We start from the raw sequence: 107,858 nt of genomic DNA on the forward strand, positions 1-107,858 counted from the left end.
CACCTCTCCTGGTGGCAGCTGGAAGAAGTATTTTGAAGCATGAGATGGAAGCATGCTTTTTGGGTAGCAGTGCATCAACCAAGGAGAAACTTCAAACTTGCCACCTTCCAGCTGCCATACAGCTCTAGACTACCTACCAGACTGCCATGGGAGAGAGGAATACATTTCTGTCTTGTGAAAGCCACTCTCATTTTGGGGTGTCTTAGTTACAGCATCTGGACCCATGTGTCCTAACTAACACAAGGAGCTACACAAGCAGTCGCTTCCCAACTTGAGGGAGGGGTGCAGGGCTCTCACCAGGGCCTAAATGTGCACTTGATTCACATGTTCGAGGGAATCAATAAATGGAAAAAGGATAGAAGGAGCGGGCATTTTTTAACTCCTTGGAATATTCCAGATATTATGCCAGAGACTATCAGTTACACTTCCTCGGTTGATGTTAACAACAATTCTATGGTGGGAAATCTATTATCCCATTTATAGTTGAGGCTCAGAGAAGTTAAGTGATTTTGACTAAGGTCACACAGCTTATAAAAAGCTATGCTGGAAATGGAGCTACAGTCAGTTTGACTCAAAACCATATTCTTTCCTCCACAGTATACCATTCACTCATTATCCCCTTCCTCTGAATACAATACTGTACAACACCATAAAATCTTGCCCTATTGGGAGACAACCCTCCACGGGGTTCTTGTATTTTTGCACATGATGTGAGCAGAGGCGATGACTGCCCAGACTGTCTCTTCAAGGATGTTTGTAGAGCAAGCAGCCTTGGAGGATAGACATAGTGTTTCCCTGCAGATCAAAGATAGGAATACTCACTTCCCATTACGGAAGATTTGATTTCCCTGAGCTCAGGGTTCCTCTCCTGTAACACAATCCACCATGTGTGCAGGCACCCATTCATATCACCACCCATGGAACTTGGGGACAAGGGGACAAGTGTGCTGATCTCATGCTGCTTGCTGTGCTATTAATAATAAAGTCCTTTGTCTCTGACCCATAAGTCTCACGTCTTCTGCCTGTGTCCATGAAACTGCGGCACGCTAGCAGCTTGCAAGGAGGGTAAAATTTCAGTTGCTTGACAGTACCTGCTATATTTGCACCATCGTGAGAGTCACCATCAGTTTAATACAGTTGTCACATCACGTATGCTTTTAACTTATGTTATTTCAACTAAATGTACAGGTCCAATGAAGCAATAAATAATTTAAATAGTAATCTGCCTTCCCTTTTTCTAAATAAGTGCATGCTTTGGAGAAAGCAGGCAATGAAGGAATTGAGTCTATTTTCTCAGTAGGTCTCAGTTTCCACGTGGACCTCCTGGTGTGGTCAGTTTGTCACACTGAGTGTGACTCTAAACTTCAAAGATACATATTTTTTTCATGTAACATGGCCTGTAAATCAAAACCACTCAACACTTCTGATGGTCAGCCAAAGAAATGGCTATCAGATCCAATGCCAGAGAAAAACTTAGAGACAATACATCAGTCTCCAGTGTGGTGATTTCCAGAGAAATTCTCAAGAATGCATTTTACCTTATGTAATTTTTTGTTGAGGATTACATTTGGCGGGGTTGTCAGTATAAAATATACGGGCCTAAGGGAGGGGCACTATTTTAATGAACACAAAATTTCCTTTACAACTGAATATAGCATGTACATATATTTACACATATGCATTGCCTTCTTTATATCATAGGTTGAATCTAATTCTTTTTCATATCAAAAGACTAAAGAGTCTCATGTACTTGATTTTGACTTCTTTGTAAACCTGATAAATTTTGAAGTTTATCAATTACCATTTCTTTTTTGGTTAAACTAATATTTTTGGCTATTTGTTTTTACTTAAGTGAATTATGTACCTCTGGAAGTTAATCAACTACATCTTAAAATATATTAGTTTGTTAATTAGGAGCACATGCAGGTGGTAATAAAATTCAGAGCACAAATTGTATTATTTCTGCTTTATCTTCAATATCACCTCAGGAATTGGGACACCAATATTTTAATATCTGATTCTGAATTTGTGGCAACTCCAAAACCTCTACACAAAAAGGGGTATGTGGAGAGAGATCTCTAATCTAAGATAAGCCTATGAGCCAAAATTTGAAAACATATGAGGAAAATTAACCAATAAAATTAAGCCTAAAAACCAGTAATAAGATGAATTAATTTGGCTTAAATAAACACAATAGAGAGATCTGAAAATGACTTATTGTTTAGGCTCTGGAAAGAGATGAAGGATATATAAAAATATAAACAGAAATGAAACAAGAACAGGTAGATAGGACAAAGAATCAGCACCTGAAGGATCCCTGCATCTCCCCCAGGAATGGGTGAGCTCTTGTGTATTTGATGTATCTTCCAGCTGACTGCCAACTGGTGCCACTCATGCCACACCCCCAATGAACACCTCCTTGCTGTGCTCCAATCTGGGACTGGGAAGTCAAGGTGTGTGCCGGCGGCGGGTGCAGCTTCAGCCCCTCTCCATCTAGAGACTTCCACCACCCAAAGCCCCCTACCATGCCATCTCTCTCTATTTGTATTTTCCTTTGTGTAGAAATCAGAGCACATCATTAAGTTTGCTGCCCAGATAACTGGGGGGTTGCCAGTCCCCTTTTCCTGTGGGCACACCCAATCTCCCTTGGTGCTTCTCTTGGAGCCCCTAGAAGGGGAAACAAGCCACCGTAGGGGAAGAGGAAAGATGGGTCTCTTTTTACAACGCTGCATCTTTCCTGAAGGCTGTCCCCCCATTTCTCCAGTCTTTCTTTCCACTGATTAGTGGTGATGCTATGTGTCTCTGGGGAGGGGGTTGGGAATGGGGAATAGACAGGGGAATAGAGGGGTGGAGGTAGGGGTTGGTAGGAAGGCTGGTTTCTTGAACATCAGTTCTTCAAATGCTCTGCTAAACAGCAGCTCTTTCCAGTCACTGGAAGTTCTTTAAATGTAGAATGTGGGCTCCTTATGGATTTTTTGTTTTCAGGTTTGGGCACAGCAGCAGTTCCAGGAAAACAGGAAAATTCCTCCCAATGTTTAGTTATACTGGACATATATGGCATATATATTTATTTTGCCCTCCTTTTATAGTTTAACAAATGTTGGCATACTATTTAGTTTTATGCATCTTGCTTTTTCCAATTTTCTCTAAGTATTTCTTAGAGATTGTTCTTTATCAGGACATATACATGGGCCTTGTTCTTTTTAATGGCTGCATAGTATTCCACAATATGGATGTACTATAATTTACTGTAAGCTTTCTAGTGATCAATATTTTGTTTGCCTCTAGTCTTTTGCTATTACAAATAGTGCTGCAATGAATTTTCTGTGTATATATCTCTTTTCTTTTCTTTTTCTTCCCTACTCTGCACTCCAAATATCTATTAGTATATCCATAAGTATATCTGTTACTTTCTATTTCCAAGTAAGTATTTTACAATTTCCCCAGTGTATCAATATCCCTGTGTCCTGAACCCTGTTTTTGCTCACTACATCTCTTCTCATAGAGACAGCTTTTTAAAAAGTTAACTAGAAACCCTGACAGATGTTTGGTACCCAATGGACAGTCTTTCTTTCATATATATATATGTGTGTGTGTATACATAATATATTATTTTATTTTATTTTTTGGCTGGTTGGTACAGGCACTGAATCCTGGACCTTGGTGCTATCAGCACCACACTCTAACCAACTGAGATAACCGTCCAGCCCAGTCCTTAATTATGCTGCAATTGGTCACACTTGCAATCTCTCCTAACTTTGAAAATGCTGGAACTTATTACAAGAACCAACAATCTCTACTGTTTTGAATTGTTTTGCTTAGCATGTGACAGGCACTCTGAATTCACAACAATGTTTCTGTTCAAAGCATCAAAGTGTACTCTTTTCCATTGACTTAAGCAACAATTAGGGATCCGCATTAAAGCTGGCTGTGGTGCTACATGCGCAAATAAGGGAGGAAGTATAGAGTAGTGCTTAGGAATGAGAGCTCTGAAGTCATATGTGGCTGGGTTAAGTCCCAATTTTTACATATATGGCTTTAAATCTGTATGACTCAGTTTTCTCATTCATAAAATGGGATGAATATGGTACTGACTTCATGGGGATGTTGTAGGGATTGAATAAGAAATATGCATCATTCTTAGGATAGTTGCTGGAATATAAGTGCTCGGTTAGCATTAGCTATACATGAAGATCTCAAGTCAGGTAACAATTGATATACAGAAACTATCTAGCCAGGCCTAAGTTTATAACTGGACAGTTAATGACAACTGTCTCAGAGCTTTCTCCTTTAATTTGACACAGGCAAATTTCTTGATTTCAGAAATGTTAAAATGTGACCACAAAACCAAACTATACTTAATGGAATGAAAAGTTATGGGAACAGAAGCATAGGCCTCAAGAACTAGAAGGGATTTCAATCTCACCTTATATTAGATTATTGTATAATGATCATTCTCATGTATTGAGTTCTTGTTATATGCCAGGCATTTTGCATATATTATCTCATTTAATTTTCACAGGAGCTCAGGTGAGATAGATTTCATTATATTTATTTTGCAGAAGAGAGTGAGGATCTGAGAAATCAAATCAAGTGACAAGCCCAATGGCATGCCATTAATAGGCTGTAGAGCAGGGAATCTGTATCCAGGACTTTCTGAAAGTAAGAGATTTGTAAATTGCCATACACTTTTCCCATGAAATTTCACTTGCCCATGGCAGAACCAGTTTATGAAAGGTCCTGAATGCCAAGAGCAAGCTAGAACTTCATTTCTGGGGTAGTGAAGCAGGGTGGTCTTATCTGTTAGGCACAGTAGGCATAGCGCCTGGAGTCCACAAAAAATATTTTAAGTTCCTTAAAATCAGAAGAAAAAATGAACTTTTAGGTCAAAGACAATATTTTGCCTTATAATGTTTATATATTCGTTTCTATACCAATTCAGTTGTAAAATACAAATTAAATATAAATAAATATACTCATATCCACAAGCCACAGGCAAAAGTGTCCAAACTTTTAGGAAGTCAAAACGTGGCCTTGAACTGAGGTGCGCTAAACTTACTACCATTATCACCGCCAGAAACTTGCCGCAGGCCAAGTTGGAATGTGCAGGCAGTGGACAAGTCGTGAAAAATGTCAAAGGTGCACCCCCTCCCCCCAAAGCGAGGTTAAAAGAGACAAGAGGTGAAACACAGGGGAGAAAGGGCCACCTCCTAGCTACATGACCTTGGACAGGTGAGGCGATCAATCTGAGCGTCAGTTTCGCCATCAATAAATTGGGGATATGCGCTTCCTGGGGTTGTCGGGACAGGGACCTAGTCTGCCTTGCTCATTGCTATGTATGAATTTATCAATAAACACATGTCGAATAAATGCAGCAAATGCGTGCTTCGCACAGCAGTTGGTATACGGTAAGCCTCCAGTAAGTGGTGATTGCTGGCATTAAAAATAGTTTAAAAAGTCGTCAAGGGCGACACCCATAGTCCGCCAAGACTCAGGCGCACTCCGCCAGGTTCCACGCGAGCCTGCGCAGTAACTTCCCCAGGACGCGAGGATACTCGCTGCGCTTGCGCATAAGCTCCTCCCACCGCTCCTTCAGGCTCGAGGACCAGTGGGGCGGCCCCGGCTACTGCGCGACGAGTCCAGAGGGGAGGACCGAGGAAGGGGCGTGGCCAGCAGGCCGGCCTCCGCCACCTTCTTCCGGGCTCCGCCAGCTGCGCGCGCATCCTCCTCCCCCTTCTTTTGTGGTCCGGCCCATTGCGAGGGTGACAGGAAACCCTGTGCAGGGAGCGCCGCCATCTTGGACCAGCCCGAGGAAGATCCTGAGGGAGCCGCAGGAGCGGTCGCCGCTGCCACCGCTACCGCCGCCGGAGCGTCTGCACCTCTTGGCCCGCCCGCCTACCTGCCGGGGCCTCTGCCGACCGCTCCGGCCCCCTCTCCCGCTGTGCCCGCACTCCTTTTCTTCGTCCGGACGCCCCCCTCCCGCCCGGAAAGCTGCCCAGCCACCAGCAACCCCCCAGGTAACCCGGGCCTTCCGCAGCGTCCGCCGGCCGATGCCTCCTCGCCCGGCGCCTCCTCGCCCGGCTTTTCCGAGGCGCGGGGATGGGGACGGCGGCGGGCCGGGCAGCAGGCGGGCGGTGCCCGGGCCCGTCGGGCCGCCGCGAGCCCGGGGGTCGGCGGTGGACGCTGCGGCGCCGGCCTGACAGGACTCCTGTGCGGGGGCGAGGTGGCCTCCGCGACGCCCCTGCCCCGGCCCCCGCGCCCTCCCCGCCCGGCGGACAGCCCGGAGGCATGCGGGGAAGGGTGTGTTCTGGCCTCGCCTTCCCCGCCTCTTCGGCGCGCCTGGGCAGAGCCGCATCTCCCGCAGGCCGCTCTCCTGGCCGCCTGTCCCCGCGGCTGCAGACCACCCCCGCGGTGTTTCCCCCGGACGTGGCGTTCCCGTCCCGCGGGCCGCGTCTGGCCCTGAGTACAAAAGGCAGCACCTCGCAGCCTCGCCGGCATCTTGGACGAGCTCCCGTGTCCTTGTCGATGTGGGTCGCCTGTCTGTGGACCCAGGCTGGGGACCGGGTCTCAGGGTCTGTGCCTACGGGCTTCTGGTTTTGGGGAGTTCCTCTAATGCCCGTGGACATCCTGGAAGGCCTTGAACCTACATAGCATCTAGAAATAATGAAGAAGAAAAAAAGTTTTGGAATTCTGGAATTTCGGAAAAGAAGACGGAACCAAGAGTGTTTTGAGAGTTCGCACTCTGCTGTGTGCCAGGCACGGATTTAGGTGTCTTAACACATTTTTCTTGCCTGGCTAACCTTGAAGATAAATTGAATTATTCTCGTAAGTGGGGAAACTGAGGCCTGAAGTTGTGATGTGCCTAGCTAATGAGGTTACATACAAACTGGCTTCTCCCCGCACTGTGGCTGGTGTTGTCTGTACTACACTCAAGTTAGGCTCAGGTTGTAGACTTGATCATTTAAAATGTAGCCACAACTTAATTCTTTTTTCTTCTGTTTGCATTGGATGACAGCTGATTACCGCTTGATCACCTAAAGTCTAACTATGTCAGCTACTACACTGTCACATCCTCATTTTCACAACCACAGAGGAGAGATGGCAGGATTTCTGTTTTATATATTAAGAAGAAACAGGTTATGAGAGAGCAGGTGCTTTCCTGGTGGTTCTACAGCAAGTGTCAGAGCCCAAATTTGAGCTCTTGCAAAGTTTACTGCTCATTTCATTACAGTCCTAACTGGCTTTTATTTAGATGTGGTTATTGAGGATGCTCTTGACTTGGCAATAATCCAGTTTTCACCTCCCTTCCCCAAAGCCTTTCCACAGTTTTTCTCCATGAAGTTCTGCTTAGGCTCTTTTACTTGGTCGTGGCTTAAAGCATGTCAGTGGTTGAGTTTTTGAGTCATGTTGCCTAGGGTTCCCACTCCAGTACTGCCACTTCCCAGTCAAGTGATCTCAAGCAAGTTACTTAACCTCTTAGAATTGGTGTCCTCATCTACTCGTATAAAGGGGATAATTGAACCCACATCATGGAGTTGTTGGGAGGATTAAATGGGATTTAAAGAAGGCCTTTAGCACATTGCTTGGTAAGTGCCACAGTGCCTGTAACAGTGCCAGGCACATAGTGGGCAGATAATGTCTGTTGAATGAATAAGAGAAGCATCGCTTTGGATGGCTGTAGATTTAGACCTGGGCCTTAATCCTAGCTGTCCTTTTAAACTTTATAATTGTTGCGTACTTCAACTTTACAACAGAATTTGGAGTGTTCTTGCAACTGATTTTTCTCAGTATCCTGTCTTTACATAATCTTAGTAAGATATTGTACTATTGGAAGAAAGTTTTGGTTAAGGTAAATAAAATGTTAAAACCAGAGCCATTGAGAGAGGTTTCATTTTTTAAAAAAAACTGGATTTTCATGTGGTTAAAAATTCCAGGCATGGCTGGAGACAGCAATTCATGAATAGAGGTATTATAGGTATGAGGGAACTTCAAAAAGTTTATGGAAAAATTGTATTTTAATTCTACTTTTCCACGAACTTTTTGAAGTACGTCTGTACTGTACTTTTTAAAAACTTTTTGTTCTGGACAATTTTAAATGTATACAAAGTAGAGTAGTATGCTGAGCCTGTCAGCCAGTGTCAACAGTGATCTCTCTTCATCTATATACACGTGTCCTTCCAACAAAATCATTTCGAAGCAGTTATCAGACATCATATCATCAGTAGAATTTTCACTATTGCTAACCCTTTTACCTCCAGTAGTAAGTGCAAGGTTTTGTTGTTGTTTGGTAAGTGCTTTCCTTCTGTGAGAAGAGGTGCAATATTGAGTACTTTATTTCCTGTTCATAGCATACCATCAAAATTAGCCTGAAGGTTTTGCCTTTCTCTTGACACATTAAGCAATCCAGTTGTTTTTTTCTTATCATTCACATTATTAGTTTAAAAAAAGTGTGACATTAAATATCTTGTCAAAAGTGAGGATTTTTTTTAAGTGGGCCTCAGAAGTGGGTGGGTTATAGTCAGAGGTTGTACTACTGTTGAGGAAAGGAAATTGACCACTCATTTTGACTAGATTATATTATTGAATTAACTATGGAAGTTTTGTGTCCACCTGACTGACAATCAAGTAGCATTCCACTTTAGTGGACCTGTAAGCAAATGAGAGTGCTTTTGATCTTGAATTCTGTGAAGGCAGAGACAGTGTTGTCTTTTTTTCATTACTATATTGTGAGAGCCTAGCATAATGCTTTGTGCTTAGTAGATACATCCCCAACAAATATTTTTACGTTGGGATCACAAAAGCATTTTTTCTTGGCTCCGCTGTTTTTAATAAAATGTCTTACATGTAAAATAATTTTTTTACCAGTTTAAACAATGAGGATAAGAATTTAAATCACCTGGAATTTTTAGTGGGTTGCTTTTTCCCTGTTATGTCTTGAATCAGTTATGTAAAAATTATGCAGTAACATCATATGTTCTAAGGAGTAGAGTAAAATAGCTATATAACAATCGTGAAAGTCAGATGTAGTGTATAAGCAAACACAGTAAGGAGTTAAAACATTAAAACACCTGAAAAAAGAAAGCCCTGTATTATTGGGTGTTGGTGTTTTGTTTTGAGGCAAATTGGCTTCATATGATGTTCCCCATATTATTGGTAAAATGCAGAAATAATGTTGGAAATGTTATAAGTGGGAGCTTTTTTTGTTTTTGTTTGGTTATTTAAGCTGTTTGTGTACTAGAACTTACATAAAATGCTTTAAAAATATTTATCAGTCATTTATTTTAATAAATAATATTTTAAAATATTTATTTTCTCTATTTTGAATATTTTAGAACATATTGCCAAATGAATATGGTACATGCTTATTATAATAAGTCAGTGCAGGGATGTGTAAAAGTAAGTTAATAATTTCCCTTTTCCTTTTTCTGATCTCAGCCTATATACTCATTTTCACAATTTGGTGTGTATTGTTCTATATTATATGCATATAGGGTTGAATGTGTGTGTGTTTGAAAATGTATACTATAGCATGAAACTGTGCAACATGCTTTTTTTTGCTTAACAAAATCATGGATATATTTCCAAGTTAATGCATATAGATTTAAACGAGTTTTAAACTGGATGCATATTATTTTGTACTACAGATGCACTTTATTCAGTCACTTCCCTGTTGAGGGGAGTGTAGATTGTTTCCAGTTTTTTGCTGTTTAAAAAAAAAAGGTGCATTAAGTGAACTTACACCTGTAGCCTTATGGACTGAAGCTTTTGTTTCTGTAGGATACATCTAAATGGATTTTGGGGCCAACAGATGATTTGGATTATTTTAAAGATTTTTAAATATACTGATAACTTTCCAAAAATGTTGTGGCATTTCAGATTTCTACAAGTAGTTTGTATGAAAGTGTCTGTCTTCACATCTGTACCTGCACGTATCAGAACTAGTCATTTATATCTGTATAGTCATGTTGGGGAAGGTGTCTGACTCAGTTAAAGGGAGAACATGCATTCTGTTTTTGGCATAATGATTTGTGTTTAATGTGTGTTTAGAAACCATGTAGATCTTAATTTATCGACCTGGAAATATGTCCATGATTTTGTTAAATGGAAAAATGCTTCAGAGTTTTATGTGATGGCATATCCCTTTTTTAAATATATTTCTCACCTTAGCAGTGGTATGTTTCATGATCAATAGATGTGGTTGAGAAATCCTTTGTTAAAGCAGTATTAAACATAGTTAATATTAATATTTAAAAGGGTCACTTAAATACATGGCACAACAACTATTATTGTTTACTACGCATTTAGTAAACATTTCTCTTGACAGCCAGGAAGTTTAGAGCTGAATTTTACGTGCACTGATAGTAACACTATTATACTAAATTTTTAGTATAATTATTTTCTCTCTTTCTCTGATTTTGATATTTTGCTTTTATCAGTCTACCTACATATGCTTTTAATAAGCTATCTTACGGACAATCATGGTCGTTGGAGTCAGTCCTGGGTTCAAGTTTCAGATCTGCCGTTTACTAACTTTGTAACACTGGCCAAATTAATGAATTTCTCCAAACCTCAATTTCTTCCATTTTTGCATGGACATAATGATAATGACTGTAGAATTGCAAGAATTAAGAATTATATAAGACAGTATGGGGGAAAATAGTGAAGATCATCACATGGTTTACTCTTAAATGTTCTCTTAAACTTTTTTGTAAGTAGATAAATTGTTATGAATTATTATCCCTAATATTACCATTCATTCATATCTGCACATTCTTATCATAATGCATCATCTGAATGTAATTATTTAATACTTCTTATTCAGAAATATTAAGAACCAAGTGAGTGAACTGAGAAGGTGTGTGTCCTAAAGCACCACTACAAAGCTTCATGGTATATCTCATAATCATGTGGAGGAGACAGGATGGTTAAAGAGGGGATCTCTGCAGTGAAAACATTCCTAGGTTCAGTACAGACTGGACTACTTAAGCTGTGTGACCTCGGCCTGTTACCTACTGAGTTATCTGTAAAGTGAGCACAATAGGAATTATAAGGATAGTAATAAGGATTAAATGAAATTTTATGTAAAGTATAAGAATCATGTTTGTTATTAGTTTACAAGTTGTTCGTCGTTTATTTAATGATGCCTTTTGTCTGAAATGTTGTACTCTTTTTTTTCTTAAAGGCATTAAAGGAAATCTTATGTACACATGAACTTTATTCAAATGCTTTTTGTATAAGTTTAAGAAAGTGGGGAGGGGGAGGAGGAATCAGTAAAGGGACATGAAAATCAACTACATTGTATATTGATAAAAAAAAGTTTAAGAAAGTGCATTTTAATAGCACCAGTAATTGTACACAAGTTATAGAATATTACCAAGGTCTTTTAAGTTAGTGGAAATTGTAGTGTTTCGTGGACTCTTGTTTTCAGAGTGTTTAAACTAGACCAGTGTTTCTCTTGCCCTTTTTTTTGGACCTTTGAGTTCTCAAAGTAAGTAAAACAAAAACACCCTTAAATAACTGGGGGGGTGGGGGGAGGGGATGTTTTTCCCCTTCCAAAGCTAAGTAGACAAATTCCTCACTTTACCTGTGGTGTGTTTCATATTCAAGATATGAGGTTTAGAAATTCTTTATAGTTCTATTGCAAATACATAATTTTGACTGAATGTGTCAGTAAACTATATAGTAATATATTTAAACCTAGTCAGTATCTGACTTTAGAATAAGAAAGGAAGGACCTGTTGTGAGTGTTGGTGGCTACAGTGTTAGATGTTTTCTGCCTTCCTTGTCTACTGAAATTAGTGTTTGAGCAGTTTTCCTTTAATTCTGTTTTTTTTTTTTTTCTGGTAGTTTTTTAAGAAACTTGAACCAGAAAATTGTGTTGTGACATAGAGACAAAGTACTGGTATTTAATCTGAAATAGTGATCATTACTTTTATTTGGAAATAGTTTATGATAATGCCTGTAATTTTAAAAAAAATTTTTCAAAATTAATTATCTCAGTAGATATTTAATTAATGAATGCTTTGTGTGATAATTAGTAAGTACAAAAATTAGTACAACTAGATTTGGGTTATAATTTTGTGATTAGTCTTTAGAGCACTTGAAGTAGAATTTGGGATTGTTAGAGGCCATAATTTTAACATAATAAAATGGAAGGAAGCAAAGTAGTACGCTACAACTTTTAGTTAGGAGAGGGAAAGGAAATAAGCAAATCAAGGGGAAGAGCAGAAGAGAAACAGTAATTTAAAGGTGAATAAGTCATTACTTTTACCCAAGTTTGAATGAGGAAAGAAGAGTTTAGAAGTTAAAAATTAATTAGAAGAGTGTGGGAGGAATGCAGGTTAAGAATTTAATAATACTTAAATATCATTTTTAATGTAAGATATTTTTTTCTTCGTGTTTAGAGTCTGGTGCAGAGATCTGGTGAATAATCTAGACAAGTTTTAGCCTCAGGAGAAAGTTTATACTTAGAAGTTTTGAGTCCCTAGTGTCTGGGAAAGGGAATAAAGTTATTATGTTAGAATCTGTTAATCTAACTAGAAAAACTCCCTTTCCTGAAAGAACTGGTTAAGGGAGGTTTTGGTGATATAGAAGACTGGTTATTAATGTGGTGTTACAACATGCCAAGCTGGAATGGGAAGTAAGGCATCTAATTTGGCTGAATGTAATACATATAGTTGAATAAGACTATATTGTGTGAAGTGATTGCTTAGTAATATACTGTAACTAACAGCTTCTTCCTTGATAACAGTAATTCACTTATTTTAAAAATATATTCTTTCCACAGGTTAAATTTATTAGTTATACAGGAATTTTATTTGAAATATGGTATATAGTTAGGTGTTAATTTCAGTAAATGAATTTCTCCAATCATATCAAATGTCTGGCTTGTGTAATGTGATATTGACCAAAACAGTAGAAACCAGATTAAAAAATACTATAAATCAAAATTTTTTAATGGGATTAAATCTTCATATATTAAATAATTTTTTTTCTTAAACTGAAAACTGGAGAATAAATTTTATTGGAAGTTATTATCAGTGTTAGAATTCTACCCCTTGGTTTTTAGCACCGAGCACAGTGTCTCACACAATTTGAATCAAATGGAGAGGGTTTTTTTTGTTGTTGTTAATCAAAAAGTTGGAGAGAAATTAGTGTTCTTTAGGTTAAGTATATCTGAGGGTTAGAAATAGGCTGTGATCTTTTGAAATATCTTCAAATACATAACTTTCAAATTTTACAACCACAAGTATAATTTTATGGCATTATTTCTCTCAGCTCCTAGAACAGTATATAACACTTAATATATTGTTAATTTGCAAGTTCTGTATTAGTTTGAGCCATAAGAAATTGCCAGTAATAATTGACCTTTTATCTTTTGATCTATAGTAACAGTTTCATGTGTTTCAATCTAATTTTAACTTACTTGATTTGAAAGTTATGTGATTGCTCTTTCATTGGATGCTATTGATTTAAAGTAGTGTGAAAAAATTATTTTGTGTTTATAAGTTAGTGGTTACTTTTTATACCATTCTCTTTAAAATCAAAGTTCTGAATAAGTAGTCACTAACTTGATCAGTTAACAGAGAAGGGAAACTTAAGGGGAGGAGGACTGTTATAATGATGTTTTTCTTGTTTAAAATTTTTCAGAGTAACATTTCCTATTGGATATTTCCTTAAGTGAAATATTGGCGTTGTTTTGGTATAAATGGTTTCTCATATTTCTATGAATAATGTATGGGAATGTTAAAGCAACATTCATCCAAAAGAATTTGTATATTCAATCAATTTGAGAAAAGCAATTCAGTCTGACTTATTATAAACAGTATTTTGTTTATATTTGGTGTCCTTTATTTTATACATCTTTAAAGGATAGCAGTGATCAGTTTGGATAACTTACGTATACTTTCCTTCTGAAGTAACACTGTTTTCTTTGTTTTTAGTGCCACCATGGCAACTGCACCATACAACTACTCTTACATCTTTAAATATATTATTATTGGTAAGTTTATTTAACTTATGTTAAATAAGTTCTTTTTCCACAAAGAAGATTAACTTATAAAATATTTATGTACTCGTACTTAGACATACCACTGTAGAAGGAGTGAGTGATTTTTCTCACTGCAAAAAACTAAACCTCCTTTGATAAGATTTATTTTTGCATTCACAATTAACCTTAATGTACCTTTTGCATTGTGGCCCTGGATTCTTCTGTGCTGGGGACCTTGTGAAGTGATACTTGTTGTTCTTAAGGACTACCTGAGAGCTTGTGAATACTGGGAATGAGATTAATTTCCTAGGAGTACTGAAACATTCCAGAAATACCAGAGGCCTCAAACCCCTTGGATTCCAAAAATTGGGAGAGAACATTGATTCAGAATAAGTTGTGTAACATGTATAAAATAGAATGTTGGTGAAATATAATGTTCTTATGTTTCAGGAAGATTTTGCTCAATTTAAAAGTCTTAATGCTTTTTATCCAAGCATAGTTGTAAGAGTACAGTTGAAAGTACTCATGCTTTTCAGTGAATTCTTCACATTTTAACAGTTTGGTTTAATGTTGAGCTGATGTGACTTTGTAATGCTTCCTTTACTAAGGGTTAAAAATTGCTGTAGTACAGTCAAAGATGACATCTGTTCTGTTATGGTTTTCATGTAATGCCAATTCTTTTCTTTTGTGGAATTTTACAAGAAATATAAGACAGGGGACCTAGTGAATCAAGCTTCAAAACTCAGTTTGTTACTTCTGCTTTTCATATGCTACCGCATTTGTCACTCTTAGGAATCTTTTACTTCTGTGTATGGGTTAAGGGAAAAAATAAAACTTTGAAACAGCTCAAAGTAAAAAATGCTATTACAACAAATTTCTCTGTCAAAAAGCACTTCCCAGCTGGTAGCTATTTATTAACATATTAATTTACAACCAAATTCTGTCACTTCTAAAGGCTGGGAAGTCAATTAGTATATCACAGTGAAAACTGACCTATAGATCTTTTAAATCTATTATAAAGTAGGGAAATAAAATTTTTCTAAGTATTCCAGAAACTTGTGAGGTGATATGGTGAAGGATATAGCAGTCATTGCATATGATTATAAGAGTGTAAATTAAGGAATGTAATTGATACCTGAAAAAAAATTTTTTTTTTAAACAGGGGACATGGGAGTAGGAAAGTCTTGCTTGCTTCATCAATTTACAGAAAAAAAATGTAAGTTCAATACATGAGGTAAAACATTAGTAGCTTCTTTATTGTCACATTTCTCTTTTTAAAAAGTGTCATTGCAGTGTACTTTATCATGTAAATATAACCTTTTCCTATATTTGCACTTTCACCTTTAAGTATAGTGATTTTTTTTTAATTTGTGCAGATAAAATGAAAAATACCAGCATGTTTAAAGTGTTGATTTTTATATGCCATATATAATGTGATTCACTTGTTTACGATTCACTTGTTTTACCATTCTCTTGATAGTAAAAATGTAAAGTTAATTTTTTTAAATGCATAGAATAATGCCTGATTTAAATAATCTTTTTTATTGTTATTCTCTGATCTTGTGTTAGAGAAATTATTAGAGGGAATTTGCTGCGTATATACTTTGTTAACTAATAGATTTGAAATACTTAAAATGGAATTCGTTCTGCATTCATGACCAGTTGGTTAAAATTGAGAGTACAACTTTATCTTGGGATAGGGGAGGGGGCCAATTTGTTATAATTTATATGCTAAATATAGCTGAAATTGTTTTTATATAGTTGAAATTATTTCTATTTTTCTGCTGCTTAACACAGAAGTTTGATGTGACATTTTATGAAGTGGTCTGTGTACTTGTACCAGAGAATAGTGGGTTTAGGTTTTAAGTGGCCTAATTATGAGGAAAGTACTAAAAACTTGTCTTATTGGCTTGAACATATATAACTTGTCAATGTATAAGTGTAAATTAAACATTGTGATTTTGAGACAGTGATGGTAATCCCCAGGATCAAAATTTGTTTGACTAACAATTCCTAGAGTCTTAAGACCATTGATTGATTTGTTATAGGTAATGATTGTTGGAAGGCTAAATAATATAATGTTGGTATTGTGAAGAGTTTATTAATGTTCTTATTTTTACTTAGCAGATTCTTTTAGTCCAGGGGTCAGCAAGCTGTTGCCAGTGGGCAAAATCCATTTACTGCCCTGTAAATAAAATTATATAGGAACCAAATCATGCCTTTTTTATGCATTGCCTATGGCTGCTATTTTGCTTCAGTGGCAGAGTTGAGTAGTTGTGACAGAGACCTTTTGGCCTACAAACTGAAAATATTTACTGTTTGATCCTAAGCAGTTTGCTGACCCCTGTTCTAATCCAGACACATTTCTCTGATTTCTTACTTCTTGGTCATTGCTTATTTTTTTTTCCATTGGTAGCTTTAGTCTTATTTATAGCCTACACATATTAGTAAGTCAGTTGATTGTTCAGTGGATTTTTCCCCCACTGGTCTTAATTTGAAGTTTTCTGAAAGTTGGGGTAATATTTTTTTCCCCTTCCCTAACAGTTATGGCCGATTGTCCTCACACAATTGGTGTTGAATTTGGAACAAGAATAATTGAGGTTAGTGGCCAAAAAATCAAACTGCAGATTTGGGATACAGCAGGACAGGAGCGGTTTAGGGCTGTTACACGAAGCTACTACAGAGGAGCTGCAGGAGCACTTATGGTGTATGATATCACTAGGTAAGAGATTAATAATTTTTCAACCTTTATGCTTGGGAAAGGAAATCTACTTTGAGGCAATGTGGTTTCTTTTTTATTTAGGCATTTTTTAGTTTATAATTATATGACTGTAAATGAACTATTTGGGTTTTATGGTTTCTTCTCTAAGTTGCTGTGTTAAACTTGATATAACACGTTGATTTCTTCTCTGAAAGTTGGTGTGACAAAGAACTTTAGGAGATGGTTAGTGGAGCTAATAGAGGAATACAGTTCTGAAAAGCAGCATCAGTTGAATTATTTGAGGAGAAATAATAATTTATATGGAACTTTGTTCTTTTCACTTCAGTAGAAAGCAGGCAGGTCTTAAGGATTTAATCTCTTCAGTCTCTAATGTTAAAGTTTATACCTTCTCAAAGGCCAAGCAAGGAGTTAAATCATTTTGCTAATTCAGCATGGGAGATTATAAAAAGTTCTTATGTTTGAATCTGAAGGTGTTTGAGTATTTAATTGTTCCTTTACTTAAATTCTTTTTTGTCCTAAAATGGATCGAAGTGACATAAAATACTGCATGCAGCAGGGTTAAATTTGTTTCAGCATGGCTATTTCTGGATACTCAGAGCTCTTGATATAAAGTAGCAAAACTGGAGTGTAAAGGTTTGGCTTTGGAGAACATGGAAAACTGCCACTTTATTAGAACCTATGCTGTTTGTCTATTGTAATTAGAAAACGAACTGGATCACCTTTCATGCTGATGCAGAGTGCCAGTCAAAAAGCAACATGATTCTTACCTTTTTTGGGGGTAGAGATGGGTGAGTGGGACCAAGTGATAATTAGACTCTCAAGCATATTTCCTCTTGGGAAATGCTTTATGCTCTTTCCTCTTAAAGCGTCACAATGCACATTAGGATACTTAGGACACTGAGAAGTTCTGCAGTAAAGAAATGATCAGTAAATAGTATTGTGGGAAGCCTATTAAAGAACCTGGCCATCTGTATAGAACTGTCTCATTTATGAGGAATGTATTCCTGATGACTTTATATAATTAAAAACTCCATGTATTATTAATAAAATTTGAATATGGTGATGTGTGCTTAGAATGTGATTTGTTTTTGCTTTTAAACATACCTTTTAAAGATAGTAAATACTTTGATAAGCTTTATGTCTATTCAAGTGATCAAAAGTACTTCAGCTGGAGACAACCAAAATGACCATCAACTGAGTAAAGGGATAAACACGTTGTGATATATCCATACAGTGGAATGTTATTCAGCTATAAAAAGGAATGCAGTATTGATACAGTGTGGATGAACCTTGAAAACATTATGCTAAGTGAAAGAAGCCAGACATAAATGGCCACATAGCGTATGATTCCATTTATGAAATATCCAGAATAGGCAAATATATAGAGACAGAAAGTGGATTGCCAAGTGAGGGGGAGTAACTTCTAAGTAACTTCTAAGCAGGGTTTCTCTTTAGAGTGATAAAAATGTTCTAGACTTAGATAGTGGTGATTAGTGCACAACTTTGTGAATATATTAAAAACAACTAAATTATATACTTTAAAATGGGCAAGCTTTATGGTATGTTCATTATATCACAATAAGACTGTTAGTGAAAAAAGCACTTCAGGCTTTAGACAGGTTCTTCCTTGACCCAGTGATACTTTATGGTGACATTGATGTTGCAGTCATGGTACCAATTTTTTCTATTTTTAATCCTTGACATTTTGCAAACTTTAAGCCCTATTTTCTTGGCATTAACTCTTAATTGTTACAGGGTGCTTTTCTAAATCAACAGCATAGCCTGTCATGACAGTTGCTTTGCCATATCAGTTTGATATATCTAATGTCCTGCCAAAGTTAGGGATATTTTAGCACCTTGTTTGGCGCTAGCACCACCAATTAAGAATATTTGATATTTATTTATAGATTTAAAATGATAATGACAGTGAATTTTTAATTAGTAATATAATAATTAGCAGAATAATTTGCAGAAGGTATGGTACATGTAAATAATATGGTTTATGTGATCTTGAGACTACTGACAAAGGATGTGTAGGCTTTTCTGTTTAGCAAAGTTTATAATTCACTCTCCCTGCCAGCTTTAAAATTTTAAATTTCATTAGAATTAGTATAAATATGTTTAGACTTATTTAAGGTTTGTTCATGAAGTAAAACATATCTGTTATGTAAAATCAAGGTATGTCAGTACTATAGATACTGAACAGTGATAAGGCTTGTGCTCTTTTAAAGTGATATTTGAACATTGTTTAGTTAGAAAATTCTTAAACATTGGGGGAAAGGTGCTATTTTGATATATATGACATCATTTTTTTTTTACTTCAGATGGTGATTTATGTATAAGATATAGAACCAAAAAAAAAGAATCTGAATAAGGAGTTCTTTTTAGTTTCCATTCTGAAAGGATTAAATATTTGTAATATTGAATTTTATATGAGCACTGGCAGCTGGAGATCATGAAATATGTTCACAAGGCTAAACTAGAAACACTTAGAGGACATATGGTGTGTGTAAAAAGGTTCTAGGCCGGGCTCTGACATCATTTAAATCTTTATAGCCTTCTGTTTCTCAACATGTTAAATGAGTCAGATGGATTAATGTTCTGTGAGTCTCTAAATCAGAAACGTTTTTAACTTCAAAAATTTTATTATCTTGACTCTTTTGGTAGTTCTACTCTGTATAGTATTGTAAGTTATTTGGATTTGTTTGCCATCTTGGGGCCTACTTGTCTAGTGCACTGAGCCTGAATTTTTAAACTCTTGCTTGGAGAAAGTGAAGAAATAGGACAGTCTGAATCTCAAAATGATTTAGCTGCCTGGTAAATAAGAGTACAAGGTAGGATAAACTTCCTCTTATATCTGGGGACTTGAATTTCCAGTCAAATACATTAAATGCCTTTTTAAAGCCATCTTTTATGTTGTTGTAGTTAGCTTACTCTTCATTATTAAGCAAAGGTGAATTATGTACCAGCTTAAAATAGTGTGACTGTCTTGGTTTCTAATTGAAAATTAGAATTTAAAAACATGCAAAAATATTTTCCATTGAGTGTGTCATTTGTTAGGCATTTTGTACTACTTTGTCTCTGTTTTGTGATTGAAAATATGGATAATTTAAAAATAATTTTAGTTCTGACTTCAGATTGGAAATTTTGAGTTCAGAATTTTATATTAATTTGATATCTTTCTTGCTTATTGGTCTGTTTACGATGTGCATTTAAATGTAAATAATGTGCTCCTGATGTAATTAGTAAAGTTGTTAGATATTGAATTAACTTATTTAAAAATAATGTGTTTGGGTAAATTTTTGAAAAGTATGTGGTTGTATTTCACAACTGTTCTTCAGAGTAATTAGTCAATGCAAAAACACTCTTTTAGGATCTGTTGATTAAAATATACCTTTTAAGTATTTATTGAAGTTTCTTTTTTTCTGTTTAAATGGCAATTGTATGTGACAGTCACAAATTTAAACCTTAATTTTTGCAGAAGAAGTACATATAACCACTTAAGCAGCTGGTTGACAGATGCAAGGAATCTCACCAATCCAAATACTGTAAGTTAAATGACATCTTATTATACAGAACTTTTAAGATCTAAGTTAATCCAAAAAGGAGAGCCATTTGCTGGTGAGATTTTTGTATTTAGGTACTAAGAGTGAGAAATTCTTTATTTTATTCTGAAATTAATTGAGGAAAACTTAACATTTAACATTTTTTTTCAGTTCTAATTACCACAGGTTTTACATTTTATCGTACTTGGTTTTTCGTGTTTGTAGTTGAAAAAAAAAAAGAAGAAAATTATGAATAAGTTGGTGATCTTATGTCAAGTGAAGACTGAAATCTGAAATTATAATTTTAAAAGGGACCTGCATTAGTTTCATAAAAGGTTAGCATTGGAGGAATCTGGGCAAAGTGTACAAGGGATTTCTATTATTTTCTTACAACTGCATGTGAATCTACAATTATCTCAATAAAAATTTCAATTAAAAATAATTCTGCATGCTTTAAAAAATTAGCTTCTTAAGCAGACTGAGAAGATATTTATTGAGATTTTATAGGCTGGCCACCATGGTAGACACTGCAGTATTGCAAAGATAAAGATAAATGTTGGTTCTTGGTCCCCAAGAATTTATAGTCTAGTGAGAAGAGAAATAGCAGGTATACAGATAACTATGTTGCAAAGCAGATTGAAATATAAATTAGAAATAGTGAGTGGCACAGTGCTGGGGGAGCCCAGGATGAGCAGTGCCATCTGGAGAAACCAACGTTACAGAGGAGTTGTGTTTGAACTGGGCCTTGAAGGGTGAGTAAAGTTTCAGTAGATGCCCTTGAGAGTGTTCCAGTGAGGAAACGCACTGAGCTGTGACTGACTCTGAGCTTCTCAAGAACAAGGTCTGTGTCTCCCTTAGTTTTATATCCCACCACACCTAGCACAGGCCTGGTTCAGGAAATATGTAATCATTGGCAAGATTGGCTTTTATCAGGGAACAATGGTTTAATCATATTGAGTCAGTTAACATAGTATGGCTGTTATGTTAGTCCATTTCTGTTGCTTATAACAAAATACACAGAACTGGGTATTTCATAAAGAAAACAGAATTTAATGCTTATAGTTTCTGAGGCTGGGAAGTCCAAAGTCCAGGGAACGCAGCTGGTGAAGGTCTTGGTGGTGACAGTGATGGCAGGGTATCATATGGCAAAAATGGCGGATCAGAGAGAGAAAGACAGTCTCCTCTCTCTTCTTTTAAAGCCCTCAGAACCATGCCCCTGACCACCATTTTTAATCCATTCATTATTGCACGGTCCTACAATCCAATCACCTCTTCAAGGTTCCACCTTTCAATTACCATAATAGGATTTCCCACCCTCTTAATCAATCACAGTGGGGGCTAAGTTTCTAACACATAAAAGTTGGGGGCACAATTCAAGCTTCAGTGAGTTTTGGGAGGACATTCAATCCATTATTATGCTATAGATTATTCAATCTATTATTATGCTAGGGACTGTGCCTGGAACTTTCATTTCCATTATCACATTAACCCACTGTAGACATAACATGCAAACCTATAGATGACTATTCATAGCAGTTTTATTTGCATTAGTCAAAAACTGGAAACAACCCAGTTTGCCATTAACAGGCGAATGGTTAAACCATCTGGTATAGTCATTCATACCGTGGTGTACTACTAAGCCATACATAGCAATGAATTATTGATACACGCAACTATTTTAGATGGATCTCAAAAGCATTATGCTTAGTAAAAAGGCCAATCTCAAAAGTTTACATAATGTACAATTCCATTTATAAAACATTCTCAAAATGACACAGTTGTAGAGATGGAGAATAGTGGTTGCAGGGGTTAGCGATGGGGTGGAGGGTGGGAACAGTGTGACTATAAAGAGGTCAGCACAAAGCATTTCCTTCGTAGTGATGGGACAGTTCTGTGTCCTGATTATGATGACACAAATTTGTACCCGTGATAAAACTGCATAGAACTACACACGTGCACACACATGAACCCACAAGCATGTTAAAACTGAAATCTGAATAGTGGCTTTTGATTGTACCAATGTCAGTTTCCTGGTTTCGAAAGTATGCTATAGGCTTGGTGAAAGATACCCCAGGACTTCTCTATAATTTTTTGTAAGCTTCTGCATATCTATAGTTATTTCAAGTAAAATGTTAAAAAAGAAGCAAAACTAATTGTAGATGGTTCACAGAAGAGTATAATAAAATTAGCCATGTCCTTCCTACCTCATTTATGCCCTTTGAACTCTAACCAGATCTTCAGGAGAGAAAAATCTGTTCTTTAAGGTCCACTTCAAATATTATATTTTCTATAAAGTTGCCTTTGATTTCTATGTAGAAGTCATGTACTTTCTCATTTTGTTGCTGGTCTGTTTTGTGCCTCTGTGTAATTAGCATGCCACTTTATGCCTCCCCTCTCAGGGAAATAGGAAGCCTGGTTTGGAAATTCATAAGGAATTGGTAGGGAAGCAGTATTGCTTGTTTTGAGTACGTGTCTTATAATAGCTGTGTACTAGGCTATTGTGACTTTATCAGACCTGATTTTTAAAAAAATGATTTCCTTTTAAAGTATCATTACTATTCTTTTAAAAAACAGTGAACTATATATGAAAATTTCTTTCCCTTCTCAGTGGATACTTGTCCGTACTGATTGAAGAATACTCACTTTTGTTGTACTACTTAACTGTCCTTGTATAAGGTTTACATTCAGATCAAAATTGTTATTTAGTTCATTGGACAGAAATTTTTGAAAGTGGAAGAGCCAGGGCTGTAATTTTTCTTTCTTTTTTTTTTTTTTTTGGCAGCTAGCTGGTATGGGGATCCATTATAAGGCTGTGTTCTGAGCTGAGTTAACTGGCCAGCCCCAGGGTCTATAATACACATAAAAAAGAGTTAATAGTAGAAATGCCTTTTAGTCAGAACCATCTATTCCTAAAATATCCATATCTGAATTTCCATATCTGTTTGGAAAGGAAAAGGAGGGGAGTGTTTTACTAATTGGTGTCAAATAAGCTTGTATACAGGTTGAGCATTCCAAATCTGAAAATGTGACATGCTGCAAGATCTGAAACTTTTTTGAGCACTCTTATGCTGCTTAAAGGAAATTGCTCATTGCAGCATCTCAGATTCTGGATTTTTGGATTTGGATGTTCAACTGACTGGTAAGTATACAAATATTCCAAAAACCAAAAAAGTCTGAAATTGAAAACACTTGTGGTCTCAAGCAGTTTGGATAAGGGATACTCAACCTGTATGTACACAGTTTATCTATACTTGTCCCCCTTTTTTGTTTCCCAGGGCTACATACTTTTTTCTTATAACTTTGCAGAGTTGCCTTTAACTTTGGCCTAAATTCAGTTGTATAAATGATTCCAAAGTGGATACTGGAGTGTGGTATTTTGCATTGGACTTGAACTAATTACATGGGTGCCCCTGTCCTCCACCCCAATTGTCCCCTGTGGATATACACAGACATCTGCCTAGAGATAGTGTGGAGTAGCACAGTATTTGTCTTAAGGTCACAGTTTGTGTTTTCTATCTGGATTCTAATGTCCTCCTACCATTGATTCACTGAGTGACCTTTGGCAAGTCTCTATGCCTTATTTGAGCTTCAACTTCCTCACGCATATCCCAAAGGAGTCGAACTAGGGTTTTTTTGTTTGTTTTTTTTAACTCTTCGAAGGTCACAGAACTTTTTGAAAATCTGATGAAAGCCATGAGTCTTTCCCCCAGGGAATATTCCATGTATACTGTATTTTATGTTTAATTTCAGGGCATTCATGAGTTTCCCAGAGCTTGTCCATGGACCCTTAGTAATCGTACTCAGGTAAATCATAATCTTTGGCCTAGATCACCAAACTTTGGGCCATATCCTACCCATGGCCTGTTCTGCAATGGCTTGTGAACTAAGAATGGTCTTTGCATTTGGTGGTAAAACAGCAAAGAAAAATTATGTAACAAAGACCATATGGGGTCCCGAAACCTGAAAAATATACTGTCTGCTCTTTATAGAAAGTTAGTCAACACCTGATGTAGATGATTGCCCAGATCCTTCTTAGTACTAATGACTTTATGATTCTGTAGTCCTGCCTGGATAATTACTAGTATTTGGTTTCCTTTTTAGGCCCAGATGTTTTTTCTATCAAGATTTTTGGACTTCAGAATTTGCATGGTTAGTTTTAAATGGTTGGTTTTGTTTTAAGATGTCTTTCTTTTGATCACAATTTAGGTAATAATTCTCATCGGAAATAAAGCAGATTTGGAGGCACAGAGAGATGTTACATATGAAGAAGCCAAACAGTTTGCTGAAGAAAATGGTGGGTTTCTTTTAAGACTTAATGGTCACACTTGGGAGAATTTCTAAGGAAAGGTGGGATCTCGATACTGCAGATGATTTGACAGTTTTTTTGAATGCATACTGCTCAAAAATCTAAAGAATGAGGATATAACAATGTTTCTATTTCTATGAGATTTATGTTGGGAATACTACGATTATTATAAATATGAAGAGGCCCTCCCTCTTACTTTTATAAAGGTTTATGATAGGAATATTGGAAGCTGATGGAAAACTTACTCAGATGGTACTGAAGAGAATGCCCTTGTGAGTTAGTTTGAAATGTCCTAATTATAGTCTGAATTTTATTTTTAGGCTTATTGTTCCTTGAAGCAAGTGCGAAAACGTAAGTATGGCTAAAATGTAGATCGTGTTTCAATTACATTGAAGTTTCTCAAGTAGAACCATACATTTGAAAAGTATATAATGTATATATGATATAAAGTATAAATGTGTAAAGCTTATGGCAGGAAGAATAGTAAGCAAATATCCCTTTACTTCCTGTTTCACATTTCAAAATAATATGAATTTTTGTTACTTTACTTAACAGGTTGTACCTTGATTATGCCTGTTGGTAACCCAGATTAATAAATGAGACTGTTTACATTTCAGAAATGTTTGACTTTCACAACTCAGGTTGAGTTTGGAGTCTCAGATCCAAGCTTGGCCAATCTGTTCATATAATGAACTGACTTAAGGAAATAGTGTCTAATCAGAAGCATAATAAACTTTTTCTAATGGTTCTTTTATGTCCATTATTGAACCCTAGTGTTCCCATCATAGTTCTTTATTGATTAGCCAAAAATGCCTTGCAGTGGTAAGGAGAGGCTTACCTGTTTTTGTTTAGCCTCAACTGTGCTGTTAGTCCCAAGAGAACTGAACTGAAGTGTGAACATGGCTAAGCATGAGTATGTCGCCATCACATAATAAAAACAGCACAGTTCATGCTTGGCTGATCAGATCATACAAATCCTGGAATCTTGTTCAGCATGTTTGGAAAGATTTCATTTCTGTTTGGAGTAGTCTCTCTGTTATCACAGAAATGGCCTATCTCAACTGTCATATATATATATATATATATATATATATATATATGTATATATATATATATATGCACGTGTATATATTAACATACAGCATTTTAATAATTAGAGCACATCTAATTATCCAAATAGGGTTTGTAAAAACAACTCTTAGTATCATGTTTATATGCTTTCCACAGAAAATATTTTCCCATGTTGTTCTCTTAGTTTAGTCTTCTGATAATCTCTTATTAGATGACAGTGGCTAAGGTGAAGACATCATGGCAGTTGACTAAAGGTTAGCAAAAGGTCAGTGTGTAATGCCTTATCTTTAGTAGAAAGCTGTGGTTCTCGAATAAAGTTGTCAATTGCCTCTTAGGGGAGAGAACGTAGAAGATGCTTTTCTTGAGGCCGCCAAGAAAATCTATCAGAACATTCAGGATGGAAGCCTGGATCTGAATGCTGCCGAGTCTGGTGTACAACACAAACCCTCAGCCCCACAGGGAGGCCGGCTAACCAGTGAACCCCAACCCCAGAGAGAAGGCTGTGGCTGCTAGTGACCTCTTTGCTGTGGCCCCTCATTTGACCTTTCACCTCTGTCTCTTGGAAGCAGTACTTTTTACTGCCTCGTTGTCTTCTGTACATCTTACTGGGTTTAATTCAAAAGAAAAAGAAAAAACTCTGTTGGTAAAAACAGTTTAACAAAATACTAAACTGCTAAACAACTAGATGTAATCAGGCTATCAAAGGCAAGTAGAGTAATAATCTCTCCTGCATGGTAAATCTAGACTTTATTTTCCCCTTGATTGTCTTCGTGATAGGTATGTCACCAATATATGATTTAAACTGAGCACTGATGCTGGACTTCATGATTTTTACCCTCCCTCTTTGGCAAGGTTTTGTCTCACTGTACGGTTTAATTTGATATCTTAAGCCTTTCTCCCCATCTTTAACTGTACAAGTATATCTGTTGTAACCAATAAGTTAATTGCTGTGAAATGACTTCTGATGGTAGAAAAGGGGTTCTATAACTGCTTTTCGTTTGTTTTTGTTGGATAAATTCCCTGTTGTGTGGGTGGCAATTTTCTTGACAAGGTTTCTGTCTGTCTTAGCCTTGCACAGGGAAAATAACCATTTATCTTTTCTCCTATACTTAATAGCTTTATCCTTTTTTTTTTTTAACACCATTTTATCCTTTTCTCTTTAACAGAAAGTAAATATGTATAAAATTTGAAGGAACCGAACTAACAATACATTCTGTGTATATTATTTTAATGAAGAAAATAAATTGATTACTGGCATTGGAACAGTATAAAATACCAGTTTGTACAGTATGACCTATATGTGACCATGTTACTCCCTTCCATTTCACACAAGGAAATAGACACAACTGCAGTTCAAAGTAATACTGGCTCCACTCCTTGGTGCTGGCAGTGTTTGGGGACATTATGCTGGAAAGCACTCCTAGCATCAGAGGATTAACACTAGCAGATTCTGTTCCATCTTTGCACTGTGGCTTACCTGCTGACTTTCTTAACTGTTCTTGTGCAATTGACAGTGTGCTAACCTGCTTTCTTTCTGTAAACCTTTTGCATTACAGGCTGCATTCTTGCCTTACTGTATAGAAAAAGAAAAAAGGCTGGGTTTATCATTGCACATTTTAAGCTTTTATACCTTTATCTTCTTGGAATGGTCAGATTCTGAACCGGACAGCCAGAACCACAGGTCTGCTGTTAAGGGATTTTAAGTTGTGGATTTTTAACACTACAGTGAAATAATTTAAGATAACCCTTGTGTTCATAGTATGAGGGGCTATTTTATGTCATGTTGGCATAAATTGTTTTGAAAAAAGGGAAAGTGTTTCTAGTGGTGTTTCATTGCTTGTGCTGATACAGAGTAAGTTATTACTTTGCACTAGGTGTTTTGACCACTGAAAGAATACTGTATTGCAAGAGACACAATCTTATTTAGCCAAACATCTTATGTTTTACCAAGTTCTTCACTTCTGTTGATTGATTTCTAATTGAATTTATGGTTCGGTAGCTGAGAATTGAGAAGTTATTTGAAGCAGGATAGGTAAACCTCAGCATATTATGCACTCAGCTCAACTGTTGTGTTTAAAATACACATTTTTAAATCCCTCTTTACAGACACTAACGTAAAAGTATATCTTTCCAGGTTGTAAACATGTGGTAGTACCAGAGTGTTATATAGTCAATGTTAAATAAAAGCCAAAACTGGAATATGCAGAAAATAGGATTTGATTAATTTGTGGACTCGTCTTTATTTTCTTCTTTGTTCAACTTTTTAAAAAAGATTCCTGGCATAGATTGGTATATTCTGTTAAAGACTTACAGTGATCCATTTTGCTTACACTGTTGCATCACAAGGGATTTGCCCAGGGACCATGACCTGCTGGTGTGTGTATGTATTTACAAAGACAAAACAAACAAAAACCACCCATTGGGATATAAGGTAGCAATCACAAACTAAAGACTACAGCTTGTTTAGGTGCAATACCCTGATTCCCAAAGTTAGTTACAGTGGGTCTTATTGGGTTTTGTGACAGAAGGATTTATTCAAACTGCTGTACTCTTCATTTGATGTAACAAAATGCTATTAATCTAAATATTTGTAAATAAAGTACCTATATGTAGATTAAATTAAAATTGGTTGCATTATTTTCTGAACTATAATAGATTTTATTTTCTTTAAGTGAAGTTATTTGGCATAAGCTGTCGGTTTTTATTGCAGAACTGTCATTTGTTGAATAGAGTTCTACATATGTAGTGCATAAAACCACATCACTAAGTACTTGAGCTAGTTTTATCCTTGTGTCCGCATCACCCTTGCAATATGTTTTTAGTCAACCTTTTTCAGTGTGAGATCAGCACATTTGGTGGCTGATTGATAGTGTTTTCCCTTGACTGTACTTGGGGCCAAATTCTATTATTTGCCTATGTAATTCCCTGTAATAAACTTGGGTGCTCAAAAATAGAGGAGCAAATTGTCATATTGTAACATCTGCATTCCAGACACTGGGCAGTATACTTTAGAGAAAATGTGAAATTCTTTTAATTTTTAATCCATGGAAGTTTACTGCTTGTATGGGTCACCTGTTTCTCTAGGTTACTCGCTGCCCTCACACCTATGTGGAGGCCCTCTGATAGTAACTGGTGCTCAGTACTATTTATGCATTAGACATTCCAGTACAATGTTCAGGTGTTTTTCATGGACAATAAAAGTGTTTGATGCAGTAACCTTAATTTTTTTTATTTGGTTGGTGTTGCACACAATACTAGTTAGAAGTAGTAAAATTTCTTTAGGGAGATGTTTTTTGAAACCAAGTGTTCGGCTTCATACATCACCTCACTTCCAGTCCTTAAAACAATAGCTTTTGAGAACTTTTTTTGCCCATACGTACACCTGTTTTCAAGTGCGATTTTTAAAAATTTAATCGACGAATGGTTCAGTTTGTTCTCCTTAATCAGAAGACTAAGTTATTACCTTCTGTTCCTGTTCATGTGGGAGTATAGAGAAGATACACCCAGCAGTTAGAAGATACTTTACCCTCATTCAGCACGGGTCCCTGAAAGATGTCAATAATTGCAAATAGGCTAGGCCTTTAAGCATTTTGCTAAGAGTTGAAAAAGTGAAACAGGAGAATATAAATACAAGACAAATTGAGTTGTTTTCAAAGTAGATGCCCTCTAGAATTTAATGTATATTGATAAGTTATGTCACTTTCATTGTCTTTATTGTAACTACATTTATCTCATACCTTAATGGTCCAGTTCTAGCCAAACAACTTTTTAGGAACATATACTTCAGTGGTGCGGGATTACTGCACTGTGCTGTTTTGTAGCTAACGTGGTGTAATGCCTGTCATGGTTCAAAAGCTGTAGTGGCCTAGAAGGAGTTCTTAGGAATATTTTAAAACCTTAATCTATTACATATTTACCCTTTGGGAATAATTCTATCACCACAGAACTGACAGTAGTTGCTATTCTTGTTTTTAAAGAAATGCGTAGATCATGAAGTTGAGCCATTCAGTATAGTAGTTCAAAAATTTTAAAGTTTAAACACAGTTTGAATTTATCACTGGGTCAGATTCTGAAAGTACAAAGTTTTCATAATTTTTCACCAGTTAATACTTTTGGCCAAGGAAAGGCAACTTAAGTATAATAGTTTTATAATAGACATTTTCAAATGATGAAATATACTTAATAAGTACAACTTCAATCTCCAGGTAAAAGAAAACCATCTGAAAAATTGTCATTTTCTTGGAATCAAGGTAAAAATGATGGCTTTACCATAGGTTGATCGGTGAAATGTAAAGTCAGATGACAAACCCAAGTCAACTGTATCTTTTATTTTCATATGAAAAATAGATTTTAAAAAGAATCCAAAAATAAAACTCTTGATACTATATAAAGGAAGAGGGGCTGAAGTACATTCCTTTTCTTTGTAACTAGATTTGCCAGTTTATAGATTCAAGTATGCAATTAAAATCAGCATTGGTTTTATAGAAACACATTGCAAAGACAAAAAAAAAAAAAACCAAACCCTCAGACACCTAGGATGGTGGTTTAAACTGTATACAACTATTCCCGTATGTACAACTGATTTACAAAAACCTTGGCATTAGTGGTACAAGCAAAATAAACTACAGGGGAGTTTCAGCATCTGAATTCACTGGATCTTGATATAAACCAAGTGGCATTCCAATTATGAAGTTAGTGAGGTAGTGGAGGTTATTCCTCAGATATATTTACGTAAGACTATTCCTTATCTGGCTGAGACATCCTTTTCCTACAATAAGACAGAAAGGATGAATTAAATTCTTGAAGCAATAAAAACAGTCTTAACAAATTAACAACTAAATCATAGCATGATGACTAATAGTTAAAAATATATTTGAGTACTTCTGAAAAAATGTTTTAAGATGAACCACTGTGCAAAATCATGAGATAAAGGTAAAAAGGTTATTTTTCATAAGTGCTAGAATTTGAGCTCTTCCTATTAAAAGTGCTAATTAAAAGATCTCTATAACGTACCCTATGAGCAGGAAGCTGGGAATGGCATCAGTGTCAGTAATTGTTTACTGGTTCTGATGGACCTTGTAGATCTTTCCAAGTTCTCTGAAAAGAAGGGAGATAAAATGTTAGGCTCAGAAGCCAGCCCCTAACTTTAACCCAGTTTTAAGTTTTTATCCCACATAGGCCTGCATTACAACCCCAGACTTCTAAACAATTCTATCTATCTCACCCCTACCCATTGTGACTCTAACACTTGCCGTTATTTTCTTGCCTTAAAAGCACCTGAACTGTTATGCTTCTACATCAAGCTGACAATTGAACATGGCTTTTAAACCCCTATATACTCTTCTATTATGCGCTATCCTACCTCCAAAAGCACACCTATTTTTCAGTGCCCAGCGCCTCTCATGCTCCTCCTTAAGCCCTCCCTGCCTGAGACCCTGATGGTTTTGGCCTTTACCTGACTTGGGTCCTACCACAGAAGGTGTTATGGTGCTCATATTCAAATTTTGACTGCTGCTAATTAGCATGTGACCTAGGTAAGTCACTTGCTGACCTTAGGCCTATTAAAGAGGCAACTGTCCTTGAAGGCTCCTTGTGGTTCAATCATTACAGTATACTACTATGGTTTTGTCCTTTGCTACATCCTTGACCAAGTCACTTATCATTTTATTCAGTTTCCTTATCTGTGTAAAGGGATCATTTCTACCTCCTAGAATGTAGAAGAGATAATATGTGTAAAGTGTTAATGCACAAAACAGGCACTCAAAAATAGAACCTATTACCTGTCTCTGATACTTATACTGTGTTACTATTTACTATTTCCATGGGTATATTTCATGTTCCTCCTAAATGATTATTACCCTTATCTAAGTCTCACACAGAAAACCTTTGTGAAACTTAGGGTTTTTTACAGACTCTGAGTTGAGGTCTGCATTCAAATTTTGTGCTGAGGAATAACTTGTAGGCACAGTCTATCCTTCCCCAAGTCACAGGGAGACAGACATACTAAACTAGGACTCAAATTGGCCACAGGTCTGAGCTCTTTACATTGACTGAACAGAAAATGAGGAAATCCAGAAGTGGAAGATATTAATAGTTAGAATTAACTACATTCCTACCAGGTCATCCAATCTCCTATTTCCTAAGCCATCAGTTTATCCTCTTTATCTACCAACCAGCTGATTCCAATTTTCCCAAGTACCACAAAAAAGTCTTTGGTAAGACGAGCTTTTCAGAAGTAGAGGTGGCATTTATATCCTTAAATCTCTTCTAGATTATGTACTTTAAAGCTTTCAAGTATTTTCTATGTAACACATTAAACCTTTTGTTAAGAGTTTCCTCTTTACCTGACTTTGTCCAAGTTGAGAATCCTCCATAAGGGAAGAGTCCCGCTGAGACAGACTGGGTGACGATGTTGAATCTGCAGAGGTGCTTGTAACCAGTTCCCCTAAAGCATCAACTTGCCTCCTCAAACTGTGTAAAGTGCCCTCTGTCTGCCGCTTTCCTTTAATTAATACTTCTGCTTGCTTGGACATACAGTGTCGAAGTTGAGCCTGCAAAGTGTTACAATAACATTTAGGGTTTTACATAGAAGAAATGTACCAGAACTATTACCGAGTTCCCCATGTTAAACATTTGATAGGCCAATGTAACAAAGTAGGAATTGCTGCTGAAAATGTTCTTGTACTTAAAAAAAAAAAAATCGTAGGACGTGCCAGATGGAAAATCTGAGTGCATAAACTTTGACCACTCTGCCTTTTACTCAGCCCCTTCTTTCTACTATAACAGTGCTTAGGGTTTTAGGATTTTGGCATCCCCTGCTTCCCCAATAAATTACTGCCTCATCTCTCTCTTCCTTGTCTGCCAAGACTTAAAAGATTAGTTTATACTTGATATCTTCAGTGTTTCCTCATTATTTAATCCTCAACACTAGACTACTTTCCAGCTTTCCCCTATGCTGTAATCTTGAAATGATTCAAAGTCAATAGCACCACTATCCAACAGAACTTTCTACAATGATGGGAATGTTCTGTATCGGGCTGTGAATGTACTAACCACTAGACACATATGGCTATTGAGCACTTGAAATGTGGCAACTGAAGAAATTAATTTTTAGCAATTAAAATTTAACCACACGTGGATGGAGACCATCACTGGATGTCACAGCTCTACTTACTCAATACTGCAGCACAGCTCCCTCTCAGCCCACACTGTCTCCACAGCCATTCCCCAAAGACATATCCTATCCTCTTTTCAACTTCATTCTCACCTATACTCTTCAGCTCCCACCTATACTCTTAACCCCCAAATCTTCAGGTCAACACTGATCATTGAGTCCTGAACTACTATTTTCAGCTGCCTAAAGATAGGTATCCTTTTCTGGATGTCTCCCAGGGCCTTCAAACATAACATGTTTTGAGCCAAACAACTCCTTATCTGACACTCAAGCCTACTTTTCCAGTATTCTCAATCTTTCTCCCAGCCACTGGCCTGTGATGTCCTTTTTGTGTTGTTATGTCTCTATTTCCTGTTCCAGATACTTAGGTTCTGTCGGTTTTAGTTGAGGTACAGCAGCATTACATAGGTTAAAGAACACTGGACTTCACACCAGAATTCATGGTTTTGAACACTGATGTCATTTACTTTGTGATGCCAGCTTCTTTGAGCTCAACCATGTAATCTATAAAACTGCTAGGAGTACTGCAACAGTTAATGTGAGAGAGCAGCATGTGAATGTAAGAAATTTCCCCCACTTTCTCCAACATGCCAAGGATCTCATATCTTTTTTTTTTTTTTTAAGGCAACCTTGAGTCGATCTTCACGGTGCCGCAGTCTCTCTCGCAGTGCTTCTCCACGCCAGTGCTCATCCTTTTTCAGAGGGAAAAGACATCAATGAGTCACCAAGTACTACAACTGGGAACCAATCAGCCTTTCCCTCCTCCTACCCCAGCACCCCCAAATCTGTTTTTTAGTTTAACTGGGGAAGGTGGGAACCAAACTATCCTGTGAAGCCCAGAGAATAGCAGGATAAGCCCCTACCATTATGTGAACTTGGGAAAAGTTCAGTTTTTCTTCAAAAGGTCTTTCATTCACAGTGAAAGGAAAGTTCTCTTTCAAGCTTTCCAAATCTCCTTCTAGGTTTTCGTCTCTTTCCAAAATAGCTTCTAGATCAGCTGGCAGTTCTGGAAGAAACTGGTTGAGATTCTTCAGGCTGGTTCTGATTTCATCTTTCACCTCAGATTTAAGTGTCCTCATTGCATCACTGATTTCCATTTGTCTTTTCTCCAAATCTTTTTGGTTTGCCATCTAAAGAGTGAATCTGAGTCAAATACCATGGCATAAAGTTTGGGACTTGAGCTGTTTAATGTGTCACGTATTTAAAGATATACAAATAACAACTTCTAAGAACAGTAAAAACATGATTTTTCAAATACTTAAATATCATAAGCTACCAAGTAAATAGTTTTATTAGCATTTTGATTGGAGCAGCCTCCATTTAGAAGAGCATGTGCATAGTGTTCCTTGAAGGTGAATTATTCCACAGAAGTTAATCTCTCTGGAGTTAGAGCTTTTCACAATTTCCATAAAGAGATATTTCTCTAGCTCACTTGGTTACAGTGTGGTGCTGATAAAATCAACGTCAAGGGTTCAGATTCCCTTACCGGCCAGCCACCCAAAAAGAAAAAAGAAAAAAGAAATATTTCTCTTAAAAGAGATATTAAAAACAATACAATCTGTTTGAGGCCTGCAGGGATTAAGAGTGCTTACTGAGTCCTCTCTGCCCAGGCTGGCCAGCTGGGGTTCCTGGCACACACCTGTTTCTTGAGCTCCATGTACTCATGCTGCATCTGGGTGAGCTCCTGCATCAGGCGCCTGGCCCGCTCATGGTTGTCCTGGGCGACCAGTTCGATGGATGCCATTTCCTTCTGCATGCAGCTGTTCTCCTGTTTTTGCTCCTAGCACAGGAAGAAGAAAATGACTCTGTGGTCCAAGAGATGGAGGTGTGGGTTACTGGCTTATACACTCAGTAGCTCTGTAACTTCATTTCAGCTTTTCTAGCTGTGAAATGGGGGTAATTCTGCCTTTTCTGGACAGGTATAGTATAGCTGGAAGTACATACGTGTCAGAGTCTATTTGGTACATATGTGCCAAAGTCTGAATCCCAGATCTGCAGCATTACCTTTGATATTAAGTTACTTTCCCTTTCTGAGCCTCCATTAATGATCTATAAAAGGGGAACAATAATACTCACCATCAGAGGGTTACTGGGAAGATTACATTTTACGTATCTATATTCTTTCTTTGCAATCATCTTGCTTGTCACTAGTTGTAAGTGTATCACCCTTTGGGAAATACACATGGTTTAAAAGTTCCTTTCACACACAGGACTCCATTAATCCTCCAGTGGGTGATGGAAGAATACATTCCTGTGACAGTCCCATTGCTGCTGACCTATCTCCCCCCACCATAAATGGTTCTGAAGTATCTGTCACCACCCACATTTATTTCAGAGATAAAAGCATGGTAGACTGAGCTTCCTTTTTTTAGAATAATGATTAAAGCTAATGTTGACTGAAAAGGGCAGGATGAGAAAAATTTGTAAGCACCTGACTGCAGCTACATAAAAATGGCTGCAGAAGCCTTCTCTAACCCTCCTCTGATTATCACCTGCCAGTGGAGGTGTGAGCAGAGGCTTGCTAGCAGAAGTGCTACTTTGAGCTGACACTGTCTGTTCACAGGACGGTCTCCCCAGCCAGGCAGATAGAGCTCCTCTGGGGCTGCAGCCCAGTCTCAGGCAAAACTTACCATCAGAACAAATCAAGAGCAAATGATGCATAAAAACACCAATAACAACAGCTGGATTAGGGGCTGGGTTGATGAGTAATTTATTTTCTCTACATTGCAGCGGTGTTGCAGTTTAAAAATTTAAATGTATCATTTCCTCATAAATTGCCAGGGCAGCAGGTACTCACAAGAAGGTTTTTCTCTAGCTGGCTCCGCTGGATTTTAAGCGCTTCCTTCAGGCTGGCTACCTGCTTCTCGGCCTTCTTTCTTTCTGTCAAGAACTGGTTCCGCAGCAGGCTGAAGTCTGCCCTGATAGAGTCTGTCTCTTTCTGGAGAGTCAGCAGCTCACTTGACTTTTCAATTAATTGCTGTTCCCGCTCTGAAAGCTGCCGTTCTGAAATAAGCATTTTTAGTAGGTTTAGCCAGAGGCCCTGGGCTGGCTGTGGGCAGAGCTTTCCTTTCCTCGTGAGCAGACTGCCTAATGGTGACATGCTACCCACTCAGGTGTTTTCCTCTGTTATCAAGTCTTGCAAGCCTACCCTGACCTATGCCAAAGGCCCAGATAGGGTGTCTCCTGAAATAAGTGGTTCCTGGAGGAACTGATCCCAAAGTGACAGACAGCTACAATCTTCCCTTTCAAGTCTTTGAGACCAATGAGAGAAAACACAGCACCAACCCTGAGGTGCAGGGAACATGGAACAGACTGCTGAAATGTTTTTTATAAACCTTGATTTTAATAAAGGGAGGCACACCAGTACTTCTTCCACCATAGGAGGTGGTACACTGGACATAGCACAGGATTTGGAGCTGGTTCGTACACTCACATGAGCCCCTTTCTGTAGACAAGGAACTTATTTCCTGGTGTTCAACTGGAATCTCACTACATGCAAACACCTGGTACACAGTGAGTACTCATCAAATAATGCTTATAAATAAAAGTGACATTTAAAAATTTTTTTCAGGGACTGGCCCGTGGCTCACTCAGGAGAGTGTAGTGCTGGTAACACCAAGGCCATGGGTTCGGATCCCATATAGGGATGGCCAGTTAGCTCAATGGGTGAGCATGGTGCTGACAACACCAAGTCAAGGGTTAAGATCCTCTTACTGGTCATCTTTTAAAAAATAAAAAATAAAAACTTTTTTTCTGGGGGCTGGCCAGTTAGCTTCAGTTGGTTAGAACACGGTGCTGTAACTCTAAGGTCAAGGGTTTGGATCCCCATACTGGCCAGCCACCCCCTGCCACCCCCTCCAAACAAAGAAAAAGAAAAAAAGTTTTTTCTCATTAGCTTGCCCAGATTTTGCTTTTCAATACCTCTAGCATGGTCAGAACTCAGCATATTTGTTTAGTTTCGTTTTCATAATGAAATATTAGGTCTGGGTATATCAAGCATTACCAGTGAAAAAGTTGTAATAACCCTTTCAGATCCCCAAATCCACAACATTTTCTGAGCATTATTAAACTCTGCAGTCTAAGAAAGAGAAAAACCATTTATTGATGTGAGAATAATCATTTACTCTGGATTCCCATGTCAACTTCATTTATATATGTTTCAAAAGAGAGCAAACTGACCCAAAAGGAAACTGGGATTCATTCATTATGTCAAATCTGGACAGAAGTGGAATTGCTAATATTGTTTTTTTGACTAGTTGAGATGAAATGGATCATTATTCCCAAAGCTCATAAATAATGTACTTTAGAGTTTCTATTGGCCCTTCTTTACCTGAATGTTCTAGTTTCTTGATATAGCTCTCAAAAGAGGCAATTTGGTGAAGGAAAAAGACTTGCTAGTTAGTCTCAGGATCAAATCTCTTCTATGTAAAGATACAAGTTTCTTCTGTCTCTTTGAGCATGTTTTCTCACCTCTCACAGGGCTATCATACTGCCTGCTTTGCTTCCCTTGCCTCTTTCCTGGGCTCTCTCTGTCTGGGGCCTGGGTCTCCTTTATACAATTTACAAGACAACCATCAGAGCTAACCCCTGCCCCCCATCTCTCATCCCCAGTGCAATGTTCCAGAATACATACTGGTTTGGGATAGTGTCTTCTCCAGGGTTTCACCCCACCTCTCTTCTTCCTGCAGAGTCCTGACACGCTCTTCAGCCACCAACAGCTTTTTGAGCACCTGGTCCAGTTTGCTTTTCTGGTCTGTTAATTCCTTTTCCAGCTGTTGCTGCTGCTCCTTCAGTTTCACTTTGCTGGCTTCTAATTTTTTTTCTTCACTTTCTCTCTCTCTCTGGAATCTCTGAGACATCTTAATAGAAAATAACCTTAGTTAGTTTTAAAAAAACAAATACTCAGTGTCCCAAATGAGGAAAACTTCATGGACACTAGACAGATTCCAGTTTAACAGGAAGTAGAAAACAGCTCATGGGAGAACAAAGTGAGTTCCTTTACAATGGTGGTCAAGCAGGGACTGGGAAACGATCTGGCCAGCAGGTGACGAGAGGACTGAAGCAGCAAATGGCATGTGGCCATTAAGATTCTTTACAGGACTAACATTCTATGATTTTAATGGTCCATAAAAATTAATCCCAAGAGTCACAGAGATGGTGTAAAAGCCACCCTGGTTACACAGGGCAGTTAAACAACACATAGCCCCTTGGGGGATAAGTCCCAGCAGCTTTCTGCTGGAGTGGGGAAAGCTCGTACAAGTAGCAAATGCTTCCTTTATATAAAATCATATATGTATACTACCATTTCTTGTTGGGCTAGTTTGACCTTGCTTTCTTCGATCTCAGTCTGAAGCACTTGAAGTTGTTGTTGTTTTGTCTCCCCTTCTTTCTGACAGTTTTCAAACCTCTTTATCCATTCACTGATGTCCTTCTGGAGCCGGGTCTGCTCACTAAGCAGTACATCCTGACGCTTGGTGGTGTGAAGCAGGTCCTTTATATGAAAGAACAAATTGAGACTACTAACAAAGCCATCTTTACTAAAGGTGGCCAGTGCCAATCTAGTATCTACTAAGGCTGACAAACTGAGAAGCATAAAAGTTCCATATCCTTTATTATCTCAACAAACTTATAGAAAGATACCCGGAAATCAGTCTAATTATTGGCTCTCCTCTTTTTAGTACATAAAAAATAAGAAGACAAAAGATTTCAAAACCTCAGCAAGAGACTCAGTTCCTCCGAGCTTTATCTAGCTCCCTTGTCAGTGAGCTGGAATAAACAACACCCACCTCACAGGGTTCTTTAGAAGATTAAGAAAAATGGTATATAAGGCTTAATTCTTGTTGAAAATGAACCTAAAGTCAACCTAAATAACAAAAAAATCAAGTAGGCTGGTTCGTTTTCATACAAGCAGGTCCCACAGGGCCACTGACATAACACAATCATAACAAATAAAAATTTTTGATTTGTTATTATCTGAAATATTTATATAGGTTCAAAAACGCAGAAAATAATTAGTAGTTTAAGAAACCCAAATTAAACATTTTTTTGAAAAAGTTAACTATATTTCTAACAGAAAATAATCATAAGAACCTGGGTAAGATTTTTTAAAGATAGACGACTTTGATTTTAAATTTTATATGTCTTAGAAACACAGAATCCTAAATGTAAAAGGAAGAGAATTTAGATGCCTAATCGAATTCCTAATTTACATAGTGGAAACTGAGGCCCAGAACTTGTTTGAGGTTCTTTGAAATTCAGACTATAGCATTATTCTCACAGGACACTGAAGTAGTACCTTTAAGAAGTGACAAAACTGCTATATTCAAAATCTGACAGACAGGCCCATATCTGGCAGTCACTCTGCGGCTCAATGAGTAATCAGATCCAAGCCCAGCCTTTGGAGCCCTCATCTGTGCCATGGATAAAAGATGGTCCATAGATAAAAAGATGGTCCTGAAGCCCCTAGGGGGGCAGCTGAGGGACTGCTGTTGAGCTCTGCTCTAGCAACCACCCTACTTATTAGCCTTGAGGAAATCTTTGTTTGAATCAAGAGTTCTAGGGCTAAATTAGAAAACCACTGCTCTGCACCAAAATTTTTATTTATGTTATGACTGTTATGTCAATGGCCCTGTGGGACCTGCTAGTATGAAAAGGAACAGCCTACTTGATTTTTTTTGTTATTTCAACCAATTGGCTGCATGCCTTCAGGATACTACTAGAAGATTACATTTGTTAACCTTACCTGTTTTGCTAGGTTCAAATGGTCTTGAACATTAGCTAGTTCCTCCTGTAGTGAGTTTACTGCTTCCTGTTTTTCTACGGAAATAACATTTTCATAAAATAAAAAATGCATACATATGTATTTTACAGATTCCCATCAGCCCCCCCAAAAAAGCAGAGTAGAAGTCAATTTAAACTTATCTCTGTTACATGTATGACTATGCCACATAATCTTATTAAAGGCCAAAAGACAGAGTTACATGCACAACCCAGATTTGAGATTGAAGCCCAGGTTTCTAAAGACTTTCATGTTCAAAACATCACAGTAAAATTTACAGGTAATATTTAATGTTGGTGAGGTGCATGGCTTAAAAACAGGTACCTTCTACATTGCTGGTAGAAATGTAAATTTAGTATGGTTTTTAAGGAAGGCAATTTGGGAGTAAATTTATATCTATACTGGCTTTGTCAATTTCTAGCTATGTGGCCTTGAGCAAGTCACTTTTCACTTAAGCAAGTCCCAAGAAAATTAAGCTTCAGTTTCCTTATCTGTAAATGGGTAAAATAACAGTTTCTATCTCATGCATCATGCTTAGGACATAGTTAATGCTCAACAAATACATTTCTTAGCTAGAATTACTTAGCAATCTCTCCTAAATAAATCATCATGAATATTTCTAAAGATTTGGTAATAAAAAATATCTTCATTTTTTTGCATCTTTATTTTTGTTTTTAAAACTACATGCATGCACACACAAACACACCCCAGGAAAAATCTAGAAGGATATTCACAAAACTATTCACAGAAATTATCTCTGAGGTGTAAGGTCAACAGTAATTTTTATTTCGTTTTGTTGTTGTTGTTGTTTTCTTTGAAGCTGGCCTGTATGGGGATCCAAACCCATGACCTTGGTGTCATAAGGCTGTGCTCTAAACAGCTAAGCTAACCAGCCAGGCTTTATTTCATCTTTTTGCTATATTTTTTAATTGTTCTTTAAAAAGCATGAATTTTTTAAACAGCTTTATTGAGATAAAATTCATATATCATGTGTGTCCTATTTAAAGTATACAATTCAAAGGCTTTTCGTATATTCACAAAATTGTGCAACCATTACCACAATCTAATTTTAGAAAGAGACCCACGCCCATTAGCCTGAATTACTTCTGCAATAAGAAAAATCAAACAATTAAACGAAGACTCTAACAGAAAAGAAAAAAAATCACATCTTTACTGTTCTGCTGCATCATACCTTGTAGCTGCTGCTGCATTGCAGAAATGTCATCATGTAGTGAGAGCTTGTCTCTGTTTAGTTGGTCTAGTTCCTGCTGCAGTTTTCTGACATTCAATTCCAACTTTTCTAAATTTGATTGTTCCATTTTGCTATTTTCTTCTGTAGCTGCTAAAACCCTACCTCACAGAAAATAAATCAGACTGTCAAATATAACATAGTCAAGCACACACACAAGATGACAGAGGAATAGTGTTACCCTTTTACAATGTACAGTTATGGAAAGTCTGAATGATCATAAATCTTAACAAAATTTTGGACATTTTAATGCATTTTCAAAAGAAATCTTATTATCAGCTTTCTAAAGAGAAGTTTTTTTTCAAAAAGTGACTCACTAAGTTTTATAAAAACCATGGTTATAAACATGAATAACATTCAGAATTCCAAAAATCTGACTGACAAAAATGGATTGCTAACCTATGATAAGTGAAAAAGCAGGAAACATGATTGTAGATGTACAACAGGATTTGTGCACATAACAGGCATGCACGAGCATGCTTTCTTATACATAAAGGGAGTCATATGGTGTGCACTTGTTTTTGTTTGGCTTCTTTCACTCAGTACAATTCCTTTGAGATTCATCCATGTTGCTGTGTGTATCAATACTTCATTCTCTTTTTATTGCTGAGTAGTACTCCACAGTATGAATATACAACAATTTGTTTATCCATTTACCAGATGATGGACATTTGGGTCATTTTTAGTTTTCAGCTATTACAAATAAAGCTGTTATGAACATTATTATACACTCTGTGTGGAAATATGCTTTCATTTCTCTAGTGTAAATACAGAATGGCTGGATCTTCTAGTAGATGGATATTTGATTTTTAAGTAATTGCCAACCCGTTTTCTAAAGTGGTTGTACATTTTTACATTCTTATCAATCATATATGAAAGTTCCTCATTAACATTTGGTACGGTCATTTCAACAGGTATGTAGTGATATCCCACTGTGGTTTTAATTAGCATTTCTCTAATGATTAATGATGCTGAGCATCTTTTCATGTGCTTATCTGCCATCCATATTATCTCCTATGGCAAAATGTCTGTTTAAATTATTTGCCCATTTTAAAAATTGGGTTGTTTTCTTATTATTGAGTTTTGAGGTTTCTTTATGTATATATACATATATATTCTGGATAAAAGACCTTGAGCATATACATGGTTACAAACATTTTTCTCCCAACCTGTGACATGTCTTCTCATTACTTTAACAATGCCTTTTGAGTAGCAGACTTTTAAAATTTTGATAAAGTCCAATTTTATCAATTTATTCATTTATGGATCATGCTTTTGGTGTCATACCTTAGAAATTTTTGCCTAACCCAAGGTCAAAAGGTTTTCTCTTATGTTTTCTTCTAGAAGTTTTATAATTTGCATTTTACATTTATGTTTTCGTCTACTTAAGTTAGTTTTTGTATACAGTGTGAAGTATGGATCAAGGTTCATTTTTTTTGGTTTTGGATAGCCACTTGTTTCAGCAACATTTTTTGAAAAAACATCTTTTCTCTACTGATAAAGATGCCTTTGTATCTTTGTCAGAATTAGCTGTTCACATCACATATGTTTGAGTTTATTTCTAGACCTTCTAATTCTGTTCCATTGATCTATTTGTCTATCGTTATACCAACTCCAGGGCTTTATACTATAAGTCTTGAAATGAGATAGTATCTGTTAGCCCTAAACTTTTTTGGGGGGTCAGGTGGACCATATAGGGATCCAAACTCTTGACCTTGGTGTTATCAGCACCGTACCCTACTGAGTGAGCTAACCGACCAGAAGCCCAAACTTTTGTTCTTAATTTTCAAAGTTGTTTTGGTGTCATATCTAAAAAGTTACATAAATCTATTCTTAGCAACTGTGCATTTCCATACAAATTTTAGAACCAGCTTGTCAATTTCTACCCCAAAAATTGGAATTTTGAATATAATTGTTTTGAGCCTATAGATCAATTTGAGGAGAACTAAAATCTTAACAATATTGTTTTCCTATCCATGAATGAGGTATATCTCTCCATTTATTTCCAGCATGTATTATTTTACTTAAAAACCACAACAGATTACTTAAAAAAATCTTTTGGTGTGGGAAAAAAAGCTACGAGGAAGGGCTAGCTGGGAGCTCAAGGTCAAGGGTTTGGATCCCTTAAAAGCCAGCTGTCCAAAAAAAAAAAAAGGTAGAAGGAAATTCACTAAAAAATGCTATCTGTGGATTGCATTACGGTACTGCGTTTGTAGCGTTTTTTCTTTTCTCTACTTTCCAATGTTTTTATAGTATGTTTAAAAGCTTTGGACTTTGGACTTGAAGAAGTGCTCCTACAAGCTTGTTTTTGCTCTCACCTTTGGGTTTGTGCCAACTTCTTTTCCCAATTGTCACGTTTCTCTTGGAGATCTTCCTTTTCTTTGTTCAAACACTCAACACATGATTGTAATGTCTGTGTCTCAGCAGTCATTCGCTCTATTTCCCATTTGTCCCTCTCGAGGAGTTGCTTCTGCCACTCTATTTCCCCTCTCTGTTGCTGGGATGTCTGCTGCAAATTCTCTAACTCCAGTTTCTCCTAAATCAGATAAAAGAGGACTCAAAAATCCTAAAAGAGAAAGACTATATTTTACTAAGGGTACAATGGCTTGCTTTTTTTGTTACCTCTAGCACTTCAACCTGAGTCTTCTCTAACTCAGACACCTTTTGATCATGTTGTAGCTTCAAACCTTGTAGCTCGTTGTTTTCTAGTTGCAACATGTCCAGAATATTCTTTAGTTCTAACAGACAGAAACAAAATGTGTTCCATGCTATTAAGTGAACTTGGAAACATTTACAAAATGAAACAGAAAACAATGCTATTGACTAATACAAGATAGATAGTCAAAAATTTCTGTTGAGCTGAATTAATGGCACTAATTAAATTTTTACAGAAAAAACCTCTCTAAAAGTATTATTAAATATAATTCACTTTGTTAAAAACATTTTAACAAAAACATTTAAAAGATCTAATTCAAAAAGCATTTACCTCCACATAAAAGAATGAACTAAGAGCATTTTTATATGAATAAAAATTAACCAAAATAAATAGGAAAAGCTTTACAGACAGATTTATATAATAATTTTTTGTCCTTTGAAATAGATATTTAAATATTAACTCTTTCTCTTATAAAAGTATTTGCTCACTGTAGAAAATTTGGAAAATACCAAATAAAAAACATAAGAGAAAAAAATGAAAATACATAACTATCCCACCAAACAAAGATGATCACAGTAGCATTTTGATGATCATGATCAATGATCACAATAGCATTCTGATGTATTTCCTTCCAGAAGCACACGTAAACACTCACACAATTTTAAAATTGAGATTATGCTTCATATTCAATTTTTACCTATTTTTTCATTGTTCTCATGAGCATTTTTGCATGTTATTAAATGTTAAAAAATATAGCTTTAAAATTGGTCATTTGTTTCCAGATTTTGTCATTATAAATATTGCTGTGATACACATAAATGCTTGCCCTCTCTGTATCAGCAGAAATGGCCTCACTGGTTCAATCGGTGTGAATTCAAATAAGTGTGATCTGAAACACTTGGAAACTGTACTTCAATTGACAGTCTGTATGTGCTCTTCTTTTAGCACACTCTGGTCAGCAATAAATATGATTATTTTGTTTTTCAATAAACCTTATCAACTCAAATGGCAGAAAATAATATATTCCTTTTAAAATCTGATTTTCTTTGCTTATTAGTAGTAAGGTTAAACTTTAAAAGAAGTTTATTTCATCATTTGTACTTTTTCTGTGACCTGGAATACAGACACTTCCAACCTTAAACTTTATATGTTCATTTTTCTTTAAACTTACCAGTTTTATGTTTAGCCATCTGCCCTAAAACTAACTGAAGATTTTCTTCCTCTTTTTCAATTTCCTGCTTTATAAGTGCAAGTTGAGTTTTTTTTTCACTAATCTGGACATTCAGTTCTCCTTTCTGAAAACTCAGTTCTTCCAGAAGAGCTTTTACTTCCTGTGTTTAAAAAAAAAAAGTCACCCCCTCTGAAATTATGAATGGAAATTACTTAAAATCAGTTCTGCTACTGTCTTATTCCATAGACATTATAATTTAAAAACAAGCTCATTTTTGTCTCGTGTCAAAAACAGCACTATATTTTGCACTAACATATTTCTGTATAATAGAAGAAAGTAACATCTTCATTTAAATGTGTATGTAACATTTACTATGTGCGAGGCAATGTGTCATAGACAAAAAAAAGTGATTCAGACTTGGTTCCTGCCCTGGAGGGGCTTAGTACCTCATGGAGAAGGCAGAGAATGAAGCTGGGCATGAGAAAAGGGTGGGATCTGGCTAGTGACAGAGAAAAAAGGGAATTCTCGGAGAAGAAATGGTACGAGAACAGCACAGAGGTGTGAGAATTTTGGGCATATCCAGAAAACAATATGGGGGGAGCTAAACATGATAGCCACAGCATGGATACATAATACAACACCAAATTGATGTTATAGAGGAGGTAAGATTTCAGGAGTTTATATTTTCTTTGGGGGAGAACTGATGAAAATACCTCAAAATAAATCTATAGCATTGTCCTAAGACTTATGAAAGCCTGGTGAAAAACATACCCTAATGTGATTACATTTCTCAGCTACTTCAGTTTCTCCCAGTCTCAGAGCTTCCTGGAGGTCAGCTTTTGCCTGGACCATGCTTTCCTGAAGTAGATGCAGCTCTTCTTTTTTATGCCCTAACTGCTTGTCCAAGACAGTCATCTCCTGCTGCTGACTTGTCACCTATATTAAAGAAAAAGGAAGAATGCAAAGTTTGATAAATCCTATGCAGCCTTTACTGCTAACCTGGGGATTATTTAGTTCAGCCAAATGTTCTGAAGGAAAATCAGGAACTAATATCCTAGCCCCAAGAATCAGGAAGGCCAGGCTGGGGGTACAAGCATAAAATGCCTAATAAAAACCTTGATTTCACATACTTAAAAATTACTAAAATCATAGCAACAATAATAGAATAATAGTGATTATCACTCAGGTTATGATTTCAAGGAATTTTCATATCTATACCTTACTCGACAACAACCTTGACAATGGAAGTTAGGTAGGGATTTCAAAATTTAATTCACTTTTTAAATTTAAAAATTACTTAAAATTTTAAGGGAAAAAGGATATGTGTTTATAGAAAAAGCAGACAATGTAGACATGCAAAAGAAAGAAAACAGAAAATACTCATAGTTCCCTCTTTATCAGATGACCACTTTGTACTTTGGTATTAACTAAAAATACTAATACAAGTGTTCAAAAACACATTTAACATAAATGATCTCAAAACATAGAGGATACCATGTTTTGAGACACTTCTTTTACTCAATAAATATATTGAGTTGGAATTCAAATTCAAATTGGACTCTATACTTAACCACTATGATATAACCTCAGGTATTCTTTTTTTTTTTTTTTTGTCTTTTTATCGTGACCGGCACTCAGCCAGTGAGTGCATCGGCCATTCCTATATAGGATCCGTGCCCGCGGCGGGAGCATCACCGCGCTCCTAGCGCCGCACTCTCCCTAGTGCGCCACGGGCTCGGCCCGAGCCTCACGTATTCTTTATACTTTATTTTGTATTCTCTAATCTTTACTACAATAAAACATGTATTACTTTTATAATCATAAAACATATGTAGGTTTTAAAGCAATATAATTTTTTTTTTTTTTTTTGAAGGCATCTATTGTGATACCTGGCTTTTCAGCTTCTCCAGCTCAGTTCTCTTGGCATGAAGGAGGGTCTCAGATTCTTTAAGGACCTGCAGGTGGTGATCTTCATTGCATTCTGCTGTCTCGATGTCTTTCTGCAGTTTCTGAAGCCTACAAAGCACCAGCAGTACTAGAGAAGATCCTAAGGAGACTGAACCCCAGAGCTGTTTTCCAGCACAAGCCCCTCACAGCCCAACAGTAGCCTTACTTACTCTTCCGTCAGTTTCTCCTTTTTCTTGTCTAAACACTGGAAGTCTAAGTCTTTTGCTGCTACAGCTTTGTTTATTTCTTTCAAGATTTCTTCTTGCTTGAGTTTGTGCTGCTCCAAATCCTCTGCATCAGCCTGGAGCAATCTAAAACACATCGCTTTATTGCCCCCAAGCCTCTTAGACTTAACATGCATTATTTATCATAAACCAATTATGATCCTCTTAGAACCAAACTTCTCATCCATCTCACTGTATATATCAATGGCTTAGGGATTCCACATACCTTAGCTGCTGATCAGCTTTGACAAGGTTAATAGCAGTTTCCTGAGCTCTCCTTTCTAACTCCTCAGCATCTGACTCAGTTTGCAATAAATTTCTCTTGGCATCAGTGAACTTTTCAACAGCATTTTTTGTCTAGAAGAGAAATTGTCATTAAAAGCAACTCAGTTACAATACTCACTAACAGCTATTGGCAGTGAAATTGGTGCAACTCTTTTGGAAAATAAGAAGACAATAAAGAAAGACATAAAATGTCCATTTACTTTGTCCAATTCTCAGAAAATAATTCAGAAGCAAAGAATGACTACATAAAAATGCTCATTGTATATTTAAATAATATAAATCTTGACAAATAATAGATTAATTATTAATTAATTAATTTGTCAGAATGCATTAACACATGGAATACTGTGTAGCCTTTAAAATGGTAAGATGACAATGTAGCAACATGGAAGAATGTTAATGATATTATGTTGGCTGAAAAAAAGTTAAAATGGATAAGCACTGTAGAGCAGCTATGTAAAACTATATATCAACAAAGATAGAAAGGCTATGCAAAAATAAACACAGTCATTTGAAGGTGGTGAAACTTCCTTCGAATAACTATGTAAGTAGTCTTTATTTCAAAATAATCTGTAATATAATTGTTTTTTGTATTAAAACTATCTAACCAATTAAGTGGCAATGAAGTGATTTTGCCAAGATCCCCTCCTCATAGAGATTACTGCAGTACTCTAGATATTATCAAGTTAAGTAAAAACTCATTAATCTGATAATTTAATTATGGCTGATAAATATAAATATTAAGTACTTTTAAAATATTTAAAGATCTTTTTATACAAGATTTGGCAAAAACACTTTATTTATTTATTTATTTTTTAACTTTGTTTCTTTTTCTGCCTAAAAAAAGAGGCTTAAAACAATGTCAAAGAAGATCAAAAAATAGAGTTTGGTTTGCATTTAGTTGAGCAGTAACTTCAGCCAAAAAACTGAAGTTTTGCTATTATACTAAAGTCAGATATGTTATAAAATCTGTATGTTATAAAGTCTGTATGTTAAATTTGACTACTAAATATCCAACGTGGATGCAAAAGGGTTGGCAAGCTCCCAAAGAGCTACATATTTAACCATACTTCTTTCCATTATAGATAGTTTCTCTCAGTTTCATCAGGAAAGCATTGGACAAAACTCACTATGCATTCCAGAAGGCCATGTTTCTAAGTAGTTTTTGTCCCCTATGTCAGGTTTTAACATGTCTGGCACATTCCTTATAAAACATAGCTACTCCCTCTCTCTCCTTGTCCTTACATCAAGCTGCCTTCCTGAGTCGTTTTGGGAGGATGAAGGAGAAAGGGCTTATCAGCTTTGGTCCACTTACTACCTCTGCCTACTAATCAGTGTTATCAATTTTCTGTAATATACCAGTGACAATTTTTTCTCTAGTTCTACTCACACCTATTTTTTCTCACAGTAATCTAACACATTAAACAGAAGGAACTGCTCATCTGAAAAGAGATGAGGACTTTTTCCATTCTTATTAAAGCTATTACAGAATTTCTTGAATAATTCAAAACTCATTCATTTTAGTTCCTGGGTAATTGGTTTCCATTAACTTAAATAGATCCATGTTGAAATAACAATATAAAAAAAGGAGTTCCTGAGGTGTTCATGCCTAAGAGACTTTTTTCATCCTGGAATTCTCACCTAACTGAAAAAGCTCTTGGGGAGGCAAAACTTTAGCTGTGTGACTCTGGGTCAGTTACAAGCCTCTCTGAGCTACATCTGAAAACTGAGCTAACACCATCTTACAGGACTGTTGTTAGGAAGGTTAAATGAAGTAGTATTTATAAAACGGTCAGGGTTGGCCAGTTAGCTCAGTTGGTTAGGGCATGGTGTTATAACACAGTCAATGTGCAGCCATAGTAGGGTCTCAATAAAAAGTAGCTCCTTTTTCTCCCCAACTTCCTTCTGTGTTATAGTCTAAATAATATTAACTCACCCTGTACCAGCCGGGGAAAAAAAAAAAGATTACTATTTCAGACCAAAAAATATTTTACATCATTATCAACTTGGAGAAAAATGTGAGACCTGTGAGGTCAGTTGTAGCTTAATAAGAATATAAGCTTGACATATTTAAAAAACACAGATATCAGGGCCCAAATAATAAAAAAAAACACATATACAGGATAAGGAAGTGGGGTGTGTTGGGAATTAAACAACTTCAAGAGTTTTAAATATGGGATTTCATCTCATTCATACTGAACAGCCTTCACATTCTTAGCCTGAATTTATAGATGAGGAAAGCAAAGCTTGGAGACTTAAGTGACTTGCCCAAATTCTCACAGCTCTTTAAATAGCAGTCCAGACTGGAACCTGGCTGTCTGACTTGGACCACTATGGTCTTTATCACATATTCTCTTTCTAATCCTTCATGCAGATGACAGTAATCCGTCTCACTCAAACTGAGCTCACACCCAAAACCACAATAGTACATACTTTCTCTTTTGTGCATGAAAGTTCATTCTCAGCCTCTGCCAGGAGTCGGTCAGCTTCCCTGAGCTCTGAGCGGCGTTTCAGAAGGGTCTTCTCAATGCACTCAATCTCATCTATGATATCTTCATGGTGTTTGAGTGATTTTTCTATTTCTAGTTCAGTCATAAGACTCTCAACATTTCCATCAAGGAAGTCCCTAAAAAAAAAATCATATATATATATACACATTAAGAGATTTTAAAATGTAGACAATTGTAGTCTAACTACTTAAAATAAGTACAATTATTTTCAAATTTTATACGAGAAGGGATAAGAGAGGCAGTTACATCTAATTATGTTCGTGGTCTATGTTTACCTTTTTATTAAATATGGTAGTATTACTGGCAATAAATGCATAATATGTAAAATGCATGATGGACTTGTTTGTCCTTTTAAATATAACAAAGATTATCATGTTGTCAGCACTTGGGCAAAACAATGTTGATACCTCTATTCTTCTGAGGCATAAAAATAAAACAAACCACTATCACAATAATCATCCATTCCCTCAAAATTATTCTTCAAGGCCCAGTTCACAGGCTGCTCTGAAGACTACCTGACTTTGTGATTTATTCTGTTTTGCTAGAGTAAAACTATGGTGACAACATTTCACAAACCAAAGAGTATGACACATGATTCAGTAACTCAAAGCTAACATGTCAAAATTATTTGAAAAGGGTTCTATCCATGAATGCATGGCAGAAAAATATGAAAATAAATATAACATGTTAACAGATTATTTCTCTCTAAATGAAAGCATACAGATAATTTTTACTTTCTTCCCTGAACATTTTTCTGTTATACAAATTTCCTTGATCATTTATTACACTTTTATAACTAGGGAAAGAAGTGATTATCCTACTGCTCCCTATCATCCCCCTCAAAAAACCTCATACTATAAAACCTCCCCCCCAATATACATACCCACAAAAATAGATATATCCATCCCCCCAACCCTCAAACATCTAGTTCCAATCTTCTTCTGGGTGTAACCCTTGCTTTCCCCTGCCAAGTCTACTAGTCAGTCACGGGTCTGCTCCTAGATGGTAGCAACTATGTCTCACTTACCTCTGTGTTCTCCACAGGCCTCCCTCCCACCCTGAGGCCTGGGCCAGTCTGGATTAAATGGCAAAAAATGGAGAACTGTCATAATTCATGGGCTACTGCAGAAGATGGGCTTGCAAATAATTGACCCAATCAACAGATGCTGCATTTATTAACTGACCACGGCAGATGCTGGGACATGGAGATGCAGGTCCAGCTACTGCCCTCAAGGAGCTCCTAGGCCCCTCACAACATTTTATGAACAGTGCTACCTTGAAATTGTGGGTGCCTAAGAACAGAAAGGCTTGTGTAAGTGGAGATTCCTAACCTTTGTTTTAAAAGACAGAGTCAGAGAAGACATTTCAGGCAAAGGACAGCACATGCAGAAGGAAGGAGAAAACATGGTGCTTGGGGAACACTACAGGAAAGTAAGTGGGCCAGACCAAATACTGTGTGTGGGAGAGAAGAATAAACAAGACAAGCAAGATTCAGATCATGGAGGGTGGTGTATATTCTAAAGGGACTGAGAGTCACGTGACAGAGTGGCATAGTCAGATCTGCAGTGTGTCAAGAAGAGTGGAGATAAAAAGACAAGATATGGAAGGCCAGTGTAGAAGCTATCAAAATGGCCTAGGATGAGATGATTAAAGGCCAGAGCAGCAGAGATGAGAGAAAGGGACCAGTCTGAGACTCTTTGAATACAGAATCAGCAGGACTTGGAGACCAACTGCATGCTGGGGGAGTGAGGGAAAGGGAGGGGTTGAGAACCCCTGCCGGGTTTCAGCTAGGGTAACTGGAGAGGGGGAATGGTTGCACCACTCTCCAAGAGGAACTACAAGAAGAGCTGATTTGGATTATCAGCCAAGAGAACTTAGACCTGCATTGTCCAATATGTACTCACCACACAGCTATTAAGTTAATTAAAATTAAATTAAATTCTGTTTCTCAGTTCCGTTAGCCACATGTGGCTGACTAGTGGTTACTGTTTTGGACAGTAGAAATCTACAACATTTCCAAGATCACAGAAAGTTCTATTGGACAGTGTTAATTTAGGTTATCTTAATGAACTAATATTAATCTGAATTATAAAAATATAATGGCTAATAATACTTTTGCTGTTGATGTTTCTGGATGGTTCTATGTAATTCTTCTACTTCATGCTCTAAGTCCTTCTTCTCTTGCAAAAGACCATCAATATCATGACGCAGTTCTTCCATTACTTGCTCAGACTGTCGCTTGGATGCTTTCCTCCACCGTTCTTCCCGTCTCTTTGATTTTAAATGCTGCATTATGTCTTCTAATCTAGAAACTTCATTCTCCTGAACAAAGAAGACAATTGCACTTCTGAAATACCACAGGATGCTTCCCCTCTTTCGTGCCAAAAGCTTAAATTAACTGTTTTTATAGTGGTATCTATGACCTGAAAAATGGTGGTAGACACTAAGACTTCAGTAAGAAAAGAAAAATTAAGTCAAGCCAATTTTTTGTTTTACATGCCATAGATGAAATTGATGGACTAAAAGAAGTTTTAACTTTTCCATCAGTCTAACTATGGTTGAGAAACATTCACCAAGCGTCCTGTGGATAACCTCTGCCTCCAAAGAGTTCAGAGTCTAGCACAAGAAACAAACAGAGTTCTCTCCCTCCTCTGGACACAAAGGAGGGGAGTTGTCTGAGAAGGCTGCCCAGAGGAAGAGGTGTTTTGCCTGGGTTTTGAATAATGAATGAAAGGTGAAAGATCTAGGCTGAAGAAATAACATGGACAAATGCAGGGAGGTATAAAAGTGCCCCTAGGAAACTATATGAATAGTACTTTCAGAGAATAAAAGAACCAGTTTAAGGGTTTAGCAATTAATGCTAAATAGACAGAATTGCTACATATTACAATGTGCACTGAAAAACTGCAAGAGAATGTGAATGACTACCATTGTCAACCATGTAAATGCATGCAAACCTTCTGAAATTAGTCTGATCTATTAAAATGAGACTGGTGGCTTGGTACCTGGGTGTCCTAGTCCCTTATCTTCCCCTCAATCTGCTCAGAAGGGAAGGTAAAAAAACAAATGCTCCAGGTGTTCTGAGTTTGAAGAAGGAGCTCAGATTGCATTTTATTTCCTTAAAACTAAAACGTTAGAAAGTAATCTAGTGATTAGGAAGTAATCATTTCTTGGAATCTAGCATATGAAAAGATTATGAAATACAGTAAGAATTTACACACAATCAGCTATAGTACCTACAAATAAAGAAATATTGTCAGCCATTAAAATACTGTCTAAAAACATCTGTAAAACCATAGGGAAATGCTTGTAACGTTAAGCGGGAAAAACAATATAAAACTGTATGTACAATAAAATAAGAACTATGAAAATAAAAAATAATCAATAAATCCCACTACCCAGAGATAATCTCTACTAAAACCTTGCTGTATACATGTATGTTTATATACATATGTATACAGCAAGGCGACACACACATATACATACAAGTATATGTACAAGTACAGGCACTAGTATGTGAATATATCTACATACACATTAATATAGCACTTGTCAATAGAAAAATACATGATAAGCTTTGTCAAAATTATTATTTTTGGATTGAAAGCATTTCTGTTAAAAAATGGCTAAACCAGGTTTGTGGACTGAACTGGGATCCTAAGTCCTGTCCATACTGGTATTTTAATAACAGAATGCTTGCTCAGTTTTAAACAGCCTTCTAAACACACTTTCAGGATATCACACATTTACAAATAGGTCGACTTATTAAGTATATATCTTATCCGTCACCCATGGAAACAGTGTGGATAGAGGGTCATATGTCTTTCCACTTACTAGGTTATGGTGTTCTGGGACGTTGCAATGCAGTACTCCCACGGGGATGAAGGGGACAGAGAAGTTTCGGGGTGGAGGCCCATACACAATGGGGGCCCCAGCAGGAGGTGGGCCATATACAACAGTGCCAGGGGTGAGGGGCTGGCTATTGTTGGGCAAGGGAGGAGGCGGTGCATACAGGGCCACACCCTGGGGTACAGGAGAACCATCAGGAAGAACAGTATACATCATGTATCCAGGAGGAGGCACAAATGGGGGTTCCTCTTGGTCATCCAGCTCACTCTCTTCCTGGCTATCTCCTCCACTGTCTGCATCTTCAAAGAAATAAACAAAAGAGTGTTTTACCCCCATGGGGTAAAAACTAGGAAAACAGGTTTAGTAGAGAACATCAGCATTAAGGCCAAGATACTAGAGATGTGAAAATAAAACTTCTAAAAAAGGTCAAAAGCAGTTTTGAGAAGATCAAAACACAGACTCAAAGAATTTTCAGTGGCTAATACTTGAGTTTTTCTTATGCCTGTTAGTTTGTTTCTTTGTTCATTCATTCACTCATCCATTCAGCACCCAATTGGGTACCCTGCTTCACAATATGTAAAACAACAAAAGAGATGTGCTGTGAGAACTCACAGCACTCAGCGTTTACCACTGTCATGACACATAACACTAATATGATGGCCTACTTACTTATCTCCCCTAAAAACAGGAACTATGTTTGCTTATCACAAAGAGAGAGACTCTAGAACACAGCAGGCATTCAATAAATTGTTGCTGAATAAACAAATTCTCAGAAGGTAGTATTCCCATTTTACAGATTAAAAGTCTCAAAGCAGCTAAATAATTTGCTTAAGATCTCATAGCTGCTACGTTAAAGAGCTGGGATTTATCCAGGTCGGATTCTTCCCCCGAAGTTTTGGAAGACAGACCTATTAACTATTAACACTTCATTTTAGCAGAGAGAGATTAATGGAATGAAACAAGGATACAAGGCACCGTGGTCCAGACACAGGGTTTAAAACATGGAGGTTTGAGGATCCTGGCATGTTGTAAGTATCTTAAGCACTCAGGTAACGGCATGGAGGAGTGGTGGGAGCTGAGACAAGAGGACATTGGCCAAGACCAGATCCCAGAGAGCTTCACAAAGCAAGCTAAGGAGTTTGGACTGTGTCTTACAGGTTTCAAGGAATTGATAAAAAGCGACTGAACAGGTAAGAGAAACGCAAACTCCCCTTATGGGATTTGACCTACCTCTATTTGAAAACGATTTATGTAACCCACTCCTGATGGGAGAATAAACCCAGTATCCTGAGGCAGGTGGAAGACCACTGCCTTCCTTTCCTTCTTGCTGCCCAGGATGTGGTTTTCTAACAGGAGTTGAGGCTGTATACTTTAGGCCAACACCAGAGTCCTTGGTTGCCTGGGAACTATGGCTGGAAACCTAAAATAAATGATAGCAGAGCATACTATCGATTATAAAAGGAAAGGCTGATTCTGGGAAATGTCCAAGTCTAATGCAAAGTTGAGATGTAGCAAAGTTGTTTCCTTTTCATTATCATAATTCTCATTTTTCACAGACAAGAGTGAGAAGTAATCACATGGTCACATAAACTGCAGTTCCTTACACACAATTCAGTTTATTTCCCTTTGGACTTGATCAACATGGCAGTGTCAGCGAGTCTGTGCAGAGAGGAAGCTGTGTGTGCAATGGCTGGGGCCCCATCAGACTGGTCTGTGAAAATGAAGGGCTTGAAGTGTGGTGAAAGCAACAGACCCATATCAATGTCTTTTTATCCCGTCAGAAATTATTTAATAACATCTATCTCCTATGCTGTCTTTCTGTACAATTTTCTGGAAGTAACAAGTCCTTGACCATGCTAAAATGTGAAAATCATGTTATCTGGCTCTTTGGGTGAATTTTATGCTGCAACTCCCCAAGAGGGAAATGAAAACAAGTTCTCCACATGTGATCAGACTTCTAGGTGTCAGCCTCTCTTCTTCCTGTACTCATCTTCCTTGGTTTCTTTTCTTTTGCCTTGTGCTTGCTGGCCCAGCAACTGAAGCAAAGGAAACCCATGAACTCTCAAAGGAATCTGGGGATATTAATCTTCTGCTGTCCTGGGAACTTGGCATGGCTTTAAAGCTCTCTGCTACGCTCCCTCTCCTTCCCAGTCTGTAAGTCTAGGCTCCAAACTTTCATCCACCTTACCCAGCTCACAGTATTTTGTTCTGACTTACACTGCTTTCACCTCCAGCACTGGTTGTGCCAAGGATGGTACTTCCTTTAGATTTCTAGGAGAAGGATCTCAGATTCTGCTTTTTGGGGTTCTACCTAAGTCTACACAGCCCTGGGATCATACTGTGTTCTGAGCTGTTTGTCCCTGACTGTTACTTGTTAGCTGACTCTAGCAGGATGTCATCACCCCCCCTGTTTTGGATGAGTACAGCTTATAGTCCTCTCCTCCCTTCCCACATTCAGGCACCAAGCTCTGATCATTCTGTCTCCTTTAACATCTCTTAATCCCATCTCTTCTTTTTCAGCTTCACTGATCTAGCTCTGGCTTCTTCTGTCCTTCACATGAATACATTCAAACAGTCCCATAAAAAGCTCACCCTTCCACAAGTCTATCCACCACACTCAGCCAGAATATACTTCCTAAACTATAGCTCTGATCATGTTAACACACAACCCCAGTTTCCTATGGCCTATATAACGAAGTGCAAAAGATTTCAAAACTCTTTTTAAAAAAGCATGACCCCAATCTACTTTTCCAGCTTCATCTTTCATTGCTCCCATCAAACCCTCCAGCCCCATGAGGCTACTTGTCATGGCTAAGCCAATTCTTCTCTTCCACACAGCTGTTTCCTCCCTCCTAAAAGCCCATCCTTCACTGCTTGCTAAGTGCCAACTTCAAGACCCGGCTTGTGAAGTTTCTTCCTCAACTCCCCCATGAGATGAATCCTTAACACCTCTCTGCAACTACAGCACACACGTCAAATCTGTTGTCACATGCATGTCACTGTTTTGTAATTACACTGGTATGGTCCATAAGCTCTTCGATAACAGGGGCTATATCATTCAATGTTGTAGCCACCACTGACTAGCACTTGGCTGAGTGAATGTCTGTTAAAAGGAAATGAAGTCCACGTGCCTATTTTTCTGTTTGAGCCTCTGCACAATTCTATAACCATTTTCAGCAGGTACTCTGGGCTCATCACTTTATCCCTTTGTAGCATCCTCATTCAGGGACCCCAAAACATACCTCCTGAGCATGAACAGACAATTGCCATCTTCCCTGGGAAGGCCCTATTTTCATCTCAAATATTAACAACACTGAAGAACCTCAATGTGTCATTTAGCACAGAAATGTTCTTGGCACCTTGTTCACAAATTTGGGGAAGGGGACAATGTCACACTTTCTTCAAGAAAATTCAGTATATACTCCCAGCACCACAGAATTCCTACTTTTGATGATGATGGTGGTGGCATAAAGTACCAATAGCCTCGTCTTTTGAAAGGATCTGCCATGCTGCTGATGTAATCATTCTGATAAGAAACTTCACGTCGGAGTTCAGCAATTTCTTCTAAAACATTTTCAAAGCTTCCTTTGTTGTCTGTAAAGGAAAGCCATTCTATGAGGTTGATATGAAATCACCTACTTCCCTTTTCTCTCAAAATAAAAAAGAGAGTCCATGACAGCCAATGAATTCTACGAGTTCCAAAGCTGACTTGGCTGCCTACCCCTTGGAAATTAGTTTTTGCTAACACTAAGAGGGACAGGCACATCCTTCTTCCCTTTAATTATGAAGTCAGTCAGAAAAAGCAATAAACAGATTTCCTTCGAAATTACAAATACAAACCTCGTATCTCCTTGTAATCAAGTCCCTCAATATCACACTTACACAAAATGTTTTTTAAATTCTTTCATTTTACTTATTAAGCTAATTACCACAGCTCTCTAAATCAAGCTTGGAATTGATCTGCAATAGTTAAATACATTTTCTAAAGGTAAAAAACAAATGAGATAATTTTAGAACTATAAAACCACTGCCAAAATCAAGCTCAATACTTTACCAGCCCCAGTGAGGTCTAGTAAATTCCGCAGCCTTGCAATCTCTGTCCTTTGTCTCTCCATTGTCTCATTCAGTTTCTCGATTTCTGGAACCTGTGAGTTTGCTCCTCCAGTACCTACATCTGCTTTCTCCCTCTCAATTCGAAACTATTAAAAAAAATTACACACACTAAGTTGCCAATGAATTCTTTCCCAGATGCATTGATCCTTGCAACTTGATTATAATTCTATAATTTGTATTTACACTTGACCAGTGAGGAAACTGCATTACTCCTTGTATTTAAACTGCACTGTGCCTAGCACACAGTAGAGAATAAAGTTCTGATTGACTATTGATTGCAGTTCGGAATTCATTGAGATACCACCCACAGTAATTTAGCCTTTCAGGACCCAGTAAGAAGGTCATCTCAGGGTATCAGCACCGACCTGCTCCTCTTTCTCCCTGAGAAGATTCTGTAGGAGTTCGATCTCTGCTTCTGCTCGGGTCAGATCCCTGGCTGCTTGTGCAGCCCTTCTGCTGAATCTCTCTGCTTCCTGCAACTCCTATTAGGACAGAGATATAAGAAAGGCACCACTGCTATCATAGGCTGTCCTCTTCATTTCTTCTTCCTCTCAGATGGACTCTGCTTTCGTCACACTGCCTGCCTTGCTGGCCCATGCACTGTGGTGTCAAGGCCCACCTTCCCCTGTATTGTTCCCATAGCTGGGCAGCCTGCCCCAACCCTCTAGGGGACCAAGTGGGCATCAGAAAGAACAAGTGCTAATTTTTTCTTTGCTGTTCTAGTCTTCAATTACTGGTCTCTCTGGGGCCTCATCATTAGATTTTTTTCTCCAGTGATCTATTATCTTAATCTCATTAGCATTTGTATCCTATAAAGCACCATAACAGACATTCTCTCAGTCAGGAGTCATAACACCTTACAAAGTTATATATATATGTATATATATTTTATTTTTTTTAAAGCATTTCTTTGTATTTTTATTGAATTTTTTAAAAATTTCTGCCCAGTTATGACAATGAAATGGGAAATCACAATTACAACTCACAAACGGTGCCATGAAAAACAACACATGCCCCATCAGTAATTACACAGAACCCTTTCCTTTTTATTCATTCAAAATAGAATCTAACGCATGTGTCAAATATGAGCACTGTTTTCTTTTTCTTAGAAGGGAAAAAACATTTAATTCTGGCAACACTTTTACAATTCCAGGAAGTGTTTTTTTTTTTTTTTTTTTGGACTGGTAAGGGGATCGTAACCCTCGGCATGGTGCGGTTTGCACCACGCTTAGCAAGTGAGCACACTGGCCATCCCTATATAGGATCCGAACCCATGGCCTCAGTGCTACCAGCGCCGCACTCTCCTGAGTGAGCCACGGGGCCAGCCCCAATTCCAGGAAGTGGTTTTGATTGAGGTAACATATATTCATACAACTGTACATGATGAAAAATTTGAGGTTCAGAGGGATTATATGGCAAGACTTCAACCTTTGTTAAGGTACATACTGACAACTAACTCCCTAAGCAGATCCCTGCATTTTAAGGTAGGGATAGTATGTTACATCTGTTTCATCCGATGGTACCTTTTAGGACTCGATAGAGTACAAGGCCCATAGCAGCACAAAATACATTCTTGAGGGTTGTGATGGGGGAAATACAATCTTCAGGTCTTAAAGACAACTTTATAATGGTTTATAAAATAACCAGAGTCTGTAACAAGAGACCAATAGTGCAAGTTACTATGTTTTTGACAGCAGCAGCACTGGTGGAAACTTGTTCTGTACATGTGGACTCACCTCTGCTCGCTCCTGGTTAATTTTCATAACAGTTCCATGAAGGGATTTAAGCTGGTCTTTTGCAATGGTGAGCTCAGCTGTGGCTAACTTATCAGAGGCAGCCACAGCTTTTTTAAATTTCTTCAATTCTTTACCCAAACCAAGAAACTGCTCCTGAGATTTGGCATCTTCAAGTTTCTTCTAAAATAGAAGATACATTAAACAGATGAATCATTTGGTAGCAATGAATTAAGATGTAAGCTCCAGGAGGGCAGGGACTCTGTTCACTGTTGTATGCCCCATGCCTAGAACACCTGATACACAGTAGGTGCTCCATAAATATCCACTGAACAAATAAGTAAATAATCTCAAAACAGAGATAAATACAGAATAATTTTTCTTAGTCAAGAATCTTAGTAATCATTCCTTCACTGGAAAAACATTTCTTGGAATCATCACCAAGAAATGTATGGACCAGTCGTTGAAATCACTGAATTAGGCCCTGGGCATGTGGTGGTGAAGAAGGAACTTGGCATTTCTGAGGAACTGAAAGAAGGAGCACAGTGAGAAAAGGAGAGATCTAAACAAAGGCAAATCATGCAGGTCCTCATATGCTTAAGAATTTTGGTCTTTATCCTAAAAACAATGGAAGCTTCAGGGAGAGGAGGGACTGACAACAGCTAATTAACATTTTAGAAAGACCATGTTGGCAGCTCTACGGAGCAGGGTCAGGTATAGAAGTGGGAGATCCATCAGGTGGCCACAGCAGTTATCTAGAAGAGAGATGACAGCTAGATGAGGATGGTGGCATCAGAGAAGGAAAAAGTACATATATTCCAGATGTATTTATGTATTCAACAGGACTTGGGGACTGACAGGTTCTCATAGAAGTATGAAGCAAGTTATTTGCTGAGGCTGGAAGGGAGATGGCAGGTGGAAGGAGGGAGAAGGTATGAACAGTGGAGCGTGGGAGAGTGAGCTTACCAGAAAAAAGGGTCATGTGCCCATTTGAGGTTGATAACCATGAGTTTACAGTGATACCACTATGCTGAATGGGTGATTTCTCCAGGAATACCTAGCATAGGTGCAAGCCCAAAGAAAGCAGACGGTTTCAGTTTTGTCAGGGAAATAAGACAGAAGAAAAGGAGAAAGGATTTGAGGATATTTGCAAAAAATGGCTATAGTGGTAGACCATGACATTTAAGTTAAACAAAAAGGAAAATAAAGACAGGAAGGGCTTAACAGATAGAAAAGATAGGGCTTATGAATTAGAATTTCAATAAGGTTAAAAAATTGTTAGTGTGAGAGTGCCAGCAAAATAAAAGGTTATGATCAGATTGGGACAATTCAGTTTTTGATTTCAGAGGTGGTGGGTACAATTTCTGAATATGACCAGATCCAGGATGTGGCAATGGGAGCGGGTGGTTGAGGGAGATGGAGAAAGGCCATCAAAGAGTAGCCAGAGTATTAGAAAGGAAGATGAGGAGTCTAAAGGTAATTTCCCATGAATATGTCCAATTGGGCAGGGGGTTTCTGAGAAGGCAAACTCATCCCAACATGATTTGCTAAGTACCACCTAATTGACTCTAAAGTCACTCCTTATATTCCCAATTCTCTTGTTTCCATCTATCATAACACCCTAGTCTCAGGTCCTTGAATGGATGACATGTATCCAGCTCTCTCCTAGGTCAGGGTCAGCTCTGTGCCAGCAATGCAGCCAGAGGTGACTTCGGATCACACCCCTCTCAGCTGACCCATCACTAGTAGGCAGGACCCAGGCAGCAGGTACCTATGTGTCTCACTTTCCCAGCCTTCCCCACCTTTTTCTCTAACTCATGGAGTTGGGCCAGAATTCTTTCCTTTTCTTCATCAGCTTCCTGAAGTTGGAGATCTGTAAGGCCTTGGATTTGCTCCATACTTTTTAGATTTTCTTGCAAATAGTGAATTTCATTCTCCAAATGCTGGATTTTTGCTTCATGTTGCCTCTTATCAAAATTAATCTGTGAGGAAACCAAGTGTTAAGGATGATTTTTAAGTAAAGTAAGTTTTAAGCAAAATAAAAACTTTGTACAGGGTTGTCTTTCATTTTACTATAGAGTGTAACAAAATTTTGTACTAATGAGTTATCAGGTACAGTTTCATCTTGAATGCTCTCTAGGATCCCTTTGAATGTTTGCCTCATCATTAAAATCATTACATTAAAAAAAAAATCAGATTCTGGCACCACAATACACTGTAGCAATGTGGTATTATTTACCTGACCATTATGAAACATCTCACTTGCTTCTAAAATAAAGAAAACAGTGTCACAAACAAGCCTGACTTTGACATCAGTAACCATATCCAGGGTTGAATTTTAGTCACACCCAGCTAAATTTGTTATGAGTGAAAATAGCAATTAGGTTGCATTTACATGAGAAAGGAAGCATTGTAATTTGCTGAAAAACATTAATATCTGCCAAACACTTCCCTCCAGCTGCCTCTTGCCCTATTCTTACTCTTGTTTCAAGGGCTCTCTCACAGGCCTGCCTGAACTCTTCTTGTCCATGTGCCAGTTTCTCTTGCTGCAGAACCATTTCTTCTTGGAGTTTTTGCTCTCTAACTTGTGCTTCTTCTCGTTCCCACTGGGAGCGTGCAAGGATTTCACTTAATTGTTTCTGTAAATCTGCAAGACTTTTCCCTAAGACATCTGAAGGAGTCTCGATTCTGGTAAGAAGGAAAAAAAAAAAAAGACAGAATAAATGTGACATTTTATTTTTGATGCTGGATGGAAATATGCTGTTAACATTAGCACAAGAGTGAAATGAGCTGTGTGAAGAGACTGGTGTCAATTCATAGCAATTTACTGAGCATCTCCTAAGTGCAAATCATTGTTTTATCAAATGACTGCTGCCACTCTAAAAACACAGACCCATATCAGGCTTACAATGTTTCCTCAAAGGATAAATGCCCATTTCATATATTTGAAATAATTCTCAGTTTTCATTTGATATTTGTTCTCTATTTAAAATACATAATGTGACTCTACTTCCTGACCATAGGTAATAAACTTTCAAGGAAGAGTTACTCTTAAAACCTTTACGTTTTTTTAATTAAATAATACCAAAAAGTATAAAAGATCTAAAACGTAAAAAAGAAAAAAGAAAAAAAAATCAGTCATTAGCAGAACTTAGAAGGTGAGTTCACCATTGAACCTCATGCTCACAAATCTGAGGTTGTGAAGTCCACTCTACACTCGAAGGTCTTGATTCTTCCCTTACCTCACTTCCCCAGCACCTAATTTCAGTTTTCTCCTTAGGTCATCCACACGAGCTGCCACTTCTTCTGGACAAATCAAACCATCAACCACACGGTTAAGGTGGTTCTGGAAATCTTTAAGTTGGTGTTTTAACAGATTATTGTCATCCTATGGAAGGGGGTAAAATGGGGAGTATCTATTATATGCCAACATATTTTCACTACTAACAAACTAACAAACTTAACCAGACCACAGAACTAAATTCAGACAATGCCTCTTTCAAGTAAAAAGAAACTGCTAAAATTTCCCTACATTGTAGAGAAAAATAGTTCCATGTTCTAAGACACTAATTGTATTCCCCTGAATACCTATATTCTACCTGAGTGATTAATCTACTTCAAACTCAGTGTAACATTGTTAACTAAAATGGAGAATTTAGAACTGCAATTAACATGTTTTTAAGTGCCTGTCCCATCTGGAGTCCTCTTATCTGTAAACTGTCCCTGGCCACTGCCCTGAGGCAGTCCTTTCTGTACTACTATCTAATCCTGGCCACAGGTGACTTGATCCAATGCCATCCAATCCACTGATCCACTGACTAGTCAGAAAACATACTCTCATTCTTTCTATAATTTGAATCAGCATCCAGTATAGCAAGACTATATTTATATATACGGCAAGACACTATATATATATATAAATGCTGAACCTGAAAAGATATGTCAGTTCAGGGCTGGGGCCCATGATGGGCCAAACACAACGCAGAGAGACAGAGGAGAAATGAGAGAGCCATGCGGCCCTGAAAGTTTGACAGAGCAGCTCTGGTTCCTAACAAGTGGTTTCCTTTCTTGAGCTAATGCTCAAGTTTCAGTTCATTGCAACTAAATGATTTCTGAGAAAGACATATATAAGGTGGGTTTACTGTGTACTCTTATCAGGAGGTTAGTAGGCCAAGTACCAAAGAACCTAGGTACTAACAAAGGTAGTTCCATAGCATGGGCCGGCATTCTGGAAAGCTGACTTCAGTTTCTCCCTTGGAAGAGAAGGCCCCTGAAGAATGTATTTTAATCCTTTTCTGTAAGAGATGTATACTGAAGTATTTATGGGTGAAACAAAGATGTATGAAATTTTCTTTAAAATATTCCAGTAAAAAATAAAGGACTAAATGAAATAATAAATGTTGACATGATGGGTAAATAAAGGGTTACAAGACTATTCTCTTCTGTTTTTGTGATTATTTGAAAATTTCCATAGTAAAAACAAAAAACAATAATCCAAGGAAGACCCAACATACACAGACAACTCACACAAAAATGGAAAATATGTACATCATCTTTTATATTTGTTTCAGAAATCAAACTTACAGAAGTAAAAATTAAATTATAGGTTAATTAGATTTCTTTAAACTTTGAGGAAAAAATATTTGAAGTGTTGGAAGAAGAGTAAATTTGTGTGAGCAGAGTCTTATTTGTCACAAATCTCCCTGCATGGTTTTTTGGCAGCCTGCCCTCAAAGCACATAAACTCTGCCCCTTTATTTCTGGTGTTAACAGCTGCCACCTCAGCCAGCCAAGCGGCCCCTGACCTCACAGATTTGGAGATCTGAGTGTTGATTCAGGTATCTGTTTGTTCAGACATCTGTCCTCTTTGAAAGAGTTTAATTATCTGGAAAATCCTGTCCACCTGCTTCTCCTGCAGTTTGTTGGGCAGATTATTGTGAGCTATAAAAATATTCTGCCATCCATTCCCCACAAATTTAAAATAATTGCATTTTTAATAGAATCCTTTCTGAGAGGAGAATTGTGAAAACTGTTTACAGTTAAGAAATCCTACTGCAGGGCCGGCCCGTGGCTCACTCGGTAGAGTGCGGTGCTGATAACACCAAGGCCATGGGTTCGGATCCTATATAGGGATGACCGGTTTGCTCACTGGCTGAGCGTGGTGCTGACAACACCAAGCCAAGGGTTGAGATCCCCTTACCGGTCATCTTTTTTAAAAAAAAAAAAAAAGAAATCCTACTGCAATCCACTCTAGTTAAATTCCTGGATAATTACAAAGATATTTCAGTGTAAGAGGAATGTACCAATCTGATTTTAGCTCAGTCTGGTGACAAACCTGCTTCTAGGAGAAATGAAAGGTATTGCTTTTGCCCATGAGTTTACACTCATGAGTATGCTCTTTACTACTGACACTGCCTCCATCTCTTTACACCATTGTAAGAACACAAACAATATTAATAATCGTGAAACCATGGTTACAAGGGAACAGAGACTATGGTACTGCCCCACCCACATTTCCTTTTTTTTCCTAATAATTCAAGTTTCTTACTACATGTTACAGCAGGTCGTTAAGTGCCCAACTAAAGATATCATCATCTTTGGGTGTCTTATCTAAGAATATATTCTAAAACAACAAATCTCTACCTGCAGCTGTTTAAGCTTTGTGTGAAGCTCATTATTCTCTTGTTCCTTTTCTTCTGAGAACTGTATTTTTCCAAGGGCATTCTTGAGGGCTTGCTTTTCCTTCTCAAGTTCTACTTGAAGGGCTGATTGTTCTAACTGTTGCCATAGGAAGCAATAATATGAAAGTATAAAACAGCAATAAGTTATGATCTAAAAAGGCATAAATAAATTTACATATATACACCATCCCTTGTTAGCTATGGTTTTATGTTTGTACTCCCAAATTAAAAAAACCCAAGATAATTTTCTCACATGTACCTTAAACTATTAATACTTAAGGAGAAGTAAGCATCAGAATTGGCTCAGCCCAGATATACCAAATCAGAATCTTCAGGGGTAGTAGGCCCAAGCACTTACCTTTAAAAGCTCTGCAAGTGATCCAACACTTACTGCTCTCCTTTCCCTTAGACCAGTATTTCTCTGTGGTCCTCAAATATCTGTCTCAAAATCACTTGGTACTGATTAAATACCAAGTTAAAAATGCCTGTCAAAAATGCAGATGTCTAGACTCCATATCAGACTTGATGGATTAGAATCTCTAGGGTGGGGCCCAGGAATCTGCATTTAACAAGCTCCATAAATGATTTCATATAACTAAAGTTTACCAATTATCCATAGATCAGACAGAGAAGATCTGTTATGTTCTCTTGAGGTGTGTGTGTGTGGGGGGGGGGGGGTTGTCCTTTCAACACCAAGTGACTCAGTGAAAAGGCCAGGCTTTTATAACATTTTTGTTAAGACTTATAAGGAAAGAAAGGCCAATGGGAGTACAAAGGACAATGTAATTCAAGCTGGTAAGGGCTAGCTTGAAAAGAGGAGAATTTATTTGAAAGAAGATGCCATCTAGAATTTTTATTCACTATTATTTAAAAATATATATTTACTGTTATTTTAATTGTTTTCCCCCAACTTCTTGTTTTCTCAGACTCTGATCTTGTCAACTGTCATTTTGCAAATCTTGGTACTCTTGAGTAATATAAGCCTGACAATTAGCAAGTAATCCTTTGACATCTGATACAATGACATAATTACTATAATAAAACAGACCTATTTTTAGTCCCTTTTCTAATGATACAAATGTTCTTTTACATGCATTCCTGAGATTCAAACTATCTTATTTCATTTTTATCCAATAAGCACATATTGACCCTTCTCACGTGCCAGGCAATGAGAAAACAGAAACAAGCAGATAGACGTACAATCTGAGGATTTGCTGAGCTCTGAGTCTAGCCAGGGTGAGACAGACAAACTAAATGATCATCATGCAGATGATAAAATGCCTTGACCAAGCATAGGTTATAGGAAAACCAAAGTAGAGTCCTGAATCCTGACTTTCAGCAGTCAGAAGGGGAAGATGAGGGTGGGCTTTCTGGAGGAAGATGTAGCCCGTTTGGCTAATAGCCTGAACAAGATTGGATTTTTAAGCTGATAAACAATGTACTACAACTGGCCTCTGCCTACTGCTCTGCCTTTACCTCTCACCCTCCTTCTTCACTCCTCTCCTCACTCCTGGCATCCTGCAGGTATACTTTCAGCATTTCAAATGTACTATACTCAATCTTCTTGCCTCTGCCTAGAACACTCATCCTTTACCCCTAACCTTTTTCACCGGTGCTCCCTTGCATGGCCAAATCCTACTCATCCTTCAAGCCTTGGCTGAAACATCATTTCAGTAGGGTGGTCTTCCCTGACAACCCCCTCCTCTGCCAGATCCCTGCCCCTTCTTTCTCCCCACACCTGCTTCGCCCGGTGGACCATCAGCTCCACAGGACAGCCACCAATTCTATGCTGTTCACTAGAGCATCCACAGTACCTGGCTCTCAATGCTCCATCTATACGTAATTATGGATGAATAATTGCAGGGAAAGTGAAGATAAATGGTCAGGGTCCCTTGAGGGTTCGGAGTTACCAAGCATGTGATGTAAATATGCACGTGCACCCAAGTGTTCCTTGGTTATTGTCTAATGTAATTGCATATGTGCACCCAGATGTCCTGGGTTATCGGACTTAGGTATAAAGGACGAGTGGCTTGGATCCACAGTGCCCCCCATCCGGGCATACCCCGGGGGGGCCACTACTGCGGCTGGAGGATGTTGCTGCAAGCTGTCACTGCCAGGGTCCCCAGGACCCTCTGGGAGGCCACTGCCGCCACTGCTGCTGGAGGCTGCTATAAGCTGCTGCTGCTGAGGAAGCTGAGGACTGAGTCTGTGTTATCTGCCAATGGCTCCTAGGATCTTTCCCAATTACCTAGCTCGTGGACCTGTATGTGAGGGGTCTGGTGACCCAGCCAGACACATGAGGGGTCTGTGACCCAGTCTGTACAACAGGTTGGAAGGGTCTGTGGGGCCTAGCCCTAGCAATACAATAATGTTTTCTCTAATTTATAAGTATATTTAAAATAATGGGTCTTTCAACCACCACAATAGAAAACAGAAAACTTAAATGAAGTCTCTTAAAGCTGTTCTGAGAAAGAAAAACTAGAATATACTGAATACCAACTGCCAGGTGCTATAATTTATTGAATATCAAATGCCCATTATCTCATTTATCCTCACCATAAGCCATTTTACAGAGAAGGAACAGGCTGGGAAGCTCAGAGCAATGAAGTGATTTGCCCATTCACACAGGGCTAGTATTTGAACCCGGAATGTCTGACTCTAAACATGTGCCCTTCCCATGACTCCATACACATTATATTAAAAAGTGTTTCACCTTAAGTTAAGATATAAGTAAAGGAAGAATGATACCTTAAGGCACAGGATACTTAGTTTCTAGTTAGCTTTATTATGCTCCTACTTACCTGGGTAAGCCTTGTCAGTTTTTCCAACTCTTCCTTGAGCTGCTTGGCTTCAGCATTCCTTAGCTTTAGCTGAGCCTCTAGCTCAGCTTCATAGGCATTGAGATTGCCCTGGGTCTGCTGCAAGGATGCATTCACCTCATGCTGCTCCCGGAGGGCACTTTCTAGTTCTGCAAGCTCCTGGAAGGATTCAGTGTATTTAACTATGAAACCCTCACTGTGCTGCTTAAGCATCTGCAAGTTATTATAAGTAATTTGAGCACTGTAAACCAAATGCTGGCCAGTCACTGCTGCCTGGCACAGAAAGTTTTCATTAGTAATATGATGAAGCTCAGGCTGTGTGTACCCTAGCTGGAATACAGAACCCTAAGTAAATATAATCAGAAAAGTCAGTAAGTTACCAACATGCTGTTTTCTAAAGCTATCAGTTTTGTGATATCTGGAACTAAATGTTTTCACATTCATTATTTCTTACTATCTTCACAATAACTGTAAAGCAAACTGCAGTTTTACAGATGAAGAACTGGAGAATGAACATCTAAGTAAATTACATAGGGCTATGCGGCTAGAAAGAGGATAAAGTCAGGATACGAACCCAGATCTCTGACTCCAAAGCCCACACTCTTCCTATTAAACCACAGTATGTTCATTTTCAGAATAACAAAATGGGATTGGCACTCTCTGATATTAAGGATGATAGAATAACTTAAATGAGTGCTAACAAGAATATAAGTACATATTGATTAGTATACCACAGTTCTGATTCATTTTAGCCCATCTGTTTTTTGTTAAACATTACAGCTTTCATCTATTTATTTGGGATTTTGAAGAATTAAATCAAACTATTCTGGATTTAAAAGGAGGATTCTGTGATGAGAACTTCTACAGAAGAGTTTCTCAATGGGTGGCCCAAAGACCACTTGGCATCTGAGTCATGTGGGCTGTCTGTTTGAAAGGCAGACACCACATACAACCAACAAAAGATTCATATCCAGAAAATATAAAGAATTCCTATAAATCATTAAGAAAAGACATACAATCCAACAGAAAAATAGGCAAAGAATATGAACAGGAAATTCACTTAAGAGGAAACCTGAATGGCAAATAAACAAGTGGAAGGTGCTCAACCTCTCCAGTAATCAGCAAAATTCAGTTAAAACAAGACAATATTTTGCATAGGGCATACAGGAACAAATTAAATAAACCATGAAGAAACAATCGACAAATCCAGAATGTGAGACAATCTAGAGGACCAACAGCCTAGATTCTTCTCTCTCTCTCTCTCACACACACATTATAAGACATTCTTGCAACAACTGGAAAAATTTGAATATGGTTCAGGTGTTAAGATGACATTAGGGAATTACTGTTAATTTTCCTAGGTTTAATAATGGTATTATAGTGATGTAGGAAAATGTTCTTATTTTTAATAGATGTGTGTTGAACAGATGATATTATGGTGTCTGCAACTTTCTTATGGACAGAAAAAAAAAAAGGTATGTATCTGTAATAGAAGGTATGTGTCTATAATAGAGAAAATAAAAACAACAAAATATTTATGGAATCTAAGAGAGCTCATAGATGTTCACTAAACTATTCTTCCAATTTCCCTGTAAGTAGAAAAATTTTCATAATAGAAAGATGGCGGAAAAGATACCATTTAAAACTCAGCAGATCAGCAAACATAAAGTCTGAAAAAATATTAAATTTCCTGAATTTGATAATTATTCTGTATTTATGTTACAAAATGTCCTTGTTCTTAGGAAACATATACTAAGATATTTAGGGACAAAGAAGCATAATGTCTACAACTAATTCTCAAATGTTTCAGGAAAAAAGCCTATATAAAAATGTATATAAAATCATGTAAAAATTATATATGAGAGAGAGATAAAGCAAATGTGGCAAAATATTAATTGGTGACTCTGAGTGAAGGGTATATGTGAATTATTCGTGTTTTTCTTGCAACTCTCCTGTAAGTTTGAAATTGTTTCAAAATAAAAGCCTAAAAAAAAGAAGTTGAACACCACTAAGGTGTTGGCAAGGATGTGGTAGAATGGTATCCCTCACATTGCTGGTAAGAGCAGAAATTGATAGAATCACTATGGACAGTAATTTGACAATGTCTAGTGAAGTTAACTAAGGATGCACATACTCTCTGACCTACAGTTCCACTTCTGAACATATCCCCAAGTCTCAAGGTGTGCACAAGAATGTTATACCCAGCATTGTTTGTAATAGCAAAAGACTGGAAACCACCTAAATGTCCCTCAAAACAGAATGTATAAATAATAAATTTGTGGTATGTACATGCAATGGGATGTTACATTCATCAATAAAAATAAACGAAGTAGAGAGCTACATGCATCAATGTGCATAAATTCTCAAAAACATAAATATGGTCAAAGAATATGTACAATAAAATATCTTTTATATAAAGTCTTAAAATCATGAAAAACAATACTACATATTACTTGTGAATGTTTACATGTATAATAAAAGAATAGAGATATAGGAAATAATAACCATACTCAGGATTTTGTTACCTCTGGAAAGGAGTACATAGGTCAAATACATCTGCAATGTTTTATTTCTTAAGCTGGGTTGTGAGTACATGGTGTTAAATATTATTTTTGATACTTTCTATATGCCTGAGAAATTTCATAATATTAAAATATATTAATTCAGATTTCTGGAGCCAGCCCTACTAAGCATGAAGTTTGGGAATCTGTGGTTCTCATGCATGATAAAGTTTGCCAAACAACTAAAATAGAGCAAGTGAAATCTCCAAATGAATGAGCAACAAATCAGGTATGGATCTGTCTTATTAGCTATAAAATAATGTAATAACAAGAATAAGAAAAGCCATGTTGTGCTTAATTTTGCTGCACAAATAATAAAATATGAACATTTAATACAGCATTTGCAATAGCTACAATTTTATATTCTTTAAGAGTTATTTGACAACAATACCTTCCAGGGATAGACATACAGCTAAAGCCATCCTTTTCTTGGCAAAGGAGAAATAATTATTCCAAATGTATCACAGCTAAAGAAGGAAAAAAAACTTCAACTTTTAAAAGAAAAAAAATAGCCACTAACACATTTTGCGACCTACAGTTGCACTGCTGCTAACTTCAACTAACTCAATTTGAACATCACCTACTTCTGAAGCTAAGGAAAAAAGGCAAGAAGAAACAAATCATACCTTCCTCATATTTTCTGCATCCATGGCAACTATTTCCAGTTGGTCCCTTTCCTGCTTGACTTCGGTCAATCTCTGTAACAGTGTCTCTTTCTCATCCTGTAGCTTTCTGCACTCATTCTGGGCCTGCGTTGCCTGACCTTTGATGGTCCCCAAGTATTCTTGCAACCCACTGATGACACCTTCTAAATCCTTCTTCAGGGCTTCATTTGCTGCTATCTGGCCTAAGCAAGATGGAAAAGGGGTAATAATGTATATTTTTAAAGTACAGCTTTGTCTCTTTTCTTTTCAAGATATAATGATAATTTTCTTCCTATTATCCACAGTACAGGAGTATTAAGCAGTATATTTAGTGGCAATGCTTATAAAATGCCTGATTCGTATTATTAAAAGTTTAAATAATTTCCAAATAAAAGTGAAAAATGTGCAGCAAAACTGTGAGTTCTTGCTGCTAGATACATAAAACAAAACCACTCCCTATACAAGACTAACCCAAGACCAGCAGTATAAACATGTAACCTGAAGACTTAAAAAACAAACACTTTATTGGGTACCTACTATGTGCCAGGCACTTTATAAACACTCTCTCATTTAATCATCCCAACAACTAATGATAGAGATAGAAATCTTGTCCAAATTGACACAGTTAAGAATGACAAAACGGGCACTGGGACCTTTTTACAATGAGCCCAGGCTCTCAACACTACAGCCTATTGTTTTCCTCTTCCACTATTATGGAAATGTCACATTTTAAATTTGCATTGCAAAAGTGGATCCTAAAATTCTTACTACACTCTTCTCATAACTAGACACTGAATTTCACGATGTCAATGGGCTGTTTGCTCCTAAAAGGATTTGATGCCACAGAAGATGATGATTACATGACAGAGCTTATCACAATCACGTATTGACTTCTCACCCACTGAAAGAAATGACCTGACTCATCACTAGGCATCAATCAAAACTCAAATAAAAATTTTTTAATTTTAATTTTAAGCCCTTTTAGATACTCTGCAAATATTTCCCTAGCAAATAATAGTACTAACAAGCTGGACTATATTCTGCTAATATCTGGATTATTGCCTGTCTGGATATCATCTTTCTTTTATTAATATTGAAACTGCTTTACCTTAAATCATACTTAAATTCTCACCTTCAGTAAGCTGTTGTTCAAGGTCCTTAATCTCTTCAGTCTCATTAGCAATTCTAGAAAGTATCTCGTCCAAACGGCTTTCGAGTTGTTTGTACTGCTTGTTCATAATGTCAAGCTGTTGTTCTTTACCCCTTTTCTGAGCCTTCATATGGGACTGAATTAAAAAAACCAACAAAATCCCAATTTCTTTAAACTCTTCTAAAATAATAATCCAACAACATTTTTAAAAGAATAGAAAATAAAATGTAATAATTTGCATCTATTTTGTGTCAGGCCCTGTGTTATTTTCATGTGAGTTGTTTTCATTTAAATCTCAGGATAACTTTTTGTGGGAATCATCTCCATTTTACAGATGAGAAAACTGAGGATCAGAAAGGTTAAGTGATTTTTCCAACAGCACAGCTAGCAGGTTACGTGGCCAAGTTCAATGTTATTTGCACTGCATTAAAATGTGTCTTTTTAAAAAGGCTTCCAAAAAGTTAGTTGATTATATTGACATAAATCTATAGAAAAAGATTTTAAAAGTATATTCCAAAATATTAACAAGGATTTTATCTGGGTAGAAGAATTACAGGTTGTTTTTTTTTTTAATGAGTTCTTTAATATTAAAAAAACTTTTTCTAATAGATAAGTAATATCTTTTTAATCTAAAAAAACACATTAAGTATACTTTTTCAAAAAAAGGCTTCTTAGGGGAAAATAGAAACATGAAATAAGTAAATACTTGGAATTCAAGTTTATTTTCAATCTCTCATACAAACATTTTGCTTTTAGATTTGATAAACTGGAAGCTGACAGAGTCCTCAAAGATCATTTAGCCCAGTGAGTCTCACAATGGAGGGCCAAGAGAGGCACACTCTTCTACCACTGCACAAGCCCTTGGTGGAAAACAGAGCTTTCACACACCCACACACCCAGACAGCCATTGCATTAGGGAGCCACTGTTAACTGAAAGGAGTGGTTTGTATTTCTCAGGTGGACTAGGGAAAACAAATTGAGAACCAATGGTCTAGTCTAACCCTTCCTTTCACAGGTGAGAACACTGAATCTCAGATCCATCAAGTGACTTGCCCAGGTCTCCTTAGGCAACTGTTCATATGGAGACAAAATAATTCCCCAGAGAGCCTTTACCCACCCACTCACACCCTCATGACTCTAAGTTTGCCCCCACAGGAATAGAACTATAAAAGAAGAGAAAGCTATCAGGAGAGTGAACTGAATCAAAGTCTGAGCAACAAATGCGAAGGTCCAAATCTAATATCCATTTGATTATAAAAGAACATTTTCAATTTTAGATATCTGCTTCCCCCAAATACAAGAAAAGTCTCTTCATTTTGAAGAACAAATGAGAGGCTGCTTGATTAGATGGTTTTATTTTACTACTGGTAAAACTTGATGGGATTTTCAAAACTTTTTCTCCCTACACTCCTAAAATACCCACCTGAAATCTTTCTAAATAGGCAACTGTAGATAACAGCTTACATTCTAAGTAAATTCAGAATTTTTATGGCTCAAGAAAGAATTTTTTAAAAATTATAGCACTCATATCTGTATCAACCTTTAAAATTCACCATTAAAAATTCCACTGAAACCTCTTTATATGCAGGACAAAAGTTTGGTTCAATACGCCAGTGATGTACATTAAACACATGGGAGCAAAAGCAGATTCTGCGATTTTCACTACTGTGAAGCTCACAAAAGAGTTATTGTAAAAACAGGAACTTACATCTGACTCCTCCTTCGTTTAAGTCCTTCGTACAGAGAGAGAGAAAATGATCATACCTTAACTTAGAATTTGTCCTGTTAAAAACTGAGCCGTTGAGAACAGAGAAACCTTGGCGGAACGCTTTCTAATGCTGTCTTGAAATTCATGTGCACTTCCCTCTCTGACAGTCACATTTTTGCAAGCACCTCAAAGCCTCTGTAACTTCGCAGCGGCTCAAAGCACACTCCTGGCCAAGAGTGACAGGCAACCGTTCGCCCAATCACCAGCAGCCTCTGCGGGCAGGGCCCACCCTCCGTGTTTTAAATCATAACACAGGAAGCTTCCGGGAGCCAATCACGCCCAAACTTTGCAACAGATCACTACCAGCTAATTCCCTCTAGAGAACAGTTAGTTACCTTTTGCTTCCACAAGGCATTTCCAGAGGGATAAGCAATATAAATCTTCTTTATTATGTTTGCTCCTGTAATATTTGTGCTTCTAGCTATTAACAATTTTATAACTAAAATGGGATTTTATTTTTAAATGGTACCTTTTCTTTTGAAAAACATAGTTAAATGCTTATTGTGTTTGTTGAAAACCTGACGAGGCTTGGTTCTGAGCTAATTTTAAAATAATCTCTTTAGACCTTCAATCCCTTTGTGAGGAGCGGGTCATCGCAGCATAAACAAGGGCGCCGCCTCTTTCTAAAAGGGTGATTTGGAGCAAATCACTTAATCTTTCTTAAACCACATTTTCTTCCTCTGCAAATTAAAAAAAAAAAAAAAAGCTGCCACCAACCTCACATGGATACTGTGATAAAATAAAGTGCCTCATCAGCATATGCAAAATAGTCAGCACAATGAAAGACACATCATGGACATTTAATGTGTTTGTTTTCGATCATATCTCATCAGAATCAAGCTCTTACTTTTAAATTCTGTTTGCTATTCTGAAAGATAATTCACCTGATTAGAAAATAAAGGTTAATTAAGAAAAAGTCTATCCACATCTATAGAAAACTATACAGGAATCCCACTCTTGATTCCTCTTCTCTTTTGCTAAAAGGCTCAAATTTTGTAGCCTAAAATGGGGTGTCTAACACTAGTCAATAAGGCAACTTTGTGCAAATTAGAAAAAGATGCTCCCTCTGGGTGAACAAATTAAAAAGAGATGTCCTCTAGTGCTGCAACCATAAGAACTATTAGTAGTTCTAAAAAAACAAAAAAAGAAACACCTGGTTTGTATGTTTCATCTTTATCAGTTTGTGCTTAATTTTGGCTACCTTCAAAACTTGGAAACCATTCCTAAGTCTCATTCAGTTCCTTTCTACATGCAATTCTTTACAGAAATCCAGTGAGAAACTCTCCATCTGCCAAGAATATCATACTCGCTTACTGAAAGCAAACACACAATCTAGGTTCTAATTAGACTCAAAGACCACAGTACTGGAATGGGGCATCCTACCTTTTGCTATGCAAGCATTCATGAACCTAAAACTGCCTCCGGGGATACAGATACCAGTTGGATATAGTTCCTTCCTCGGGGGCCTTACATGGGTGGCAGACTTCCTAACAAATAAATGCAATAAAGTAACCATATTGCATATTACTTAAAATCTCTGATTTTTTGTGTAATAAAAATTCTTTAAAATAATCAAGACTACTTTTGGTTTCAATTGTAATACTAAGTCTCAGGCTTTTGTTAGAAAAGAACTTATATCTCTGATGATAAGATTATTCTTTATCAAAATTAGGTAGCCCACAAAAAATATACATGGTATTTTACTAAAATATTTAAAGGAAAAATTAAATAACTTGTCAAGTACTTATAGCAAAATAGTGCACTGTCCTTACCATGTTAAATTCTATGATTTCTGATAATCCAGGGATCTTAAAGATCTTTCAAAAAATAGCTTTATTATCCAAAGTATACCAGGAAAATACGTAGGAAATATTTTTACTTCTAATTTAGAAATATTAGCTACAATATAAGCCCTTAGTAAGACTTCTCCGGGTAGAGACAGAAAGAGAGAAGAGCCTGATCCTATCATGCAGCCACCTGACCACATCTGGCCATGTCTCAGGAAGACATACTCCAGAGAAACGTTTCATTCTTCAGAACAAAACAATATGAAACAACAAATAGCTTTAGTGAAATATTGGCATAATGGATTAAAGAAGAGGTAAAGAAAGGACTCTGAACCTTTCAGCTCTTTGTGTTCTTAAGAAAGAAAAACACAAGGAAAGGAGAGAGAAAGGGTAAGAAGTTTGGAGAACATGTTAGAGCAGGTTTCTCTTGCTCTGAAAAACTGGTTCAATGAAGCTCAACCACTTTAAAAAAATAAATGTACCATGTAGCCATCATTCTACTGAAAGCTACCTCCTTCATGCTAGGTTGTTTTGTTTCAGGTATATGCACACATTTTGTGTAGTCTACAGTCCTCCGCTCTACCAGCTGAGCTATCGAAGGGTGCATTATGCACACATTTTGTATATGTGTATATACACATATATTTATATATAATGCACATAAACATATACATTCACACATGCACATACTTAAGTATTTAAATATCTAAATAACTTAATTTAAAAATCTAAATCACTTAAATTTGTACATCAAACTAAAAGAGACTTTCAGAAAGGACTTTGCTGCTAAAAATGAGACATGTACAATCTAGATAGAACAATATTCTAGTCTCCATAAAACCAGCCAAAATTTCTTAATTTACTTACATTTTTTGGGTCTTTGGAATCCAAGCTATCTATAGTTATTTGCAGGTCTTTAACTTCTTTCTGCTTTTCGGCAATTTCTTGCTTTTGCTTTTCCATCTGCATTTCTAGATCCAGAGCCTCCTGGCGTAATTTATTTACAAGTCGTATCCTACCACTCAACTGCTTGAAAAGAAGGTCTTTCTCTGCTTCTGAAATCTAATCCCCCCACACCCCGACACATAATTAACAGAAGATAGCAACATTGATCTATAAAGACAACAACTTCTACAATTTAAAAAGGTATTTATGTTCTATCAGTTTTTTACAAAAGTAAAGAATTATCTAGGCACTCCATGTTTATTATATGTAGAAAGCATATAATATACTTTCATGTTTATTATATGTAGAAAGCCTTATTTTATAAAAGTTTGTGAAAACTAATAAATTTAACAGCAGGTACAAATGAAGATGTCATTCTAGTATAAACAACTTGTAAATTATTAATAATAATAACCACAATATTAATGATAGCTGATATTATATACTACTTACTATGCATCAGGCACTGTTCTAAATTCTTTTCATACTTTAATTTAATCCTTAAAACATAAAAGGTAGAAAGTGTATTTATCCCAATTTTACAGATAAGGAAACTGAACATGGAAAATTTAAATATCTAGCTCCAGGTCATACTAGGAGGTTGTGGAACCAAGACTTTGTGTGACTCTAGACAATTTCACTAACTACTGTTTATACTACAATTCCTAACGTATTAAAGTACAAAGACAGTCAACCAATAAATTCTGAGTACTGATACAGAAGCAATAACTTAATACTCTATTTCCTACTCCTATCAGTTTTTAGCATAGAGATTTATACAAATATAAAAATGTTTCTCAAAAGTCTGTATAGAAGTATAAAAAGAGGATGCAGATAAAAGATTGGAATAAAATAAAATAAAATATTGATAATGATGCAGTGATTCCCTATAACTGCAATACCTGTATAATCAGAAAAAACTTAAAAATTTGTGGTCACTGGTAAAATCATCCCACACCACAGGATTATAAAATATAGCAAACTCATTAACTTGAGATTTTTATTTTACTGAATGAGATCAAGCTGAAGCTTACCTTTTTAATATATTTTTGGGGTGGGAGGGAGGCAGCTGGCTAGTATGGGGATCCAAACCCTTGACCTTGGTGCTATCAGCACCACAGTCTCCCAAGTGAGCTAACCGGCCAGCCCTGTATTATACATTTTTTTTTCTTTTTTTTTTTTAAAGTGAAGCTTATATTAGCATGTCAAGCAAATGAACAGTGTAAAGAAAATTTAGGCTTATATTTACTCATTTAAAACAACTATTTTTTCAATCAGATTTTGTAAGCATCCATTTATTTTAAAATTATGTATATTATTTACATCTATCTATCTATGTAAAGCTTTGGTCAATGCTGCTATAAAACATTCTTACTTATTAAAACCATCCTGATAGCTCCCTCCACCTCATCTCCCACTTTTAATCTATCTTTAAGTCCTGTCAGTTTTACTGCCCAATTTTCCCTGGAATCAGTTAGCTTTCTCGCCAAGCTACCATCACCTTCCTGGTTGGTGCAAGCCATTATCATCTCTTGCCCGTACTGAACTCCTGACAGATGCAAACATCTCCGTTCTTTCCATCTCCCTCACTGCATTTCACTCTCATGCAGTTGACTTGTACAAATGCAAACAGAATCAGCCACTGTACTACCTAAAGCCTTTCAAAGGTTTCCCATTTCATGCAGAATAAAATTCAAACTCCTTAAGATTGCCTATGAAGCCTGGCGTGATCGTTAACCCCATGACTCTTTAACTTCATCTTCCACTACACTCTCCCTCCCTCTGCTGAGGAATCTTTAGCCTGAAGGCCTCTGTACAGTTGCCTCTGCCTGGAATAGTCTTCACCCCAACTCTGCCTCATTGGCTCCTTCTCATCCTTTGTGTCTCGGCCTAAATGTCACCTCCTCAGAGAGGCCTTTGTGGGTCCTCACAATATAAATTATCTCTCTTTTATTATCTCTCCTAGTTTTCTATTTTTTTCCCACAACACTGATGCTGTTTAACTATATATTCCTTTTTCACTTGCGTGTTGACTATTTCTCCTACAAGTCTGTCCTTGAGGAGGGACACTTTGTTCACTGCTTAGTGCCCAGCCTGTTCAGTGAGTAGCATACAGTACGTTTCTAAAAAACTTCAATCAATTTCTAGTTACCACATAATCTGAAAGTAATAACACAGTGTACGTTTTAAAATAATCTACAATTTGGACATCACATTCTTATTCTATCTATTATGGTATGAATGCAGTTACCATCATAATTTTGAAATACAGATTTAGAGTTGTAAATAACTAAACCCTTTTTACATACTTAAACACTAAAATGCCAAACACTTTCTTTTTTGAATTTCTCCCTATGCAATCGCATCATGGGTTTGAGTTGCTTACTTCTCATGACAAACTTTGGTAATTTCTGAGAGTATGTTACTTCCATCTTTCTGTACATTTTATATCACTTATTTTTCTGCTTCTTGTGTTTGATAATGTTAATGCTATAAGAGAGACATCTTCTGATTCTTAATCTAGGTCCCGGGATCTTAAAGGTGTGAGGCGCTTAATAAAATTAGAAGAGATACATCAGGAAGCAACTTCTCTGGGTAAAGTAGCAACTTTTATAATATGGTAGACTGAATACATCTTTTTACAAAAATTTTAAGTAATTTACTTCTACATACTTTATAAAATGCTAACAAGATATCATCATGAATGGAAGGAAAGTGTAACTGGAAAATGCTAGAGCCATATCTGACTCTGAAATTTATTGCATAATTAATTAGGCAGTACTGATTTAAAAATTGTTTTTTATAATTATGAAGGGAAAACATTTCATTTTTTTCATTTCCTCTTAGATTCACTGCTTTGCTTTTACATACTTTTTTCAGTTGTATCGCTTCTTCCAGTTGTTTAAATTCTTCAGTAGCTCTTAAAATCTGTTGTTCTGCCTTTTCTATTTCATCATGCAGTTCTGACAGTCGAGTTTGTGCTGCAAATTTAAAAACCATGCTCACAAACACACACAAGAAAAACTTTGAATTCTGACATTTCCGTCACATTTTCTTTCTTTGCAATAACCCCCTCCATTAAATTCTGTTATTATAGATCACAGAAAATTTAAAAAGCAATTACTATGATGGCTTTCATTTCTAGTAGTTAATCTTTAGAATGAATTGCTTCATGGTACACTATAGAACTATAATTGATCCTTTTATTTGTAAAATTCTTAACATAAAAGGGGCTTTACTTGATATTTCCAAGACTGGTGAACCCTTTTGACAGAATAAGAATTTTATCAGGAAATATGCACTTCACATGTAACTAAGTTATAATTAGGTTCAGGGAGTTTAAAAAAAAAATACCCTGTACTAGAGGCAAATGTTACAATGGGACTCAATATCAAGAAATTCACTACTGAACAGTCTCTCCCAGCTGGAAATAATCTTTAATCAGTTACTTTCTACATCAAATTTCAGATTTCTCCCTCCCTTTCTCCTTCTCTCCCTCCTACAAAAGTATGGGCCCCTTGAAGCTAGTCTGCACATATATCTGATTTTTGCTTCTCCCTCCAGAGCCTGTATACAGTATTTGAGACAAAGAGAATTCAGTTTCTTCTCTTCCCTCACGAAGTCAACCTCTACTGGCCTTCCAATGTCTTCCATTTAGCTACCAGTCAAGGGAAAATGAGCTGCTAATGTAATTGGTGAGAGCCCCACGATGGGTCGTGACTACCACTGGGATGCATGAACTTGGGTTGGCTTTCTCTCTTCCATATCCACACAGCTGAGTGGGTAAGTGAATTCAAAGTTTGCCACTGGCAGGGTCTCTAAAGTGACCTCTTGGCTTGACTTCTTCCTCTGTGTGACTTGCCAGAAGGAGGTAAGATGCCTTGAATTAGATTGGGTGGGAGGAGGTTAGAGAGGTTGGAGTGTGGGGCATGTCAGGAAGAGTAAGAGGCCAGTTATAGGCCCAAGCCTAAGCAGAGTACTCTGTTCCAGCTTATCCAAAGCACTGCTTTAGGTTTTGGCTACATGCATAGTAATCAATAAAGTGGTTCTTTACTTGCTTCAAGTAATACTAATTATGCCTTTGAATGTATAGTTCCAATGCCTGTTGGCAGGGTGAAATTTACACATTCTTGGATCCTCTGGACATACTGCCATCAAATTACTGTCAAAAACCCCATTCTCAACCATAACAGGAATCATTCAAAAACAATCTGCTCAGTAAATCACTACTGTTTTTAGATTTTTCATGTAAACAACAATATAATAAACCATCAACATGTTTAATTAAAAGAATTCTAAAATAAAATTGGCTTATATATTCAATCTTTCTATATTTTTAAATAATTTAAGATAACATTTTTAAACCTGCACTTATTTTTTCTTTGTCTTCCAGTTGTATGTCCTGTGGTGCATGGGCTCTCAAGTTCACATGCTCATTTCTAAATTGTTCCCCTTCTTCTGGTTCCATCTTCTTAATCTGTACTTGCTGGGCATTATAGATAACGTAACTTTCTGTGCTGAACATATTTCTCTTGTATCTGGATTTGCCAATGTAAGGACTTTCATCTGGGGCTTTATCAATTTCAGCATACTAAAAACAAAATAAGTTAATATACTTATGGTTTAATAAGTAACTTCCAAGCAGTCATATTACTTTATTCATTTTATTAGTAACAAACATATCACAAAATTGCCTGAAGTTATATTAATCCTACATGCTTAGAAGCTGAAAAAAATCTGTTATTCTTTTATCTTATTACTAATATACCAAAAAGGAATTATAACTGAAAAAAAATTTCAAAAAGATTCTTCCTCCTACCACTGAAGAGTGAAAGTTTGAATTAATTGATTAAAGAACTGCCTACAGTTATGTGATTTTTAGGTGCTTGACCTCTCAAATCAGAAATCTGGGTGTTTTATTTTGGTTTCTTGGGTGATATAAGTAAAATCTCAGTCTAGTAAATTTAAATAGTTGAATTTTTAAAAATTAAATAGTATGGTTGGTATCACTGGGTCTTAAAAAGCTAGGAAGTTCCCTGGTCGCAGTGGCATTTATGGGTATTTGTACCAATAATGGTTAAGTAATACTGAACTCAGTATTAATTGAATAAACCATGTAGGGAAATGACTATTCCATGGTACTGAAGCACTTTTCCAGAAGTTTGGATTAAAGGGGGCCTATCAACCCGTACGTTTTGAGCAAGGTAACTAAGGGTTAGATGGCTGCTTTTGGTTATGTACATGGCTGTGGGCAAAGATCCTCATGGATCTCTTTACCTCTTTAGAACACTGTTCTAACTCCCTGATCCAAATAATTTACAGATTCAACCAAAATACAGTTTACATAACAAGAAAGAAGAGTGCTTATTGATAAAATCCCTTGAATGTGCACCACCTGCCCTCCCCCACTCCACCCACCATGCCGGCTTTAACTTTGGAGTAGTAAAACGTTAAGATAACTCACCTCTGATGGATAATAATTGAGTGGTTCAAATTTAGCATCAATTTTATAAAAGGCCATTTCCTGTTCCAGCTCATACTGCTTTTGACATGCTCGCGTTAGTTCCACGGTCTTCTGTTTTAGCTATTGGCCCAATTTGATATGAGACAACATACAGTACGTTACTATAAAGGAGCTATGATATGGCAAGTTCTCATCATAAATAATTCTATATTTAAAAACTTCACAGCAAATAGCACAATATTCAGGACATTTTATCTTAATTCTAAAGTAATATAAAAAGTGAAATACAAAATTATTATTTCCTAAGAGATCACATAAAAGACCTTTGAAGTTTATATACAATTTCAGGATACAATGAATAAAGATTTTAAAAAATCACTTAAACGTGTTTCTATCTAAACATGAAAGTAACTCTGTATCAATTTTGGGGGGTGGTGGGAGGGTGGCTGGCCAGTACAGAGACCTGAACCCTTGACCTTGGTTTTATCAGCACCACACTCTAACCAAGTGAGCTAACTGGCCAGCCCATATCAAATATTTTTAAGAAACTGGCCTACTGGCTTACTAAGTGCCTGCTTCCTGATTTTTTTTTTTTTTTTTTTTTTTTTTTTTTTTTTTTAAAGATGACCGGTAAGGGGATCTTAACCCTTGACTTGGTGTTGTGAGCACCACGCTCAGCCAGTGAGCGAACCGGCCATCCGTATATGGGATCCGAACCCGGGGCCTTGGTGTTCTCAGCACCGCACTCTCCCGAGTGAGCCACGGGCCGGCCCGCTGATTTCCCAACAATTAGCACCAATTTATTTAACTTACTCTTCGATTTTTAATGATAGCTTCAAATCATGGGGGAAATGATATTTTACATTAACTACAGAGGAATGAGAAGGAGGTATGAGAAAGAAGAAAATAAGAGATTGGTTTTAACTGTTGTACTGTTGTAACATCTATAGCTAATGTTATCTCAGTTTTAAGTGTTCAGAAACTTATTCTTTGTAATAGAAATGTGAATAAGCTCAATCAGATCCAAATATGTACTATTAAATTTTTAATAAAGTAATTCTATAATTTTAACTTTTTCGTTATTCTTAAAAATTTCTGGAGCTGGCAGATCACAAGAAATTGTCCAATCTAATTTTCCGAATTTATAAATAAAGAAATTGAGTCTCAGACTGGTGAATTGACTTGTCAAAAGTTACATATTAGATCAGTGGCAGAGGATAAATATTTTATTAACTAAATACCAGCACCAGCCCCTTTCTACACCAATCCTTTGAGTTCATTTCAAAGGTCCACTAAGTGATTTTTGTCTTTGTTTTTTTGTGTGTGTGTATGTGTGCCAGTGTCTGATAGTGAAGATCAGACAAAAAACATGCAGAAAAATTTCATTAATATAAAAATGCAAGCTGAAGAGAATAAAATGTAAACAAATATGAACATTTTACAAGGCCCAAGAAATCAAAGTCATGCATGATTTAGCTTACAGTCACCCCCTGATTATCCGTCAAAATGGAAGTAATGCTAGCCTGGATAACACGTAATATTGATCCAAGTACTCACTTTGTGCCAGATACTGTGCTAAGCATTTTACATATGCTATCTCACTTAATCTTCACAACTACTGATAGAGTTTGGATGTGTTGTCCCCCCAAAACTCATGTGGAAACCTGATCCCCAATGTGGCAATGTTGGGAGCTGTTTGAGTCACGGGGGCAGATCTCTCATGAACTGATTAATGCTTTCCCTGGGGAGTGGGGGTAGTGAGTGAGTTTCTGAGAGCTGATTGTTTAAAAAGACCCTAGCACCTCCCCTCTCTCTCTTGCTTCCTCTGCCATATGATCTGCTTGTACTTGCCAGCTGCCTGCAGCTTTCCACCATGAGTAGAAAAGTAGCCTGAGGCCTGTACCAGATGCAGCTGTCCCAGAATTGTGAGCCAAATAAACCTCTTTTCTTTATAAATTATGCAGTTTCCGGTATTCTGTTATAGCAACACAAAAATAGGCTAATACAACTACCCTATGAGATGACAAAAGTGCATGGACAAGTTAAATAATTTGCCCAATCTCACAGCTGGTAGTGGAAAAGGCAGAGTTCAATTCCAAGTCTTCTGATTTCAAATCTAACATTCTGCCTATTGTATCATGCTGCCTTTGATGTCCTGCTGCAGGGTGTCCAGCATATTTCCCAACATTGATATCTTCACCGAATGCTCTTAAGTCTCAGTGTCTCAAGAAAGCAATTCATTATCAACAGTGTCAACTCATCTTGGGTTTCTCTCCCCAAAGCTCACTGGCAATAGGGCCAAAAAAGGCAAATGTGACTGGATCCATGAAGAATGCGTGAACTGGTCTGTGCAGGAATATAATAATAAATAACCTGTACATTTCAAAGTACTTTTGTGTCTTTTATAGCTGTAAGCTTAGCATATAATAAGCACTTCATAAATGTATGTTGAAATGCATAAATAAGTACAAAATAGGAGTCAAAGGAACAGGAAAGTAGGCTAGTTGCAGTATTAGCTGTGGGATAATCAAGAGTTGACTGCAGTTAATATATTTACCAATAGAAAAAATAATATATATTCTTTCCCCCACATTGAAACTTGGTCTCCTACGTAGAAATCTACTAAAAAAAAAAAACAAAAAAAACCCCACATACACACACAAGCACATTTCCCAAGGAGGCAAGCCAGTTTCAAAACTTAAAATATAAACAAGCATATTAATACATTTTATCATGCAAACCATGAAAAACACAGTGTGCAATTCAGCCCTGAAGAACTACCTTTAAGGAAGAATAAAGAATCAGCAGAAAAGGGCCTGCAAGAAACCAAGAAAACGGCTGAAAGGAGAAAGAAGCAAACAGATACTGTACCAGGAGAACTCTAGAGAGTTAAGCAGTAATAATAATACAAGCTGCTCTTTACTTACTGTAGGAAGATATGTTTATTAGCACTAGCATTATTCTTACATGGATACATTTTATCATCACTCTAACTGTGAGTTATATATTTACATCCATCCATTATTTAGTTTGATTCATTTAAAATTATTTTCACATTAATTACCTCACTAAAACCTCACAACTTTGTGAGGCTGGCAGGAGAAGTATATCATCCTCATTTTAAAAATAAAAAAACTGTAGGACAGGAATTAAATGACTTGTAAAGCACAAAGAGTAAGTTCAGTTAATATTGTTGGCGGCAGGACGGGGACTACTACACTTTAAATGGCCACTAGAAAACTTACTTCAATGCTACTTTTCTTTTATAAATTAGTTGGCCTAATGCATGAGCAATTACTTTTTAAAATGGTAAACCACTATACAATTGTAGATGATAGTATCATCAGAAATTCTGCAAATGACAATGGAAATGTTTTTCAAATGTAAGCTCTCAGAATAAGACCCAGAATTCTTTTTTTAAATATATAATAGTTCTTTGGAATAACAGAGGAATAGGCAAAACAATATGAACTGGCAATTTAAAGAAATACAAAAGAGCCAATCAATACATATGCAATATTCATCCCTTCAACAACTATAGAAATGTGAAATGAAAATAATAACGAGATTCTACTTTTTTCTATCATATTTACAAGTTCAAAATAACATCCAGTTGGAAATTGGGCCCTTTCACTCACTGCTGTGGAAGTATGAATGGGTTACAAGCTTTTTGAAGTGTGCTTTCACATTTATCAAAATTTTAAACACAAATTACACAGTATTTCTACTTGTGATTTATGCTAAAGAAATGCTAGTATGAATGCACAGGTGTATATACACACACATACACAAAGATTTTCTCTGTAGTACTGCGTCTAAGAGCAAAAAAGTGGATGCAACCTAAATGCCCATCAGTAGGAACAGGCTAACTAAATTATGGAGGTTCCATTTAATGGAACAGAACACATATAGACTTTAAAAAGAATGAAGATTTACACACACACACACACACACACACACTTTTTTTTAAACAACACGGTTTAAACTTATACTGGATATGTTTACTGTTTTGTGAAAGATAAGATGTAGACTAATAACGTATATAGTAAGATTCCTTTTTTTTAAACCACAAAAATATTCAAGAGTAAAATGTACTTAATTGCATATAAATTATGTAATTATATATATACATTGTATAAGCCTGGAAAACAAAAAGGATATATATTAATGGGGTAAGGGAATAGCAAACCTTCATTTCTACTGTACACATTCATGTTGTCTGAATTTGTTACAACAAACACATTAATCTGTACATAAACATGTTTTTAAATGGTTAGTAAAAAAATAACAATGACACAGAGAAGAGCACAATTAGACTTCTAATAAAAAGTTATAAACAAAAATGAGCAAAAACTGTTGACAATTTACAAAACATTTATTCACAGAACAAACATATCAACATTACAAATAAGCAAAAGAAAAAACTAAGCAACTGTAACAATCCGTAATTTGGGGATGGTGCAAAATTTTAAGACGCAAATTTTGCCAAGGTTTTCAATGGGTTGACTAACATGCACAGGGAATCAGCATATAGAACTTACAAAATTCTTTTATCTTAATAATAAAAAATAGATTCTATGTTCCAACAAAAAACCTATATAACTTAGGAAAATTTATTAAATGTTCACAAATGTCACATGATACCACAGTAAATACTATGGTACTTCTATTTTTGTTATTGATTGATTTTTGTATTTAAATACAAATGTTACATGACGGCTCAAAGAGTTTACTGTTTAAATAAACTGATTATCATGTAATTCTCCACTGGTTTCATTACTCATCAATCCACTCTATTTTATATATATATATATATATATCTTCTAAAGCTCTCCATTCCATAATAATCTAAAAGCACTGATAATCACCTGATTATTAACATCATTAATATATGCCATCAGAATAAAACATTTATTTGAAAATTACCCTCAAATAAGCATACAAAGCAACCACAAATGCTCTGAACAAGCGAATAACAGAGCTGGGGAGTTGCCCTGTCTTTCCATCATATCCCCCAGGTATAAATTACTTTTTTTCTCAGGCAAAGAGGAATTCAAAAGAAGGTAGGTAAGAATTCATATTTCAAGTAACAACTTTATTCCTCACACAGAGGAGAGAAACCCTCTTTTCTACTTGTTAAAGGAAGTGAGTAGGCAGAATTCTTCTCATTAACAAATCAAGTCATTAAGCAAGAACGCCAATCTTGAAAAAAGATGCAAAAAAGGATAAATGTATCCAGGATTCTATTAGTTATATGGTAGGTACAATTCTCTAAGTTATGCATATATCCAAAGAATAAGGAATTGTCAAAAGAAAAAAAAAAAAGAGGAGGGTACCAACAGTTATTTTTTTCCTTCACCGAAAATAGCCCAATTAGTTTACAGAATCAAATTGTCTGTTTTGAAATTGTCATTTAGTCTATCTTCTTGTCTAATGTTCTTGATCTTTCTCTCAAACCCATATGACCAGCCTCTGCCTATTTCAGTGATAGCAAATACAATTCAGAGTTATCACATTTTATCTCAGGACAGCTATTAGAAATTTCTTCTTTATTACTAAATGAAAATCTATTTTAATTCCATTTACCGGGTCTTAATTTTATCTCATGGGGCCTTATTACATAGTCCTTCTTCCATGAAATAGTCCTTTGAATATTTGAGAGCAACTGTCATAGCTCATTGGGTTACCTCTTCTTAATCCGGGACATCCTTGTTCCTTTGACCATTCCTCATATACATTGGTCTCAAGACCTTTGAAGCCTCTGCGTCAGTTACCTTCTGAACATATGCTACTTACTTTGTCTAAATCTTCCTATATTTTAGTATCTTTTTTTCCAATTTCAACCATAAAGCCAAATTTTATAAAATTTAAGCATTACAGATATGTATAAAGGGCAATTTGAAAGTATTCTGTAATTCCATTCTTCAGATATAACTATTGTCAAAAGTTTAGGTCATATTCTGCCACTTTCCCGTAACATATTTATACCGTTATGTGTTTTTAGATATAGGATCATACTTGATATATTGTTTTGCAACTTGCTTTTTTCACATAGTAAAATGTGTTAAGACACGTTCATATCAGGACATACAGCTCTACCTCATTTTATTAACAGGAACACACTATTCTACCACATGGATGTTCACTGAGGGACATTTTAGTTATTTGAAATTTTTGCTAATATGAACCATATTGTAGTGAATATCCTTGAATATGCAGGGTGTGTGTGTGTGTTTATATGTGTGTATGAGGGTATTTCAAAAAGTTTGTGGGAAATTGAATTAAAATATGAATCCTTCCATGATCCTTTCTGAAGACCCCTTGTATGTATATATGTACATATGCATATATATATATATATAATTTTTACACATTCTTGCTACCATTTCTACAGAATATATAATGGGAAATAGAATCTCTGAAACATAGGGTATGTCCATTTAAAATTTGGATAATTTTGCCAAATTGCCTTCTAAAAGTTTTTGCCAATGTACAGCCTCACCTACAATGTTGTTGTTTAAAAAAAAACTACAAACATCTTGGGCAGTCTCACCACCTCCTCAAAGAGTGGGGCATCACCTACATTCCCCCTTTGTTCCAGATAGCACACTTCACATAGTGCAGCCCAAGACAGTGTTAGTCTTTTGGGAAGCCATATCATACAGTATATAGCCAACTACAACTCGTAAAGCCTTTTACACATATTTCTGTTAAACTACATCTTCCCCATCCTATGGTCAGAAAGTTGTATTTTTACACCCAAGGGCAAAGAATTCTCTATCTTAAGAGAATACAGCCAAAGCAATGTAAAATACAGACTTACCAATTCATTTTTCATGTTTAGGTCACCCTTTAGCTCCTCATAGCTCTGCTTCTGTAATATGGCCTCCTCTTTTAAAGATTTGTTCAGTTTATCTTGATTTTTAATTTCCTCGAGGAATCTTGTTTGTTTGCTCTTAAGCTCTTCAGTTTCCATCATCTTCTTTTCCAGGTCTCTTTCCAGTCTTTCTATCTCTTCTGCCAATAAAAATTTAATACTTTACTTATCATTATATTTCCTACACGCAAAAAGGTAAGAATATTTCTCAAATAAAACAATAGCAAAAGAAGTCTATAAACAGTGTAAATACAATTCTGCTTTTAAAATTATCCACCATGACTTTGGGAAAAAAGACTATATTGAGCTTGAAATTGATTTATACTGAGGCAAGAAGGTATTATCATTTAGATGACATTTTTAAAAGAGAATACTTTACTTCCAAGCATTTAATTAATTAGTATGTTGATAAATGAGGATTTTTTTCCCCAGGTCCCCTTTAAAAAAATATGCTATATTTTATATGATATTACTAATTACATTTAAAAGGATGCTGCAAACATGTTTGTAAAACACTACATTATCTTAAAATCTTTCAAAGGCTTCCTACTACTGTTGGGAATACATCCAAAGAGCTCTCATGAAGAGCTGAAAAGGCTCTTCGTGATTTGGTCCCAATGTCCCACTTTGGCCTCATCTTCAAGCATAATCCACTGCAGCTTTCCTGAAATGATTTCACTTCTCCAGATTTGTGATGCCTCTTTTCACCTGCAGGCTCTTATTCACACCCTTTGCCTGGAACTGTCTTCTTTTATCTCCTTCTGGGCTATTTTGCATCCTTCAGGTTTTAAGTTTTAAAAAACATTTTGAGAAGCCTGCCCTGATGCTGTCCTTTTCCCAGGTTAGATACATCTCAGGGATGCTCCCATGCCACCTGGAACTTCTGCTATGGCCCTCATCACACTGAGTTGCAAAATATGATCAAACAGCTTGGCTGTCTGCCTTCCCTACTCAAGCTTCATGAAAGCAGAAACTGCATCTATCTGGCTCACCAATAGATCCTAAGAACCCAGATCATTAAAGGTTCCTTATTAATATCTGAAGTCATAAATTAACCATAAGTAGCTTAAACATTTCTCTCAAGAGTATATTTACATGGTGAGTTTCCTTTGCATTATTTATATTTTAAATCATTCCAAAACATAAACTTCAGAATAACAAATGTTGAGTCAGAGGAATCCCAAACTAATAAAAATTTACCATGTTTCTCAAGTATTGTATCAAAACATGAAATTTCCATTTATGTAGGTCAAAATAGACTAACATCAATTTCAAATGGTTGCACATACAGACATTTCCCAGCACTCTAAATTGGCTATTTCATATCTTCTTCTTTCTCCTCAAACCTCCCATCCTCCCCCTATTATCTTTTTCAGATGATGATCTCACATTTCATTAAGAAAACAGTCTCTATCAGTGAGAACTCCCTTATTTTACTACCACGAAAGCAACAAAACTACCCATACTTGCACATATCTTCTCTCTTTTCTGATGGAAAAGTGTCCCTCCTACCAAGGGATGATATTTCCTCTTTTCCTCTAATCTCATCCTCTTGCCGTCTCAATGACCAAAAGAACTGAGCCATGATTTGTCTCTCTACTCTGGTCTTAAATATTCTGTTTATTTGGTTACTGGCTTTAAGGTTTACTGCATTTGTTGTTTCTGACCATTTCCTGATCTGAAAGCTATTGGTGAATTTTCAATTTTTTTTGGTTTAACTTTTAAACTTCTTTAAAAACTCACTTATTAAGTACAAGGGAAGAGAAATTGTGGGAGGAAATTTCAAATCTTCAGCCAACTATCTCCCTCTCGTTCACTTTTCAATCCACTATAACTCAGCATTTGTCCTCACCGTTTTTTTTTTTTTTTTTTTTTGGACCGGTAAGGGGATTGCAACCATCGGCATGGTGTGGTCCACACCACACTCAGCCAGAGAGCACACCGGCCATCCCTGTATAGGATCCGAACCTGTGGCCCTGACACTACCAGCACCGCACTCTCCCGAGTTAGCCATGGGGCCAGCCCATCCCCACCATTTCTTAACTGTACCTGTCAAGATCAACATCACATGTTGCCAATCTAAAGCACTTCTCTGTGCTCATCTTACTTCATGTCTCAGCAAAATTCAACACGGTTGACCACTTCCTCTCTTGAAACCTTCTCTCTGGGCTTTTGCAACCCTCTATTCCTAGTTTTCACCTACCTTTCTGACCTCTTCCTCAGTTTTCTAAGCTGGCTGACCTTCTTCCTCTTCCCAGCTCCTGCCTGAATGTGCTTGATTCCCATGGAATTAAATATTATTTTGACTTCCAAATTTATATTTCTAGTCCAGACCTCTTTGAAGAGATCAGACTCACATTTTTGACTCTCTATTTGACATCTTTACTTGGTTATTTCACAGACATTTCAAATTCAACATGGCCTAAACAAACCCTGAAATCTCCCATTTTTATAAGGAATCTCACCATCTACACACTAACTCAAGCCAGAAGCCTTAGAATTATCCAATCATTACAAGGTGCTGCTGATTCTACCTTCAGAATTGTCCATCTATTTTTAATTTCCATATGGACCACCTAAATACAGGCCATCATTTTCTAGCCTGCAATAGCCTCCTAATAGTTCCCTTCATCTCCATTTTGTCCTGCTCTACATCATTCCTCACCCTTTATCAAAAATAATCTTCTTAATATATAAACTAGATGATGTCTCAAGCCTGCTTAAAAGTTGTCAATGGCTTCCCACTACAACTAAAATAAAATACAAACCCCTAGGTTCTGTGCCATCTTGCAATTCCCTATCTCTTCAAACTTTTTCTTGAGCTGTCCTCCAGTCATATTCATCTTCTTTCAGTTGCTTGAACTTACCAGGTCTGTCTAACCTCAGGAAACAAACTGTTGTCTCTCTGAATGCCATTCTTCAAATGGCTAACCCTTTCTTCCCTTTGTCTTAAGCTTAAATGTTACTTCCTCAGAGAGCTATTCCTTTCTTTACATTACTTTACACTACAAAGAGGGTTCCCCTGTGTTACTTTATCTGGGTTTACTTGCTTTTTGTCCCCTAAAACATAAGCTACATGAAGGCCAGCACCATATGTCTTGTTCACCATTGTATTCTTGGTGTCAAGTACAGTGCCTGGTGCAGAGTATATGCTTAATAAATATTTGTTGAATCAACTGATTTATGGTACCATTTTCCATGCACATTTTAATAGCATTATAAATGCACAATACATTTTTCTAGATAACTTCTGAAAATAAATTCCTCCCTCATCCAAATTTAGTTTATTTATTTATTTATTTATTTATTTTTATAGATGACCAGTAAGGGGATCTTAACCCCTGACTCGGTGTTGTCAGCACCACGCTCTCCCAAGTGAGCTAACCAGCCATCCATATACAGGGATCCCAACCCATGGCCTTGGTGTTATCAGCAACACACTCTCCCAAGTGAGCCACGGGCTGGCCCCTAAGTTTAATTTTTTTAAATGTCATCTTACCTAAACTGAATCTCTCAAAAGCCTCCTGTCTATCCTGAGAGGTTACTGGCTGACCTTCCAAACTTTCCAGTGAACGGAGGTGGAAAATGGTAAATTGGAGATAATGAGGAAGGGTCACAATTGGATTTTCAAGTAGGAGCAGAGAAGTCAAATCTTGAAGTGGTTTCAACTTGCTTACATCCTGGAGCTGAAATGATATAAAATTAGTATTGGTGTAATTTAACTTAAAAATCATAAACAGGGCAGAGCCCGTGGCGCACTCGGGAGAGTGCGGCGCTGGGAGCGCAGCGACGCTCCCGCCGTGGGTTCGGATCCTATATAGGACTGGCCGGTGCACTCACTGGCTGAGTGCCGGTCACGAAAAAGACAAAAACAAAAAAAAAAAATCATAAACATACCTAAAGGAAGTAATAAATCAAGGAAATTGCTCAACATGGCAAAGAACCTATTCATGAAGCCAATTACCCAAAAGTAGTGGTGTGAGTAGAGGAAAAAAAAGGGAGTATATGAGTATTTATAGTGTATCATGGCAGTATTAGGCATTTTCCATATACTCTTTCATTTGTGACTCCTTACAATACCTATGATGTAAATATCATATTAATTTCACAGACAAAGAAAATGAGGCTCAAAGAAGTTAGGTGGTTTGACCAAATTTCAGAGCTGGTAGTTAAATGAAACAGAATTCAAGTCTGTGTAACTCTAAACCTATTGTCTTTTCATTATACTAGCTGAACAAATTGAAAAAATGAATGGCTACAAAATAAGATTTTGGTAAATATTCAGATAACTGAGTTATAATTAATAGTTAAAAGACATAAGGATATGTAGAGATAACCCATATTTTTTAGGTAAGATTCCTATGTTTATTCAAAGGGGATTTTAAAAGGTTGAGAAACACTACTCCAAGTAGCTAGTAAAAATAAATCTTCTCTCCCAAGTGAATGTGCATCTCTCCTAATGATGCCAATGTCAAACTGGGATGAAAATATCATACAAAATTAGAAATAATAAATATTTATTGAATGATTTTCCTGTTATTCAGCTGACACTGAGTATTATGTAAGGATCAACCACTCTGAGGAATATTTGTGGCAAATTTTAGATTCATGGCTACCTATTCCCATAAGCTTTAAGAGCTCCAAAGTGATGCTGTACATCATGGTGTGGACCTGGGCTTTAAGGCTCCTGAGCTGTCACAGTGAAATGACAGATAATCACCAGATCTTTATTAAGATGAAATAAAATAGCATAGATATAGTCAATAACACAGCATTAAATAAATGTTGTTCATTTTTATTGGTCTCTACTGGTGAAAGTCTAAGGAATACAGCCTTAGAGTTACTTAGTGTTTTAAAGTTTTTGAAGCATTTTCACATCTATTATTTCATCTGAGTCCAATAATACCCCTGCAAAGGAGGCAGTATAGAATTATTTTCTCCAATTTAAACAGTGAGTTTTAGAAAGATTAAGGAATTTTCCAAAGTCATGGAAGGCAAGTATAGGCCTATACTTGAAGTCACATCTTTCATTTATTTCATGACTGTTCTTTAAATTATTTTCCAATTTTCATACAAATTCAAATAAATTAACATTGTTACTTAGCAAACGCTTATTGAACACCTAATTATAAATAAATACCATATAAAAATCATAAATTATAGTCTGGAGAAAAACATACATCATTATCTGATTATGTGAATTATGATAACAAAGTTACTCTATTATAAAAAAGTAGCAATCAACCTTCTATTACACCAAACACCATAATCAAGATTAATTCACAAGTCTGAAAATTTTACTGTGAGGTAATATTGTCAGAAAAAACTCTGTTCTAGCCATTCAATGATCTGGATTCTGGCACAAGCTGTGACTTTGGGTAAGGAACCTAATCTCTCTGGGACGGTGACTGTAAAGTGGGAATAAGACTATACTACCTCGTAGTAGTATAAAAATAATCCCTGCACAGCCTCCTTAACAAGAGTGTTGTAAAGCTAAAATGAAATGATATATGTGAAAATGCTAAGAGATTAACTCTTAGTTACTGTGGAATCTGAGGACTGCCTAGATTTAATTACTCCAGAGAGTGAGAGGAACATGAATTTTGGGGGCCACAGCCAGAATAAGAGTTTGGGTATGTTGTCCCCCCAAACCTCATGTCAAAATCTGATCCCCATAGGGAGTAGATCCTTCATGAACAGATTAACACACTCCCTGGGGTGTGGGGGGGTAGTGAATGAGTTCTTGCTCTATCAGTTTTTGCAAGAGCTGGTTGTTTAAAGGACCTTGGCACTTCCCCCATCCCCCTTTCTCTCTCTCTCTCTCTCTCTCTCTCTCTCTCACTCTCTCTTTTGCCCTCTCCCCCTCTTGCCATGTGATCTTGCAGCTATCACTGCCTACCACTTTCTGCCATGAGCGGAAGCAGCCTGAGGCCTGCCTGCACCCAGTGCAGCTGTCCCAGAATCGGGAGCCAAATAAACCTCTTTATAAATTTTTTTAAAAAAGAAAAGAAAAAAAAAAATACTCCAGAGAATCCTAGGTTATGTATGAATTTGGTGTTTGGTCAAAGGACCAAGGACTTTAAAAGAAGAAATTACATTTTTAAAAAACTTAGATATTTTAACTTTTTTATTTGTCTAGCCAGTACAAAAATTTGAAAAAAGTTCTTGCTACTTTGAATAACTTACCGATGATATCTTGTTGCCTTTCAGATTGAGGACTTGCAAAGATTTTAACTTCTTTCCTAACCATACTGGAATACGCTCAATTTCATTTCCTGCAAGGTTCAGCTTTTGCAGATTACACATATTTTCTATGCCTTCAATTTTGCTGGAAGCCAAAGGATAAAAGCAAACTTAGTACGTACAATGATAGAGTCCCTCCACTGTATTTTTAAAATAAACAGCTTGGTTCCACGTGGGGTTACTTTTCACAATTATAATTTATCGACCCTTTTCATAAATGAAAACAAATTTACCAGGACAGCTAGACTGCCAACCCTTCATTACTATGCCCTGAAATCCTACCCATCTATCAGACTTCAATACTCCATAACACAGAAAAGAAGAGTGTGTTCATGGCAATCTCACTGACTACTGTGAAGAATACTAGTGCACAGCCAGGACAGAGCTGGAAAACTCAATAGCACACCCTGTGTTATGTGCTATAGTCCTGCCCAAGAGAAGATGCCCTTAATTATTACCTTAAGTCATCACAAAAAGATTAGCTATGCCAGCAGGATATGGGAGCTCCTAGAATGATACTGTTTATATGAATTTAAGTATTTTAACCAGAATATTTAAATTAATAAAACATTTATTACCCATATTGATGAATTTTCATTGATGAAATTTTTTCCAAGTTGCTTCCAATTTAACTGTCATTTTCTATACTGGGCAAATATTTCTAAGCTTCTCTATTTTCATTTTTATTTTATGAAAGTTACTTTCATCAGGATTAATTTATCCTTTTTTACACAAGTTTTATATTAAGAGTTTGATTCATTAATCTTTTTATTTCATTTTTGTCTTATTAGAACTTCTGCCACTGTCAGCCATTTTGGGGGGGCTATTATACTTATCAAGTCTATTTTGGGGGGGAAGTGTACAGATATCAAGATTTTCAAGATTTGATTCCTGAATCATTTTGTCTATAACACATTTTCTATATGCAGTTTTAGCCATTGTCAGTTTCATTATCTTTATTTCTCATAGTAATATTTATTATGAATTGGAAACAAGATTGAGAGTATATTTCTGTAGCAATGAGCAAAGAACATCAGGAGAAATATATAGGATCAAAGCAGACTGAAATATCTTTGGGATCAAAATGGCAGGGTTAAAACATTCTGCTTCATGTCAACATTCTTTATATAATAAGGCAGTGAACCATAGATGATATCCGGGGAAACTTCCTGTCAAAAATGGAATTAAGATAAACTATGGTATTCAAAATATGCATCTCCTTCTTTGATAATGCTACATATTATTCTGTATTTAGTAATGCCAGAACATATAGTTATCATATATGAAGGGCTAGACTATCAAAGAATAAGGATCAAAATACTTGCTGTTTCAAAGGATTTTTTCAGTAACCTGGATAGCATTAATCTACCTCTATAACAAAGACCCTACAATGCTATCTAAAGAAGTAGTCACTCACCTGATTTTGTTGTATGATAAGTTGAGTTCACGTAATTTTAACAGCTTGTCCACCTTTTCAATCTTCCCTATTAGATTATAGCTGAGATTCAGTACTTCAAGTTTAATACATTTTTCCAAATTCTCGATATACTAATCAGAAACAAATGAATAAATACTTTACTCAATGGATACCTTGAAATGAGGCACAACATTTAAGTATGTGTATCAGGAGTTGTTTTGCTCAGTCATCAGAGAATAATAAACTCTTACTGCTCTCCTGGACAATCCCTGGTGCAGCTCTTCTTGACCAGGAGTTGCAACTTTCTTCAAGGCTTCAAACTCTCCTTGCCCCTCAGCGGAGGTCAACACTTCCTACATGCTAAAAAGCTGAAGAGTAACTGACAAGAATTCCTTTACCATTGTCCCCTCTACTTCAACTTTTCTATGCCTCCCCCAGTTCCCCTCCAACTTTCTTCCAAGAGGTGGCTTTCTTCTTTTTTAAACTGAACTAGGTACTATGTTCCTGCATAATCTCATTCACCTCCTCCCCCAATGCCCTTGCATGTTCAGCCTCTTTCTCCTGGATCATCCCCTCAAGTTTAAAAGCAGTCATTTTCCAACAGATATTCATTATGCACTTACTACATATGAGGTGTGGCACCAGGCAATGGAGATACAGCAATGAACTAGACAATTTCACCCTGCTGCAAAGAGCCTACATTCAATATGCTCAAATTTCTTCTATGTAAAACAAATCACCTTGCTGCTAAACTTATTTTCCTATCAGACCACCATCTTATTTCCCTTATTTGCCACCAATGTTCTCACAAAAGTTGACCATGTTTGCTCATTCTGCCTTCCATTCACTCCTATTTTATTGGTAAGGCAATAAATCTACCACGTCAATGTACCAAAATGGTTCTCTCTCCAAGATTATCATCATTCACCTACTCCGCAATATTTATCAAACATGGATTATGTGCCAGCAGTTGTTCCATGTACCAGAAATATAGTGTGAATAAGAAAAACAAAGTCCTTGTTCTCATTCATGGAGACAGACAATAAACAAATAAACAAGCAAACAAAATTTTTAGATAGTGGACAGTACTAAGAAGAAAATAAAGACAAAATCTGTGACAGAATACAAGGCACAAAGAAGGCAAATTTTGTCTGTTATGTTCTCTGATATAGTACTACTGCCTGGCACACAGTGGGTGCTAAACAAATATTGGTTGACTGAAAGAATGAGAGGGAGTGACTGAGGAGAGGGTGACTCATTGTGACTAGGTGGTTAGAGAAGGCTTCAGAGGAAGTACACTGAGTTGAGACCTTAATAACAAGAAGCTAGCTGTGTGAATATCTGGGGGCAAAGAACACCAGAGTGAGCAAAAAAAACAGAGGCCTTAGAAGAATGGACCCAGTGCATTTGAGAAACAGAAGGAAGGGCTTTTTAATTGCCAAATCCAAATGACTTCTAAGTTTTCTTCTTCTTTCACTATTCTGTGACATTTTAAAACATCCATTTCTCCCTGAATTCCACCCTCTTTCCTTTGGCCTCCATTCATTATACTCTTGGATCTTTTCCTGTCCCAATAGCTCCTTCAGGATTTTTCATTGGGTTGGCCTCTCTCAGGCACTCTCTTTGACTCTGCCTCATTATTTCTTCTCTTAATCCTAGGTAATCTTCACAGTAAGTCATAAATTCCCAGAGATCAGAAACTAAGTTTATTTTGGGGCCGGCAGGTTAGCTCAGTCGGTTAGCTCAGTCGGTTAGCGCTCTCAGCCTTGTAACACCAAGGTCATAGGTTTGGATCCCCATGCTGGTCAGCCACCAAAATAAATAAATAAAAATTAAAAAAAGAAAAAAAGAAACTAAGTTTATTTATCTGTGGGGGTAGATACCTCCACAGTCTAACATAATGCTTCGCTTATAATAACCACACAGTAACTATGTACTAATCTTATATTTTTGCAACTTTTAAACTCCAGCACATTTCCTTCTTTTTAATTACATGAGTAAGATCTGAATATATTCTAGCAAAAACTTCAAACAAAACATAAAAAAGTTCTCTTCATTAAGTTCCCATACCCTTATCACCCTGTATTCCACTGCTCAAAGGTAACAATTGTTAAGGAGCTGGTGTATATAAATCCAGACCTTTATATTCACTTACATTTATATATACACATACAGAAAAACAGAATTTTTAAACATATTTTGAGACCACACTAAACAAAATGTTTTAGAATTTCTTTTTTTCACTGAGTCTACCATGGACATTTTTCCATGTTAACACATAAGAGGTGTCTTTAAAAAAGTTCACAGCAAGATTAATATTATCTTTTCCTTCTATTTTTCCATGAACTTTTCGAAGTACCCTCACAGCTCTAACTCATTTTTTAAAAAAAACTTGGTATTTCTTGTATACTGTACCACAATTTATTTAACCAATCCCCTATCGACATTTAGTTATTTCCAATTTTTCTATTTAAATAATGCTTAATAAACATTACTATATTGACATTTTTGTATACATGTGCAAATAATATGAGGAAAATAGACATCAAGGAAGAGAATTGCTAGGTTGGTGAGTATAAATTCAATTGCTGATCAAAGTATAAAAAGATTTGAAATTTTGAAAATACTACCAAACCCTCTTCCTAAAATGCTTTGCCAATATATATGTACTAAAAACATGAGAATACCCATTTCCCACACTTTCTGAACACTGAAATAATCAATCTTTTTAAGTCTTGTCCTTTTGATGTACAAGATGAAAAATGGCATTACACTATTATCTTATTTCACATATCTTTTACATTAATGAATTGAACACATTTTCAAGTTAATATTGGCCATTTATAGTACTTTTTGAACTGCCTGTTCATATCCTTTGCGTGTTTTCCATTGTGTTGTCTCTCTTACTGAGTTGTAGGAGATCTTTATACTATGTGGATATTGTTACTTTATGTTGCAAACACTACTGCCTGTTTGTTGCTTTTCTTTCACCTTTTTAAAAGATGTCTTTCATTAAACACAACTTTTAAATCTTTATGTAAGCTAAATCCGTCAATATTTTTCTTTGTGGTATTAAGGTTAGTATTTGCTTAGGAGGCCCTTCTAAGATTTTAAAAATATTCTCCTATATTCTTTCCTTATACTTTCATAGCATTTTTGTTGGTTGTTTTTTCGTTGTTGTTGTTTTGCTTTATTTTCATTTAGCTCTTCATTCTTCTGGAATTAATTTTTGTGAATGACATGATAGGAATCTTAAGTTTTGTTTTTTCCAATTAAAGAGATTAAGTTTTCTATTTCAATGTGTTTGTGTTATATAGTTTATGACTAATGTAGTAAACACTCTAGATCAGGCATTAGCAAACTTTTACTGTAAAAGGCTAGATGGTAAATACTTTTGGTTTTGTGGGCCATTATAGTCTCTGTGTCAACAATGAAGCTCTGCTATTGTAGGGCAAAAACAGCCACAGACAATATGTAAACAAATGAGTGTGGCTGTGTTACAATAAAACTTTATTTACAAAAATAGGCAACCAGCCAAATCTGGCCTGCAAGCTGTAGTTTGTCAACCCTTCTCTATAGAGCATCAATAATGTACAGAATATTGGGTAACAGGAGGTCATGAATTTGGAGATGTCATACTTGATGTACAAGTTCCAGTGGAAACAATAAAAGGTCTGCTAAAAATCAGAGGACATTAGGATGAGATCGTAACCTTTTTTTTTTTTTTTTATAGATTTAAAACACAGAAATATTTAAAACGATGTCTATACTCAGAAATTATTAGTAACCTACCCTAAATTTCTTGCCACCATCTTTAGAAAGTGAAAGGTTCAGAGATTTTACCATGGCCAAATTGTCCTGTTTAGTAAGTTTTTTAATGAGGGCCTCTGTAATATAGCGAACTCCTACATGTGAATCAGCTCCTGAAATTACAGAAACAGATCATTATCAATAGAGGTAGACATGCATATTCCAAAAAACAAATTGTTTTCATCTTATATATAAAAAAATTTTAAGCCATGCAAATGTAAAAAAAAAGAAAAAGAAAAACCCTGGCTAGTTTTAATCACAATGATTTAATAATAATATTTTACTTTATAGCATTTTGTAGTAATAATGATGGGGATAAGTTATACTCTGTAAATATTAGCTGTGTGACAATCTTCGTGATAAATGCTTTACATTTAAAAATTTTAATTAGTACAACAAACCTTTGAGATAGAAATGACTAATATCCTCATTTATAAAAAAATATTATTTGCTCAGGATCTTGCAGCTAATAAGATAGAAATCCAGGACTAGATCCCAGGAAGATGAATTCAAAACTTGCACTTTTAACCATATGCAGCACTGAAGTTTTTAGCAATATTTTCATTTTAGTTTTTAAAAATAGGGCTGGCCAGAGGGGGGGGGGGGAATAGGGCTGCCGGTTAGCTCACTTGGTTAGAGTGCAGTACTGATAACACCAAGGTCAAGTGTTTGTATCCCTGCACCAGCCAGCTTTCAAAAAAAAGAGTACATACTGTAAATATAAACTGGCACTATTTAGTTCGCTTTTTAAAAAAATTCCAATCTAAAGTTCAGAGACACTGAAATTCTTAAAAATCCTCTTTTCCTATTTTATTAAATGGTGCAAAACTCTAAATTTGTTGCTGTTTTACATTGAGAGAATCACAACACATTTCATAGAGATGAAGTAATAACTTGATGGATAGTACATCCTGTCTTATGACCTTCCTGGACATTGCTGTCAAAGATTGTTAAAGCCATACTACATTTCACAAAAGCAGCCATAAAAGAAGATTGCCTCTTGGTTCCTGCTTTATGAGTCAGAAAAAAATTAATCCCAGGTTCAGATCCAGAACATGGGCCAAAGATTCCCTATGTTTATTTATAAGTTAATATTAAATTTATTTTGGTTCAAAATAAAATGATTTTTTTCTTTAATTTGGTCTGTTCTAGAAAAGGAAACAACTAATATTGTAGAATATTTATCAAATTAGAAATAACCATATACCAAGTGGCAGCAAAGGTACAGAATAAATTCAATGTTGATAATGTTTATTTGGCGCACTTGGTAGAGTGCTGCGCTGGGAGCGCGGCGACTCTCCCGCCGCGGGTTCGGATCCTATATAGGAATGACCAGTGCACTCACTGGCTGAGTGCCGGTCACGAAAAAACGACAAAAAAAAATAAATAAATAAAAAATAAAAACTGAGTAGATATTCAGATCAATAAAGTTTGATGACTGTGATTTTATGACTTAGCAAAGAATAATACACTTTTGAAAATAAATTTTCAGAATAACAGAATGCTTTTAAGAAAAAAATTAAATGTTGGTAGAACATACATATTCCCATGTGTGGGGAAATAAGTCCATTCACAGACAAGCATTTGCTAACAAGCAGACTGGCATAGCCCAAGTGCAAAGAACTTTTTTTACAATGAATTAAGGCATTCCGCTCTGAAGTGAACAAATATGTCTTCCCCCTAACCACGGAGGATGGCAACTTCGGAGTATGAGCTTTAAGGCACTCTCCTACCACACAAAATAAAGCTTCCTCTTTCTGGAAACTCCCCTTCCCTAATTCTTTCAGACATTTTCACCTTCACCCAGAAGCCTCAGTCCTCTCACTGTCCTTACACAATTTCTGTCAATAAAAACAATAGGTCAAGTTTGTACCAGGCTAGATGTTACATTTGGACCAGAAATGTAAGCTCAGTATTTCCATCTCTATTTAAGAGTATGTGGTCAAACAAATTTTTAGATTAAAAAGTGATACCTTTACGGTGTTGGTAGTCCAAAAGCATATTGTTTTCATCTGTAATCTCAACTTGTTCACACCACTGTCTTTCAGCACAAAAAGGCAGAGTCTCAGATCCAATTAAAGGTGAAAGTGACCTAGATCTCATATTGGACATAGGAGATGATGGACTAGGAGAGTGAAATGATGGCAGCATCTTGGCTTTGGAGAATAATTTTTGTTGAGGACCTTTCTTCATTGCAAGAATCAAGCTGGTGTCTATCAAATCCTGTAAGAGTTTTTAGTATATTTAATAAGGTTAATGTTTTTAGAGCTATCGAAACTATTAATTTATTTCTAGAACTTTCAAGATTACAAAGTTGCAAAGTCAGAGGCTATAGATGCTAGGACCCATACTATTCTAAGCTAATGGAGCAGACACTATTTCAAATATCACTGATCACTCTCCGCCAGGAGGAAAAGAGACCTCCAGAGGGTCTAGTAGTGACACATGCTCCAGCCAGAAGTGTTACTTGTCATTCCATTCTCAGTTTATTGGACCAAACTAGTCACAAGGGCCCTTCCACACACACACACAAGAGGCCCTCGAATGCAGGAAGCTGTGAATATTTGGCAACCAGAAGTATTTAATACTGATGTGAACTCCCTCCTTCCTGAAACAGTCCACACTTTCCTGGTATCCTCTTGCCTCCTTAGCCACTTCATGACCTCCTTTACTGGCTCATGATCCTCTATTCAGCCTAATTTAAATGTCAGAGTCCTCAAGGCTCCCTTCTAGTCTCTCTCTATGCTCACCTCGGACAATCTAATGCATACCCATAGCTCTCAATGCCACTTATATCTTCAATTGACCCTTCTCTGAGCTCCAGACTCCTATTCCCAATTGCCTAGTTAGTATCTCACTGGCATCCTAAACTCAGTCCAAACTAAATTTATCATTTACCCCATTCCTTCTTCATATTCTGCCTATCCTGTTCCTCATGCATTATTCCCTAACTAGTGAATGGTGCTCACTGGAATAAGCCAGAAACCTGGAAATCACTCTTGACACCTCCCTCTTCCCTTTTTCCATACCCAATCAATCACTAAGTCCTATTAATTCTTACTCCTAAATATCTTTCAAATTAGTCTACTTCCTTCCATTTCCACTGTCATCCACTCTAATCCAATTCCTCATCAAACTACCATAACAGCTTCCAACTGATCTGTCTACAAGCTCTCTTGCCTTCCTCTTCCATCACTACATTACAACCAGCCAGCCAGAATGACCTATCTAAAAAGTAAATCTAGCAGTCTGTAATATTTACTATGACCTGAAAGGCCCCCATGATCTGACACTGTCTATCTAGACTCATCTCCGCCATTCACTCCCTCAGCCGTGGGCTCCAGTCACACTGGCCTCCACACAATTCCTTCTGCCTCAAATGCTTGCCCCTATTCTTTTCACCATGTTAATTTTCAGTCTTCCTTCAGAGATCAGCTGAACTGCTGCTTCTTCAGGAAAGCCTGCAGTGTAGGGCAGACTGAGTGAAATCTCCAGTTCTATATTCTCTATCAATTTGTATTTTTTTCCTCAAACAATCACAGTATGCAATTATACATTTATGTGATTTTGCTTAACATTTGTCTCCCCCACCGAACTATAAGCTCCATGAGAGCTTCTCTGTTTTGTTTACCACTGTCTCCCCAGTCTAGCATAGTGTCTGGCATCTGGCAGGAACTCAATAATTTGCTGAATGAATAAATGAATGGACTTATCTTCCACTCGTTCCTCTCTCTCACCCATCAAGATTTTTATTCTACCTCTGAATTATTTCTAAATTCATCTCTATCCATCTTCATAGCTACTGCCCTAGATCCAACATTTATCATCTCTTGCTAAGACTATAATGATACTCTCCTAACCAGCTTCCTTCCAATCCTCTTTTGCCTTACCTTTAATCCATCCTTTATCTTTGATCCACTTACCTCATAAAAACAAAATAAGTTTGGTGGTTCCCACTGCCTATAAGTCTAAACATTTCAGTGCCACACACACAACTCATCACAATCTGGACCTAACTTTCTGGCCTAATCTCTTATCCCTCCCTACCATCCACCCTATCCTCTAGTCATCTTTTTTATCATTACCTGACCATATCATGGGGTTTTGCTCAGGAAATTCCCTCTCCTTAAAATAGTGTCTTCTTCTACCTCTCTACTAACCAAAATGTCACTTTATTGGTGAAGGCTTTTCAGAAATCCACTTCCTTCAGGTAGAACTAATCCTCCCTGCTTATCACAATGAATATACCTCTATCAGAGAACTTATTCTACTATATATTTTTTGCTTGCCCAGAATGCAATATCCATGAGTGGAGGGATAATCTCTGAATTCCCAGAAGTTCGATGGTATGAATGTATCTAACATCTTATAACTAGAAGTCAATCTGTTTAGAGATTATACTTTCAATAGTGTGGTCTCACATATGTGTACTCACTCTTTCTCTCTCACTGTATGTATATGTGAGTATGCTTTTATTGCAGTATAACATATATAAAATGTACAAATCATAAGTGTACAGCTCAATGAATTTCTATACAGTGAGTACAAGGTATGTAAACTGCACCTAGATGAAGAAACAGAATATGGTCAGAACCCCAGAGGCTCTCTTGAGACCCCCTTCTAGTCACTAACCACCAACACATGGGTAATCATTATCCTGACTGCCAACACCAGAGATTTTAAAACTATTTTTGAACTTTACATAAATGAAATCATATAATGTCTTTTAAATCTGCCTTCTTTTGCTAAACATTATGTTTCTGGAATTCACTCATGTTCGTCTCATCTCATGCTGTACGAAAGACATCTGGATCACTCCAAACTCCAGTGCCTACAATTGCTTGTCCACAAAACAAATTTTATTGAAGTGCATGTATTCCAGAAGGAACTAAAGCATTTATTGATGAAAGGGACCTTGGTCAAATTCTTTTATTTTTCATATAAGAAAATTAAGGCTCAGAATGGTAAATGACTTGCTTAGCAAGTCGTTACTAGCAATAGTAATGATGACAGTCTTCATAAACAATATTAGTCCTCAACACCAAGAGTCCCAATTTGCAAGATTAGACTTACGCAAAAAAGATGTCATGATATATGGTTGCTCTTATAAATATATTTTGTCTAAAAATGATGCAAAAATTATAGATTTGACTAACTTTTAGAGAAAAAAATCTTATTAAGAGGTATAGATCTTGAGCAAGGCTGCATTAACAATGATCCTACTTTTGCTCAATATTTGTATTTCCCCTGCTTTCGCTGTTAAAATATGAAGGCAAAACACAAATTACTTTTTAGAGAAAAAAGTTTAGTGAAATAGGATATTAAAGTAGTTTTCATTTTTTTATGGATAATTTTTAAAATTATTAAAAACAAAACACATAGATGCCCAAGACTCGGCTTAGCTTTACTGATCACAATTTTTAGGGGGTGGGACCAGGCTTTTAAAATGTTAAACTATTCAGATGATTCTGATGACCAGTCAGGCTAGTATCCCCCATCAATAGCACTCATTGGCACTTAATGCATCATATCAAAATGGGAAGGATAGCTTACATTTTCTTGTTTTTCCTATAGTTCCCACTCAGAGAAGATACCTAATAAATATTTTTTGATGACAGTAGTGCAGAAGTATAATTGCATTTTTATATTATATTTCACTCCAGGGAGGAAGGGTCTTTAGAAATGCTTTTAACATAACTGCATTATGGGGCAATTAAAAATTACCACTTTCAATGTCAAAAAGTGCCAACGATAAGTTCTCAGCATCTTTTTTTTTAAAGGCCATAGGTATAGCTAGGCCATAAAGGGCAAGTGGTAAAGTCCAAGCCTAAGACCTTAAGACTCAGGGATGAGTCAGACTTCATAGTCTACATGAATGGGTAGAAACAGCATTTAGAGAAAAATGAAAGTGTGGATGTCTGATTCCAAAGAAGCCCCATTTTATTAGAGAGAGCATACACAGACCTTCCTCACAGGAAAAAGTACTGTTCCCATTCTCCAGGGTGATACATGTACTTCTTTCACATTTCCCAGCTCTCTCTTCTACCAGTACTTCCCAGGTCAGTTAAAGTGTTTGTAGAGATAGCTGATGCGTTTATTAAGGTTGTGCGGGTCATGAATGAACATTCAGTTTCCAACCATTTTCTTCTTTCGGGTACAACACTGCAATTCATTCCCCTTCCAGCCTAATAGGCATCTGGGGCTCTTGATCGGTTATTTTGGGTGCTTTCAAAGTTTTCTAGGATCTCAATGTTTTCATATACTCAGAATCAGAACATGGCTCTCTTCTCATTCCAATGATCAACCACTTTGGGGGGCAGGAAGGTGAGCCTTACACTGACCAGTCCAGGAACACCTCTTGTCCTGGGGGTGACTGAATGGTTCACTATACTAGGGGCACTACCTCTGCCCAGCTAGGAATGCAACATCTCTGGTATGCATTGCTAGGGCTTCCTCCCCACCAGCTAGGGCAAAGGGGAACTCAGTGGGCTGTCGTAAGGCCAGCTAAAGTAGTTCTCAATCCAAGGATTGGGGTAGCTCAAGTCTTAATGCCATATCATTGTAATGGAGTGATGTGTAAACATCTTCATATATATGACATTGTGAAATATATATGATAAACTAAATTTGGCCTAAGGCTAGCTGTGTACTTTGAGTATCTACTTAACTAACTGCCACCTAACTTGTTAGGTAAAGTAACTGAAAGCTTAACTTTGGAGTATACTTTGTAATGAATAGCCAAGTCTCAGCCAATCACAGCTGTCAAGCTTCAGTCAATCACAGAGAGCCAACTAACCAGACCATGTTCAAATAATGCAAATGCCCCAGCTATAACCAATCAAGCTGTTTCTGTACCTCAGTTCCCTTTTCTGTCCCTAAATGCTGCCTTCCCATGTTGGAGAGCAGACCTCTCTGAACCTCTTCTGGTTCTGAGGGCTGCCCAATTTGTGAACTGTTCTTTGCTCAATTAAACTGTTAAATTTACCTTGTCAAAAGTTTTTCTTTTAATATATACATTTAGTTTTCTTCCTGTTTCCTATCACATAGCTCCTAACACCCCTGGAATCTCCAGACACATGAGAGTGTCTTTTGTGTATGAATAAGACGACTGGTAGCCCCTAGATAGCCTCAGGATGAGGGGTGGTCACCAGAGAGACCAAGGCATGATTAGTGGGTTGGGACTTTCAGTTCCACCCCAAACCTCCAAGGAGGAGACAAGGGGCTGAAGGTTGAGTTGATCACCAATGGCCAATGATGTAATTAATTATGCCAATGTAATGAAGACTCCATTAAAAACCCAAAGGGACAGGGACCAGAGAGCTTCTGGGTAGCTGAACACATGGAGGTACTTAGAGGATGGCATGCTGGAG

General features: G+C 36.8%; 2 protein-coding genes across 3 annotated transcripts; one reads left to right on the top strand and one right to left on the bottom strand.

Moving 5' to 3' along the window:
• Positions 1-5,754: 5,754 nt before the first annotated feature.
• RAB14 (RAB14, member RAS oncogene family) lies at positions 5,755-28,758 on the top strand. Its single transcript, XM_063082423.1, has 8 exons — positions 5,755-6,017; positions 13,944-14,002; positions 15,153-15,206; positions 16,535-16,712; positions 20,194-20,260; positions 24,464-24,551; positions 24,884-24,914; positions 25,970-28,758. The coding sequence occupies exons 2-8, from the start codon at positions 13,951-13,953 to the stop codon at positions 26,145-26,147; spliced, it is 648 nt and encodes a 215-aa protein (XP_062938493.1). The 5' UTR covers positions 5,755-6,017; positions 13,944-13,950; the 3' UTR covers positions 26,148-28,758.
• Positions 28,759-30,037: 1,279 nt separating this feature from the next.
• CNTRL (centriolin) lies at positions 30,038-102,681 on the bottom strand. 2 transcript variants are annotated; one of them, XM_063082124.1, is made up of 43 exons: positions 102,462-102,681; positions 100,471-100,601; positions 96,679-96,809; positions 95,205-95,346; positions 92,518-92,704; positions 88,965-89,158; positions 82,142-82,261; positions 81,043-81,268; positions 79,549-79,658; positions 76,600-76,794; positions 72,160-72,313; positions 71,010-71,230; positions 67,805-67,981; positions 64,966-65,100; positions 62,566-62,711; positions 61,804-62,011; positions 61,126-61,305; positions 59,327-59,506; positions 57,956-58,072; positions 57,532-57,676; positions 56,923-57,071; positions 54,708-54,897; positions 53,463-53,776; positions 51,742-51,950; positions 49,552-49,744; positions 47,060-47,190; positions 46,780-46,920; positions 46,552-46,678; positions 45,434-45,598; positions 44,663-44,822; positions 43,458-43,573; positions 43,154-43,371; positions 40,779-40,936; positions 39,551-39,624; positions 38,111-38,299; positions 37,442-37,667; positions 35,606-35,811; positions 34,448-34,588; positions 33,672-33,938; positions 33,438-33,500; positions 31,979-32,185; positions 30,648-30,731; positions 30,038-30,402 (listed from the first exon to the last, which is right to left on the bottom strand). In XM_063082124.1, the coding sequence occupies exons 1-42, from the start codon at positions 102,679-102,681 to the stop codon at positions 30,681-30,683; spliced, it is 7,014 nt and encodes a 2,337-aa protein (XP_062938194.1). In that variant the 3' UTR covers positions 30,038-30,402; positions 30,648-30,680. The 2 variants fall into 2 exon arrangements, with proteins under 2 accessions (XP_062938194.1, XP_062938195.1); XM_063082125.1 differs by lacking the exons at positions 30,038-30,402; positions 30,648-30,731; positions 31,979-32,185; ... (10 more) ...; positions 44,663-44,822; positions 45,434-45,598 and adding an exon at positions 84,923-84,979 and having other exon boundaries at positions 46,540-46,678.
• Between the last annotated feature and the right edge of the window lie 5,177 nt (positions 102,682-107,858).

The sequence above is a fragment of the Cynocephalus volans genome, chromosome 17, assembly GCF_027409185.1.
Source record: "Cynocephalus volans isolate mCynVol1 chromosome 17, mCynVol1.pri, whole genome shotgun sequence".
Lineage (NCBI taxonomy): Eukaryota > Metazoa > Chordata > Mammalia > Dermoptera > Cynocephalidae > Cynocephalus > Cynocephalus volans.

Bases quoted from the DNA above. Each gene is read 5' to 3' on its own strand.
- RAB14 (XM_063082423.1), top strand. From the start codon at position 13,951: ATGGCAACTGCACCATACAACTACTCTTACATCTTTAAATATATTATT. The intron at 16,713-20,193 runs GTAAGAGATTAA...TAATTTTTGCAG, and splicing joins ATGGTGTATGATATCACTAG to AAGAAGTACATATAACCACT. The intron at 24,915-25,969 runs GTAAGTATGGCT...ATTGCCTCTTAG, and splicing joins CTTGAAGCAAGTGCGAAAAC to GGGAGAGAACGTAGAAGATG.
- CNTRL (XM_063082124.1), bottom strand. From the start codon at position 102,681: ATGAAGAAAGGTCCTCAACAAAAATTATTCTCCAAAGCCAAGATGCTG. The intron at 76,795-79,548 runs GTATGTAAAAGC...TGGGGGGATTAG, and splicing joins AAGCGATACAACTGAAAAAA to ATTTCAGAAGCAGAGAAAGA. The intron at 34,589-35,605 runs GTGAGTACCTGC...TTCCTGTGCTAG, and splicing joins AGCTAGAGAAAAACCTTCTT to GAGCAAAAACAGGAGAACAG.